This window comes from Rhamphochromis sp. 'chilingali' (genome assembly GCF_963969265.1).
Source record: "Rhamphochromis sp. 'chilingali' genome assembly, chromosome: 3".
NCBI lineage: Eukaryota > Metazoa > Chordata > Actinopteri > Cichliformes > Cichlidae > Rhamphochromis > Rhamphochromis sp. 'chilingali'.
The window spans coordinates 40,920,655-41,063,495 of NC_137931.1; the positions used below are offsets into that span (position 1 = coordinate 40,920,655).

Here is a 142,841-nt window from a genome sequence, read left to right on the forward strand (position 1 = left end):
CTTAAATTTCAAGTTAACAAGTGTACTAGTTAGCTGTCGATGTCTTATACGTTTTGTATCAGAAAAAAATTAAAAGTCTTTTTATTGAGATTTATATGATTAAAATTATTACACTGATTATAGTATAATAATATTATTTTATTTATTTTGCCCTCCTTTCAGGTGACTCAGTGTGTGGCATGCCAGGCCAGCAGTGTCATCATTAAAAAGGAGGTGGAGTACACACCGATACAGGTAAACATTTTAGTTGTATTTTTTCCTGTAAATGGTTTGTGACATAATACATAAAATAAAAAACATTGATTAAAATTCAAATTACTATATTGAAAATAAGGCATTGCTAATGATTTCTGTGTTTAATAGGTCAGCCAGCCATTTGAGCTTATTGGAATGGATTTAATTGGTCCACTAAAAACGACTTCAAATAACAACCAGTACATATGTGTACTTATTGACTACTTGACAAAATGGCCCCAGGCATATCCGTTGAAGTCCAAAAGTGCTGAAGAGGTAGCAAAATGCATTCTGAAGTTCTTTTACCAGTTTGAAGCACCGAAGCGCATTCTAACAGACCAGGGGAAGGAGTTTGTGAATGAAGTAAGTAAGAAACACATAAAATCCATTACTCAGTTAGAATTAAATTAACTGTCTAACAAAGTGTCATCTTGTTTTACTAGTGTAATGTGGTTATTTCTTTCTGAATTCAGATCAACCGAAATGTTTGCAAAATCCTAAACATTCAAAGGAGTCTCTGTGCCCCATACCACCCACAGACAAATGGGTTGGTAGAAAGGATGAATGGGACCATACAGAGGTATAATGTTATTTACGCATTTAATATGTTTATATTTTTAATTTGGTTTTCCTTCATATCCCAATAACTGCTTTGTTATTTAATTTTGTAGAGCACTTTCCAAGTTGGTAAATGAAAAGCCAGAGGAATGGGACAAACATTTGGATCCTGTCATGTTCGGCCTGAGAACCAAGCGCCATATGACCACTAAGTACTCACCCTTTTTTTTAATGTTTGGTAGAGAGGCGAGGTACCCTACTCAAATCCCAGATGAATACAGAGTAAGTTATTTTAAATAACATTGTTGGATTAAATACATAAGACTTTAAATGTCTTTTCTTGAATTTTTTTTTGATTGTCATATAATAACACATCCCTTTTCTACATCTTACAGGTGGACAGCAGTGTGGAGGACATTTTGTCTGTTGAAGAGGCAACAGAAGAAATTCTTAGGCTGGATGAAGTCCTTCAGACTGCTATTTCCAATAGCAAAAAAACACAGTCAAAATATCAAAACAAAAATAAAGGCAGACCTAGTCCGAGTTTTACAGTCGGCATGAAAGTGTGGAGGATGAACACGAGGAGCCAGCAGAGGAAAGGGGGCAAGTTAGATCGCAATTACCTCGGCCCCTACACAATTGCTGCAATAGCAGGAAAAAGTGTGGATCTTTTGGACAGCAAAGGTGTGACAATACCAAAAATTAACATTGATCATTTAATGGTGTTCACAGAGGAACAGCCAAGAATTCCACATAAGTTGTCTAATGCTTCTTCTTCTGAGCCATCCACCACTACCACATCCACAGTCGGGCCCCCAACCACCACGTCCACCTCTGAACCATCCACCACCACGTAGGCCTCTGAACCATCCAACACCACCTCAGCCTCTGAACCATCCAACACCACTTCCACCTCTGAACCATCCACCAGCACGTCCAATTCTGAACCATCCACCACCACATCCACCTCTGAAACATCCACCACCACGTCCACCTCTGAAACATCCACCACCACGTCCAGTTCTGAACCATCCACCACCACATCCACCTCTGAAACATCCACCACCACGTCCAGTTCTGAACCATCCACCACCACATCTACCTCTGAAACATCCACCACCACGTCAGCCTCTGAACCATCCAACACCACCTCAGCCTCTGAACCATCCAACACCACCTCAGCCTCTGAACCATCCACCAGCACGTATTAATGATCCTTTAAAGGTTATTCAGCATTTCTTAGAGACTGTTTGGGATATGATGTGCCACATATCCTTTTGGATGATACCCAACAAGTTTGAAGCAGAAACATTGCTTCAGTGACAGGATATAGGCCACAATCACTTTTTGGCAGGCTGAAAATTGCATATTGTCAGTTTTATTGTTCCCTTAATGGTAATTTAGCAGTTCTGAGGGACTGTTTGAGATGTAATATTTGACATATGACCCTTCTGAATGACATCCACCAAGTTTGAAGCAGAAATAGTATCTCAGTGACAAGTTATAGTCCACAATCACTTTTTGGCAGGTCGAAAATGGCATGTTATGGGTATTAATGGTCCTTTAATAGTTACTCAACAGTCCTTAGAGACTGTTTGAGATATAATATGTCACATGTAACCCTTCTGGATGATATCCAACAATTTTGAAGCAGAAACATTGTTTCAGTGACAAGATATAGGTGGCAATCACTTTTTGGCAGGCTGAAAATTGCATATTGTCAGTTTTATTGTTCCCTTAATGGTAATTTAGCAGTTCTGAGGGACTGTTTGAGATGTAATATTTGACATATGACCCTTCTGATTGACATCCACCAAGTTTGAAGCAGAAATAGTATCTCAGTGACAAGTTATAGTCCACAATCACTTTTTGGCAGGTCGAAAATGGCATGTTATGGGTATTAATGGTCCTTTAATAGTTATTCAACAGTCCTTAGAGACTGTTTGAGATATAATGTGTCACATGTAACCCTTCTGGATGATATCCAACAATTTTGAAGCAGAAACATTGTTTCAGTGACAAGATATAGGTGGCAATCACTTTTTGGCAGGGTGAAAATGGCATATTATGGGTATTAATGATCCTTTAAAGGTTATTCAGCATTTCTTAGAGACTGTTTGGGATATGATGTGCCACATATCATCCTTTTGGATGATACCCAACAAGTTTGAAGCAGAAACATTGCTTCAGTGACAGGATATAGGCCACAATCACTTTTTGGCAGGCTGAAAATTGCATATTGTCAGTTTTATTGTTCCCTTAATGGTAATTTAGCAGTTCTGAGGGACTGTTTGAGATGTAATATTTGACATATGACCCTTCTGAATGACATCCACCAAGTTTGAAGCAGAAATAGTATCTCAGTGACAAGTTATAGTCCGCAATCACTTTTTGGCAGGTCGAAAATGGCATGTTATGGGTATTAATGGTCCTTTAATAGTTATTCAACAGTCCTTAGAGACTGTTTGAGATATAATGTGTCACATGTAACCCTTTTGGATGATACCCAACAAGTTTGATGCAGAAATATTGTTTCAGTGACAAGATATAGGCGGCAATCACTTTTTGGCAGGCTGAAAATGGCATATTATCAATGTTAATGTTCCTTTACGGGTTATCCAGCAGTTCTAAGGGACTGTTTGGGATATGATGTGCCACATATCATCCTTTTGGATGATACCCAACAAGTTTGAAGCAGAAACATTGCTTCAGTGACAGGATATAGGCCACAATCACTTTTTGGCAGGCTGAAAATGGCATATTATCAATGTTAATGTTCCTTTACAGGTTATCCAGCAGTTCTAAGGGACTGTTTGAGATATAATATGTCACATAGGACCCTTCAGAATGACATGCAGCAAGTTTGAAGCAGAAATAGTATTTCATTAACTAGATATAGGCCACAATCACTTTTTGGCAGGTTGAAAATGAGATATTATCGGTATTAATGTTATTTTAAAAGTTTTTCAGCAGTTCTTGGAGAGTGTTTGAGATATAATATGTCACATAGGACCCTTCTGAATGACATCCACCAAGTTTGAAGCAGAAACATTGCTTCAGTGACAGGATATAGGCCACAATCACTTTTTGGCAGGCTGAAAATGGCATATTATCAATGTTAATGTTCCTTTACAGGTTATCCAGCAGTTCTAAGGGACTGTTTGAGATGTAATATTTGGCATATGACCCTTCTGAATGACATCCGCCAAGTTTGAAGCAGAAATATTGTTTCAGTGACGAGTTATAGGCCACAATCACTTTTTGGTAGCGCTAAAATGCCATGTTCTCAGTCGTTATTCTGAACAAACAAGAAAGAGTCATGGTGATACTGGCACAAATGGTCTTTATTGTTTTAACTACTATTCGACAGTCTTATAACAAATATGAACAACGAGAGTAGACATACTAAACCTGTAGGCATTAATTATTCCATCGTGATGCGTGTAGTCATTCGTGACTGCGCTACACACTGAAAGCAACGTTCTGAAAAGCGTCATAATTCAGTTACAAGAAACGTTGAAGTTTCATAAATGCATACCTTTGCCTAATAACAAAGGCATAAATGTGTTTGTTTGCCCCCCCCCGCCCGTTATATCAGTTGCACGGAAGTAGCTGGCAACGCAAGTAATCCGGGCGCTACAGCTTTAAGCAGCTGCGCGTGCTCCCGCGGACGGCAATCAGTTTCTGGCAGACAATCACTTTTTGGCACAACACCGGTATAAACTCCCGACTATTCCAGTGTTTTTTTGTGTCAGTAAAGCGGCTAAATGTTTATGAATGTGTTAATGAGGTTTTCATTTCTCTACTTTATGATTAAAAAGGCCTCTCTCAGCCTCTGAACCATCCAACACCACTTCCACCTCTGAACCATCCACCACCACATCCACCTCTGAAACATCCACCACCACGTCCACCTCTGAAACATCCACCACCACGTCCAGTTCTGAACCATCCACCACCACATCCACCTCTGAAACATCCACCACCACGTCAGCCTCTGAACCATCCAACACCACCTCAGCCTCTGAACCATCCAACACCACCTCAGCCTCTGAACCATCCAACACCACTTCCACCTCTCTGTTTACAGAGAGGGGACTGGGTGGAAACGATGTCATGTTGAAGTCACGCGTTTTCCGTTTACCGCTCGAATGGCTGCTGGGACGTGTAGTTCTACTGGTCCCCTGTACTTGCCGAATATAAACAGTTTTGAACTACATGTGGTGAACGGGGTAGCGCAGTCGCAGATGATGGGTCGAAAAAGCGCATGCGATTCCTAAACGATTCCAGGACCCCACCGTTGTCGTCGACTGAACCGCGAGGATATTCTGTTACCCCGGTAAAGCCGACATGTCTTTGCTGTCCTTTTGCTGTACAGACCATTGCTATTCAAATGAAGCAGCAGCGTGAGATAAAGTCACTGAGCTCATATCTGCTACTGTACGACAACTAACTGCTTAGGAACACGCCTTAGCTGCTATCAACTCTAAAATGTCTCACGTAAAGCAAAGAGTTAATAACTTCACGTTGGCATTGGTAAAACATGAAAGTGTTCCTGTTGGCGTATTGAAATCGGTATACAATTTGAGCAAAGTTGAAATCTGCAGTTAGAACTAATTAGAGGGTTTACTGTTCCTGCAAGTGGTCGAAGGTTAGCTTGAATTTGTATAAATCAAGGTTAGCACTGGCAGAAAATTAATGGCAGTTATATATATATATATATAATTTAAAAATGTGTGGAGATTTACGTCTCTTTTTTTGTATATTCTTCTTTTTCAGGGAAGACGTGGAATTTCAAAATGGCAGGTTAGTTGCTATCTCTCTATTAAAGAAGGGGTGGGCTGCAAAGTACTTGGAATGCAATTTTCACTCCCTGCAAAAATTGGGCCCCTTTAGCAGGCCAGTTTTGGCCTCCAAGCCTCATGTTTGAAATCTTATTTAAAGTACAACTCCACTATACCTCGTTTTCTCTCTCTCCCTCCCTGCACTGTATTCAGATATATTCAAATAAAAACTATTACTATGGCAGTACTTTTATGATGTAATCTTGCTTCTTGTTTCAGAGCGGGCCAATAACTTTCCACCCCTGCCCAAGTTTGTAAAAATAAAGCCATGTTTTTACCAGAACATTGAAGAGGAAATACCTGCACCCCACCAGCTGCTGGTACGCAGAGTCTACATTCTCTGGATGAGTAAGTGTCTTCAGTTTCTTCAGAACAGGAAGCATATGGATTCCTTCCATTTTTGCTGAGAAAGTACTTATTTCCCTTTGTTTTTTTTAACGCACGCTTATTTCTCCTCTTTGCAGTGTATTCGGGAACACTGTGTGTAAATTTAATCGGATGTATTGCTTGGTGGGCCGGGGGTGGAGGTGCCACAAACTTTGGCTTTTCCCTGCTCTGGCTCATCCTCTTCTGCCCCTGTAGTTACACCTGCTGGTTTAGACCACTCTACAAAGCTTTCAGGTCAGTTATCATTTAGTAATTCCCACAAATTTATGAGCAGCTTCTGATTACACGCATGCATACATTACAACTTTAGCATAACATCAGGCGTACATTAAAAAGTTCTTATAAATGCAAAACAAACTCAGATGACACATTATCAAAGTCAAATGTTTACCCAGGGAGTAAAACTGGCAGAGAGAAAAACTAATGGCTTTCAAGCATGTTCCAAAGAAGAAGACTATAACAAGCAAAGGCTCTACGGTAAAAGCTGTTTTGTTTTGTTTTCCAGTCTGGAATGCTTAAAAGGCAGCAATAAACATAATATAGATCAAGGGAAAATGAAAATTCATCTGTATCTAGCTGCATTATTCCAGAGCTATGCCAAAAGGTGCAGATCAACTGAAGGTTTTTCAGGGTGCTTTTAGAACAACCCGATAATAATGAATTACAATACTCGAGCCTACAAGTAAAGATGCATGAACTACTATTTCACCATGACTCTTAGACATGACTATTCTAATTTTAGACATATTGCGCAAATGCAAGAAAGCAGTGCGCCATATTTGGTAAATATGCGCATTGAAGCACATATCCTGGTCAAAAATGACTCCAGGATTCCTTTGCCAAGGTAATGCCATTCAGAGTAAGTATCTGGTTAAACACAGTGTTTCTAAGCTTTTTAAAGTAAAATAAACTCGGTTTTATCTTAATTTAGAAGCTTTAAATTAGAAGACTTTTTATGTCTCTTAAAAAAGTCATAGCTTTGAATCAGTTAGATGTTGAGTGAGCTTAAGAGAGCTGCTTGCACCATGTGTCAAGAAAAGTGGTCTAAAAGTATTTCCTGAAGATTATATATCTGATTCAAAGTGTGTCAGTTTCAAGGGTTTACGTACTACTATCTGCATGTGTAATTTTGTGTCAGTATGTTCAGGAAAGATGAGGAAGATTATGATCGCCTCCACCAGGGACATGTATGTTTTTGTTAGCATTTGATTGCATGCATGTATGTCTCACTCTCTGTAAACATGATGGCTTCAAAAGTTTATCATAAATTATGGTAAAACTTTCTAAGCGTGTGGAGTGGCGTCATGTTAATAATCCATTAAAATTTTACTTCCATCCACCGATGTCTTCAAGATCATCTTAAGGATTTATTGGTTGAAAATTGACCAAAAGCCTTTTAACTTACAAGCTAGTTAATAGTTAATAAAAGCGGAAAAGGTGAGCTTTTTTGGTATTTAAAAGTGAAATAAAACAAATCTAACTGAAAGAAAAAGATTATTCATAATTTTGAGAATAAAGTCAAAACCTTGAGATTAAGGTCACAATTCTATTTTGAGGAAAAAGTCGAAACGTGGAGATTACAGTTGTCGTTACAAGACAAAACTGCCACGGTTGCAATACCCTCTGAGTTAGTAAAATCGTTCTTGGTAACTAGGAAGAATATGATTTCTCTTTTAACACATAATCATATTGTGGCGATAAGGACATTAAAAAGATGGTCAGATTGAAAAACTTTGAAGTAGATTTTGAATTTTTTTCTCAAAATAGTTTTTCGGTTTAATCTTGAAATTTCAACTTTCTTCTCAAAAGTATCGACAATATTTCTTTTCTTATGCAGCCCTAATACTCATAGAATGAACTCTTTAGAACGGACAGAAATCAACCCAACCGGTCGCGGCAGATGGCCCCGCCCCTCCCTGAGCCTGGTTCTGCTGGAGGTTTCTTCCTGTATGATTGTTGGGGTTTTCTCTGTATGTATTATTGTAGGGTCTACCTTACAGTATAAAGCGCCTTGAGGCGACTGTTGTTGTGATTTGGTGCTATATAAATAAAATTCATTGAATTGAATACAAGCCCCCAAAAAGTTTGATCAGCTCTGACTGTGCTGCTTGTTTTCTGATTTGAATTTGCACCCATCTTTTGAGTTTACTGAGAACATTTCCAGCTTTTCTGTGACTTGTTCATGTTTCTCTGCAAGTATGTGTGGTAGTTTGACTCAAATCTTGCCAACAAGAAGGAAGAAGCAACTTTGCCACAGAAATGGAAAACCTTCGGGCTTTTTTTCTACTGTATCATCTTTGTATTTTCTTTTCTTATTTTCTTCATAGGGCTGACAGCTCGTTCAACTTCATGGCCTTCTTCTTCATCTTCTTCTTTCAGTGTGTCTTGGCCCTCATCCAGGCTATCGGCATCCCTGGTTGGGGAACATGGTAAGTTGAACCAAACCTGCTTTGAACACCACACATATTGGCTGCTAGTTTATTTATTTATTTAGTTATTTTATGTTATTGGGTCATGAAGGTTTCTCTCTGATGATCAAGGCAGCTGGAAAATGTGCTTTTCGCCACACATGGCTGTTTCTCATCTGTTCAATAAAAAAAATCATGAAGTTAACATATAAGGAGGTGAAACATTTCAAACTGTTTTAAAATTGAAAATAATTGCCATTTTTAGCCTGTTATCTACCCAGTTGTATGTAAATACAGAATGAAAGTGCATTTTTTTTTTTTGTATATGTTTGAGCTGCAGAATAACAATGTGGTTTAAATTTTGTGGATTACTATTTTATTATTTTTTAAATTTCGCAAAGTTTTTATGAAGTGGTGTTTCTAAACCGGTTTCATGTAGTACTGACATCGATCTGTTTTTAGAGACATTGTACTCTCATTGGCCACATTGTTAGGTACACCTGTCCAACTGTTTTTTAAGCACTTATCTAATCAGCCAATCACATGCCAGCCATTCAATTAATTTAAACATGGTCAAGATGACCTGCTGATTTTGGCGGGTGGGGGGGTCATTCGTGATATCGTTATAGCAACACTGTGCCTTTATGTCCCTCATGCACAACAAAGTGACATATCTGACAGTGAGAAGTGTATTTCTGCTGCTGAAGATTTGGTAAAAAGGGAGCTGCTCTAACACCCCCAACATAGCGCAATACTTTTGGAAAATATGCTAGAAACCTGTTCCAGCTGAATGGAACAAACTTCTTTTCAACACTCGAGGCAAAAACACTGTGGAGTACAACTGGGCTAGGGTGACAGGCAAATAGGAGAGATGCTGGCAGCTGTGTACAGTCCAAAAGTAAACAAATGGTTCAACCAAACGTCACTGGTGCATAGCTAGTTAAACTGCGTATAGACTGGAAGAGCAGAAAATGGATGCAAATCATTGACGTGGTTATATATTGTTTGGCAAAGTACATGAGACCAGTTTAAACGGTGGGAAAGGAAGCTGTTATGCAAATGGTTAAAGAGACCAAGCCACATTACAACATCCCAGATAGAAAATCTTTTACCATTTTTAGTGTTCAGTGTCTTTTTTTTTCTGCTTCAGAAGTATTGTGGCACATTTTCTTAAAAAATATAGTGATTTAATTTTGAGGCTATATTGCCCCCAAATTTAAATGTTGCATGGTTGTTGGTGCCATACAAACCGGTCGGAGTATTTTAGAAACCGTTGGATTTTCCCACACAACAAACTCTAGAATCACAGAGACTGGTCCCAAAAAGATATCCAGTGAGCAGCAGTTCTTTGAATCAAAATACCTTGTTGCTGACAGAGGAGAATGACCACACTGATTTGAGCTGATAGAAAGGAAAAGTAACCACTCGTTAAAAATGAAGGGATGTAGCAAGACCACTGTAGGGAAAACTCCTGCCAGCTAAGAACAGGAAACCTGAGGCCATAATTCACACAAGCTTCTCAAAATTGGACAACTGAAGATTGAAAAAATGTTGCCTTGTCTGATGAGTCTTAATTTTTACTGCAACATTTGGATCGTGGAGTCAGAATTTGGCATGACAGCATGTAAGAAAATGACAGTGAATCCACTGAGCTCAAATGGCCTCCACAGTCACCAGATTTCAATCCAATAGAGCAACTTTGAGATGTCGTGGAATGAGTCTCATCATGGTTGGTCAGCAGAGAAATCTACAGCAACTGTGTGATGATATCATGCGATTATGAACTGAAAAGTTTCCAGGACGTTGTTGTATCTGTCACCTAGAATTAAGGCAGTTATGACAGCAAAACAGGATCTAACCTGGTACTGATAAGGTGTACCTAATGACCATGAAGGTGGCCAGTAAGTGTAGGTCAAGTAGTATCTTGTTTTCTTTCTTTTTTTTCTTTTTTTGTTAACATAAAACATGAAAACAGGGGTGGCTAAACCTCAGCAAGTCTTCTCCTATTTGGAGGATTGGTGTTTGATCGCTGGTTGCTCCAATCTGTATGCCAAAGTATCCTTGGGCAAAATACTGACCCCCATGTTGCTCTCTGATGCGTTCTTCAGAGTGTGAATGTTAGATAGAAAACACTTGCGTGTAGAAAAATGTCTGTATGAATGGGTGAATGAGGCAAGCTGTGTAAAGCGCCTTGAATGCGTCAGTAAAAAGAAACACTCCATATAAGAACCAGGCCAGAAAATCTTTAAAAATGTAGGAAGTAATAATAAAAAGTAATGATAATAAGACTTTTGGTCGATGTGTTAGCTGATCATTGCTGCGCTGTTTGTTGCTATGCCTCAGTTCTCACTGCTTCGTGGCTCTTTTTTTTTTTTTTTTAATAAAACTTTAAATTGCATTTGTATTAAATCCACTTTGCTAAGTGCATACTGTCTGATACACTAACCCATAAAACTCCATCTCACCCTCACCAACACAACAAAGCGGCTGGATTGCAACAGTGAAGTTTTTCAGCCAAAATGTGGGCTCTGCTGTAGTGATGCTTATCACAACTCTGCTCTTCACTCTGGTGACTGCTTTAATGGCACTGGTTCTCATTAAGGTGAGTGAACGCCTATGCTGAAAATGCACACGCACTTACCTTTACCTTTGTGTGGGTCAACGTGCACACAGTTCCTTGCAGACACCAAAGCACACCAACAACTACCTAACACACCCACTTTCTCCAGGTGCACAGAATGTACCGTGGTGGTGGCGGTAGTATGCAGCGAGCTCAGGAAGAGTGGAGCACCGGGATGTGGAAGAGTGCCACGGTGAGGGAAGCGGGGCTTAACGCCGTCGCTCAGACTGCCCAAGGCCCAAGTTTGCCACAGTACCCTACGGCGGTGCCCAGCTATCCCGACAACAGTCACTGGTGATGGCTAAGAATCGCCTCTAGGGGGAGACAGATAACTGGCAGTTTAACCAATGTTCAAGAAAGCACTTCAAAAACGCCATTTATTTAACCCTTACTTTTCAAAGTATACAGGTGTGTTTTATGAGAGGACAGAGTTTTATCAGAAAGCCTCTACACATGTGGTAGAGGACTATCCTTAGATTATACCATTCCATTTCAGCTTTGTTTACATCTAGTCCTTAAAATGAATGACTCAATTGGAAAAAGAGTGAACACTTTCAAGAGTGTGTGAGAGATGTGTGCCTTATAGACCTCTATAATAGGATTGTTTTTGTATATTGCCAGAATTGCATGCTCGAAATAATGGTATGCTGAAGAGCAGGGTTTTTTTTTTCTTTTTTGCAAGAAGACTGTGTACAAACTGGTGATTTTTTTTTTTTTTTTTTTTTTAATTTTAGGTTTTTGAGCATAAATTGAGCTTATTTTTGATGGTCTGCTTGATATGTCCACGCTTGCCTGTGATGTATTGAAATGCACCTTACTGTTGTGTTCAGATTTTTGCATGTTTAAAAAAAAAAAAAAGCCTGAACACCTGATTTTTGCCTTAAAAAAAACACTCTAATTGTTCTTTTTTGTTGTTTTTTTTTTTTTTTTTTTTTTTGTAAAACTGGATGCTTCAGTGAAGCAACTCTTCTGTGCAACTTATCATTGAGCCAAAACACTTTCTACTCTTACGACGGAGGGGGCTGGGTGTCTCCACCTCAGTATTTCACAATTCCTGTTGTTTTAAAGCTACAGTTTGCTTCTAGTGGTCAGTGCCCTGCAGTGACAGCACCTTATCAGCTGTTGCAAACCTCCAGCAACTTTCAATTTTCTCCCAGATAGACTGAGTTATTGCATCTGGGGTCTACACTGTGTTGCATGCAGCCTGCTGTGGGATTCTGAATGAAGGCGATTCTCTTATTACAAATGAACGGATGTGATGTAAACAGTAAAGACGGGTACAAACCACTGGCTGAGTGAACTAATGCATGCAGATGTGGTAACAAATTGTTTAAACATAGTCTAATATCAGACATGACTGAGGAATTATTGGATTTTTTTTTTTTTTTTTTTTAAAGAAATATGCATATATGCTGGTAATGCAACACCGTTGATCCAGATAAAGCTTGTTTGAAGTAAAAGCGCTGTCATAAAGAAAGGTTGCTCCCTCATAGATACACAACTATTTTTTTTTTCTTTTCAACATACTGAAGTGCCCTTTATGGCCAACTGCCAAATTTAATACTTTGATTTTTCTGATATTTGATAAGTGACTGATAAAATGGATATGTTAAACTAACACTGTTGCAGCATTTCAATAAATCTTCTTTTTCACATTGTGTTTGCCTGTCCCTGCTTATCATAAAAATACATGTAATTGTTGGATTTATGTTGAAAGTCTTAAAAATGAGTCAGTTCTGCCACAGCTACTTTAATATAGAGTGAATTTAAATCTTTTTACTTGAGTTTTATATATACTTTTTATGCTGTCTTTAAACTGCAAGCAAACTCATGTATATCAGTTCAGTTTTGATAGTCTGAACACCAAAAATCATAGAGAATGAGCTTTTCAGCTGTGATTTGAACCAGATGCCAGTCTGATTTTTTTTTTTGCAAGCAGTCCTGTCAGTTTGTGGAGCTTGTACATTTCTTGCCTGACTTCACTCTCTTGCTGTGAGACACTAGTGAAATGCTTCGGGGTATGAATAAAAGTATCTCTTGACATCCTGAAATTCTGGATGAAATCTGCTCCAGTAAAGCTCATCATGTTGCAATCCTACTATTCTTAAATTCAACTAATCTGAATTTCGTCATACAGAAGTAGCAGCTATTGCTTCACAAGAAGACCCTGAAAATTGATAATATTTCACCCTACAGTTTTACTGCTGATGAATTCATTTCAGCAACACTATTATCCTTTAGCTCAGGGGTCCCCAATCCCAGTCCACGAGGGACGGTGTCCTGCAGGTTTTAGATGTGTCCTTGATCCATCACAGCTGATTTAAATGGCTAAACGACCTCCTCAACATGTCTTGCAGTTCTCCAGAGGCCTGGTAATGAACTAATCATGTGATTCAGGTGTGTTGACCCAGGGTGAGATCTAAAACCAGCAAGGACACCGGCCCTCGTGGACTGGGGTTGGGGACCCTGGCTTTAGCTTTTCAAATAGAGCCCAATACAGGATGTTTAAAACTAATACCAATATTTGGATACATTAGCTGATTTCCTTTTTCTTTCAGATGCATAAAAAAAGAGATTTTGCCATCATTTGTTACATGAATTTACTAGTTTACACTCCCACTACTTAGTTCAAATTGTTGTATTTGTAAATTCTGAAGACATTGGTTGCCAACAGGAAGTTGCACTTTACATAGTTTGCCCACCAGGGGGCAATGTCAACACTCATAACAACTCCCGTGTCTTCTTTTTTTAACTTTCATGTTTTGGGCCATCATTAATAGATACTAACCGATTAGCAAATATCTATCAGCAAATAATGTCAATTTTCCAATAAATAGGTCGGGGTCTAATTTTAATAACTTAAACACCTCCTAGAAAGTCAGTAGTCTGTTGCTTGACTAACAAAGAGAGACAATTATTTGCACCTATGACCAACTTAGAATTGATAATTAACCTAGTGGACTGTGGGAGGGAACCCACACAAGCACCTTTAGGAAATTCTTGCTGTGAAGTAATGGCGCTAACCACTGCACCACTGTGACCAAAGAACAGTATTACAATGCATTTCACAAAGGCAAATAAATATTTGCCATAAGGATCACACAATAACTCAAAGCCAGATGTAAGAGAAGAAGCCTCATTTAAATGTTGGGAGGAAAATTGGGCCTGAGAGAGGTCAGCTAAAAGCCATTTCTGAATGATGTAAACAATTCCGTTTAAGTCTTGTAGCTTTATTGTTATAAAATGTATAACAGTAGTTGGCAGTGTTATAGCTGGGATGATTTTTTAGTGCTTTTAAAAAAAAAAAACCACACACACACAAATTGTACCCTTTTTTAAAAATAAAAAAATATTCAAATGCACAGGTAACGTTTGAATGATTACTTTGTACTACTGATATTGTACATCCATATACAATTCTGCTGTTTAATAATTCAGCAGAGACCCATTTCAACTCTCATACAGACAGTTGTACAGAACTTGATGAAACATAAAAGTCTCTGCGCAATGGCGCTAATGACCAAAACTGAAAACCACAGAGAAGATTCGGGGGGCTTCACTGCAATTGACTTTTTGTCCAAAACAAACTGTAATAATTACGAACTGGGCATGTGGTGTTAATGATGATGTTTTCCTCCCCTACAAACCATATGAAACCTTTGGAAACATTAATATTGGAAGCAGTGGCTTTGTGCGTTGCCTTCAAATACATTTCCCGACTGTGTGAGACATTACTGACTTACTGATTCATAAGTGCATGACAAGACTCTCAAAGTTCCTTTCATGAGCAAGGCAGCATGTTTCAAAGTTTGACACCGAAACTCTTGGATACGCTGCACCTCTGAGTTGTTTCACTGACAGAAATGTACACCCCCACCCTTGACATTACAATGACATTTTTGTCTGTTTCTTATTAAGTGTACAGTATGCTTGGAATCAGAAATGTAGCTACACACCCAAAAAAAGAAAAGAATTACCCCAGTTCACCCTAAATATAAAAATTCTTTTTTTTTTCTTATTGAAGACAGAGGTCCAACTGTTATATTAGTGGGGGTTATGCTTAAAAATAGAGGTATGTATGTAGAAGATGTTTTTTACGGCCACCAGGAAATAAAATAGTGATACAGACAACTGATCAATCATTAAAAATCATTGAAAATATGATCAAAATGCTACATGTCCAGTGTTTTTTATACTATATTTACAAATAAATAGTCCAAAAAGAAAAGGTGTTGGCTGTACACAATCTATTGCACAAAGCTTATTCACAATTTATCATTATACAAAAAAAAATACATATAAAAACATTAACCACCAGTTAAATATCTTTTTAGAGGACATGAGCTGCCTGGTAAGAATATGGAAATGATAGTCAGTGTAGGAAACAGGACACCAATCAAAAGAATTTATAATGCGAAAACCTTTATAGGAACCGAATCTTAGTGGGAGTACACCTATAGGAAGATAATTAGTGCACGAGTCCTGCCTCAGACTGAATTCTACACCTCAGCAGAGTCAAATCTCTGACTCATCATTTATGTATCCCAGACCGTCCAGACTTGAAATGTTGGCCATAGGTGGGAAGTGATGCTCCCCATTCCCTTTGAAGTCAACAGCAGGGTGATTATTATTGGCACTGCAAGGTCCCCCGGATTCAGGCCCCAGGAGCTTTACCTCTGAAGTTCTGTTCAGGATCTGCCTGTACTCGGTTGACTGCCTTCTCGTCTCGCTTTCACTGGGCCGCTGTACAAACTTTAAGCACTCCCAGTGCCCACGGCTCCAGATCATAAATATGACTCCCATCAGAGAGAGGCAAATCAGGGACAGCATGGCCACAGCCACCTGTAGATGAGTTATCCTGCCACTGTCGTTTTGACTCTCAGGAGACGACGGTTTGTCAATGTTATGGCTTGGCACTGGATCTGGTGTCAAATGTATTGTTTTGTGAATAGCTTCTGTGGTACTTGGCACCTCTGTGCCAAAGGTGGGGATGATCCCCGTTGTCGGGTCAGAGTAGAGCTGTAAATGATAAACCGCCACAGTCTGGTTGTATTTTTGTCCGTTTATCTCCTCTACTGAGTCGCAGATATACTGGCCAGCGTCTGTTTCAGAAGCACTCAGGATGAGGAGACCGCCACTGTAGATGTAGTATTTGTTGTTGGAGTGAAGTGTGTGGTTACCGAATCGCCAGTCGGCCACAGCCAAGTTAGAGTGAAGTCGGCACGACAGCTGGATATTGTTCTCTGGAATGAGGACTAATTCGACAGCTGTCACTGGATCTAAAAACACACAAACGCAAGGTTAATTCATGCTCATAAAACTGCTGCCATGTCAGCACACGCTTGATCAAAGGGTGTCAGTGGGTTTCTCTCTATAATATTGTTATTTCTACAATCGAACAACCCTTGTGCTTTCTTGGGTTCTGATTTAACACTAAATAAAAACAACTGAATTTAAAGTACCTAGTGGAGGACACTGTGACACATCTCCCTTCTTGAGACTCTGTATTGTATGTGGGGAGGGGGACAAAGTGTTGACGGAGGAGCACTGCTTGGTGGATAAATCCCAGGCGCAGTACGGATCTCTTGCAAGGATGCAGTCCACACAAGTCTCATAGCGGCTGCAGTTACTGACCGGCATCTGGACTGCACCAGAAGTTGAACCAGCATACACTTGACCCTATAAGTGCACAACCATAAAGACTCATAAATATCAAAAGACTAAAAGTGTTTCACCTTTAGCACAACTGAAGCCTCTTTATTGCCTGTAAGTGCCAAATAGGTGATGACATATTCAAACTAAGATATTAAACAGTATCTCCCAACCAAAACCCCAGCAAACAACCGTAAACTGTGATGATGACGAAACATGTATAATGGACTTGTTATTATATATTACCTCAGTGGATGAGAGGCGCAAGATAGAGATGGGCTCATGGTTTTCATACAGCTGAACCTCCTCGATGATGAACATCTCTCCGTCATAGTTCACAGCCTTCTGAACATAACCGTTTCCTATTACAAAGACAAAAAGCAGAGCCCGTAACTTACACAAGTGTATTTACCCATATCATTTGATGACTCTGCTGCTTAGAACAAATCATAAAAAGCTAATGATTAACCAAGTTATATTTATTGCTTTAAAAGCCTTTACTTTGGTCTCTGCATTTGCAACAGTTTTAGATTTGCTTTGGGCATTTTTTTAGCCAAGATATTACAAAAAAATAGGGACTATAGAAAAGACACACAGGAAATGGTGTGAGGTGGACTCAAACTCAGGCACCTGCAGCCACCTTCAGCAAATGGGTCACCTGCCCAACCAGGTGTTGTGCAGGTGATGCCTTTATAAAGGGGAAAAACTGTGCCATCAGTTTTTTAATGGTAAGCTTATAACTAGAAAACACTTATATGACAATATGACAAATGTCATATTGTTAAAATCTATTGCTAAATTAATGGAAACTAATATGTTCACCTCCTTTAGTTACATTATAACGACAATATAGTTGCGTTAAAGTTGCATAATTCAGTCTTTCTGATAAGTTCTGATCAGATTTAGTGAGAAACATAATCACTGAGGACATTTGTAATTCTGTGTCAGGGAGCCACTTGCAGTGCTCAAACTCTTTCCCAAGTACAATAAACGAATCTCTTTTTAATCAGCATAATTAGGAAAATTAAGTCCTCAAACAAAATTTATGTGGATCACTATGTTTTTTCAGCTGCTAAGCTTCACCCAGAAACAAAAGCCAGTTTCTAAATTTGCTGTTCTGATATCTGATTTTGTTACTTTTCTCCTTCTGTCAAGTTTTAAAGCCATTTAAAAGGTTATGAATTCATTTAAAACTGCAGTATTGAATATTAAACTTTAACTATTTTAAGAATTTTATGTGAGTGACTGTTTAACATTAAAAATAAAACTCAAGTAACACCGGCAGTACTCCAAAGGGGCCTTTCTGAAAAACACAGCTCTTTTTTTACCTGTGCCAATAAACATGACGTTATATTTCTCTCCGTCCAGGCCCTGCACGCTGTCCACTACAATCCGAGTCAGCAGAGCTCCCTTCGTGATCAGCAGCGGGCCTCCTGTCAGTGGCCGAATTGCTTCATCCATTAGAGGACGATCCCTGATGAACTGGAGCGTTTTGTCTGGAAGGTCCAGAGAGCGATTCATCCCCATTTTACGCACCATGTTATTGATGCACTGAAACACAAAAACTGCAATTTAGATTTTTTTTCTTCCACATCTATTTGCGTTTATCTGGTTTTTCAATTGAATTTCTGCATGCAACAAAAGTCTGTAAACGCACCGCTCCTGGTCTGGGGACCGGCACCTCACCGGTGTACATCACCCATTTAATATGAGACGTCTCCACAGCAACAGGGGTTTTAAATTTTCCCTCATTGAAAATATCTCTAATAGCAGATACGCTGTATGCACAAACAGCCGACTTCTGGGATAAGCTCCTGGAAACGCAAAATAACAAGTTTAGGTGAAACACACTGAGACAAGTTCTTATCAGCTGAGTCTCAACAAAATACTAGTTGCAACAGACTTGGTAGTTTTTTTTGTGTGTGTTAACTAAAAGCTCAGGATACTCCTAACATTCCTCAAAGCCAACACCCGCCATGAGCAATAAGAGCCACTGGATTTGTCAGCAAACACTTACGACTGTGGAGTGAAGACAGCATAGAAGACACTCTTCCTCCAGTCCTTGTGTCTGAGAAGGAAGACATCCTGGACAATGGAGGGCAGGCTGGGTTCAGACAGGGAACAATCCAGGCGAGCTTTCAGGAACGACGTCCATTTCCTCTGCAGTGTCCGCTGGCCGCCCATATCCCCCTTTAACACAGATATGGAGCACTCTGTGATGTGTGTGCGTATTGCCTTTAACAACAACCAGACCTGTGTCAGACAGGCCAAGGCTTTTGAACAGACTGTGTTCATTACCTTGCAGACACGGGCCACTCGTGACACTGAAACCTTTCTGTAGAAGTCGTACTCTATGGCATTTTCACTGAAGAACAAGTACACCTTGTCGTTGTCACCATCGGGACTATCAAAGCTCTCATCCACAAAATCCATGTAGACAAAGTTTGGCTCTGAAAACACAAATTGAATTGAATTGAACAAATTGAATTGAACACAGGCAAACGAAAATAGAAGTCAACAGCACCACAAACGCTAAAATGTTCATGGGGTGCTATAAAATTTTAAAAAGAAGGGAGAGGAAGTCACCATTGAGCCAGGAGCTTTTAAACTCGGTACGAAGAGCCAAGTTTGAGCTGCGCAGAACAACAGGCTCAGAGCCCAAGAAGTTGATGGATGTGGCAGAATACAAATCGTTTCCTGTGAGACAGGAAAAAGAGGTGAGTGAAAATTCCTGGAAATCCATTATTCACTTTAAATTGTAACAACATCACATTTATATACAGAAAAATTTGGCATTTCGACAAATCGTAGAGAGAATGCTGAATGAGCAGGTAGCTCTAGCAAATATACTCCGAGCGGTATTTTTCTTATTTATTTAGTGTGTGAAGTGAAATCTGCACACAACTATCAAATCTTCATTCTGTGTCTGCCTCAGACACTCACCAACCATGAGGGAGGAGTATCTCTGAAAGGGATCGAAAGGACACTTGCCCTTCCCCTCCTCCGGCTTTCCCTGCAGCGTCAGCTGTCCTTTAGCAAACGTCTGTCAGAAACAAAGAAAGAGATCAAGCAAAGAGAGAGAAGTTGAGAAAGCTGTGTTTTATTGAGATTGAGGACTGGAACTGGAAGCTTACCGTTTGTTCACATGTTTAAGCAGTTAACTAAACTTGCATACATTTGCATAATAACTCGCTAAAGTGTCCAAACGAAACAAAGGGTTTTACATGGGTTTTCAAAACTCATATCCGGAATCACTTTAATTGTTTCTCTTAAAATCTTCTTCCAGAGTCTGGGGATACATAATGAGCATATTGTCTGCCTTTATTTATTTCGTTTGTTATTATCATAGTGCTGCAGGTTCACATAGCAACAGTTTAACACCCCATTGTGATGCAGCCAAGGCTGCTCAGTCCTCTGAAATTTCAGCATCTTGCCAAAATAAACAGTTTTCCAAGACACCAACAACAGGGGAAGGAAATTTAACTGACGATGACAGGAGAGAAATGTCTCAAAGCGTGCCCATTTACAACACTTCAGCATAAAGCTTAACAAAATTCAATCCCAGTTATTACTGCTTGAATTAAAGCAGACCCTGCACTGCCTTCTGCTCTGTTATGTCTAGAATCTTTCAGCGGTGGATGCAAGTTCAGCATATCTACAGGTAGGCTACTGGCTGCTCAACAACCCTACATTTCAAACAGTGAGAGCAGATTTTCTGAATATGGTCATCTAAGACACACCACCCTAGCTGTGTACCATATACCAGCTGTTCACATTGTTTGTTTGTGAGGGGCAGCCAATGAAATAAAAGCTGGTTAAAGGGAGAGGAGCTTGTTTAAGAGTGTAAGATAAGGTCATCCAGAGCTGCACTAGTACAGGCCAAGAATAAAATATGAAGTTGGAAATGAGTATTACAGGTTCCCTTTAAAGTAAGACGAGTGATATCATTTTCATTGCAAACAAATCAACATGGGAAAGGATAAAAACAAAACTGTGCATCCAAACACACGTACATTAAATGAGGAAATCTATGCCACAGTTTTCATTCATTATAGTAAGTACTGTACTTTATTTTAAGGCAGTCCCTTCTACACTGTAGTACTGAGTACACATGTATTTGGATATAAGAAAAACATCTAACTGTTTTGTGGAGTCACTGAGTTACAAAAAAGAAAAAAAATTAACTTCTACATCTTCAGTAGGAAGGAGCTTTTCATGTGGATCTCCTTAATGGATCTCATGCAAGTGTTACTAGCATCAGTTTACAAGGGGGCAATAAACTAAACTCTTAACTCTTAAAGCCACACTTACCAGATAATCACAGGTCGGGCTAAACGCATTTGTACCACACACATAAATTGTAGAGTCATTCACTCTGTGCAGGGTTCGAATGTAGTTGCGGCATTCCACCTGCAACAAGATCCAGCAGAGAGAATGCCAAGGTCAGAGCTTTGTTAGTTCAGCCGCAAAAACACAAACATACCGCATACATATAGTGACTGCACATGCTGTCCGCAGCTCGCGGTGACCAAAAGGTCAGGGCTGTGCACATGCGTTTTCTTCCTGTGCCTTTATTTGGACTCTCAGCACAAAGATATGAACCAAGTACTTCAAAGAGAATTCCATGTAAAGACATGAAAAGGGGAAAAAAATCATTCTCATATAAATGATTTACACATGTGCTAAGATAAAATGTGAGGGGGGAGTAAACAACTTTCAATCAGTGGTCATCTTTTACAGCTGCAGCAATGCCCCCGAAGTAAAAGTTGTCTAGTGCAAAGCTTTTGTTTTGAACGACTTTACACAAACCTCTGCATTTTTTCCCTTGTACGTGCAGTCCCTCTGCTTATCCTCAGTCACCCGCCAATACACCTGCACCAACAAAACGAAAGAGTCTTGTCAAAGCATTCAGGAATGGTGTTGCAACCACACAGTAGTAGTCCAGTTACAGCTTTCACAATTTATTGTTTTTCGAGACCTGTCAGCGTGCTCTAAAAGCATGAACCGGTTAGCTGGCAAAGCACTCCTCGCCTCTGACTGTTAGACATGTATCTACAACTATGAACAAACAACAGAGTCCAACAGAACCATTATTATTGAAATATCTCATGCAAATGTGCAGTGGTCATGTAGAATGAAATGATGTGTGAGAAAACACTGTACGTAATGTGACCTAACATTTGCCCATAATTCACAGCATCTGAAAGATGTGCAAATATGAAATGTTTCTTCTCTTTATACGACAAACCTGACACAGTGGATTTTAGGGAAGATATTTAATATGCTGTGAATGATATTTGAGACTTTCAGAAAAAAAAATAGAGCAGCCCATCTGACACCAACAACCGTGCCACCTTCCAAGTCACTTAAATCTCCTTTCTTCCCCATTCTGATGCTCGGTTTGAACTTGTCTACATGCCTGAATGCACTGAACTGCTGCCATGTGATTGGCTGATCAGATATTGCCGTTGCACTTAAACAGATACACCTAACAGAACTGCCAGTAAGTGCATGCAATAAATCAGTACTGTATACCAGCCTAGCTGTTGATTAACTATTGATTAACAACCTCTATTATTAGCTATTATCAGCTATTGCTATACTGCAAACCAGCGAGAAACAAAATGCTGTTTACTTCTTTTTTTTTCTTTGTAAAGTACTGAAATATTTCACTGTGTTAAGCCAGTGCTATCACAGCATAACCTAAAAGAAAGTTAAGAACCATGAATACAAATCACATCTAAGCATGATAAGTCCATCTTTGGCAGGGCTACTGATTATTTGAGGAAATGGCTTCAGTGCTGTGGTAAAACATCATAAATGTTTAATGAATCTTCCATTTTTAATCCACAGTGATAAAAAAGTTAACTAATTACTATTTCATCAAACAAAATAAGCAACATGGCAGCTCCAGCGTGTGTATTTTATATGTACATTATCTGACAGCTCTGTTCAGAGTGTACAGACTCCTCATGTTCTTACCGTAGCATTTTTAACTGAGATGTCGCTCATATTCAAAGCATAGATGGCCTCTCTTGCCCCCAGCAGCATCACACCCAGGTCTTCTCTCATCAGCATCGTGGAGTAATTGTAGATCCCCTCTTCCCTGAACAACTTCAGTTCATCTGCACGGAGAAATCTGCATCATACACTGTTTTTTGCTTTATTTACCTCCCACATGTTAGCTACTGTGACTCCATGCAGTAGGAAAAATGCCCCCACAGCAAAAAGCAAAATGCTAATTTACTGAAAACTAATAAACTTGTCCCAGCCAGCAAAAAAAGAGATGTTAAAGTTGCACTACTGGGTCATAAATCACAGTAAAAATATTCAAAACTGCTCTAGCTTCTACTTCTGATTCAGCCCACAAGAAGAAAGAATATGCTAAGAATAATTCTACGACATATTACTGGAGAAGGTGAGAGAATCTCTGACTCACTCTGGTAGGGCACGGTCTTTCGTGGCACACAATAGTCAGTATTGACGGCACTAAAACAAACATGGAGCATCAATCCACAGATGATGCTCAGAGCTAAAAGAAGAGACATGGCTCAGAGTCCGGGTTTGTCTAAGTGTGGAAGAGCTGCAAGATCCAGCTCCGCCACCAAAGCACGAAATCAGAGAAAGATCATGGTCCACAGTGTCAGTCCAGATGTTGTTAAACTGTGGTGATGTCACGGTCCTGGACATGTGCCACTCTGGCATAAGTCATCATATTTGCTTACAGAGACCCTCTAAAGGTGAATCGTTCAGATGTTTAACCGGGAATGTCGAGCGCAGCTACTTGCTGGAAATCTATGTCGGTGTTAGCCTCCAGCGCAGTGCTAACGAGCTGCTGGTGTCCTCTCTGGAAGGAGGAGCAGAAGCCATACTGCTCAGCTAGTGGTGAGGGATGCTGGAGGAGATCATTTTCACGGCAGCCCACTTCTGGAAGAGATATGAAAACATCTATGAAATAATCAAAGAGACCCATGAAATAGAAAACCTGACTTTAATACCAAACCGGGAAATATTACATACATTAAAAGATGGCTACATTCCCTTGAAAATTTTCAATGCAAGCTGGTTTTCCTCCAACACTTTATTTCTTTTCATTTTATCTCTGTTATGCTTGATGATTTTTATGCAGGGCAATATAAATTTAAAATACCCCTACTATTATGCCCTTGCTACCTATTCTTCTCATTTATATGGACTTATGGCCTCTACAAGAGTCACTCTGCATGGCTCACAATTCAAAATAATCCTTTTTATTTTACATTATACTGGGTCCTCATGTAGCCCCCCAGTTCATCTACTGCCTGAAACAAGCACTTTAGCTCCCTTTGTATATCTAAGTTTATCTAAGTGACAGCAAGCAAGACTGGGAAAAAGAGGACCACTTAAGATGAACACTTTGTTCGTTTCCTGGAGAACTTCCGTCTTTCTTTCCTTCTTTTTTTTTTATTAATTTGGGTTGCTCAAAAGAGCCAGATTAAAAATAAGCAACACCTTTCAAGTTAAAGATAGTAGTGAAAATACTAAGGTGGGGAAAAGTGTCATAAATGAACATGTTCTGTTTGCTGACCGTTAAATCCTGAAGACCCAGACAGTATGCTAAACAGAGACAAATATAACCATGTTTTTCTACCAGAGATGTCTGGCACCACTTACAGCTAAAGCTATGACAACTCATAACAGTAAACTTCACAAAGGAAGCTGATGTTAAGTGAAATTCTGCAGAGTGCCATATACTGCCCACCCACCCACCCCCACTCTCTCTCTTCCTCCTGCACTCTCTGTATCTTCCTGTCCTCCTCCCTGATAAGAACCTGCTTCCTCTGGACTCAGCAGGGTTCAAGCAGCAGCGGGGATCAGTTCAGGTTTGGGCATGCATGCAGATCACGGTAATTCACAGCTCACGAACTCCATCCCTACCCTGGGATTCATGTGGAATCGAGACTTACCACTTCTTTGGCGAGATTCACTCTCTGTGTTTTGACAAGCTGAGCGATGCAGCCTCATTCAAAATTCATCAAGGCACTTTAACTCAGAATAACACACAGAGCATATTCGAGACCAGATTCGCAAGGTAAAAAAAAGAAGAAGAAGAAATAAATAAAATGGGGTGTGCAGTACACAGCTGCTTTGCATGTGCTATTCAGATTTAAGTAAAAGTAAAAAGTAAAGATGCATCTTTTGAAACACCGTACAGTCCTCGCCTGTTGACAGAAATGAAAAAATGACAGTATCTATATTTCCTTGAGAGACAGCTAAGCGTTAACTCCCCTGGGTCTTTGAGCAGTCTGGGTTGTGCATTTTGCAGCTAACCTGCTGTGCTCCCACCCTGTTGTTAGTTGACACAGTGGGACGAGCTGCTGCATGTACAGGACTGCCCCTGTGTTGTCAAAGAGGTGACATGTTGCATGCTTTTTACCACAGCCTGTTGGGGGCTGAGGGTACTGTGGGTTAAGCGCCACAGCTGAACGGAATAACTGAAGGTTGTTTTTCAGAGGTTTTGGCAGATAGGTCATGATGGCACAGACAGGTAGGCATGGCCACAATAACAATACAACACGCAACAGTCGTCCTTTCCTCTGGCTCTCCCACACTTAACATAGCGTAAGGTGTGACAGTGCACTGCTGAGGGATTTACAACACATATGATGCAGATTTCCATTCGCAATGGGGCCCTTAGGTTATGTTTAGTCTGGAAGTCGCTTAATGAATTGACAAAAAATTATATAAATCCTAAAAGTCTGAGAATTTGAAAGTAAAAAGGCCCCACTGCTTTATCAGTGGATTGTACGTTATTAATCTAAACGCATTAATTAGTTATTTATCGCATTAATTTGCCTCCTAAGGCAGGAGAACAAGCTGAAATTGCATCTTCATTAGCTAGTCACTAAGATAATGTTGTCTGTATCCATTTAGTGATCCCCGAGAAGCACACGCAGTTTATTTATTAAACGTGTACCTCCACAAAAAAACAAAAAAGCCCTATACCTTGCTACAGATAAAATCAGTGTTTGACTGCAGGCTAACAAAACAAAGAGTGTAGAAAAATGAAAATTTGTTGTCATTCTTTGTTTATTTATAACTAGAAACAACACCTCTTACATTAGAGGTAGATAGCCCGTTAGAAGTGCAGCTTTTAATATTTTGATATAAAAATGTGTTTTGTTCATGTCTTTGGTCGTTGCTTCTCTTGCATGTGAGCGCACGCTGATGCATGTTCAGACTTTGACATTAGTAAATGTGCTGAAAGCTTCTCTGATCTTACCAAAAAGAAAAATCAGATTTTGTTCACTGCGTACGAGCAGGGTTTGTGACACCGCGAGTAGCTTGGAAAAAACAATCGCAGTCAAACGGGAGATACGAGTTGTATTGAAATCAAAAAAATAAGGGAAGAAGGAAGTAAAGATTTCATTTATTTTAAGAGGTGCCGCACCTTTCAGGATTTATTTTTCCTTGGAAACGAACATTAATTTTACATTTCAGATTCGTGTCAAGGATTTCTTTAGAATGCTTTTTTATTTTTAATCAGGAAAGACACAGCAATGGACTGTTTGACCTTTTTTGTCATGCACACGGTTGCATAACACCTCTGCTCTACATAATGGCTTACTAGCAATACAGCCCCTAAGACTTTATGGCTTATTACACAGTGGCCTTTTATCAGTAGCACACCTTTATTAGTTCTGGTAAGTAAAACTGGACCTAAGATGTTTTAACACTACATTTTAAATGGTGAGCCATTTATTAACATTAAAGGATTTGACCTTTTGTACAGTGAACCCCAGCTTTTTTGATTTCCTCTTGTTTATTTGACACCTTAGTGACAAAAACAAAAATAAACCGCCATCAGCGTGGGTGTGCTCTTCACTGAGGCAAAAGCTATGTCATGGCAGACTAGTGTACTATTATTTTTCATAAGGGCACGATGAAAATTCCAGTACGGCCAGCAAAACCTGCTCACGGACCCGTCACTGAGCACGCAACTTCATTATGCAGCTCTGAAAAACTTGATATTCCCTTTGTGTCAGACTATAGAGCAAATCTATAGTATTCACTCACTGACTAATACTGCTCACACAGACAGTATACAGAACCTGCATGCAATGAACAACACTTTCTAATCTCTATACTTCTTTTGCTTCTGTTTAAAATCACTGACATTTAAAGTCTGATCTGAGGTCAAACAGTACTCACAGAATTAACAAGATTGTGACTAAAACTGTTCCCTTGCATCTCCATACATCTAGATGTAAATGTCAGCATGTACCTTCCTACCAAGCAACATTCTAAAAGGGTTAGCACAGGGACTCCAAGTGGGTTTTTACTCATCAATCGGTACAACACGAACAACTGTGGGTTCAAAAGCTGCACATGAACGAGTTCAATGCGCCGAAGAAGCCTGGCAGCAGTATCTCAAGACACTGGAACCACTTGAAGCATGGGGATATTTATAGCCTCTTTAGGAGCCTCCACGCCATCTCCAAAAACCTCTACAATGGATTCTCAACACAACTGCGTGCTGATAACAAAGTAAAAACCTCATGCAGCAGCAGCGTCTGAGACGTGCTCAGACTTGCATGCTGTTGTCATCCCTGTGAGTCATAATACATCCAAAAAGCAGTCAGTCAAACAGCTGGAGTGAGCCATGACTGCTTTGGTGTACGCTTTAAATGACGGCACTACGCTGAGCTCTATGGGTGAGGTCCCCTTCGGCAGTAACTGATTTACCTCTGGCCTGACAAACTGTTATTCAGGTTTGATTCTGTTTGAGTCACTGGCCGACTGGTTGGTCGTCTACTGCCTCTTTCTACGTCTTGTTGCCATTTGGGCGTAAGCTGAGCTGTCCACTGGCAGGCCAGCTGGTGAGCTGGCTGTGATACAGTATTTCAACAGCACACCGGCCTAAACAGGAAAGTGCCAGTGGGAGGGTTTTCACCCCTGACACCCTGTGTGTCACAGACTGTTGTTATTCACTGGAAAACACACCCCAGTTCAGCACCGGGTTATATTTTTGCAAGCTCACATTTGCTTAAAAAAGAAAAAGCCCCCCTTCTTTTATCACAATGACAGTAGCTTCCCACCTTTTGTTTTGATATGCAGGAGGATTGTAATTAGCTGAGAGCAATACTTCAAAAACATGCAGCATGTACAGTTTTTAAGCTACGGCCCAAATCAGTGAAACTGCGCCAGAGCACAACTGACAATATCATTAACTGGAATGAAAGTGACAACTGAGCAACACAATAACAAAAGCAAAAGCCTGTTTAATAAGATACTGACTTTTGTTTTGACATATCAATTGTTATTGAGTCAAAATGCACGCATGAACGCATGCACGCACGGAGAAAAACACACACACACCCAGGCAAGTCTGTGCAGGTCGTAAAGTGTGGGGCGCTCCTCTCTTTAGATTTAAAAATCAACACCAAGAATTTACTTCACAACTCTTACATTGTTTTTTAGAAAAAGGGTGTGTGTTTTTTTAAACCAGTGCTATCAGCTCAGTGTTTCACTTTGGCCAAACAGCCACCAAAAACCAGAAGATAATTTAGATTATAATACCATAAAACATTACAGAGGACAAAAAGGAGCAAAATACAGAGAATTCATGTCTCACTTTATTTTAATTATCACTGAATTAGTTCTTTCAGCTTTCTTAGAAACACTAAGGTGTATTCTTACTGGGATGGCAAGAGAATCTTGATGTTTTTGTAAACCTTCACTTACTGCCATTACGATGTTATTATTCATTTCATTTTAAATCCAAGAACTGTCGTGTTGATAAACTGCTATGTGCAATATGCCTTCTGCTTTCTGAGCTTAGACCTTAAAAACCTGGTGCCAGCCAGTTACGATGTGACAACCATAAAGATGTTTTTCCTGTTGTGGTTTCCAAGACTTATCTAATCTCTGAAAGCCACTTTGCTGACTGTCTGAGTCGAAAGCAGTGGTTTTCAAACTGGGGGCACAGACTTAAAAGAAGATGGGTGGGGGTAATCTGATGATCAATATGCAAAGAAAGAGCATGTTGGGAAAACAAGGGTTTGCTGACGCTGTCCTGCTGACCTTCACTAAAAAATTAACTAGCTTTCTTTTTTGTCCTTGTTATTGTTAATGATTGATAACAAATCTGAGTCACCTACTGATTGGGGGTGGGGTGGGGGGGGGGTCATGCTTGGATAGGCTTGAGAACCGCAGTTTATGAGAATCTGATTGCGAACTATAAGAAGTTATCTGTCAAATAAACTCCAAAGTTCTTTTGGAGATGAATCATATACATGCAATCACAGTGAAACAGACACAATCTGCATCATCTCCAGCTTAGAGCAATGTAAGTGCTATTATCAGCCATGAACCCACTTAATGTAGCTGCAGTATGACAGCTACAATCGGGCAATCCCCAGAGCAAGTGAACTGAAAGCCTTTCACTTCGTCTATCGTCTGCTCACTGAGCCACACACACTCACACTGGTACAATTCTCACCATCACTAAACCTCCACCACAAATGCCCTCGAATATCCGCTTCACCCCCATTTAACATCAAGTTCGGTTCAGTGATAATGTGCATACAATGAAAATTTGCTGCTTTTTAATAAATTATTTGAGAATGTGTGAATTATTGATGCAGCAGTATTGATTTTTCTTTTTTTTTGTAGCTCTGTGTGCGCAGAGAAACGTTTCCCAAAGATTAAACATGCTGATGCTTCCTTCTGCGCACTATATTTAAGAACTGATTCATGTCTCTGAAGTCTGTGAATTATATGCTTGGTTTCCAGCGGAGGAAAAAATAAATAAAAATCTGTGTGCTTAAGCTTTATAAAACAGCTTGGCTCGCGATTCAAAGCGTTTTCTCCTCCGGATCCAACCACACACTCGCTCCCGTAGCGCTGCTATATCTAATCCTGAGGGCTGCAGGGAACGCGCGACCCCTCCAAGTTTGATGAGCGCGTCTCTCTCAGTGTAACACTATCCGTGCATCTACTGGTGCAAGAGTTTGTAAGTATATCCTACTACTGCTTACTCTAACGCCCCGCTGCTATTATTAGATTAGGATATCCTATAATCTTAAGGTAAGTCAGAGAATTTGCAGTGCGCTGTCTCTGCAACCTCTCCACCCCTCAGGTTGGCAATCCAATTCCCACAACAAGCCCGAGCGCAGTGGAAAAATAACACGCCCAATGGGAAAAACCTGCACCAATAACAAAAAAGGAAAGAAAAAAACGAGTCAGCGGGCTAACTCGCACTTACCAGTAGTTAGTTTTAATATTAAACCGCTCAGAGTGCCGATGTCTTTCCCGTCTTGAATCCAGCTCCGCTCTTTCTTTCCCTGCTCCACCTGTAACGTTCACTCCACGTCTAATTCCTGCAGGGAGTGATTATCCGACAGGCAGCTCTCAGCGGTAGGCAGCGCCTGATCACGTCACGTGTTTGATCGCACCTTTACTTATATAGGAGCCGCTGGGCTTCGCGACCGAGCAGATAGCAACGACATAGTCCTGTTAATGTTCCCAAGTGCGGACTTTTGGTTTGTTTGGAAATGTTAAGTCGACTTAATAAGTATTTTATCAGAGGACGTATTAAAGTGTTAGCCTAAGCACGACAGAAAGCCACGTTTATTTTGAAAATAAAAAGAAGGACACAGTCCATATATAAGAAATTAACGTTTTAGTCTCCTTTAAAAAAATAATACAAAAATATACATATGTGTGTATAAATCTTCTCCATACTCCATTCAAAAGCTATTGGAAACATTTCCAAATATTCAGTATTCATCATATTCAATATTAAGTAATACAATACAAAAATTAAGGGAACAAAACCATGAATTTACACATTCAAACCGCATTCATCATCTGCCATCTAGTGGCTCATAAAAGCTACTTCACCTGCGCATTTTAAAAAACGTACAGTTTGAATGAAAAAACCCTAAACCAGTAATCCAGATGAACAAAATGTAGATCCGACAATAATGAAAGGGGAAAGTTTCTTTCAGTGTCCCGGTGAAATTAGCTGTGAGGACCTTTGCTGGCATTAGTTTGTGAGATCCGTGACTTGTTCAGTGTCTATATCTCCGTTTGCCTTCGTCGTATCTGCTGGCAGGACTCGGGGTCCGCGGGTCTTGAAAGGAAGAAGCTGCCTTCAGGCTGACCGCCGCTGCGCTCATGGACGGCCGAGGTGAAGGCTGTTTGTTGGGGGTGTTTGCATAGATGGGCTCTTCTGGTGGACGAAAGGCAAATACAGAATCAATGGCATATCATTTAATTAATGTATATCTGCATTTGAGCTGTAGGACAATCTGTAGAACAAAAGCTCAGAGGGATTTTTTTTTTTTTTTTTTTTGCTTATCATTTGGCTGATTAGACTTTAACGTAGTAATCAAACATCACTGAGACCAAAATGCAGGAAAAAAAATACAGTTTTACCCTAAAAATGTCCTTATTTAGTTTTATTCGTTGAATTAGCTAATTTTGATTATTGTGCAGTTGACTAATTGTTACACACTGCAAAAGAAGCTATTTAGATCCCCAACCACAATGAAAACAGTGATGAAATACAGTGTAAACACATAACACTATTTATTTACGTCTTTATTTCCTTTTTTCCAGATTTGTATATTTGTAGATTTATATATATATATATATATATATATATATATATATATATATATATATATATATATATATATTTTTTTTTTTTTTTTTTTTTTTTTTCTAAATACTTTTCATATGTATGCAGTGCTGCAGAAACTGTGCACCCCACCCCTCCTTTCTTCTCAAATATGTTTGCACTGAGTAGGAGATGCTCTGTATGTCATTGTACATCTGTATAGTGACAATAAAGGAATTCTGTTCTAGTCTATTCAGTGATGAAATACAGTGATCTACAATAAAGACTGATTTCTGTGCAAGTAACTAAATAACATGACCTTATTTTTCATATGTAGTATGTCAGCATCAATTATCTGATCATTTGATTTTTAGAGAAAGACTGCAAGTCACGTCAGATGTTGTCCGTCCAAATCTTTATATATTTGAATATACATAGTATTAAGAGTCAATATACATCTTGTTACTACAAATGCTTTACATATTTTATTATCAACTTAATACTAAAGTGGTTTTGCAATTTAAAAATTGATCAGGAGATGTAAACTTGAAAGTTTCCTAACAAAAGAAAAAAAATAGTTTAAGATGGGAATTATTCAAATGTCAAATATTTATTTTTAATTGTAATTCATTTCTATTTTAACAGAATATCCTTTCTGCCCCGAAAACTGTACATTTGGAACCACGTGTAAGTTTTTCTCACGCTTTTCAAAAAAAAATGCTGTCACTGTAAATTTAATCTTGACATTTTTTACTGAAAGGCAAAACATTTTGCAGTGCAAACATTCATTTGTACTGCAAAAACACAAGTGTTGACTCAGTGAAATCACTTGACTATGATTCAAAAGTAAAAAGATTCATCAAATTAATACATCAAAGCCTTTCAAGTTAAAGTTCACTTACAGTCAAGATAGTTAAATGTCAAAGAAACAGAGTCAGTACCAAAGTCCCCTGGAATTTCTGTATTTAATTTCTCACTGCGACACAGATGTGCTAGTCATAACTATAAAATAACTAAGATTATACATTTTTAGGTTTTGTTTTATTTATTTTTATATTTATTTTTACTTTTGTGTTTTCAGTTCAGTTTAGTTTCAAAAGTCAGTTTGGTTGTTAGTTTTTGTTGTTTTAAAATTTCAACTTTCATCTCATTTTTATTCATTTCAACATTAATATTAGCTCTTATTGTTATGTTGCAGGTGCTGTTTGACATATTAAAAGATTGAAGTTCAGAATGGTACAGCGATACCCGAGGGGTGCCCGAGTCACAATAGGCATAAGCACTCGCGTCCCCTTGTGCTGGTTATATTGACAAATGTGGCCAAACTTACAAAATACTTAACTAAAATTAATTTCCTTTATATTTTTATTGTATATGATATCGTTTCAATACCTTTTTCTAAAGCAGAGGTTTGCTTTTTATTGCCGGTAACTCTCTTTTTTCCCTCATTCTCCTCAGTAGTATACTTTAATACATTTTCTCAGTAACACAATACTCCAAACAACAATTTGTGTCAATCAGAAACCACCTTGCCTGGGTCATACGTGTGATTTTACAGCTGTTTGGCAGTACTTTCAAAGCTTCACTCTACATCTGTTTTTTCTCCTTCCTCTGTGGCCATCAATGGTGGCCAAACAACCACATGTACTTGCACAAGCTGCTGGTTGCCTACATAAAGAACTGCTTTGTCCTCTGTGGTTTAAAGTTAGTTTAAAAAATGTGTCAATGACTTAAATCTGTGAGCTAAATACAATCTTATGATGACGAGTGGGACTGAAGTCAGAAGTTTTAAACTTAATTTTTTGTCAGTTAATGGACAGAAAAAATGAGTTTTGGAAAAAACATAGTTTTCCAATCATAATAATACCAGTTTTATAGTCAAACCACTTGTAAGGGCTTCAATAATCATGAAACAGCTCAGTTTATTTTGCCTGTCAAATATGGACACTACAGAAATCTATCTGTAAGTAGTAAAAGTGCTGGTTGATGCAGATGTGGATGGGCTTTTTCAGCTTTGCCTGTGTTTTATTTCTGCAGATATCTGATATTAATAACAGTGCTGATCACTTGTCTACAACCAGATCTCAAAGTGTTTACCTCGAGCTCTGCTTCACAAAATAAACTGCGGTCCTTGTCTCTGATGTCTGCTAGAAATTAAAATCTTTTTCTTAAGTGAAACCGCACAGGAGGAGAAGACATCTATTAGTGACAGCAGAGTTTGTCTCACGGTGTGCTGTCAAACCACACTAACCACTTTCTTGCTTAGTTTGTGTCCATCAGCCACTACTTGGGAAGGTTTCTGCAATCATAAAAACGTCTTCTCTCATATAAAAAAATGAGAGGTTTTCTTCTTTTAAATGCAAATATTTGCAAGGAAATGAATCAGCCTGTACTGTATGCAGTGTAGATTTGAAGTGACTGTAGATCTTGTGACGTTATCTTGTGTGATAATTTGCTTTTTTGTTGCTTGACCTCTTTTTCTTATAAAGCAACTTTTATCTCAGGCTAGCAGCTTCTGTTGCATACAGCTGAAGCACAGCTTATCTGCAATCTGTATAGACTGTCGATGATTATCTAAACCTTCACAATGAAAAGAAATAGCACTACCTCTATTCTCTTGTCTTCTTGAGAGCAGGACACATGTGACCGTCAGGATGAACAGGATGAAAGAGGATGCTCCCAACACCACCCATATCCACCAGTTGTCACTCAGGGCAGGAGGGTCTGCGGGAGGAAAAGTTTGCCCTGAAATGTGAACGCATTTAACTTACAAGTAACTCTCAACTTACACCATGGATACAATAAAATGGATTGTTGCGTTATGTGATCACTTTAAAAGATATGCAGTCGTTACGTCAGCCCTTTTTATGTAAAGGTCCACGCACTTCCTGTGAGCAGTACGCATCTGACAGGACGAATGTGAGCACTTTGAAACAGTTTTGACTCATCAGCTAGAGCTTTTATCCCCTGTGTAAGTGGACAAATGACACCCACGCAGAGCGACACTGAATGGAAAATCTACGCAGCTCAGTATCTCCTGGGTCCTGAAAATGTCCTATGCCTTTTGAGAACTGCATACATGCGCTCTCTCTCATACATGCACACACCTTTAATATTCGTCACATTTGACGGGTACGTTGTAACGTCACTGTCCGCTGTCGTGGAGGAAACAAAATTATATGAGAAACATTCATTGCAAGCCAGGACATTTAGATTAGTTATGCATTCATTCACGACAAAAAAGCAGGTGTTAAGGTGTTTGTAAGCGGCATATAAACATGTAATGGTTTATAACACATTAATGTTAAAGGTGAGTTGAAGTGGATGCTGGTGTATTTATTAACATAAAAATGATGTCTCCATACTAACAGAGGAAGTTGTTGACAAATATAGATTACCTGATAAAAAGTAAAGTGCTTTTTAGCATTTATTAAATGCATTTATTAAATGTTTGTATACTGCTCAAAAAAAGTTATACAAAAGACTTAAAGTCAGAAATTACCAGTTTTATAAGCCAGAAGTGATACTTACAAACATTTACTTCTGTTCCATTGCTGCGAATTTCTGTTAAACTGGGAATCTCTATTGTGACTTTGCAGAAGTACCATCCACTGTGGTTTGTATTAACGTTTGACAAAATGCAGGTCTTTCTTGAGTCTTGTTCAGTTTTGTTAGTAAAGATATTTTCACAGTCTGAAATTGACTTGCTGGCAACAAATCCAGATTTGCTGAAAAACCATGAAATTCGATATCGCTCATATTTCTCAGTGTTCAAAAAGCAGTACAAAGCCAGGTCTGATCCAGATGGAACTCTCACTGTTCTTGTTTCATTCAGAAATACAGCAGTTTGACCTGATATCACCATGGCTGTTGTTGCCACTGTAAATAGAAAAAAGAAGATATTTTACTTTTTGAATCATAAAATAGTTTATGTAGACAAAAACTACAGACAGGCAACTGAGTTTCGTCTTCAGGAAACATGCACTTTGCGTTTAGCATGACACTTTTTTTATTTGTACAACTGTGTGTAATCTTTTTTTAATCTGTTGAATATAAAGTCAGGAGTCTTACCTGTAAGTAGCATCAGAATCAACTGCTTCAGCGACATTTCCATCTTATCGTGTGAGCAGTGGTCTTCTAATCGTCAGTGTCATCCTGTCTTAGCAGCCTGCCTTTCTGCACATCTGACAAAGCCAGACGTAGAACTGATGTGTGGGCGGTTGGGTTGGTGGGAGGGAGGAGTAGGGTTTTTTTCTTTTTTTCTAATACTGCTCAGTGTCAGTCAGTTACTTTTACTATTGGAGATTTAGGCAGACACGGCAAATGAAGATGGAAACTGACGTATAGGCTTTCTAAAGAAAGACAGAATTATTGACCAGACACACCAACTCATTTTTTATACCTAACAGTTTTAGTCACATAAAGCAAACCTGACTACTACTCTTAGGCCTTTCTATAAAAAAAAAAAATATATATATATATATACCCTGCATTGCTCTGCACCTTGTGAATTCCTCAGTGATATAAATGTACATTTGCTGACTTTCTTGCTGTCACCAAATATAAAAAACATGAGGATGATGTGAAGGGGTTGTGAAACCCCTGTGGGTTTTAAGTGCAAGGGTGCTAAAACTCTACTCGCCTCGTCTCCACACCGTCTTACTAGAAAAGTAACATCTGGCTTCCTGTGACAAGACACAACTAAGCAAAATGGCTTGATGAACTTTCTGATCCAGTCTACAACCACAATCTTGACAAAAAGAAAGAGATTCAACTCATATATATTACATATATTAATTTTCTTGCATTGTTGTTTTATAAAGTGAACACAACAAAAGGCTTAAAGAACACAACAGTGTGGGTGGCATTTTGCATTCAGGTGTTTAAAGTGTAAAGCCGTGCTGCATTGATTTGCTCTGAAAACTAATCTTTAATTCACTAACATTATAGCAGGTGTCAGTGTATTATTTGTTCCTGACAGTGAAAGAAAGAAAAAAGGCCACAAGACGAGACATCTGAAGGTTGCAGGGGGTGTATAGCTTCTGAAACCTCAACCCTATGATCTTTTTTTTGTCTCTGAAAGTAGGTCCTGTTTGTAATGCAAGAAAAGAAAGAATCTTAAAATCATTTATTTAGTAGGACTCTGTGAACACAATACACTTCATCTTTTATGCTGTTATATATGAAATGATAATAAAATTCGGACCATTTTCTAATTACTGGTGTGGTTTTTCATAAGAAACGCATGTCGATGCATAAAAGCAAAAGAAAAAGACAAAAATTACTGTAAAAAATGTTGCGCTTTGAAACAGCTGCGGGGTTGTTGTTTTTTTAATCAAACATAATGCAAAATTTACTTAGTATACTGATCAGAATCAAGAAATGTTACCAACATTTAGGTTTTAGGGGAGCGATACTTAAAAGGGTTTTTTTTTCTTTCTATTTAGAGAACCAGTGCAGCTAAGTCAGAGTGGGTCTTTTGTTTGCTGCTGAGCAGACAGGAAGCTGCATCTCTTAAGTTAGGAGTCTCTGTTGGTTATTTTAATTCCTTTGTTTTGAGTTACACTTATTGGCCAATGGTCGTTTCATTGTTGTTTTCCTTCATCAAAAGTATGCAAGTTTGCGGTCACTGTGATGTGACCCATTCTGAGGACATAGAAATAGAAAAGAAAGTTGTCCAAACTTTGAGTACAAAGGTCACGTATGCTTTTATACTTTGTTTAAAAATCACGTTGTCATCACTTTTAACAGTTTTAAAGGTTATGAATGGTCTCCGTGACACAATACACATGCACAACACATAGTTATTTTCTTTATTTTTCTCATAAGGCAAGAGGCCAAGAGAGAGGAAGAGTTGTGGTAGGCCCTGGTCAAATAGACATACTCAAATACGTGCTCACATTTACACTTCTGGGCAATTTATAATCACTAGCTGACCTAACATGCATGTGTTTGAGAGGACGGTGGGGGAGCGAGAAAGTCAAAGCACCTGTAAGAACAAATGCAGACACAAAGAGAAAATGCAAACTTACATGAGCCGACAGTTAAATTCAAAGTCGGTGCTTTCTTACTGTGAGCTGATAGTGTTATCCACACAGCACTTTTAACAGAGGGGAGCCCAGTGGTGTGGAGGGTGGCATCTTGCATCTCTCATATCAAATTTTCAGTCTGAATTTAAATGAATAGAAAAAAGGCCAACATCAAGCTCTGATATGAAGTAGTGACATATATGATACAGTTACATCAAAACAAGCACAATACTTGAGTAAAAGTTTTATTTATTTCCATATTTCTAACCACACCTTAATGGGCAGATTATTCATTCATTTAATCTTTATTTCAGTTGCAAAACACCATCCAACAAAGAGAGGATACCAGTGTCTCTAGAATTAATACTGGTAATGTCTAGTGTTAAACATCATTTGCATTTAGCCCGTAGTGATTTCATATTAAGCCTGCAAATATACTTACACCCAGTAGTTTTAAATATGCTGGCTCCAGTAGTTACAAACATCTTACATGCACTGAGCCATCGTCACCCTCATGACGTCATTGAAAGCTACATTTAGTTTCGGTAAACTCATTTTCCTGTGCACATATATGCTAGAGCTGTACAATATGCACAAACTAAAGGAAAGAAAAGCACCTTGCTCTACATAATGATCTAAATGAAGACCCTCCCTCCGTCTGTGCATGCATTAAATATGCTGGTATATACATTATCGCACGTTGCCTACAAATATCATCATCACGTGTTTTTGTTGTTGTTTTTATTTTTTGCTCTGTCCAAGACATCTGACCCTATTACATACACAGTAACGTTATTGTATGACAATATGAAGTCTATAAAATCTTAAATGTTTGTTTTCCTTGGTTCTATAAATAATAACATCGCTCGTACAGACACTGTATATGATTTTTTTTTTTTTTTTTTTTAAATCCACAACATATGTGAAGAAGCTAATAGAGACCAGCACTACCACGGCTAGAGACCACAAGATCATCCAAATTCATAATATGGTTCACCATACTATTACCAACCATGCGCTCAGTTTTACATCTCAGATTAGAGATGCTGAATAAATAAATCAGTATTTAGGGAGATATAGGCTCCAGCACTGCTGTGGCGACTTATCTGGTAATATAGATGTAGATTTCAGGTGGAGCCTTCTCCTGCATTATTTAGAAGACATTCATTTGTGTCCTCTACAAAGAAAAAAGAAAGAAGGAAGCAGACACAGAGTTTTGTCTTTTTAGTAGCTAAAGTAGATACAGAGATTTTATAAATAACAGGAAAACCTAAAACCATATCCAAGAAGATTTTTATTGGGACCCTAAATGGCTCTGTATTGTGTTATATAGGCTATTTAAAATCTATCTATCTATCTATCTATCTATCTATCTATCTATCTATCTATCTATCTATCTATCTATCTATCTATCTATCTATCTATCTATCTATCTATCTATCTATCTATCTATCTATCTATCTATCTATCTATCGCGTTGTCCTTTCTCTGACTGCACCTGAAAGCAGCATCCCTCACCCGCGCCACCAGAACATCACTACCCAGAATCCCCCCGTGCCGCATGCGCCCCGCTTACTACGGCCCAAAGGCGTTGGTGGTTGGTGTCCGTCCGAAGATGCGTTGCTCTCCGGCAGCATCAGTACCAGCTCCGCCGTGCTAATACACCAAACACCGGGGGACGGAGGAGACATACCGGCGGTGTGTGGAGCTGCGACCGCGCCGGTGCACCTGACTGCAAGATGGGAGACCAGAAGGTGAGCCGGAGCCGGGGGAACAGGTGTCTCTGATGGGGGAAGCCGTTTCAGGGCGTAGTGTACAAAGGAAGGAGGGGGAGACGCGGCGATATGAGGGAGTTTGTGGATGCAGCATGGGCTTGAATTCCTCAGTCGTCTTGTTTTTGTACTCGGTGTTTGTTCGGGTGGATGTGGGGTCGTTTCTGTGCTCGCTATCGACCGCTTTCTTATCGACAAGTATCGGTGTAGCAGTCGGGGACGTGGGGAAGGGGGCCTTGGCGTAGCTCCTCTTCCATCAACAAACATTGCACAGTTCTTCTGTATGAATGGGCTTTTTCACTGTGGCGTCGGAGCAGTGCAGCAGGAGTGGCAGCAAATCAAAAGTGTGGGTTTTTCTGTGTAATATTGTGTGTCCGGTCTTTGAAGTCGCCTGCGTAACGATTGCGGAGCTGCATTATTAAATTATAAATGCGCATCCTTCCGCCCTCCCTGTGCACCGAGGGTAGGTCCCTCTCTGATCTCATCTGTTTAAAAGGGAGCTCAAAGCCTAAAGCTTTATGTGTCCACTCATCAGACAAGGGCTGATTAACACATCTTATCCACAGAGGAGGCTCTCCTGTGCGCTAATACAGGGATCCTGAGCCTGCCTGGAAGGGTCAGATTGTGTGTGAGTTCAAAGCAGAAATGTTAAGAAAAATCTGAATTGACTAAAGGAAAATTTTGTCTTTTTCTTCAGGAATCTCTGCGGAAGATCACCCACACACTGGCCATGAAGAATGAGGAGATTTCCAACTTCATCTGCACTCTCAAGCAGAGTCTGGACAACTTGGAGGTACAGTAACGCGAAGGGCTCAAGTTAAATTTGATCTCAAATGATACCCTGAACTTTTTTTTTCTGCTGCGACACCAGGCAAATTCCAACCGGGTGCAGGAGGACCTGGAGTCTGAATGCAGCTCCCTCCATGCTGTTCTGGACGAAATGAAAGAAAATATGCTGACCCGTATCAAACAGGAGCGAGCAAGCCGTACCTATGAGCTGCAGGTAGCCGTTATTGTTTCTTGATTTGAAAAGTCTAGATCTTTTTAATCGGGGGGGCATCATTGCATGGCTTAGACTTATTACCTGTCTGCATACGAAAGCAGGTGTTGCATCAGTGCTTGTGGGGACGTTGTTTCATTCTTTGTTGTTGTACATCCCATGCTCATCTCTTGATCACTGATTGAGTAAGGCGGTTCACAGGATAAAACCGGAGCCTCCTGACCTTTAAGTCAGACTAAAATCTAAACTTTTCTAAGTGAACAGCAAGCAGAATGCAACGTACTTTAACACGATCTGTTAAAAAATACTGTAACTGTACAGAATACAAACCACAAAATTACAGATAACAGGTTTAAGTGGAGCATCATCGTGTTTGTCTTAACGTTTATGTTTTTTAATGCCACTGTAATTTATAATATTGGTGAGAAGCGTTTATCCTTCAAGCTGAATTCTAAAATGCTTCACATGTTCGGTTGTACTTCTCTTGAAAGTGTGTTGACTTTATGTGTCATTTGTTGGTTTGGAAATGCCTCTGAGGCATTAGGAAGACAGTAACAATAGCTAGTAATATGTTTTGAAGTGCGTTGCCAAGCTTAGAAAGATTTATAGGGGACTATGGAGCAAGACAAATAATATTGCCACTTCCTTTAAACTGCTACCATCTGTACGGTGCTGTTGTTCCCCTTTGTTTGGAAAAAAAAAAAGGTCCAAACTGTCATTTATTCCTCGAACCATGAACCTCCTGAACATGAATGGTTTGGCCAAAATCGCCCCAAAGATGCAAGGAGACTGAAAGTGTCCGTATGTGATTGTTTTTAAGTGGTGTGTACAGAATCAGGTGACTTCTGCTCCAATCAGCTTTCAATGATTTCCACCATAGCAACACTGTTTTTTACTTTTTTTCCTTTACATTGCTTTAGCTTGTTAAAGTGCTTTAAAAAATGAAGTAAGAAAGAAGACCATAGAGAGAGAGAGAGAAGAGAAATATACGCTATATGCCTCAAAACTACTGAGCCATCTCCACATTACACCTGCAGGAGCTGTTCAAGCATGGAAACCCATGCAGTGAAGCTCCCGGCACACAGTGTTTGTGCTGGTGTTAATGCCAGAGGAAGTTTGGAACTCTGCAGTTACTGAATCAGCAGAGCGTCGGCGAGTTTTATGCACTCGGCGACCCCGCTCTGTAACTTTATGTCATCGATATAATTCATGGCTGAGCTAGCATGGTTCCTAAACACTTCCATGTTGCAACAAGCCTCTTACAAGAGATCTCAACAGAGGCATCCTATTACAGCACCATCGAATTCAGTGAGCCATGCAGTCTGTAAAGGCCGATTGCATGCTTGATTTTCATACACCTGAATTCAAAGATTACGAGGCGTGGTCCGATACTTTTGTTCATATTGTGTAACAATAAACAAGGTAAGGCCAGGAACTTGCAGCTGTGGAGCCAGAGGTACCTGCTGCAGAGAGGAGGTGAAAATGACTCATCTCAAGTTTGCATTTTTTGCTTTTTTTTACTCTCTTTCTTTGCAACATTTATTCCAAACTAGCTGCATGAATGAAAGCTGATCTTTGTTTTCATTCATCTCAGGTCAAAATACCAATAATTCAAAAACGTCTGTAGCCTCAGGACTGAGCGATGACTCTCAAATGATGCAGCTAGCTCCATGGCTTCTGCTGGCAACACAATTAACTTATTATACAGACGAATAACCTGTGGGAGTTTGCAGATGCGCTCCATTTGACTGTAAGTTGGTCTTTTCTCAGAGTCAGCTGAGCGCCTGCTCCAAAGCCCTGGAGAGTTCAGAGGAGCTTCTGGAGATGGCCAATCAGACGCTCTGCTCCTCTGAGACGGACGGTTTTACTCAGGTAACTGACAGTCATGCTGCTGCGCCGTTTGATGTGAATTTCAGTGTCCACATACGATTTAATCTGTCCTCCTTGTGCTGTCATACTAGCAGTGATTTTAACATGGCCACCGGCAGCTTTTTGTGTTGAATGACAACATGATGGGCTCCTACTCAGTTCTCTCTTCGCTCCGTGTCTCTCCTCTTTTTTTCCTTTCCCTCTCTGTGCTTCTCCTCTCCAGGCGGCCAAAGACATTAAGGATAGGTATAGTACTCAGCAATCCATTACTTTCCTTTTGTCATAGCCTCCTGTAACCAGCGAGCCATCTAATGAATGTAGCGTGCATGCATTCAAACCTGTAGCCACCGCACCCATTTCATAGACAGTAAGCACGATGGAAGCTTTCCACTCTTTTGTCTCTGAGTTTCCCCACTCTCATCTCGAGTCTGTGCCATCCTGTGTCAGCCCCTCCCTGGATGAATGCTGCTCCCTCTCTAGCTCCGCTTTTTGAATTAGGGTGATGAGTTCAGCGCTAGTATGTCAGAAATGTAGTTAGTGGTCTTTTCTTAGTGAGCAGTACTAGAATCACCTGTTTCTTCTTTGTCGCCCTCTGGTTCAGTTCAATAATAGACCCGCACTTGTTTCCACCCCACGTCTTTGTGTGTTTTTTGTGTGTCTTTCTCCACAGCGTCACAATGGCTCCAGCCTTTCGCCTCTCCCTGAAGGCTAAAGCCAGTGACAACATGAGTCACTTGATGGTGGATTTCAGCCAGGAGAGGGAGATGTTGCAAGGACTCAAATTTCTCCCAGGTCTGAAACGAAGGAGTTGCTGACTTGCACAACATTAAAGCAGCACTCTGCTTCTCTACTTCTGTTTAATTTTACACACCCGGTTGATTGTTTAAAGCTTCTGTTTAAAAGGGATAACCAATGATAAGAAAGTTACACATGCACACTTAGTTACATCTATACTCGACTCTTGTAATGCACTGCATAGATTAGTAGGTCAGTTACTTGTTGATTATTTACAGGTAGTGTGCACTACAGAATCCAATATAAAGGAAAACTGTTTGTGTTTAAAGCCTTAAATGGTCTTGCACCTGGATATGTGGTAGATAGTCTGCCTCCATACACTCAATATCATTAAAGTGTGCCACTCCTGATCATTCCTCTGATTGATGCTTTCTGAAAAGGGGGATGTTTGCCTCGGCTGTTTTTGCAATCAGATGAGCATCGCCTGTGACGGTTGTTAAATCTAAACTGAAAATGTACCTCTTCTTTTTTTCTTTTTTTTTTGTCAGGCTTTTGGAAATAGTTCATCTCTGGAGGATAGGTTCCTGCTGTAAATGTTGTGTAGCATCAATATTCAGGAACATGTTTAATTTATTTAGTTTTAGTGGTTTTTAATGTGTTTATATAAATAAAGTTAAAGAGAGAAGGGCTGAAGGTCAGATAAAATTAGGGGCTGCAGTACAGCTGAGCATAAGATTAGTAAGGATTATTTTGAACTCTACAAGAGTAGCTTAGCATGATTCAGAGTCCAAGAATTTAAATATGGAGCTGAAATTGAGGTTCTCCTTAACAGCTCTAGTTACTAATAATTACTTTGAGTAATTATTAATTACAGCTGTAGTATTTTACTATAATTAGTAACTAATTACTTTACAGTTTTTGTCTGAAAAATTACTTTTTTTGGTATAAAATCTGCATCTAGTCATGTCATTGTCAGCTCTTGTCGAGTGCCAACCAATTTAATGGGTTTCAGTTGTTTCTCTGATCAGCAGAGCTGCACGTGAGGGCACAACTGTCTCAATCGCATCGGAAGTTAAACAACCTGTAACCTGCCTGCTCCCTCGTACAAAGTCCAGGTAGTTTTTCACTAGGTCATATAGTAGAGCAGATAAAATATGAGGAGAGTTCACAGCAGCTAGGCGGGATGTGCGTCTGTTCAGGCAGCGGGATCTCCTAAACTAAACAGTGTTTTTGAAGCAGGCTGCGTGATCCGGTGTGCTGCATGTGGGAAAAGGGGGGAAATCTGGTTAACGTTCCCACCTGAGTTCATGTGTGAAAACTCTTTTAAGATTTGAGCTTTTGTATTGTTACACCTTGAACTGCTACACAGTACATGTAGTCTAACTTCACCTCAATGAATTTCAAAAGTAAGACGATGCAATCTAGATAAAACAACCCGAAATGAGTCACTGCACATTACACTTAATTTCACAACACAATGAAGTTAAGAGTTCAAAAAAATACTTAAGAGATTCTGGTCAGGCTGTGTTTGGTAGATAAAGTATAAGCTGCCACCCTGGAGGTGTTGTTAAGTGCAGTGTAGGCATTTTTGTGTTTTTTCAACCAGAACAAAAGAAAGGGTCGATGCTTGCTGTGTGTTAAACTTCCTGCAGTATGTTCCACTTACCAGCATTTTTTTATATTAATGAGTCAAATGAATACATGTGATGTGACGGGGAGTTACATACAGCAATAAAACCACAGAGAAGTATCACTCCACAGCTGTGCGAGACCTCCTAACCTCGTTATTGCACCGTTGCGGTTTGACAGCCTACATATGTAGTGTGGGTCTCAATCTGATCTGAATCGCCTGCTTTTAGCTGTAAAGCTAAGACACACAGAGCTAAGACACACTGCTGGTTAAACAGGATACAGTAAATGGAAAAGGTGAAAGTTTATCAGATGAATGTGAGTGAAGAGTTGGGCACAGAGAAGGGTGACTTTTTTTATCAAGTGCATGTAAAAAAAAAATAAAAATAAAATAAATATTTATATTTTGCCACAAGGTCATGTCAGACTTCTTTTAGGAAAATACTGCCCCCTTGTGGTATTAAATGCAGCTTTAATATCGAACTGTTACACTTCTTGACTATTTTAGTAAAGAGTAGTGAAAGTTGATGTTGGACACAATCTGTAACAGGTAAAAACTCTTTTTGTCTTCAGTTCCTGCTACTCCTGAGATCCAGGTGTCAGAGTGCCAGGTGTGCGACAATACGGTGACTGTAGTTTGGAGTTTACCAGAGCCTGATAGCAAGATAGACCACTACATACTAGAACACCGGCGCACAAATCACGAGGGTCCACCTCGCATCCGAGAGGACTACCCCTGGATGGTGGTGGAGGGGATACGAGAGATGGAGCACACTCTCACGGGTAGGAAGAGGACTGTGAGGTGATGTTTGGCATTTATAGTTAAACTTTGAGTAGATTTTCTAACCTAGAAAACTTCCCTAATTCCAAGGTCTGCGCTTTGACACCCGGTACTTGACGTTCAGAGTGAGAGCGTGTAACAAGGCTGTGGCGGGAGAGTTCTCTGAGCCGGTTACACTAGAAACCCACGGTGAGAATACTTGGATCTGGCTGCTGTTATTTTACTCTGACTGACAAAAGATGTGGGGCTTTTCAGTTTCCTGTACACTAAAAGAAAAACGTTGCTTCTTTCCCAATATCCAGCTTTCACTTTCAAGCTGGATGCTGCTTCAGCTCATCAGAACCTGAAGGTGGAGGACTTGAGCGTTGAGTGGGACAGCAGCGGAGGAAAAATACAGGACATCCGAAAAGATAAGAACCGAACCAACTCACCAATGCACTCCCCAGCCAGGTTTGTAAGCTGCTGATTTCATGTGCTAACTCTCATTATGAATAAAGCTCAGAAATATTGAATCTTTCTAGCTCGTGTCTTTTCTGTAATCAGGTCAGCCCTGATGTCTCCTAAGAGAGCACCGACCGCCCGGCCCGGCAGAGACAGGTTTACAGCAGAGTCGTACACAGTGCTGGGTAAGAATACGTGCAGCAAAAAAAGAGGGAAGGACAGACACAAACTTGTTTTTGCATTACCAAACCGCCCCAGATTGTAGATTGTAAGATACAATGTTAGAAAGTTACACAATAAAGTAATCTGATCTTCCTTACCGCCCAAGGTGAACTAATTAGTTGGTGTAATGAAGGCTTTACACGAGAAGAAATGATCCAGATTTAAACCAAAGGGTTTTTTTGTTGTTTCTTTTAATTACTGCACTTTTTACAGCTTTGGATATTTTAAACAGAAATCATTTCCACATAACTAACTTTTCAAATCAGATTTCCATCTCTTAGCAAGGCAGTTGTTACATAACCACAGCTGTCAGCATGCGTAAAGACAGTGGCGATTGTTTTGACGCTGGCCTTATGTGTCGTGACAGCTGACACTGTGATTGATGCTGGCCAGCAGTACTGGGAGGTGCGTTTCGACAAGGAGAGCAAGGCCTTTGCCGTGGGCGTAGCCCTGCGGAGCCTCGGCCGATTCGACCAGTTGGGGAAAAGCAGCGCTTCCTGGTGCATCCACCTGAACAACTGGTTGCAGCAGAGCCTCACAGCCAAGCACAACAACAAGGCTCGAACCCTCGACTGTCCCATCCCAAATAGCATCGGAGTCTACATCAACTACGATGAAGGTAGGATCCAAACAGATCAATGGGTGAACTCAAAGATTTAGTTTGCCTCAGCCACAATTTGGTAACTGGAACAAAATGAAATAAAAGAAAAAGACTGTTTAGCGTTATTTGTGGATTAAAGTGAAGCAAGAATAAGGCTACTTTAACTTCCACACATTTTAAAAAGAAAATCTTTATAAAATAAACCGTTAAGTATGTTTGCCTTTGTGTTTCTCTCCAGGTATTCTGTCTTTTTACAACGCCAAAACTAAGCAGCTGATGCACACTTTTAAAACTAAGTTTCAGCAGCCAGTTATCCCAGCGTTCATGGTGAGGAAATTCAAGCCTATTTTTGTCTGAAAACTTTGCACCACCTGCTGATTTATTTATTTATTTTAATAAACTGCCTGTCATGTGCTGCCCCCTGCAGGTGTGGAACGGGAGTTTCTCTGTAGTGACGGGCCTGCAGGTTCCTAGCGTGGTGCAGAGCGGCCAGAGGAAGAACAGCGGCACCAGCAGCTCCAACGCCAGTCTCAACTAGACACATCCATCCACCTAGCCAAGTGGACTCCTCCCACCTCCACCCAGCCTTGGTCAGCGCCGCAGATCATCTCCTCTGCCCTGACGGCGGTCGAAGCCATATCGCAGAAGAGTTAAATCACTGGAGTATGACAGTTTATCCTGTTCCACGTGCAGTGTCTGTGTTGCATAGAGACGAACTTTAGGTGGGAAGAGGTGGGTCTGCTGCTCCCTCAGTGACAGAACTCTTCAGATGTATGACTCTGGCTGTTGTGAATGCTGGGGATACAGTAGGTGTAGGCTTGCTAGGTTTCCTGTCTCTGCACATCCATTTAGCACCACTGCTGCTAGAGCACTGATTTAGCGCTGGCCGCTGTCCATCCTTCTGTCAGCCGAACTGTTGTGCAGCCAGCTGCCGGTTCAGGGTTACGCTCTGTCCTGTCTGCTCTCTCTCCCTGTGCCTTCCTGCTCATTTCCAAAAAGATGAAATCGGGTACGCTAATAAGCTTTCTGTTCCAATTTAAAACTATGTCAGAAAAATTTGGATTAGCGGTTATTACCTATCCAGCCAGCAACCAACATACGGTCTATAACCCAAATAACAACCTGCACCTACACACAGTTACTGAAGTCCCTGAATCGCTGCCAGCAGCTTTTAGATACAAGAAATTAACATATTTAGGATGCTGAATTTGTTTTGTTGCCAAGGCATGTGCATTTAACAGTGTCTATTGTATTTCATATAATAGCCAGGACCCACACTTTGGGCTCTTTTGGCTCCTGCTGAGGTTTTGTTAGTTTAAAATCAGAGATGGTGTTATCTGTGGAGGAGTCTGTCGTACAGACTAAAAGTCAGAGGCAACTTCCTTCATTTTAACTCCTTGTAGTGAAGTCAGAGCGCTCATGTGGCTTCAGGATTTTTGAAATGATTGTACTGTATACTCACATAACTGCACTCTAATGCTTGTCCCTGTATATGCACCATTTCTTTTGCAGCAAAGAGTTCCCATTATGAGTAGTGGACTGCGTTTAGTCCTAAATATAACAAATAGCTAGGCAGTAGCTGGAGCTAATAAATCATATAATACAGATTAGCCATTTATGGAGCCACCCAGGCGAGAAACTAAAACGATAAACCCTGAAAACTTAGTCTGAAGTCTGTTTTTGTGCACCGCCTGACCTCTGAGAAGCATCCACCTCATGCTGTATGTAACACACGGTAACAGTGTTGCTTTGCCACATTTCTCCCTCTACGTGTGTTCTGAGTAATGTAGCCTGCGATGCTTTAAAGAAGCGAGAGTTCTGTTGACTTTGTTTCACATGCTGACAGATGTCAGAGTTTATTGTAAATAGTTTAATTTTTTCCACTATAATGTATCAGTCATTGAGGTAATAAAGGAGTGAGAGCACTGTGTTTGTCCGTGGATGTCTGTCTCAAAACAGAAATCAACAAAGGAGGACAAAAAGGTTTGGCTGTATGAATAATACATAAAGCGGAAATAGACCTGGCACAGACAGTCATAAAACCTATCCTGTTGCTGCATGGCACCTACTAGAATTTGCTTGATCACATGACCTGATGCGAAAGAGCAAGTTTTACTTCAGTAAAAAAAATAAAAATTTTATACGATACATTTACAGAAACCAAAAGTTCGTCTGGCAGTTCTGTTTTTCTTCATAGGGCTGCATCACTAAAAAGGTGGGCAGTAATACACTACAGTTCAAATATGAACATCCTGCCTGTAAGGCAGAATATAACCATTGTAGCTATGGAAATCTTAAAAAAACAAAAAATCTAAAAACACTGATAAATGTGATTCAATAGAACAAAGAAAAAAAGTGCCACTTTCATTGGCAAATGTGCAAAGTGTACAAGAGAAAGGTATAGATAATGTGACATGTGCACTGCTCTTTACAGTTGATTAATTTGCTAACGAGTGTCCAAGAGAAGCAAAAATCAATAGCACGTTAATCCTCTGAGAGGCTTTGCTGCTTCTGTGCTGCCGACAGAGCCGAGCTACACTGCGGAGCAGGGGGAGGTTATCAGCGGCCCGTTTCTGCTCCCATGTGTCGGTTCATCTTGCAGGGACGGTCTGACACAGCAGCTTTGCCATATTGTCACAGATGGAGATTGCTCTCAGGGGCTCCCGTCACGAGAGGTCACTGGCACTTGCCCTTGTTTTTTTCCAGCCGAAGTTTCAGCTCAGATATTGTTGCGCGAGCAACTAAAAGCAACATGAGAAAAAAGTAAAAATAACTATTTAGAAAAATTTAGAAAAATATTAAATGTGTTTCAGATTTCACTGAGGTAGGAAAAAGCCTTAAAGTGAACCTACGCTGATTATCGGGGTCTGTAACGGCTTTCACCTTCACATCTTGTTTTGTGGTTGAAACGGAGGAGGGAAAAAATTTGCGAGGTGCAGGAGTTGGAGGCATGAGTGGAATTTTCTGGGTTTTCCCTTCTGGTTCTGTAGTGAAGACAGACACATACAAGGGGGGAATTAACCATGCAGCGTCAAAGTGAATATTTTCCAATAGTTTCTTAAATTAGAAAGCGAGATAGAGATCGAGAGCCACTTACGTGGCAACGGATTGACTGAGGAATCTTCTGTCTCTTCTGCTTCCTCATTCCCTGTTTGAACACAGACATTGCTTAGAAACAGTAACTGGAAAAAATGAAGTCACACCTGTTTACACTTGTGAAACATAACAAAAAACTCATGATGGATGAGCTGATTGATGGCACATGTGACAATGGTGATACTCACAGTTCTCATTCAAATACAAGCACTCTTCCACTGGCAATTCCTCTGGTTCAGGAGATGGTGTTTTTCTACAGACTGGAAAATAGAAGACATGATTTTGATTATTGGAGCACCTAATAAAAAATAAAGAAAGAAAATGACCAGATTTTAAACAAACAAACAAAAAAAACAGGTACTATTTCAACCAGCAACCTTGGGAAAACACAAATATGCAGACAATAAACACGGCATATTATGTTCAGGTAAATAAAGGTTAACGTAATATGTTTTAGTCACAGGAGTCTGGAATGAATTCAATATCATTTCAAACGATTGTTTACTGTGATATTTTGTGCAGATTTTCTTAAATTACAGTTTAATTAATTAAAGTTTAATGGTAATTAGCATTTAATTTCAAAGTCCAGAGCCAAAAGAAGAAACTAAAGTTAAATCTCAAGGAGGAATCTCCCAACTGCACCAAAACAAAGAGGCTTACAAAGCAGAGTAAACAGACTGATGTATGAGTTTGTGTTAATGGAAAATACCTGGTTTGGGAGGCTTGGAAGGAAGGCTTGGTGGAGGACCTTTTTGCAAGGGCTGCTGAACACTCTTTTCTCCATTTTCATTATCAGAAGAAATATAAGCTGTTAAAAAAAGTCCATAGCTTATATTAGTCATGGAATAATTATTACAGAAGAACAAATAGAGACTGGACTATATCAGGTTCTGTACATACATAATTTCTTTTCATATGGTTCTTCAATAATGAGGGGAATCAAAACTCCGTCAGTTGATGTCACTAAATAGCTGATCATATCGTGCAGAGTGTCACAGGTGACCTGCACAGAGAGAATAATCAAATACACAAAGTTAACAAGGGTGTGTGTGTGCGTGTGTTGACTTGGTCATTTATGGACCTGCAACAATAAAATGTCTTGCAGGAACTGCAGTGAGCACTGCTGCTGAAATTCACTTTACAGACTGAGGTGTGTCATGAGAGCACAGAAGGAAATGTATGCAACTTTCAAGCACAAACCTAGCGTTGTACCCGCAAACTAATGCAAAAAACCACACACACCAGGCTGAGTCGTGAAAACAGCAGCCAGATTAAAACAATCATCTGCTGCCATGACAATTTTATTCCCACCACAGCCTTTACTGTTAAATACCTTATTGTTTTCCAGGAGGTCATAACACTTTATCTCTATCGCCAATAAAACCATGAAAAAAAAAGTTCTATCAAGGGCAGCAGTGTGTGTGTGTTGCACTGTTTGTCACTGCCATGTGGGTGTAAGCCACACACAGAAGATTTCATAAAGCAATAAAAAAAAAAAGGCAAAACCTGTATAGAGAATAAAAGATTCCACTTAAGTTACTCAGTTGCTCCTTTCTTTGAGGCACACATGTACAACTGAACCCAGAATTGGGCTTTGGTGTTAATACTCACTTTAGGCTCCACATCAATGATGAAGCCGCCGTCGTGTTTTCGGATCACGCGGTAGTGTTTGACTAAAGGGCTGCAAGAAAAAAAATGAATAAACTTTAAACCTGAATAAAATACCAGCATAGTTATTGCTATCAGCCACGTTGGGACACTGTGCAAAGCGTAACGTAAAAACAGAATAAATAAATCCATATTTCAGTTCTACTGTGAATAAACAATATGATGGGTTTATGAGGTTTTCAGATCACTCCATTCTGTTTTAATTAGCATTTTACGCAGCATCACAACTTTTTGGGAATTAAGTTTGTATATTATTTGTGTTATATATGAATGAGTGAGTACATGTTTATATCTGTGTCCGATGTGTGTGCGTACCTGTCCAAGTCCTGCCTGGTGCTGACAGCGAAGGAGCTCCCATCGCTTCCAGGTCTCAGCAGCAGGTTTCCTCTTTTGACTTCTCTGTCAAGAAGCAGCTCGGCCTCCAGGCGGGAGACATTGTGGTAACAGCTATAGGAATGACACAAATGTGTCACTCATCAGCAGCTGAGCTCGGTATATAATTAAATTCTAATGGAATGCATATGCAAAGAATGTTTCTGGCATTAGAGTCAATCTTGACTTCTTTCCAAAGAAAACAAAATTCCAACATGTCTGGCTTCTTTTCTTTTTTTTTCCAAGAATGAAAATGCAGATAATTCAGTTAAATACCAGTTAACGCATTTACAGTTATAGCAACACCTCTTCGCCATAAACATAGTCAGCAATAGTGCAAAAGTCACGAGTGTCTTTGATACTGACGCTGGCATGTCTGCTTGTAGGGTGACATAAGAAGGGCAGCTGGTCTCAGCAGATGGAGGGCTGTTCTGTTTTCTCTCAGTTTCCTTTTGTACTGCCTCTTTCAGCATGTGGATCTGACCTGGCAGCAGATTCAGAGAGGTGGGCACAGCCAGCTGCAGGAATACATAATAATAATTTTAAATACTCTGTGTTACATCTACAGCTTGTTATTTTTCTATAAAGTGAGATAAAGGTTTGTACCACAGACCTCAGCTACAGCTTGGATATAGCCCTTCCAAAACTCACGAACTTCTGCATTTGGGACCTAAAGAAGTGACAGAGGAGGAGGAAAAGGTCAAAAACAGAGCATCCTCCTTTGATAGAAATCAGACCAGTTGCATGTATTCCACATATTCCCTTACGGTGAATTTGATATTTCCGCCTTTCAGTCGGAGATTGAATCTGGCTGCATCCAAGTTACGGTCCTGTCTGGTCTCATCTGTTACTGAGATAAATCCACTGAGATCCAGTTTCTCTATGTACTGATAAAACACACACAGTCAAAGAGGGTTAATCAAGAAAAGTTTGGGGGGTTTTTTGTTTGTTGTTTTTTAAAAAGAATAATTCAAATTTGTGAATTTCATTAAGTCAACTTACATCGCAGTCCTTTTTGTCATTGAAGAAAAAAAGGGTGTTTCCACAAAGGGCGGTCCACAGTTTCTGAGATGTCTGCACACAAAAGAAAAACAGCTCAAGAAAAGTGACGAATCCAGACACGTGGATAGATATTTTAAAAATAAAATCATCCATTTTCTTTTATCCATTTCATTTATTTCCTTCCAAGTAAAGAAGAAAGCAAAGTTACACAACAAAGGAAAAAACAACAACATCAACAAAAACCAGGCTGATGACATTTCTGGGAAAGACCTGATGAGTCAACTGATTCCTTTACCGCAAAGGAAACCGAGAAACCTCAACAGATACAGGTGTATGATATTAATAACTCTGCTCTACATGCTTGTTTGGATTCCTTTGGACCTGAGGGGAATCATGACGCTGCATCACTGAAATAATTAAATGTGTTGGTGTGTAAAGTGTGTCAAATCCCGGTATGTGTACGAACAAAGTTAGGATTTTTTTCCATTAGTTTTTATTTTGTTTGTTTATTTGGTTTTTACAGTTTTGTTATCATTTCAGCTTGATTTCAATTGATTTCTTTGTTTTTGATTTTATCAGTTTTAGTGTTAACTCTGCATTTGTCTGTTATGCAAGGTTTTACTATTGTGTGGCTGTCACACTGTAGGAAGTTCAGAATAGAGCAATGCACAATGCAAAGATTTTGTATGAAGTCACGCAGACGTCAGTTTCACTCAACGGGTACACCAATGCCTCCCCAGACTTTTTTTGCCTAGACTGAGAAAACCAGAGACATTTCATGTATAATTTCATCTTATTTTGGTCTACAGACAAAGCAAAGACCCGAATGAAGCTCTCTTTTTCCATTTTCCAACACTGTGACCTGCTGGCAAATATTAAGGCTGATGGCAAAATCTCTAAGGCATTCGATGCCAAGCTCAAACAAATTGTGTTGAATTTATAAAGTGAGATAAAGGCTTGCCTTTCAGTCTCATGTGCACAGTCTTATCAGTAACACCTTGTAAGAACAGCCCTCAGGATTTATGATCTCTAAAGCTTGATGTTCTAGTTTATATCTTGTGTTAGTTCCTGGTTTTCTCAAATGATTACGACAAAAGCAATAAAGAAGTCAAACCAGTCTGACAGGCAGAAAAAAAATGTGAAAATGACAAGGAGCTTCTCTACCACAGTAAACTGTTTTTTTCTATCTAGGTCTTTTACCTACATCTGTTTTAAAGGGTAACTGAGCAGTAACCATGCCAATGCAGTGCTGTTTTATCATTTCAAGCATAACGTTGTAAAGACTAAGTACAAATATTACATTGGAGTACAGTTTATATAAAGCACGGGCTTGTGCAGGAAAAAAAAACTACAGAACTACAAACAAAATGAAATATTGCCCAAAAAAGCATAGAAGTCCTCTTTGAAGTCACTAAATGGCCCTGACATTAAAATGAATAAGTAAATAAAAATATTTAACAGTTGGCAGTTGTTAGGAACATTAATGGCATGTTCTGCACATGGTTGGCAGGTCAATCATTCATGTTCCTCTGTTGTTACCACACACACACACACACACACACACACACACACACACACACACACACACACAACAAACAGAAAACATATTTCAGACTAATTGATTGCTTTACAATAAGGAAACGAATTTGACAACATTTCAAGCAAAAGTGGTCACATTTTTGCACTTTTCAGTTGTAAGGATTTGCTCTTTTTCTCTCTCTTATATATAAGAGTAAATTCTTTTGGACAGTATCAATCAATAGAAAGACTTTGCTTCATCAGGTCTTGATCGTTTATGAGAAATTCATGGACATTTAAACTCAAAAACTGACTAAACTGTTTGAAAGTTAAAAACCTGAAGCCTCGATGGAAAATAATGACATGTTTGCTGTAAGCGTGAGTACACAACGGTCACATATCTGCACAAACAACCAAGCAAAAATCTTATTTACCTCATCATTGAATGATCTCTTCTCCATGTATCCTTCATAGTAACAGTTTGGCAGCTGGTCCCTCGGTCGCCTTGTTCGCTTTGCCATCACAGCAAGTGTCGTTGTTCAGAATAAGTCAGATTATACTGTGAATACGAACTCAATTCTCCTACAAATGTATGAAAAGTGCCCCAGCTGCCTGACTATAAAACAACTCAGTCCTTGGGCCACGCCCTCGACCAATGATTGGTCAAAGAGCGAAGTGGGTGGGTGTTTCTTGAGGACGGAAACTACCTTTTCTTGCAACTTGGAACAAACTCCAGCGCCTGGTATTTACACCTTAATGAACTTCAAAAGAACTAAAGCACAATGCTCATCAGAGCGTGTATGTTCTTCAGTCATTATTTACAGTAAATAATTCACAGGTCATTAAATGGAAACAACGCAAACCATAAAGCTGTTGAGCTGGAGCGTTAGCTTTTTAGACCTGCCATCATCAATGGCCACTAGTAACTAGTACATGTGTTTACCACTTCATTTTTATTTTTTATTTTTTTTTTACATTTTCATTAACTTTGAATAGTCAGCTACTCATTCACAAGTCTGCTCCAGAACCATTTCACCTGTTTACCTGTTTCTCAGGTATACAGTTTCCAGATTTCTGTCCAGAGACCTGCTTTTAGAAAATCTCTGACCTGAATTCATAGCTTATTTCAAACCTCTGCATACAGTTTGTTTGTAGATTATTCACTGCTTTGAAGCGCAGTTGTTTTAGAATTTCTTATCGTGACTATTTTTATTTGGTTTTAAATGGGCTCAGTCCAGAGTGTGTTTGCTAATTTCAATTTAGTCTTCATTGTTTGAGGATTAGGCCTTTTTTAAATGGTTATAATATGAAGGTTAGTCATCTGGGGCACTCTGATTAAACATTTGCACCAAAACTTGCTTGGCAGGTTGTGTTGACATAATCTGACGAAACTGGCAAAGACTAAAACCAAACTTATTTTTCTTACTCTATATTTTTATTTTAGTTTAGATTTCTAAGTACACTATGTGTTTTCCGCTTGTTTTCTGTTTAGTTGGCCTTAGCTTAGGTTTAGTATTAGTATTAGTATTAGTATTAGTAATAGTAATCTTTGTTTTGCACGTGCTGCAGGTCCCATAGCTCCACACAGTATGGAACTATGAGGAAACAATATACTCCATATAAAGATTTTTGATTCATTTTGAATTATTCTAAAGTTTATAACTTGGGCATGCTTAAAATACTTATAGCGTGCAGGGTCTTTACAACATAATTCAAATTCAATTCAAATGTTTATGATTTGTTGCTCCTTTCCTATACAATACACAGAAGTTAGGCTACTCTATATAATACAGCCTGCACCTTTAAAAAAGTATAGTGTACTAACGCTGTAAGATGGGAAATGGTGTTTGTTTTTTATAACCAAGAAATTGCACATTGCTTAAATTTGCGTGGGCTCTCTCCAGGTATTCCACAGGACAAAGGCATGCGCTTAAGGGCGTCAGGTTAAATGGTGAATCTAAATTGCCCAAATGTAAATGAAGTTTTTGACTGAATTTTGACTGTCTGTCTCTCTTTAGCCCTCGTTAGCCCTGCCTAGAACTGGCGACCCGTTAAGGGTGCACCACTACCAAGGTACAGGCAGTGAAACAATGGCGGGACACGTCAAGGTGTGATCTTGACGTATCACGCCTAATCTTTCGGTTAATCAGGAGCCATAACTTGATATCATCACGGTTTTTAGTAAAAATAGCACAGGCTTCTTTCAGATAGCATGAAACAGGTCCTGAGATTAGCCATCAACTTGTACTTTATTCTCAATCTTGTCAAAGTTTTTTGGTAATCTGATTCCATGAGAACGTTGCTGAGCTCAGTGTTGCATGAAAGATGACGTAGTAATAATCGTGTATTTTTTTTCTGTTGCTACAAAATGAACTGAGGACACGAAGTCACATTTTCAGATGCCAGCGCCACCAACAAAAACATGTTTTTGTCGATTTTAGGGCTGTTCCTCGTGTTGAAATAACTGTGCAAACACACAACACAAAGCAATGCAGGAAAAAAATAAGATTAAATAGCAGTTCCCGAATTTACGTTAAGGTTGGGCCTTGGCGTTACCTTAGCAGTGTTTACTCTGTGAATGTGTGATCTTTGATCTTTACAAAGTAACTCACTCTTAGCCATTATAGTTTAACATCAACAATCCAGCCTAAGGTTCATTTACGCAGGGCTCATACCTATACACTGTAAAAAAAAAAAAAGAAATATCCGTGAACATTACAGTGAAAAACAAAATTCAACATTACTGTTAAAAATAGTACAGAGTTACTGTAAATCAAGAAACATTAAGCTATGTAAAAATAATTTTTACTGCTAATATATGTTTTTATGTGAAAATATATTATTGATTTGTAAAAAGAAAAAAAGAAAGGAAAAAAAAGAAAACTTTTGCTCTACTTTTAACGCTACATATAAAGCCAGCCTCCATTCTGAAATCTGAAATCATAAGCTCTCAATTTCTACAGAAACAAGATGTTAAATATTATTTCTTTTAGTTCTTTTCAGAGAACAAAATGCAACTGTTTCCGTTTAAATATGGGTTCACCACCAACAATCCAACTTTTAGGCTTTGAACAGAGAGCAACAGCGAAATATGTCGCTGTGCCATCTTGATTCAGGCGAACTGAAGCACGCGGATAACATCCACGGCACTCAAGTCCCGAGGTCTGCCTCGACCTGACGCATAGTTACGTTTCTTTGAAGGTGCGTCATGTTACCTGGAAGGTTACGGTGTAGTTTCCGGTTTCTTAGTGAAGACTATTATCCGCAATGATGCACAAATGTTTCCAAGTTTGAATCATCATTTACAGCCCATCTGTCACGAAAGCACACTTTTCAGAGCGCAGTATTGGTGAAGTCATCTGTCCCAGTCTGTTGACGTTGGCCCTAAAGTGTGAGAGGCAGTTAGAAAGACAGACACAGATATTATAGTTATTACCTGAATATCCACCACCCAATGGATCTGTGGGGTATATGTAAAAAAAAAAAAAAAAGCGAGTAAAACAATCATCATTGCGTATCTACCGCAGCACCGACCTGTCAAAATAACCACAATGAGAACAAATCATAAGCTCCGGGTGGAGTGCCCAGACAGTGATGTAACACAAGTGTCAAATATCATGCAGGACCAAAATGATGTAAATTGACATGTTGATCAAAGTAAGACATGAATAAACACAACTAATGGGAAATTGTTAAGGAAAAGATTCGGACACAGTTGGGGAATAACATACAGTGTAAGATGGGGATTGAATAAATCTGAAAATGTATTCAATTTATTTATTAAGATAAACAAAAGGTGGAGGTGTCGTCAATAAAAAGGGCCCCGAAGTGCGTTATTTTTTGTCTCTGCTGGCTCTTGACCTGCATGTGTTTATAGCGAACACCCCGGGAGCTTTTTTGGTTTCTTCTTGGTATTTGTTGAACTTGCAAGTTCAATACACCAGCTGGCAGCCTGAATCCACATCCTATCAACATGAATAAATTTTGCAATGTCTTTAAAATTTGCAAATCCACAGCTCTCCACTTGAGTTCCTTTAGAAGTGAGTATTGTACTTAAGTTGTGTGTGTTTTTTTTTAAACCACATTTAGCGTGAATCACTGTTTATAGTGGTTGATTATGAATTCTTGTGTTCACAAAGGTGTTTAGATGATGGACACAAAAGTTGAAACCAAAAAAAAAAAAAAAAGAAGCAACAGCGAGTGCACCCAAGAGTCCTCGCCCTCACTGCAAATCTCTCTGATTTCTGGTAAGTGGCTGCACAGTTTATTGTACATTCATTTGACAAGAGAAGGGTGTAGAGGTTTTTTTGTAGGTGTGCCATCTTAAGTTTATTAGTTTATACATTTGTTGAAGTTAAGCACTGCATAAATATCACCATTTCAAGAGCTGATGAGATTCAAATATCTTGCCAGTGTTGGCCACACAGGTTCCTTTCTTTAGCTGTTTTGGGCCTTTTCTACATTTGACCACTGTTCAAAAGTTTTGGATGGACTTGGATGATATAGATTTGTCAGATTAGTTGTAAGTAGAGAGTTGGTTCAGACCAAAGCATTGCTGTCCCCTGGTGTTGCTTTTTTGTCCTACACTTGTCAAAAGTTTTGGCAGTTACACAAAGATGTTTCTATGATACAGTGAAGAACAATCACAAAGGCTTCATAAGTTTCAAAGATTTAATTTAACAAATATATATAAGTTTAGTTTTGGTAGTGCCAAAACATTTGGCCACTATTGTACTACAGCTTGATTGGCCTGACGTCCACAGACTGTAACATGGGCAGCAGTTTATCACGTTTGTTGGGCCAATTTCTTTAATTGTTGGATCTTTAAAATAAATACACAACACATTTTTTAATATACAAAACTGTTTAACCATTTCTCAGCACAGTGCAGCTGGAGAAATCAGTACTGCCAACTTTGTAAGAGTGTGGGATGGCTAGCACTCAGTTTCATCATCAGTATTATGTGTTTTTCCATTTTTCTTTTTCCTTGTTTGGATGGAAAACTAAAGCAATGCAAATAAAATACTTGTATGTGACTTTTTTTAAAGTCTTCAAGGGACTCTCTGCAGTCCTGTGAAAAACTGATCACATCCCATAATCAGTAACTTGCTAAATGTGGAATCACCTTTAGCAGCAATAACTTGTTTTCTGTGTGACTTTATCAGTCACTCAAATTATTTTGGAAGAATTCTGGCCCACTCTTATTCATTTGCATTGCACAGCTGTCCTAAGGCTTTTGAGACAAAACTTCAGTCGGGTTCAGGTCTGGACTTTGGACCATTACAACACCTTGATTGTTTTCTTATTGCATGAGCCAACATCTAGCTGTCAGACAAATGGCCTCCAAAATACTTTGGTATGCAGAGGAGTACATGGTCGACTCATTTTCTGTAGTGTGTCCAGGTCCCAGTGGCTGCAAAACAAACCTAAACCATCACCCCTCTACCACCATGTTTGACAGTTATGGTATGAGGCGTTTTTCCTGATATGCTGTGATTTGTTTTCATTGTGCATGGTGAAATATCTCCACTTTGTTCCAGAAGTCTTGTGGTTTGTTCAGGTGCAGATAAGCCGTGCTGGCAGTTATTTCTGGTAAGAGGAGGGTTTCTCCTTCCTTTCCAAACAAGTCATTCTTGCTGTTTTCTATTTGTACAATCATGAACTTGAACATGTAACTTAAGGGTGAATTTGCTGGCAGCTGTCTTGAATGTTTTCAATTTGTGAATAATCTCTCTGTACAATGAAGGACTTGTTGCATTTGATTACCGGCACCTGCCTGTTACTTACCCTCTTTATTCCTATGGAAGCGGTAAGGATGTACTTGGTTTTTCATTTTCATATGTCTGTAAATTAAACGTCAGAAACCTCAAAAACTATGACATAATTTATAACCTTAAAAACACAACATATTAAAAGTCGAATTATAATAAGAAGGTAAATGAATGTAAAGTATCCACAGGGAGACTTTTCCCAGTACTAACCGCATCGCCTCCTCTCGGTACGCGCAACTGCGTAGCGGGCAGTCACGTGACCGTGTCAGCGGCTCCGCTCCGTGCACATTGTCTCTCGTCATCTTGGCGCACCACCCTGGTTTGGGCAGGGAAACCTACCTACTCTCATCACCGCAATCTCAAAAAGGAGGGCGATAGTATCAAACGATGGGGAACAGGGACGATGAATACGACTTCTTGTTTAAAGGTAAGCGGAACCGCTGCCGCTTCTGGACGGGTTCAGTGTCAGTTAGCATGCTAGCTGCGGTACCGCCGGGTAGAAAATCAGCTGGTGGTGGCTGCTAACTGTAGCTAACCCGAGATCCCCCCCCCTTTTTTTTTTTTTTTACATTTTATTTTATTATTATTATTTTATTTTACAATTGAAGCGTCGCTTCCTCTAATTAAACCCATATTTACCGTTACTTTAGGTGCGGTGCTGTTTCTTTTGTACCGAGGTTTACAGCTAGCAGTTTGGGCTTTTCTAGAAAGTAGGGCGTGTGGCGCTGCAAGCTAGTGGCTAGTCAGACGGATGGTGCCATTACTTCTGCATTAATTAAACTTTACTGGCATGGAAGAGAAGTTTTCCTTTGCGGTGGCCACACGTAGCCGTCTGCTATTTAAGCAGGGGCTCCAGCAATGGTCTGCTTTCTTTAGACTGCCTCCTAAACTCAGATGAAATGATTAAGAAAACAGGATTCCTCTTTGTGCCCCCCCCCAAAAAAAAACCCAAACAAACAAAAAAACAAAACAAAACTGGAGCCTGAGGGAGGAAACTCGCTCCCAGTGAAAGCAAAGAGGAGGAAACTCCAGTAGAGCCCTGTTTTGCTCCCAGGTGTTTTCCAAACATCAAAAGCCAGCATATTTTCATACCAAACAAATACCAAGCCCTGATCATATGATCCATTTACTCCTAGGATTACAGTTATGTTGATTAGGTTTCATTGTCAGAATGGGACCACAATAGGTGGCATCCTTATTTCCTCCCTTGTGATACTAACCTGAGATGAAACACTATGAATGGCCAAGTAGCTATCTCTTAAAAATATCAAATCAAAGTAAGGCGGTCTAGAGAAGCCATTGGATACTGATTGTAAGATACTGATGACTCGTTACGACACAGCAATAAGAGGCGTTGAGAAACTGATGAGTCAGATTTCCCATAGAGCAGGATATTGGCAACTTCTAATAGCCTCATTCCCAAAAGGGCAAAGTCTGATAGCTAGAGATAGAAAGCAACAGTTCAGCACTTTCAGCATGGCTGTAAATTCTGTAGTAAAATCTGTAATCCTGCAGCTAAAAATGAGTCTGTTTAAATTAAGTGTAAAAACAAAGTAGAAATCCAGTCACTGGTCACAGACCCGCCTATGGGACACTATTAAAAGTACAATTTCCTTGAGTGCTTTTCATTTAAAGTCTAAATATAATTTTTGTATTGTTTCTAGTTGTACTAATCGGAGACTCTGGAGTAGGGAAAAGTAACCTGCTGTCCCGTTTCACAAGAAATGAGTTCAACCTGGAGAGCAAGAGCACCATCGGGGTGGAGTTCGCCACCCGAAGCATTCAGGTGGACGGCAAAACGATAAAGGCTCAGATCTGGGACACAGCTGGCCAGGAGCGCTACAGAGCCATCACCTCAGCGTGAGTATTTTCAGTTTGTCTGAACTAGCTTACACGATCGTGCTGTATTGACAGTATTTTAATCGTTCCGTTTATGCTGGTTCACTTAGGTATTATCGCGGTGCGGTAGGAGCTCTCCTAGTCTACGATATCGCAAAGCACCTGACATATGAGAACGTTGAACGTTGGTTGAAGGAGCTGAGGGACCACGCTGATAACAACATTGTCATAATGCTGGTTGGAAACAAGAGCGACCTCCGACACCTCAGGGCCGTGCCCACTGATGAGGCCCGAGCATTCGCAGGTAAATCGCACTGAGACACAATTATGCCAAACAGTCTGCGCTCAGTGTGATTTTGTGCATATCTCAAGTGTCGAACGTCTCTTCTCGTATTAGAAAAGAACACACTCTCATTTATTGAGACGTCAGCATTGGACTCCACGAATGTAGAGGAGGCATTCAAGAACATTTTAACAGGTAGGAATGCACACAGAATTTTTATTTTGAAATCTGATAAAAGGCATCTACCAAAATCATAATACTGGTAGTGACCAGTTCATGTAATTTCATCAAATGTTTCAGTATAGATTTTGTCACTGTGAAATGATTTTTGATGTCCCCAACATTCGTTATTAGTTGAATATGTTGATGATAAACAAGTATGGGTAACTACATTAACTATTGTTAAAATAAGTCATGTTATGCTCAATATTTTGACCACGATTTTTAAGGTTAGTAAGTTCGTTTCATTCTTAGTGAAGGACTTTTTTACAACTTGAATGTTGCAGTCATTGTATGTGCAGTATTATACATGTTAACATCTGTATGATGACATGTAGATGCACTTTATATTATAGCTTCCCAGTGTGCTTTTTTTCTGAAAAATTGATTATTTGACTGCTGTAAATGCAGTGAATTAATGTTAATGTTAAGCCAACTGAAGCATAAAAAAGCCACCCAACTCAAGCCAATGGTAGTGTTTTGCATCAACAAGGTGATTCTCAATGAGCTTTATCTGAAAACTTGGCGTAGCTTAGCACGCTGTGCAGCATATCCTTAAAACAACAGGGGAAACTGGACAAATGAAGGACAAAATAAGACGTGGCACGTCTATCAGTATCTTAAAGTCATGGCGAAAATAGAGAGAAAAGGCTGGTGTTTGCCAAGTTACACAAGAATGGGACTGAAAAATAATGCCAAGAGGCCTGATGGAGTGATTAATCCAAATTTGAAATCCAAAGTTTATATTGCCATCATTTTGTCTGGAGGAACTCGGGAGAGAGGTACAACAGAGAGTGTCTACAACCATCTATAAAACATGGTGGACGCTCTGTCATGGTTTGGAGCTGCATTTCAGCTAGTGGTGTTGGAGATCTTGTCAAAATTAATGAATACAGAAAAGAACGGTTAGATTTTGAATAAGCCAAATCTGAGCAACGGCTTCATTTGTCAGTGATCCCAAACACACTGTCAATCCAGTAAAGGCATACCTGAGAAGAAAAACGCACAACAGAACACTGTAAGGTAAGGACTGGCCTCCTAAGAGCCCAGACTTGAACATTATTGAAGGAGTGTGGGATCATCTTGTCAGGGAATGGGGAAAAAAAGACATCCATTATCTAAAGAAAAGCTTTTAATGTTCTCCAGGAAGCCTGGAGAACTATTCCTGAAGACTGTGCTGTCAGTTTCCTTGTAAAATGTAAAGAAATGATGGCGAATCAAGACTTTTTTCTGACAGTAATGTATGTTAGTTGCATGCCAGATAGAAGCAGGAAAAAAGACATTACATTTATATAACTACTGTACACACTTTAACATGTATTAATTCTGGGGATTTAGGCATGGGTTGTAATTAATATTTACTTAAATTTGGTACATTTTAAATGCACTCATATTTAGATTAGTTTGATCAGTAAGTGTAACTTACATGCTACTGTTAAATATTTATTTATTTAATAACACATTTAGCGTTCTTTACACCCACTGGTTAAAAATAGAGGACTGAGAGAGAAACAAACCCCACCTCAGGGTGACAAACTAGTGTATTCCTTGGGCTGATCCCTGGATAAATGGGAGGGTTACATCAGGAAGGGCATCTGGCATAAAAATCTGTGCCAGATCAAAACATGTGGCGACTCCTCTGGGAAATGCACGAGCAGCTGATAGTACCTTTTTATATTTAATCTGCACAGCCAGTTAAATAAATAAGAACATTAAAATTTAAATGATGAACATTGCAAAAGTGTAATTTTTTTTCCTCTTTCTCAAATTTGTCTGCAGAAATCTATCGCATCGTGTCACAGAAGCAGATAGCAGACAGATCTGCACACGACGAGTCTCCAGGCAACAATGTCGTAGATATAAGTGTCCCGCCAACCACTGACGGGCAGAAGGGCAACAAACTCCAGTGCTGCCAGAGCCTGTGACGCTCTGTCCAATGACACTCATCCTCTCCTCCACATTCACCTCCACATCACATCACCTGTGCACTTTTTCCCCCCGTAGCTCTGCTCACGGCCAACTCCCTCACCACTTTAGCCTCTTTTCTTTTTTTTAAATCTTTTTTTTAACCTTTACTTTTGTTTTATAAAGTACTTTTGAAGTCACTTGTGCTCTTCTTTTCTGCCATGAAAGAAACATTTCAGAAGCCTTTATGTCACTCAGTCAGTCTGCGTGAAGGTTCCTGTTATCCAGGAGCAAGGCAGTCTTTGCTGTCTTACTGATGCCTGTAAAGTTGTTTGAACTGAAACACTGTCCTCTAAAGGGAGGTTGTGAGATACATTTCAATGGTTTACCACTAGATGGTGCTGTGTAAATAAACTACAGTCAGTTACTCCAACCAGGTGAAGCAGTATTGTGCTATTTGACAGTGTGGCTCTTACATCCTTCTTACATCATGCCAAAAAATATCCTCATTATGTATTTATTGAAGAAGATTTGGCTGAAGTCATCATTGTTTTACTTTCAGTTTAAGAACTGTGTAAATTTACAATAAAATCCTTGACTGAAGCAGTTTGTTAAATGGATATTTAACGTACTCTGACTTGTTTGGTTTTCGTTTGTTTGTGTTTTTTGTTTTTGTTTTTTCTCATCAGAAATGTACTGAACTGCGTGGACAATTTTAAACTATTCCACACAAAAACAAACTGAAATATTGTCATTTTAATTCTAGCTCTGAAGTCACTTAGATAACTATTTTACATGTGTAAGTGTAAGGTAGGTGAAAAACATTAAAATGTTCAATGGACTGGTACTTACAGTGCTTTTCCTCTCTGACTTCTTTACTTCATGCTTTTAATCACTTTTTAGCTGGCACACTCTGACGTCTTTCCAGTAATTGGGATCTCAGTATCTGACCAAAGTAGCCTAATAAGCAGATGACCCGCTCAACCTCCTGAGCCCATAACTGCTTACATGTTAATGTCTCATTCTAAACTCTACTAATGTAAATATTTAAAACTTTGAATTACGCCTTTTTGAAGTTAGAAAACTGGGTTTTCGAATCTGAAAATACAGCTGCTAGTACAGAAATTTAAGTCGAATCGAATCTTTGATCATAAATTTGATTACTATGTTTTATTCTTGGACCCTGATAGAGTACAATTCAGTTTATATTGCCAAATAGCATCAGCAGGGTGCTTTATATTATAAGGCCCTACAATCAGACAACCCCCTCTTTGAGCAAGCACTTAGCAACAGTGGGAAGGAAAAACTTCACTTTAACAGGAAGACACATTCAGTAGAGCTAAGCTCAGTAAGGGGAGGTCATCCACCACAACTGTTTGGGGTTGAGGGCAACAAAATAAAAGACACATTGTGGAAGAGAGCAAGAGATTAATGATTAGATGCGGAGTGGTGTCTAAAGATATAGTGAAAAGGTGAGTGAAGAAGAAGCACTCAGTGTGAAACCCCCTAGCAGCCTAGCGTAGTTACGGGGGGTTCAGGGTCACCTGATCCAGGCTTCGCTATAAGCTTCAAAAAGGAAAGTTTTAAGCCTAATCTTAAAAGTAGAGAGTGTGTCTGTCTCCAGAATCCAAACTGGAAGCTGGTTCCACAGAACAGGGGCTTGAAAACTGAAGGCTCTGCCTCCCATTCTACTTTTAAATACTCTAGAAACCACAAGTAAACCAGCAGTCTGAGAGCAAAGTGCTCTTTTGGAGTGGTATGGTACCATGAGGGCCTGATTAAAGTGAGGTGAAGGATTTCATATTTGATTCTGGATTTAACAGGGAGCTAATGACAAGAAGGCAGTGTGGGAAAAACATGCTCTCTCTGTCTTACCCCTGTCAGCTCGCTTGCTGCAGAATTCTGAATCAACTAAATGGGCTTTTTAGGGAGGTTTTAACTTTTCCTTATCCATTTATACAATGGATCCATCTATACATATACTTTTTCCTTCTGACTGGCTACCGCTTGCAAACAAAAGACCTGAACAGCAGGTAGGTCGGCTCCTCTGTTCAGAGCCAGCTTTGTGCACTTGATGACTACATTAGGGGTATCATCAATACATGCAAAAAACTGGGGTTTTTTGTTTTTTTTACTTGAAACTAGTCATCTTTAGTATGAGCATCCACCAGTGTAACACTGCAAATACACTTACTGGGCACTGGGTAGGAACCTTTACCTTCAAAACTGCTTTCATTCTTCCTGCCATAGATTCAACAAGTTAATGCAGTTCTTCCTCAGAGATTTGTGGCCATACATCCATATCTCCTGTTCCACCACATCCTAAAGGTGCTCTATTGGATTGCGATGTGGTGACTATATAGCCCATTCGAGTGTAGTGAACTTATTGTTTGAGATGATCTAAGGTGTTGGACGCAGGCATTAGAAGAAGCATGAAGATTGTCAGCGGTGGGTTGTTGTAGGAAAATCTTCACCACCACCAGTCATCTGATCTGTCAGCACAAGGCAGGATGAATCCATACTTTCATGCTGTTTGTGCCAAATTTTCACCCTGCCACTCATGCGTCACAGCAGAAGTGGAGCCTTATCGGACCAGGCAACGTTTTTCTAATTCTCTATTGTCCCATTTTGGTGAGCCCATGTGAATTGTAGCCTCAGTTTCCTGTTTTCAGTTGCCAGGCGTGCCACCTGGTGTGGTCTTCTGCTGATGTAGCCCAGCTTCAAGGTTCCCGTGCCTTCCACTATCCTCTTCTGCATACCTCGGTTGTAGGGAGTGCTTGAGTTACAGTTTCCTTCCTATCAGCTCAGAGCAGTCTGGTCATTCTCCTCTGACCTCTGGCATCAACAAAACATTTTCACCCAGAGAACTGCTGCTCACTGGATATTTTCTCATTTTCATGCCATTCTTTCTTTGGGAAAAACCCCAGTACATCAGCACTCAGACCAGCCTGTCTGGCGCCAACAACTACATCATACTCAGAGTCACCAAAATCTAATTTCTTCCACGTTTTGATGTTCAGTTTGAACATCAGCAGTTATCACCATGTCTAAATGCATAAAGTTTATGACATGTGACTGACAGCTCAAGATTTGTACCTAATGAAGAGGCCAGAGAGCGTATATGACAGGATATAAAGAAGCCCCCCTTTAATATTTTAAAAATACATTGCCATTTTTTACTTGAGTATATCCTCTGTAGCTCTTTTGTATCTGGTCACCATCTAGATCATTTAACTTGGAGCAGCACACCAAGATTTACATCTCTAGAATGCAACTGCTGTCACTGAGAGCAAGGCAGGCAAGTAGGAAGGCAGAAGAAACACCTTTTAACATTGCTTTGACTCCTAATAATAACCTGTGAAAAACATTTTTCCTTCCTGGAGAGCAGACCCTCTGCACAAAAACAGCATATTTTGAACTTCTGTTACTCTAAGCTGCTTATGCCGCATGCAGCGGACAGGAAGCAGATACTGAGTGAGTCTCCACGGATACCATAGAAGGACTTGACATTAGCGTTTGTTTTTTTTTCCATTAGGATTAGCAAGCTCACTGAGCTGAGTTTCAAAACAGACTTAATGACATGTCATCGTCACTGCACTAGACGGACTTGTAAACATCCATTATAACTACACTATATAACATATATGACAATTCCTTACCAACACTACACAAGTGCAGACAAACTGTCACTGACAAATTCATGATCACATAATTTATGATTATGTTTTATTTGCTTTGCAAACATTTCTTGGCTGATTGCAGGTACCAGTACATTGATGAAGACATCCCTTCACCCCACAGCACACCATAAACATTGTAGTATTTAACAATATTAAAAAAAAAATAATACTGAGGAATAGCAACATAAATTGCAGATGAAACAAAAAAAACCCAACATGCCCAGTTCACAAATGTGTTATAACGCAACATTATTAACATTTGCGTGTTCATTTGTTTGAGTAACAACAAAGAAATTTAAAAAAATCCCTTTCTATATTTGCTTTCGCGACTCAAATTTGTCTTAAACGTGTCATGACACGTTTAAGACAAACATTTTAGACTCTCTTTTTACGTTTCTCTAAAAACACTGTCAGAAATTCTTAGTAGCCAAAAAAGGAGAAGTGTTGCATAGTTTGATGCAACTCTGCAGAGACTCCCAATACAGGAAATAAGTTTGCATTGCATCAAAAAAAAAATCAGTTATTTCTTGCACATCGTACAAACAGATTCCAGTACTTTCTCGGGTAAACACACGGATGACCAAATTTATCATAAGCCTGCAAGGCAGACGAGCACACCGCAGTACTGCAGGGTGTAATCCTTTGTTCTTAAAAACACAAACAAATATTTATCTGGGGCAGAACGCGGATCAAACGAGCAGGAGTGAAATGTACCAAAGGGAACTGGTAATGTAAACAAGGAAATGACTCGTTACTGGTAATGCAGCACTGTGAGAAAAGGGAGGAAAACACAAGCATATGTCAACATTCCTCCTGAAAACAGACATCTTTACATGACTAACGCTTCACCACCTACTTAACTGGTAACCTCATTTTGGGTTTACCACATTTATGTAGCATTAACAAAGGACAGGAGGGGAAAATATACGATGCTTGCTGGAAACTAATAATTTCACTGATCTGATTTGTCTGCTGAATGTTACCACAAGCCCTTTCTAAAAACACATTTCTCTCTGATAAATTTTACATCACCACACACCACATCATGTTAATAAATTACTATTCAAGCCTGACTGATTTAAAGGTAAATATTTAAATAATTAACCAAGAATGATAGATTTTGCCCATTTACTAAATGCAGAAGCATTCATTAAATGGAACTAAATCAAAAGGCATCGCACAGTTTGATCACCATGACGGCGTCATGCATCAACAATTCCTTTCTTGGAATTATAATCAAAAATCCACCAAACAGGTCGTCGTCAGGTTAGTTTTAAACTTATATCGCTTTAAACACCCCCTTTAAGGGGACGAATTCTTTTAATTGCAACCCATTAAAAGACAAATCTATAAATAAAAATGATTAAAGTATTTCAGACCAATACTAAGCTGAATTGGCTTCATTAGATCCACTGAATTAAATTATTTTTTTAGTAGTACATGTAATGTTGGGAGGGTTTTTTTAAATCTACAAGCTTGTCTCCCTGTGGACAGCCTACAGCATGCGTTAAAAAGCAATTAGACATCTCCCTGTAACCTAAATTAAGCATAGAGAAGAAACAATGTTTCACATTACAAAAACTGGACCATCATATGACCCGGAAATCTGAATACCAGGCACACGCTGTAGTTTGTAATCAACTTCAGCTATCTCCCAACTCTACCAACACAGCCAGTTCCAGGCGAGTCTGGTCAGTAACATCAAAATGCTGGCGGTTACCTTTAGGGTTTACCAGCACTAAAATCCCAGATTAAGAAAGTTTATCATCACATTAGACCAAATGCTTAATCGTAACTTAAACAACAGCAGGAATTCTCTGACTGTTATGATCATGAAAAAAGAAAAAAGGAAAACACCAAAAATGAATAACAAGCAACACCGATAACGCTTTTGTACACTGCCCCAGCCACCACACCAATACTCGTGATGGAGTTTCTATCCATCTATATAAATATAAATACCTACTTGTTACATATTGATAGTACAAGAACCTCTATGAGGACACTGTTAAACCCTACTTCAGTAGGAATAGGAAAGTCATTCGTTCTTAAGTGGTTTAAAAAATGATTTTAGAATACAATAAGAGTAAAAAAAAATATTAACAGTGCTGCTTGCATGCATAACTGTGCACGTTGGTAGAACTGTCTTCGTGTACTGCGAAAACCTCGATGTCCACAGTGTTTTATTGCAGAAGTCTCTGCTTTACAAATGTTATGCAGCCGCCTGGTCTCGGATGAGATGATGTAAAAGCTGCGAGTTAAAAGATTCCACTCAGATGACATATCCAGATGTGACTATGAAATAAAAATTAAAGATCAAAGCTTTTTATCTTCAAACTACAGACTAATATGTGATTATACAACGAGATCCTCAGTGGGCAGAGAAGAGAAGCCCCAAGTAGGTAAGTGCGTGCCCACGTAACACACGATTAAAAGGCGTATGTAGCAGTTGCTTTTATCATCGCAATACACAATGAGTAGATGTGCTATACCTGACCATCGATGGGTTGTTAAACCAAGCAGGACAATCATTCAATTTCACAGTCCTCTTTAACAAGTTTACTCGATCCATCTTGTTTTATGCTGTCAGTTTTAGCCAGTCATGTTGTCACATCTGTGATGATGAGACAGCTCGGCTCCATTTCTGCATGCTTCCACCACTTTCACCGTTCCTCAGTGCCTTTGCATAAACTTGGTCAACACCTGACACGAGGAAAGGCAGATTCCTTTAAAATGTGCTAATTCCTGCACCCATGTGAGGATTATAAAATGCAATGTGAAAAAATATGAGCCCATGGTGCAAAGAAAAAAAGAAAAAGAAAAAAAAAGCGACACACACAAAAAAAATCCCCACAGGTGTTTCTTCAAAGTCAAAACTGTGGGCAGGATGCATCGGGAATCAGCCCTCATACGTAAAAGATGTAATAATCATCGACTATCTCCGTTTGGTCTCATACGATGCTCTCACTGGCCGATTTTTTCATCAGTTTATTAGAGAGCAAGGAATGCTGGGAAGAGTTCGACTCCTTGGCTTCGGGAATGAGCAGACGTACTTTCTGGTTTGTTCTCCTCCACTCAGAGTACAGCTGACAGTGGTAGCGGAATGATACCTGAAGAAAACCGAAGTGCAGCATTATACATCAACCTTTCCGAGTGAAAATGTCTGCTTTACAGTAATAATGGATGGGAATTCTTTTTTTTTTTTTTTACCAAAGTCCAAAGGACGTAGATGGTGAAGAGGGCAATGGTGAGGGCAATGAGGCCCACAGCCTGCAGCCAGCTCCTCAGCTGAAGATGATCCTGAGCGCCCCTCAGGCAAAGCCAGCCAGAAATAGCTGCTAGAGGAGTGATAAACAGGAAGCACACCATGTCACAGAACAGTGTTCTCTTCTCATTACGGGGGCCGGGATCTCGCAGCCACTGTGGGGTAAGACGTAAGAGGGAAGAAAAACAGAAAGAAGTCAGACTGTGGCAGAAACCAGGTAAAAAGAAAGAAGCTAATGAAGAGAAAAGACATTCTGCATTAACAAAGAAGCAAGCAAGCAGAGAGATGTAAAACAAGAAAAAGACGGATAAAAAGCACCATCACACTTTCATACATACACACTCATTCACAACCAGCAGCCCAACCACGATGAATAAAAAGGATGAGAAGAAGGATTGTTGCAGACAAGGCAAAGGGCATTGACCTTTGTTACCTCTGTGAGGGGCCTCGGTCGGCGCTCGATGCTGAACTCCGTGTGGCAAAGCTCACAATAGCTGGTGTTGGAGGACGACAGCCACTTCTCTAAGCAGCTCTTGTGCACTGTACCCAAAGTGCCTGTGCAGTCGCATGGAGACAGGAGACCCTCGCTGCTGCCTCCTTCATGGCAAATACGGCAAATGGGACCATCACTGAGATAAAAAATATACAGAGATTTTTATAAATGGCAGGCATCGTCTGCATGAAACACAGCAAAAATGTTTTACCATTCTATCCCAAAGAGAATAATAATAATATTCAATGGGTGTGTAGTGAAGAAATGTGAAAAAACCCCCACAAAAAACAAGAAAAATGGAGAAGTGCGTTGTCTGAAATAGTGTTAATACAAGGCATAATCACAAGTTTAGCAACTATAGCAAAAATATATATATATATGTATATGTATATATATATATATATATTTTTTTTTTTTTTTTTTTTCCTATCTCTGGAGAAGCTGCCATCACAATACAATCCCATTCAAAGTTTACCTGTGGAACATCTTACAGCAATAACAGTAATATTCTTAAAGTACCTTTGTGCACTCATTGGTTTGAGCACAGAGGACAGCAACCGTCCATCTATGGCTGTGACCTGGGTGACGTAGAGCGCCTGGCACCCGTCACCGCCCGCTTCCTCCACGCTCTTCCACAGGCCTGTGTTGCTGGCACAGTCACACAGAGAGCCAGGGAGGTGGCAGCACCCGCCGGTCGTCATTGTTACAGGGTCCATTCGCTGGCAGCACGAATGGACTGGAGGGTGTGAAGGGTTGGAGGTGAGGGGAGGCTGGGGGAGTGCCAGGCACAAACTGCTCCTGTTTTTCTCTAGTGGCTCTGCAGAGAAACAGACACACACAGACAATGCATTATCGTTTTTTAAAAAATGTCTGTGGTGGAGAGATAGCAAGTAATTTTACTCCAACTTAATATACTAGAGAAACCCAGGTTTACTCTGCAAATGCTCAAACTAAATAAATGGATCAAGGAGACAAGTTTGAGTGATGTTTTAAGTAAGTTTTTTTTGTGTGCTATAGTGTGCACTTGTCCATTAATACTTTAGTGTCCAGATTAGGCTCGTCGGAGGGAAGTTCTGGGTTTGGAAAAGGAACTTCTGGAAATCAGCTACAGTACAATGCCTGCACTATCATGATGAGTCATTTTATGTTTGCTATATTATGCTTACAGTCCATCTGTTTTTATTGACCTTCATGTTCATGTTCATGTTCATGACTAGCAAACAACATGGTATTACAGTTTTGCAATAACCCAACTCACCACTTCCCTCTTAATGTTTCTAGTACTGTCAGGGAAGTCGGTAACTGGGTTACTAACCAGATAACTGATCAAACAGACACTGACGTATAGCATTTTTTATATATAAAAATGTGATAGTAGACCAGAGTTTGTTCGTCATTTGGCTCACTGCAGTACTGTGACAGAGTTACTTAAATGTCTGTAGTCTGTTTCACAAATAATTAATTTCCTACCACGTGGGAACGGCTAAAATTATCCAGAAAAGACGTTCCGTCTTTTAGAAGAAAGCTGTCCGTTTGGAGGTGGGCCAGTTTGCCCAAAAGCAGCTGCTAATCCATTATAAAACCAAGTGTGAGGTCAGTGACAGTGAATGTGATGTGCAGCAGCCTGATAAACAGCTGTCTTAACCCAGATAACCCTTAACAACATTTTTTCTTGCTGTCTCAAAAATGTATCCTATTCTGTACAAATGAATTAGAACACAATAAGCAAAATTGAAATACACTGATTACAAGCAATAAAATAAGAAACAATAATTTTAAAGTAGCATGTCTGATATATATGGAACTTTAATGGGGATTTGGGGGGAATATTCACTGAAAATACTTATCAACTTACTTTTAAAGAACTACTGAGCTACTAGTCTGTTGTTTATGTGGGTTAACACTGGGCTAGTGTTGATAATAAAACCTCTTTAGCACTGTACATACCCTTGGTAAACTACAGCATTTATACGCAAACCCAGTATACTCTTCCATGTCCAACACTTGTTTTTCAAGAGGAGATTTGACATGACAGCCAGTGCAGAAATGTTTGTGTCTGTTTATGAGATTTTGCTGTTCAATCAAACAAGAATTTAGACAACATCTGGCAATGAATGCTGTTTCTAACCCTCGCAACTGAGAAAAGATGATTCAACTTAAGTCAAGCATCTCACTGTTTAAATAGAAGTTAGACAACAAAGCCCTTTTATGATTATTTATAGCTCGTTGTAGTTGAGTCACAATCTTATGCACTTTGATTTGTTAAATCCTGAATTAACAGAGCCAGATGATGAACAGCTTTGTGAAGCCGAAGAGCATTTTTTCCCTATTGCTGCTTGGTGTTATTGTTTATGCATACGGAGATTTGGAGGGGGTACGTCAGGGGTGATTAAGAGGTACAATCCCTGACCTAAATAAACAAAGAGGTAACCCCAAATTAAGGCAACCGCTGACTCTATTAAGCTATTGTTTTCCGAGTCTTTTAAATATCAGCTGTGTGTATGGATTCGTCAGCTGGGGAACATCAATGCAGGGATTTTGTCAAGATCAAACAAAAATTACACGTTTGAATGAATGATTAATGATGGGTTTCTTACAATGATAAACCCTCATACATTAATATGCAGTTAGCTTTCGAACTGGGGCATTTTCCTTCACTGTGGCTCTGTTACAGGAACTAACCGCTGCAGACAGATGTGGGAATTTGAACCAGACTATTGTCTGGATCAGAGTTGAATTATGATACTGTACAACTGCGCGGCAACTCAAATTAGCTGTGTGTATCTCTGCTGTTCTTTACACACGAATAACTACTATCCAACTTCGTCACAGTGAAAATGTCGTTATAAAGAAGCATTTTCTAATCAGTTTCACTTTCACGGCAGCTGTGTTGTTTGCTAGCTGTCAGCGAAGTGCTAGCCATCCGCTTGGTGGAAAAAAGCAACAAATAAAAGCTAACAGCTACTCACCCGTGACTACTTCTTCTTCTCTTTCTTCTTGGTGATGTTTTAGTCCTGTTGTCCGAAAAAGCTCGCATTTCCTTCTCTATTCATGTTTAATAACTATGTATGAGTGAACAGCACAGGCGGCTAACGATGAAGGCTGCTCAGTGTAAGGCTACACCAGCTAGCAGTTCTCAACTGATAACAGTCAGGCCAGGCTTCCGCTTTCCCTGGGCTTTAAATACAACCCAGAGGGTCATCATCATCATCAGCTGCCTGCGTCTGCGGTGAAGAAACAGGGCGTCTCAGAGCACAAACAAATCCCGAAGACGGCTATAAATGTGGCCGCAAACAGCAGCGTGCCAAAGGGAGGGGCCCCAACAGGAAACATGACAGGCTCAATGAGACCGGAAAACTTCACAATTCAAAACCATTAACCCACACTGTTTAACACATCTGCATTTTTAAATTAGTTTTTATTTCACTTTAAGTTTTGTTTCGCTTCAGTCAGTGACATAGTGGCTTTCCTCGGTTTAGTTTATAACAGTTTAAACGGCCTTATTTATGTTTGAACTTCAGCTGTGAGCAGAATGTGAAGAAACATCCACTGTGACTTCTCTCTCTAAACATCTATGTACTGTGTTGAAGAGATCTGTACTAAAGTTGGGCCTGGGCTGTATTTCAGTGTAATACCAGTTTGTACCACGAGATGGTGCAGCGAGAAAACGTAACCTTAAACATGCAAATAATTAAATCACATCATTTATGATACTGTGCAAAAATCTCGATTCGCCCTTCATTTCTTTGTTTGCTTCCATAAAGTCAAACTGAAAACTGTTGATCTTGAGCAACTCATTTTTCCTTTTCTCTGCCTTGCACCCATTTTCAGAGGAGTGTTTTTTGCTTGGTGAACTGCTTACAACTGACCTATGTAACATTCACGCATAAAAAAAATGCTTTAAACTCAAGGGATGAACCAGTGTCATGTCTATACGTAACATGACAACTTAGCAAAGAAATAATTTTAAGTTTATGTTGAGACACGTTGTTACTAAGAGCCTATTTAAAGCTCTTTGTAACAACTAAGATTCTATTTTAATCTACAAAAAGTCCCAAAGATACCAATTGGACAGATATAAAATAGTATTTATGCACCAAGAAGGTGATCCTATTAGCCAAAAAATTAGCACATCTCAGTACTGTACGTACTGAACCTTGAACTTTTTGAGGAAACTGGACAAGTGGAGAACAGAAAAATGTCACAAAGGTAATGGATGCATACACTTAGAAAAACAGTGTCAGATTTTGATAGACTGTGGCCTGTAGAACTATGTCTGAAGACTACTTAAAGAAACTACAAGAAAGCTTGCCTCAGAGTTCACACTGTGTTGAAGAACGAAGGTGGCCAATTAATGACTCTGAAGCTCATTGGAAGTTTTCTTTCTTTAGCCTAATATTTTCATTTAAAATATATTTTTCCCAGCTAAAATGACATACATCCCACCAAATTGCATAGTGATTCAACACATATTGTGGTCTATAATAGCCACAACTATTAATAGACTATGTCTTTAAACTAACATATGTAACCAAAGTCATTAACCCAAGCAGGAGTAGAACAAATTCATGATCATAGTGTCTGTTTGAATCAATGACTGTATAATAGAGGTGCAATGGCCTCATTTAAAATCCAACAGAGCAGCTTTCCAGCTACTGAGGAAAAACCTGAAACCTTTTACACCAGTAACACCCTCAGATGCACCTGAAAACCCTAGGTGCTTTTCAAAAAGTTAACCTATGTACTTGAGGTCAAGGTCATTGAGATTCCAATTTGTCCGAGATGTTTATCAGATGTACTCATAGGATGAATTTGAAAACCTTATGTCATCTCGCTCTTGAGTTATAATGCTCACAAACCTTGTCGTCAATGCCACCTGCTTTCTCATAGTAGTGTATTCTCAGAATTGGCACTTCTTGTTTTAAATGTGCTTTGTAGACAGAAAGGCCTGCCCTGAATGTGCACTGAGATGTTACATGTAGTAAACTATCCTAATTTTATCGCTTTAACCTTATTTATACATTTCTAATAATTTTGAATACAACCTAAAAAAGTAGGTTTGTATCCCAAATGCCTAAGAAACCCATCTGTCAATTATTAAAACAACCCAGCTTAAGGTATGAGTAAACTGAGTAAGGGATACCAAAATAACTGTCTGCTGTATGGTCATATGGACAGGTTTTAGTTATGAGTCAGTATTTTCTGGTGTAATGCAAAAGTAGGAAAAAAGATTATATATACTCAGATTAAATTCACATTTAAATGTATGAGATGCTTTCTTATGAACACCTAATGCATGACAGCACCTCAACCAGATGGGTGGAAATATTTTTTTCCACCCAAGTATGAAAACAAAATTTGCATTTCTGATTTTCACTTCCATTTTTTCAAGTAAAACCCATTAATGTTGCTGAAGTGAAAGCAGTATGTGGGGAGTATTTATTTATTGGTTTTCCACAGATAATGTTCTGAGTTTACAAACTTTTATCAATTCCTGTTCAACAGTTAGGATTAATGACAGCAATGGCTTATTCGGTACAGAAATGTTACAATTTCAACTTCATTTTTCCTTTTCTGTCAGCATTGTTTTCCTTACAGGTAGCAAAATGCTACCTGATGAAAATTTTATGCCATTCTGAAATATAAGGTTCCACTGAAATAACTGGACTCTAGTGCAAAAAACCCCAATCTAATTCTGAAATTAAAGTTTGACATCATACACCACAACTTATAACAATGAATCTCCTGTGGACCGTTACACATTTGTTGCAAATAGCCTGGACCTTTTAGCAATCACCTGCAAGCATAACATCCTTGAACACGGTGAAATGAGCTTCCCCAAAACTGATTCTGATAGTTTCCTTTGGTATGTTTGTGTACTAAACTAAAATTCATTCACTCACACACACAAAAACAAAAATGTGTCATGTGTTTCATGCTTGCCTATAATGAGTCAGTCATTCATAGCCAGTCTGGTCCCAAGCTCATGCTAATTTCATGCCAGAGTGGGCACACAGCACAAAAGAGGAAAATTAAAATTAAAGAGGCAACCAGAAACTCTTGACAGACCACACATCAGCACTCCAAACGAACCTTCCTCTCATCTCCTCTTCTGCACCCACATTGCAAGACAGGCAGAATCAGGTCAACCCCACATGAAAATGAGACTCCACTATAGCAGATTAGGCTGAGAAAAGGAACCGAGTAAAAACACCTCTGAGCACTCATAAACAGGCCTACCGATCCCTCGCCACTCCTTCAGCAGGAGTGGGTCAATAGGATCATCACCTAGTGAATTAAAAAGAGATTGTAGTTAACAGCTTAACAATCGTCTTTCTTCTCAGTTTTCGTATTTTAGACAAGTTGTTTTGACACGGGACTCAGACGAACAAAGAAGAAAACAGCATAAAGGAATGTCAAATCTAAGAGTCTCTGTGTCAAACACTTCTGAACCCATGAGGGTAAGATGACAGCATCTGACAGTAGAAGGGAAAAGAGAAAACTCTGACACAAAGTCAACCAGAAAAAGAAAAAAGGAGGGTCACAGGCTTTGGCAGCAGGGGAGTTTGTTGCCCCTCTGCCCATCCATGGTTGGGGGGACACTTATGTCCACTACATTGTTGCCTGGAGAATCTTCGTGTGCAGATCTGTCTGATATTTGCTTCTGAGATACGATACGGTAGATTTCTAGGAAAGAAAACAATGGCATAAGAGGTCTAACAGTAGAGTACCTGGATGATTATTGAGTTGAGTTCACACTTTTTATTTTTTACCTGTGAGAATGCTCTTGAATGCTTCTTCTACGTTAGTGGAGTCCAAGGCTGAAGTTTCAATAAATGAAATAGTGTTCTTTTCTAAGGTTAAAAAAAGAAAGAAAAGGGATTTTTATTTTACAGCAATTGAACTGAATGTTAAGGAGCTACTTTGACTGCTCCAAAGCAAAACAAAGAACACTCAAAAATCCACCTGCAAATGCTCGGGCCTCATCAGTGGGCACGGCCCTGAGATGTCGAAGGTCGCTCTTGTTTCCAACCAGCATGATGACGATGTTGTTGTCAGCGTGGTCCCTCAGCTCCTTCAACCAGCGGTCCACATTCTCGTACGTCAGGTGCTTCGCAATATCATAAACTAGGAGAGCCCCGACTGCGCCCCGATAATACCTGATGAAGATAGTTGATAATGATGGCTTTATGGCATCTAACTTTTTAACATTAACATGGTTTAATATTAGTTTAAACCATAAATAGAAATTACAAGCCAAATGTATTTTCTTTTACACTTGTTTTGGTTATAATTGGTGACTAATAACAGTTTCATATAAAGACACTAAGGTTCACAATCATTTCCATCCCTACAGAAGTAAGGAGGACACACAAACAATACAAAGAAAACAACAGGACCTAATGATCCAATGGAGCAATGGCTTGCTGCTTTTGCTGAAAACAATAGTGCCACCAATCTGACACCACAAGACTCCAGCATCTCCAGCAGGATTTCTTGTATTGCATTTTATACCTTGTATTATTTTCACAACTTTTTATACATATAAATGTAACGGGTGTATTAAAAAAATCATTTATTTTTTGCTTTGTCAGTATCGTTTATGTACATATGTATGTATGTATGTGTATATATATATATATATATATATATATATATTTTCTGTATTTATATTTTTGGAGCTTTTATTTTGTTTGTGTGACCTTTGACTTCCCACAAAGTCATTTCGCTATTCTCCTCAGTCACCCAGAGGCCCTGCTGAGGAGAGGTGCGTGTACGCTAGTGTTCCCGGTTACACAGCGATTAAACACAGTTAAAGTAAACAAAAGTGATTCAAGGATTGCTTGTTCCCTTTATGCATTTCGTCTCACGGCTTTGTTGGATGTTTTAGTGTTAACTGTTGTTTCCCTGTCGAGTACAGCACTTTATTGTAACATGCTAATTTGCCGATCCCAGGTTAGGGCACAGGTGCATGCAGGTGATTTCTCATGTGGTCCGCTATTCTTCTCTCTCCCTTAAAACTGTGCATGCAGAAGCCCAGTTAAATTTGCTGTACCGAGTTGTTTTTATTTTGAACAGTTTTGGGAGAATAAACCTGCCCCAGCTGGCAAAGCGAGAGTTGACTCCTCTCATCATTCACACAACACAACGTAGGAACAAGGCAGTCAGAGTTTCAGGCCAGACCGGCTACATAAACAGCTGTTACAAAATGGTTCCTCTTGGGTGATTAATTCCTCCTGATAACAAAAGGAATTTGGACAATTAATTTATGTAAAACTGGCACCAGGTCTATTACCCTAAGGGGTTCAAACACGTACTACTCAGCCACAATTATTAGCAAAGACACATCTCATTATACATGTCTAAGTGTGTGAACATTACCCTATAAATAACCATTACTAACGTAACACCTTAAGTAATGCATACGACAAAACAAACTCACGCTGAGGTGATGGCTCTGTAGCGCTCCTGCCCAGCTGTGTCCCAGATTTGAGCTTTTATCGTCTTGCCGTCCACCTGAATGCTGCGGGTTGCAAACTCCACCCCGATGGTGCTCTTGCTCTCCAAGTTGAACTCATTTCTTGTGAAACGGGACAGCAGATTACTCTTCCCCACTCCAGAGTCTCCAATTAGTACAACTAGAATCAAAATACACACCAGACACATGAAAAAACAAAGCAAACAGTAGACCTGCTGTGTCAGTGGTCTACCATGGCTCACTTAAGGCTGCAGCATTCCCACCCCTGTTACGCTGCACAGCCAGCCCAGAGAAATTTTTTTATTTTATTTAAGCCAGTCAAACTCGCCACAGCAGAATGCCTGCCCCCATCTCACCATATCCCTAACCCTAACATCCTCCTCTGTCACACCAACCCTCTGCAACCTCCTCTGAGGTTTTTCTCTTTTTTTCCTCGCTGGCAGCTCCATACTCAACATCCACTATTTCTTCTCTGCACATCCAAATAATCTCAGACTTGCCAAGCTTTCTATCTAAATCCCTCTGATGTCCTCATTTCTAATCTTGTTCATTATGGTCTCACCCAATGAAAATTTTAGCATCTTCAGCTTTGCCTCCTCCAGCTCGACCTCCTGTCTACTTCTCATTATCACCATTTCCAAGCCATACATCACAGTAGGTCTCACTACCATCTTGTAAAGCTTTGTTTTCACTCTTGCTGCTGTCTTTCTGTCACAAATCACACCTGACACTGGTCTCCATCCACTCTACCCTGACTTGACCCCAGGTATTAAAACTTCTCTACCTTCACTACCTCAGCTACTTGCATGCTTACCTATTCACCTTTCTCCCTCTCATTCACAGAGGTATTCTGTCTTGCTTCTACTGACTTTCATTACTCTTCTCTCTTAGTTCATACAGTCACCTATCCAGGCTCTCTTCCAGCAGCCACGTACGCTTACTACAGATCACAGTATCGTCTGCAAACATGACATTTCACAGAGACTCCTCCCTGGCCTTATCTGTCAGTCTGTCCATCACCACTGCAAACAAGAAGAGGCTCAGGTGGATCAGACAATCCGATCCCACCGTGAACCCAGTGTCACCACTGGCTCACTGCCCTCATACATGTCCTGCACTTCCCTGCTACCTCTGACTTCCTCATAGAGTACCACAGTTCCTCTGTATCGTTTGTTTTCTCTAGATCCACAGAGACACAGTGAAGCACTCTCTGACCTTCTCTACACTTTTCAAAGAAGGCATCACATCTATAGTGCCATACCGCTGCTAACTTATCATCAGCTTTGTTCTTATCCTAGTTTCCACAACTGCTTCCCCTTTTCTTAATGATGTGGCTCATCAGCTTTAATATTTTTAACACTTAAAAAAAATCATTTTTTTCAACACTGACATTTTCAAACTGACGTTACGCTAGAATTTCACTTTGTTCATGCACACCACCTTCACTAATATAAGACATATTTTGTCTAATGTTAACGTGACGACAAACAAATCTGATGATGTCAGAGAGAATAAAATGACATTAATTATTCCTGTTAGGCATACTCAAGGTCGTTATCACCAAGTTATCCAGCTAATTGATTTACAGATCAAATATAATCAGAACATGGGTTCGTTTCAGTTAACTTCAAAGTAGGAACGTCGTTGTGATGTTAGCGGCTAGCTACTTAAACACACTTTAAGCAGCCTGACAGCTGCCGTGTCTAAACTTACTCACTGGGATAAGGTGTATCCTAAAGCTAGGGAATGCACATTTGTTCACTGAATTTCCAAACTCTACCTGCAGCAGCGTCAGTTTTTTCAGCAGGTATCGTTTCATCGTTTGCTACTTTGCTACCAGTGGAGCTAACTTTAGCATTACTGACTTCCTCAGTTGCTCCTGTTGTTACCGAGAGCCATATTAAAGACGACCGAGACGCTGACATCCATCCCCCTTCAGAGATAAACTTACCTTTGAACAGGTAGTCGTATTCATCGTCTCGGGCTCCCATTTTAGAAGACTTATTTTTTTAAACTTTAACACAAACAACAACAATAACAACAACAACAAGCTTCTCCACCAGCAGGTAACAACCAGCAGGCACCGCCTTCTAGGAAGAGGAAAGGCACGTGAGTTTTGCAACTTCGAGTTAGGCCAATTGAAAAGTTAATCTCATTTACTGACAGACAAATCCACCAATCACATGAGTTCTTTGAAGATGCTGGCCAATCATCGTGTACCTTGAAAACACGACTACCATCGCAGCCTTTGTTCTCCTAATTTGGATGCTCGGAGCCTTCAGAGCTCGTCGACGTACCCCCCCTCTCCCCCCCCCACACACACACACACTTTTTGAGGTAAAAAGTATTGCACAATATACACCAAGACGGAAAGACTATACTACACTGTGCTAGAAAAGCAGGATATACCATCTATTATTGTTATACCATGTTCATATTTTATCTATCTTTATCTTTTATCTTTTTCATTTACATCATTATAGTTGTAGGTAACTATAATACCCTGGTCAGAAATGGTTTAATTGTACCCGAAAGGATGTGCCTAGGCCAACACAGGCATCTGGTGATGCAATTATTCTTGTTCTTACAATTAGAGAAAAAGCTAGATTTGAGATTACACTCAGGTGTGCCTGTATGTCTGTGGTCATTGCCCGTGGCAGAGATAATGTTCTACAGATACATTATATTTAAAGGGCTGGGCTAAAGAGGTTAAAGGGATTATCTCGAATGAGATCATGTGGCTTTCCAGCTTTCTGCTTTTGCATGTGCAAATTTACAGCCTCTCCTGCAGTCCTACAGCCATTCTCATGACCTTAGGAAAACAATCTCAATGATGTTAAAGCTTAGCCTGTCCATTGTAATCCAGAGCAAAATATCAGCTTCTTAGATTTACTTTAGTTATTTAAAACATATTTTGGTTGTTTCCTCTGATAAACCTTTGAAGTGGCACCACCAAGTGGCCATATTTATAGCACTCTACAAAAACAACAACCCCTGCCATGCTTACAGAATTAATAATGTGAGACTTCCATTCAGCTTTTAGAACTGAAGAGGCCATTTGGATGAGAGGTGAAATGCCTTTAAGTTGTAAAAATAAATCTGACATAGACAATACTCTAGATGCTGGACGGGTCACATTTCAGGTTTCCCTATATGTTTTGTGGCCTCATGCAGGAGTTCTCAAACACTTTGTCCACTGATCAGAACCAAGCCACTAAAGGATTTGCATGGCCGGGTGAATGACTTTTTACAATGTAAATATTGCAAAGGAAACATTGTGCTGCTAACAACTGTTTTATCTGAGCCAGAGGTCTGAGTCATTGTTCGGTTTACCGCCTTGTTACTGACAAAGACATTACACAGTCTTTTTACTACCAAGCAGAAATATGGTGTTTAAGCCAAGGAGTCATGCCAGTGCATTTCTTTGAATCATCACTGTTTCCAGTCGTAAAGCTGAGACATGTTTTTCTTAAGAGAGGCAGTTCATCATCAGTTTATATAAATGGACTGTTCACAGGATATTGTTTTCAGTGACAAGTTTGGCATGTTTTTTTAAATAGGTTAAGATAAAAGTTACATGGAGATCAAACTGGGCAGCATGTGACCCATGAATTAAAATGTTTTTGACTCCTTAAGTCTGAAGTACTTTATTACTTACTAATGATTTGTGGAGTCAGACACAGAGGTTTATGTGGTAAGTTTCTCCAGTGGCCATGTTCAAAGTTTCGCTTCCATGTCACATGATTATTTTGCCAGGACTGTCAGAGAAGCTAATGCAGGGCATGTTGAGGTGCACTGTAGGAATGACAGATGGGTTCCACGTGGGGGTGGGATTACTTCAGGGATCAGCTCTGAGGCCCCTCTTGTTTGTGGTGGCAATGGACAAGTTGACAGACGAGGTCAGGCAAGAGTTTCTGTGGACGATGATGTTCGTAGATGACAGTGACAATAGAGAGGAGGCCGTGTTGGAGATGGTAAAAATGTCATGATTTTATTGGGAGGGACCAGGATGAACAGGATTAGAAGTTAGACCAGAGGGACAACTCAGGTTGAGGTGTTTGGAGACAAAGTTAGAGAGACGAGATGGTACGGACGTGTGCAATAGAGGACATATTGGATGAAGGATGTTGAATATGGAGCTGACCGGCAGAAGGAAAAGAGGAAGACCTTAGAGAAGCTTCACGGATGAAGGAGGACATGTAGAGGGTTGGTGTTACAGAGGTGGATGCTATGGTTATGGTGACATGGAGGCAGATGATCCAATGTAGTCAAACAGAGCCGCCAAAAGAAGAAAAACCACCCAACAAAGAACCAACTAAAACACATCATCTCCATGGACAACAATTCATAGAACTGCTTTATTTCATATTCATTCTGATTGAGTCCAAACACACGCACACACAGTCATCTATTTATCCTCATGTATAAATAGATGAATTTACACAGATATACATAAATACACATTTCTGATATGCATATTCATTTTGATATCATGCTATGTCTCTGTAAAGGACTCTTCCTATTGGATGAGGGCACACAGGGATTTGAAAACACACACAACACAGCTGAACAGTTGGAAGAATCCCTATTGATCTGCATGTACATTAAACCCCACAAATCTTTCGGTTTTGGATATCATACAAAGACACAGCCGTGGTTTGCAAACCATAAATATACAGCAGCTGCATCTCAATAAACACACTGAAGAATATGGTACAGTAAAATCATGTAGATTGCAATCATTTCTTGCCCAGCAGCAAAAATGAAACCAAATAAAAATAATATTTTCCCGATTCAAATGGAAAATATATTTGTATATCTTTATATATGTATTTATAGTTTTATGTACACATTCTCAGGAGCACAACTATGAGAAAGAAAAATAAATATTACAGCACAAGTGGAAAAAAATATAAACAACAGACCTATATGTAAAATTTCCTAATAAGGCAATTAACGTAAAAGCTAAACTGTACAAAATATTGCTGCTATGGTCTTCATCTGATGAACAATAGCAAACTGATTACAACTGGCCACTGCACGTCATGAGAACAAACCGATTCTTATTTTACAACACCTGACATTGATGTAACCTCCCTTACACACAAACACACGTAAAAAGGTACCAACGAACCGAAGAAACTGCCTGTAGTTAGTTTAAAAAACCCAAAAACCTCCAAATCTTTAAGTCTTTAAGATGTCAGCCACAGAGAGACTACAGTAAACACTAAATGTACAATGACTGTGATTGATGTCACAGACACATGTGCACACACACACAAACACACAAACCTAAAATAAATACTGTCCAAATATCAGCATGTGTGAGCAGAGACTCTTATCTAAGAACTCGAAAATATGACTTCTGGATAATGTGACGAGTGTTTATTTGGCCTCTACCACTAGTTCGTCTTCAGGTCCTTTTAATGAGTGCAAACAACGTTCAACCCATTCACAAACTGCTGTGTCTCACCAAGCCAACACGCACTGCGTTCACTGGAATATACAGGTAACAGCTACGATATCGACCGCAAACACTACAACTGGTGCTCTACATCTACAAACATTGGAAAGATTCCCCGATTTCTTGACGTGAGGAGGTGATGTAGAAAAAGATATGCCGATTCTACTGTTACAAATGATCCCTGTGCGTCGGTCTGAAAGCAGGGCAACACTGGAAGACATTGTGTAGACATGAAAATTACTCTAATGACAATGTCTGCTGCCTTAGTGTTGTAATTGACGCCTTCTATTTTGAAGGCAAGAGTCATCACCCTCAGCTATTAGAACAACATGTGGTGTAGTGGAAAACAACACTGAATTAGACAACACATGAAAAAGAGAACAAAATACCGCAAAATACCGCAGTGAAGAAAATGAGCAAAACAAAAAGTCTTTGGATGCAAATAGATTAAAAAAAAAATGAGTGAAAAGTACCAGTCGTGAATATTACAATCAAATACAAACAGACAAATAAATAAAAGTTCACAGTAGTAAAAACAGCTGAAGAAAAGTTTAGAAATGAAAATATAACAACAGGACTTAAACTGCATATTTTCACTACTTTAAAGGATGACAGAGATATCTGGATGTTCTGCTTTGATTGGCTTAAAGTGGTTTTCACTGTAACTCCTGTACTGCGAGCACAGAGCCCTCCAACATCACGGGATACAGAAGAGTAATCCACTGACTCAGGGGGAAAAAAAAAAAGAAAAAGCTCTATTTATCCGAGTTATGTTAGGCTATGGTGGCTGCCTAGTAAGACGTACTTTGCACACTTGGTTTTGCAAAAATCTTTTAGCAAACTGTTCTGAATTTTGTGATGATGACCTCTGGTAAGATTATCATGGAAAAGCAGACACAGCTAATTAACTTCAACAGCAGCGGCATAGTGGAAATGGGCACCATACTGGCAGCAATTACAACCACTGAGCTGGAGATTTCCTTCGAACTGGTTGGAAACACAGCAGCCAGTGCAGTCACAGGATGACTGATATGTTCCAGTCTAAGGTAATTGCACTGGAGATAATTTTGAGATTAACGAGTTTAATTTCATTTTTCTTCAAATTAGGTTTCCTTACTGGGAGAAACCACTTTATATGCTCCTAGTTCTGGATGTGCCATTCATTTTCTTTATTGAGAACCGAAGGCAGTGTAGCATTAATATAGCTTCATTAAAGCCTCGCTACAAAAGATGAACAGTTGCTTAAAAATGGAAAACTTTAATACTTTAAAACTTACAGGTACATTTCTATAAGGAGCATCCACTCAATTTAGCATTTTTTTAACCCGTATTTGTGTCATGGATCAATGTTTTAATGAGCTTCTTGTGGTTTTGTTTGATCACAGAACCCAGGAGATGTCTACTGGCTAGTATGTGTGACCACTTTGCAACATAAAGGATATCACGAATAAAAATGACTTTCAGAGATTCGTCGGGAAAGAGTCGGTTGGAGAGCTGTGTTAGTGTGAAACAGAACAAAAAGTAGGTTATCGTGCTCTTTTGGGTGTGTCAAACATACAAGACTACATACAGCCTTATGCGCACTATGTCACACATACAATTATTTATTAAACTGATGTAATAAATTTCATTTTTCAAAGGGTGAAAGGCAGGGATGGTTGCAAACCAGTGATATCATCACTGTCAGGGTTTTTTCTCCCTCTGGTACTCTGGTACAGTCACTTTTTCCTCTCAGTGTGTTTCTGTATGCATGTTTTTAAATCCTGGTTCAGACAGAGATCGCGCTGCTGCCACTGAGGTCTGGACTTCAGACTGATGAGTCCTCTCCGCTGAGACGTTCACTCCTGTCTGCCAGAAAACAGGATTTACTGTGGGAGACAGACAGACTGGGTTAATGCATTCAGAAGAGTGAAAATGTTTCATTTCCCCCCTGGGTGTACAGCCTGTAAACTCTCATTAATTATTTGGAAATGATAAATAAACACCGAGCCATCAAATCAAAGTGCAGCTACAGATGAAAAGCAAACAGGAAGCCAGGACAGTGAGCTCAGGCAGAGTTCCTTAACAGCAGGTAAAGGCAGGTATAAAAAAAATAAAAAAATATTTTTTACAGGCTACGGCCGTCTGATTAGTTTGATTTTCCAGCAATAATCCCACATATAGTAAATATTTCTTGTATCTTCTAGAAACCACACTTTTTTTACCTGGACTGTCTAAACAATCCCAATCAAACTATGAACACTTTCTACTCTTTAGCTCATGTTCCTCACCAGCTGACGTACAACTTTGTACGTGATGTTTTTTTGTTAGTTTGTTTGTTTACCAATGACATAACCTTTCTGGATTATTATAATTATGACCGGTTGGTGACTGGCTGCTGGAAGGTGAAATCTGCAGCGAAGAGGATACTGAAAACCTCCTTGTGATTGCTGTGGTTGGTAGTAGATTGCCATGGTTGCCCATAGTTTGCATAGGAGACGCTCACTTGCATGTAAATTGTGAAGCTGAACACGAGTGAAATTTGAAAAAACGAGAAACGGAGAACGTTCGCCTTCAGTTTAAAAATTGTTTCATATTGCTACAAACAAAATGCTTCCAAATGTGCAACTTTGACAACAAACAGTCTCCATTTCCGTCTTGCATCGGACCTTTCGCAGTTTCACGACCACTCGGCGAGCAGTTGGCGACTGTTTTCACACATGCCGGCGTCTTCGCTGCAAACTACAGGTGATTTCTGGAATCTGCTAATGATCAACGCAATCACACAGTTTTCAGTGCAACACCTTATTTCACTTAGTGCTAGCAACCTTCAGCAACCCCTCATCAACTGATTGGGGATAAACATTTTTGGCAGACTGTTAAACTGAATTGAACTGAGCTGAATTTTCCCTAGCGACTGCTTGTTGCCAGGGATTCGCTGACTGGTCTTTAGGCTCTAGGTATGACTGAGGCTTTATATGCAGCTGATGGGGTCAAAATCTGTCATTCGAGCATTGCTGCTCTTCATTAGACAATGATGCTGCATTTTCAGTCACATGACTCTAGTCACATGATGATGTCACACTGATGGAGTGTAATTGGCCAAATTATACTGACATCTTACGTTTACAATAAGAAAGTGGAGCTCTGTGTTGTATGAGCTGTTGATTTTTGTTTTCTGCCTTTTTTTAAAAATAGTAGATTTGTTTATGTTTTGTCTTTTTTTTGGGGGGGGGGGGCTACTTAGTAAAGAAAGGTCTAGCGTGAGAAGCAGATGGAAAAACAAAATGAGTTGGGAAAAAAAACAGATTAATGTCGCTTTTGCATTAAAGCGACATTAACAAAGTAGACTGGCTCACAAACACCTCGTAAAGTTAACAAACCCAAACTAAAGTGACCTAAACGCCATTCTGACTTTAAATTTGCATAAGTTTGAGTGACTTATTTGTCTAATTTACATAACTGTTAAATTCGGTAGTATTTAAATATAAACTTAAACCAGAAAATAAACTCGTTCCTCATAAACTCAAAAGAACTCATCACATTGCCTCCGACTGACTGAATAACTAGAAACCGGGTTTTGATGTTCAATAAATTGCAACTTGTCAGGTTAGTCTAAACGGCTTAAGCAGAATGAGCCATGGCGCTCTGGTGACACATGAGCCGATGGATGTGTGTGTTAAAGTCTGAGCAGCTTGTTGTTGGAGGGACGCGGGATGGCTGGTCGTGGACTAAATGATCACAGAGGCAGTCGATGACCATTTCCACCCATTTGTCAATGAACAATGAATGCTGTAATGTAGGAGTGGGTTTCTGGACGCAGACCAAGCGTACTCTTGAAATAGTAATGGACTTTGGGACCTGAGAAGCTTTGCCTACATTTACTGTAGCAGCTTCGTGCAGAGTGTAGCGTTACAGCTCATCCTTCCCTAAGAACAAACCCAAACATGGTCCCGAACAAATTTCATTCCACTTCTGGGGGAAACTTTCTGTGCTTCATATTTTAGTCCGATGCATCTCACTTACTGTCTCTCTTTCCCAATCCCCATCTGGCAGGGCCTTAGACTCTGAGCCATAGTGTAGCGGAGAGTACACCCAGGTCCTGTCCTCTGGAGGCTGTTTTTACACACCCACCACAGCAGAGGGGGCCAGAGGGACAGAGGAAAGGCCAGAGGCAAAGAGACAAGCAGCAGGGGCAGGCAGGAGAGAAAGACACAGGAGATCACAGGAGAAAAGACAAGACAGGAAATGAAAATTAGGGATGCATTAAGGAGGAATGTTGTTGAGACATACTGGAGAGTGTGAACGTTGAAAGTGTTTGGAAGGATGTGTTCATCCTGGCTGAATTGAACATGATGTTAATATCTTATACAAAAACAAACCAAAAAAAATGCTGTAAACATGTAAATATAAAGATGAACCTCAGTGATGTGTGCCTGAATCACATGTCTTGGTGTTTTGTAACATTTGGACTAAGTCCTGGGGAGCAAAGCAAGGGATGAGCTGCTAAATCATCCAAGCGGGAAGTATGAGGAGCGAGAAGGAAGGAGATGGGAATGGCGAGCGGGGGGTAGCCAGGATGCCGGGACATTCAGACACAGACACAGAAAGCATCCTCGTCAAAGAAAAGCAAGGGAACAAGATGTCTTTTTCCCCTTTTCCAACAAGCAAACATGTCTTTTGTTTTATGTGTTGTTGTTGTTCGTTTGAACTCAGTGTTGTTTAGAGTCTCTAAAAAGTCTCGCCATTATCATTCTCGGGGTACCAGCCCTTTAAGATAGGGAAGCCGCTGCAACACGGCAACAGGTAACAGGGATGGAGGTGGATGTCACACACTCACACGCTTGCACATGTATATTTACACACACACAAAGCTCAGCACATTGCAATAAACACACTAACTACACAGGTGCAAAGAGAAATAAAGCAAGCTGTCAGTGAGTGAGGAAACAATTACTCAAAAGAAGATGAATATAAAAGAAACTGTCAAATAAGAAGCTTCCTGTCACTTTTTTAACCTGCTGTGAACAGGTTTTGTTCTTTAGTTTCAACATGATCACAAAACAACATAATCAGTTGATAAATCACAACAATCCAAAAAACCTTGTTTCCTCTCAACACTGCAATCAAATATAGCCTAACAACGGGAACAGCTACTGTTACAAGGCCACTGCTGTCTAACTTATATCTCACTTACTGGCTGACCAGACTGGCATTTCCTCCTTTGTCGGAAAGGAGAGACCACCCAGGTCCTCCCATCAGGAAACTGACAACAGCAGAGGTACATGACAGATGGACAAACAAAGACAGATGAAAAGCTGAAAATAGGGTGGAGGGGGACACGGGGCGAGGAGGGAAACTCAAAATAAAACACTGACGATAAAAAAAGGAAGCATGCTGGGGTGAAAATGGAAAAGGCGCGGATACACTGGATAAGTCGATGGTCACAGCTAGATTCACGTGTTTGGCTGCCGCCTCTGTTTTCATTTCCCGCTTGCATACAACAACACCATCTCGCCACTTTCATTATGGCTTCTGAAGAAAATCACAATAATGAGAACATGTGAAATAAGAGAGAGCGCATGGAGGGAGTAAACAAAGGATGTGAGGTGGAAAGGGAATGGCAAAAAACTGAACGTTTGAGCGAAGAGGTGTAACGGGTTAATGGGGTGGACATGAGAGGCAACAGAAATGAGAGTGAGCAAAAGAAGAGAAACAAACATATGATGTGAGTACGGATGTGAATCATAAAAACTAAACTCCCAATCAATCTCTTCTTTTCAGTCTCGCAGCTGTGCTGTTTTTTAATGGGGAACTACACAAGCTTAAATGCTGACAAATCTTCAAAATTCTGACATATACTTAATTTCCATCTCTGGAAAATCTACAATTTAAAACCATTAAATTGTTCCAGCAGCTTGATAGACTATTAAACAGAGTCTTGGGATGATAAACTGGGTTTTTATGCATCACAATTCGCTCCTCCTTGCAGAAATGATGGAACAAATCTCACAAGCACTGAAATCTAATTCATATTGATTTTCTCGAGTAAAAACCGTTCCCATAATTTGGTCGTGTTAAATAAGCAAACCAAAATGTGCAGAAAATCAGATTAAAGAGATATTTTTATAGGAGTGATGTAAACGGATATTTTCTGTAGTCCCAACAGACCTGAGTGTGATCTTGATCTATCTAAAGCAAAGCCATGCCTTCCCTTGAAGGACCTTGAAAAGCTCATTCGTGCTTTTATCACTTCCAAATTGGACTACTGTAATTCTCTCTACTCGGGCCTCCCATATTCTTCTAGTCACCGGCTCCAGTTAGTTCAAAATCCAGCTGCGCGTCTCTTAACTGACACTAGAAATTATGATCACACCAGTTTTAGCCAACTTGCACTGTATCAATTTACCTTTAAAATTCTAAACAATTTGGCTCCCAGCTATCTATGTGAACTCCTCCATTTGTATATTCCTAATAGAGGACATAGATCTTCCAATCAAATGCACCTGACGCAACCAAGGTCTCATCTGAGGTCCTGAGGTGATCGGGCCTTTGCTATCGTAGCACCCAGACTCTGGAATAACCTCCCTCCTTATATTCCGTCCTCGGAGTCCATCCAGTCTTTTAAATTGCATCTTAAAACTTATTATTTTGTCTGGCTTTTGATTCAAACTAGTTTGTTATTTCGTGGCTAGTTATGCTGTTTACCCATATTGTTTCCTGCCCTCCTTTTAACTGTTTTTTATTCTGTCTTATGCTATTGCTCTGACCGACCGTGAAGCACTTTGGTCAACTTTGTTGTATTATTATTCAATAATAATAATAATTATTATGCTATAGAAATAAATTTTGATTTCATTTGATTTCATTTTAGACATTAGGCATTTAAACACTGCTCCAGATTGTAGCATGTTAATAATTTCATTTGAAACTTCTGAGAAATAATTTCCGAAACACGTGTCTTGCTCTTCATGTGTGAATGAACCGGAGCAGCACCTGAAGTGTTTAAGATTGGAACAAGCCTTTTGGGCAATCATGCAGAAATCCTATTTATTCTTCAGAGCGAGAGGAGAGCACAAAAAGACGAAAGGCTAAACTGAGTATTGTGGTACAAATCCAGTCTAAACACACTTGTCCGTACTCCTTTTATACTGTAGTTTGTGTTGTTGGCATTTCATCAGCAGCTAATAGAACAACAAGCTCTTTGCCACTCCATGAAGTCCCTTCTAAGCGCTCTGCCTGTGGCATGCTTCTTTGTAGTTACACTTCAGGATGTGTGTAGTGTCACTTTTTGTCACGCAGTGCTACAGACCCCCTGCTGCTGTGCACAGAGAGAGGATCTCCTGCTTTTGAAGCTTGTAATGGGCGTCAGCCACAGCCGGGTAGATGAGAAGGCTGTTAAATTACTGAGGGAGCTCACAGACTAACCTGTTGGTCATTAAAGTTTCTCAAAGCCACATTAGAAGGTGTTTAATTCCTGACAGGCCAAGTGAGAACGTTTCTATCTGTAACTGTGATCACTAGCTCTGCTCTCCTTCACCCGATGCTCATACATTCATTTATAGCTACGCTTTTGGGTAGACTGCTAGCACAATATTATCTGACAGTACTGAGACTGAGCAGATGAAAATGGGGGGGAAAAAAGCTTTAAATGTTATTTAGAAAAATCCTGTGAGTGTGTGTGTGTGTCTGAAGGTTGGCTCGAGATCATTTGAGACGGGAGCAACAAAGTGAAGGTATACATCACTCTAATATCACTCAGCAAACACTCCAAACCAAAGCGCACACCTGTGTTTAAAGAAAACATTTTGGGAAATATGCCTCTTGCTAAGAGGTAGATGAGACGAGTAACTCGACTCTCACATCTAAACACTAATCTACCTGCCAACAGACTAAGCTGAGCATTAAAAACAGGATAACAGATATCAGTCTTATAACTTGCCTCCAGCAAGAAAGCAAAATGTTTCCCAAAACATTTCGATTAGCTGAAAGCACCACACACTGCAAACAAGAGCTGCGCACACTCTTTTTCCCGTACCAGCCTGATCCTCCGCTCCTTTCCTGTAGTCTACGTGTTAGCGCATCTGTAGGACAGCGTCAAACAATTCAGTCTATTCAGTTAAGATACACCGACTCTGACGTGATGATGTGATGGCTAAAAAAACAAAGCCAAACTAAAAGATTAGAGAAGTGATGAAAGCTGCTGCTTTGTGTTTGCTGCACATGTCCGAGGGTATGTTTGTACTTACAAAGTAGATATCTGTGATTGGCACATCGTCGTCGTCATCAACCGAAGCCTGACTGGTGCACCCTGAACCGGACACCTGGCTGGCCCTGTCTGCTTCCACTGCCACCGCCTCCTTTGGGCTGTATGTGGCTTCTTTGGGTGGCCCCGGGGAGGAGGAAGCAGCTAGGGCAGATGATGATGCAGAGGAGGCAGCCTCAGGTGCTGACAAAGAGCCTGAAGGTTCTGCTGCGGCACCGTCTAGAGCGTCTGTGCCGGCTACTTCCTGAACGTCACTGTGGAAAAACGAATGTTGTATTGTTAGAAAATGAATGCAGGGAGAGGGTCTCCAATTGGCAGCATTAAATTAGCTGTTAATAGTTCTTTTATATGTATGCAGACAAGCACAATTGGATTACTTTGATTCAAGAAGAGCGTAACTATGTGGTCAAAGTGCAGCACACAGTTTCAGGTATTTATAAAAATGTTGCATCCTGTTCAATTCACCTCACTTTATGTATTAATGTATTTTAACAAGAGCAGAAACAAATCTGCCTGCACATCCACCTACACACAGACCCACAGCCGTTAAGAGCCATTAATTGGGTCACTTGCCATAAGCCACTTTCCAGCAGCAGGGCAGAAGAGTGGGACCAAGCTATTAGAGAAAATTCAACAGCTGTGCGTATATGTGCGGTGGGGGTGTTTGTGGTTTAGATGCTTAAGCTTAAAGATTTGCCAGCTGGCTGTGTGCTGCCACAATCCTTTATTGTTCCTGGCCAGATCATCGACTATTAGGAAGGATTTAGGCACATCCACATTGCTTTCTCAGCTTCTGTGTTTGAGTTTAGCTCCACCAGAGGAAAAGCCCGGCAGCAGGCCAAGCAAGCAAAAAAAGGAGACTTGGCATCTCCAAGTGAAGAACTGAATGGCTGAACAAACGAGGGGAGACGGGATGATTGTTGCCATGCAAAAAGATGCTCCCTTACTCAGTTCGTCTCAGCCCATTTCACCCCACCTCTTTCTTTTTATTTATTTATTTATTTTTTACACAAAATGTTTCACTACACAGTTTTTTCTGCCTGCCTTCTTCACAAATTGCTCCTTATATTTATCTTTTCTTTTCATCTTCTAATTAAATATACAATTTCTCCACTTCATGTCGGCCTTCTCACCTCCATCCAACCCATTTCCAAAGCTGCAGGTGTGTTAGAAGCAGCTTCTCAGAGGAGCGTTGAGGCAGTTAATCCATTCGCCTATCACTGTCTCGGCTGCTCTCGCCACCCCTTCCTTCCTCCCCGCCAGCTCTTTCCAGACCCCCAGGCCTTATGTCTAGCCACTGCCTTCTCACCATCAAACCCAATTATTCAGTTGGCTTCCCTCGGCAACCGCACCCCAATCTCCACTGACCTGACTCCAGGAAAACTCCACCGTGTTTACATTACGTCTGTTTAAGTCTGTAAAAATGAAAGTTATTTAGTTTTTGTTTTCAAAATCCAGAGCGGCATAAAGTGTTGCTCTAACTCTCTTTGTTTCACCTTGAAATTAAAACTAACATGCAATCCAATCTAGTTAATCAGAAACATTTTAAAATATACAAAGTGTGGGATAATCGCAGCTTTATGGGCGGTAGCCTCAGGCGTGAAAGCTTCCCGACCCACTACCCTACTTTTTCTGATCGTTTCCCCCATGTTTGGGTTTTTTGGATTTAGTGTCTGCACCATGTTCCCATTTAAAAAAAACAGGAGATAAACACTCCTTATGTATGCATGTGGGCACTCTCTCATAACCTAATTACTATAGATGCATGCCCCTAAATTCACCTGCAGCATTTATTTCCCCATAACAAGAGAACCCTGACCTCATGAACAAATGGGTTAAGCTGCTTTCAGTGTTTCTCTGTGTTCCACTGTGTGTGTGTGTTTGTGTGTGTGTGAGACAGGTGAGGTGTGTTTACCTAACAGCTGGCTAAGTCCTGCTGAGACACAGGCAGCAGGTTATTTATAGTATGGTGTCAAACTGAGTCATATTGCGGTAATAGAGGAGCCTCGTTCTAGCTCTTTCTGTATTTGGGTCACATGTATGATAAGAGCTGCCTCTTTCTTTCACGTCTTTCTGTCGTTTACAGTGAAAAGGACAGAGGCTGTGACTTTGTTTCTTTTATTCATAATGGTCTGTTTTGTGCATGGTGGAAAATATTCATCATTAAGCATTTTGTGGGACTAATATGGCAACATGCCAGGTGGCAGCTGTATTACATCGTTTTTATCTATTTTAAATGAGGATATTTTTAAAAGTATACAAATACTTAGTCCGTTTACAGGTACTGAGAAACGCTTGCTTAAAGAATAAACTTTAGACCAAAGCATTGGTTCGTGCCGCCCCCTAACTCTGGGTGAGGCCAACAGATAGAATAAAGATGGGAACCATGAAATAATGAACCCCAAGCTGCACTAGTTTGCATGTGTCCATGGGAAAGACACTGAACTCTAAATGAACCCCAATGCATCCATTAATGTGTGTATGTGATGGATAAACCAGTGTGGATACCACGTTCATGATGCAAACCTCCCGTTCCACCACATCAAAATATGTTTACTGTGGAGACTATTTGAGTACAGTACATGTTCTTTTTTTGCTTGTTTTCTCTCAACAGGTGATAAAGATGATTTTTGTGACACGATGCTTGAAGCAGCCATCAGAGGATGGTCACATTGTGGTCATAAAGAGATGGACACGGTCAGCAAGAATGCAAAAGTAGACTTTGGTATATAAACGATGCTCAGTTAGTACTAAGCACCCCTTCTTTTGGACCATTCTCTGCAAACCTTAGAGATGTTTGTGTGGGAAAGTCCCAGCACCAACAACCATGCCATGTTCAGAGTCACGTAAATCACATTTTTGCTCCTTTCCCCTTTAGCACGTCTGTGGTGTAAAACGTGCCACCAAAAGTTCCTCCAAAGGTTCCTGGTATCTATCGAAAAATCTTAAACATGTTTTGCAGCTGGCTGACCAACGATGTAAAAGTCGATGTTGGCACAGGTTTAGGATATTTAATTAAACTCAGTGTTATGTGAATACACAGGTTACAAGTGTGTTTCTGATGTTTTGTTCTTGTAAATCAACTGACAAGAAGCGCATTCGTCTCTCCAACATCAGATTTTAAGTCTAAGTTTGAGGATGACTTGTGTTTACATAGTGTTTATCCTTGTGTTGTTTGAGTACCTGATTTCAGGTGAGGGCTGAGGAACAGAGATGGTGGGCTCACTGTCGTGTCTCTTCAGCTCCACCTCCACTGTGATGGTCTGCTGATCCTCCTCACGCACACGCAGCTCCTCCTGGGTCCTGAAAACACAAGCAGCCTCATATAAAAAGAAAAACACGCAGAGGAAATGAAACGCCAAAACACACACACGAGGAGGAAAAACGGGCCTAGTCATAAACACACTGACATCAGATTTTCTCTGCCACCCACCCACCACACCCAGGAGTGTTTAATGCTATGAAAACATACAACAAGTGAGTGTTTGTGAAACAAGCTAATACATTTTGTGACTCTGGACTCAGACTCACCTCCCATCATGGCTAAGCGACTGGGTGTGCCTCCTGAAGACAGAGGAAACACAGTCAGTAAGAGCAACATGCTTTAAGGCTCACACTGGTGAATTCTGACAACACAACTTTAAGCTTAAGTTTAAGAAATAAGAGTTTGGAAATAAAACCAGTTATATTTCAGACTAAAGCATAACAAAGCCATTAATTACAGTGTTAACTGTCCCATATATGAACTTTAATATTTATAAGCTCATGTATAATTAAAAGGGCAGTGAACAGATGGATTCCCTGTGACCATCTAATATATAAATGTTTTAAAAGATGTGTGTGTGTGTTAGTACCTGTAGCGGGGGTGTTCGGCCGTGTCAGAGGGAGATCTCTCAGGAATGGACAAAGAGGTGGTGGAGGAGAGTGTAGTGGCAATTGATGCGGTAGTGGCCTCCTCGAATGATGGAGGAGTACATGGAAGAAGATCTGGTCTCCCTGGTGGACAGACACAGGTACAGTCATTACAGTTTATCTTGGAGAGAGCTGGCACCTGTCAGCAATCTTTTTTTTTTGGCATTTTCCTCCTTGGATGCCTCCTGGGCGAGGTGTTCTGAGCATGTTCTACTGTGAGGAGGCCCCAGGGCAAAGACAGGACACGCTGGAGAAATTATATCTGTCAGCCAGCCTGGGAATACCTCAGTGTTCCCCCGGATGAGTCGAAGGTTTTTTTCGGGGAGAGTGAAGTTTGGGTTTCTCTGTTAGGCTACTGCCCCCGCAACCCAGCCACATATACATGGTAGAGAAAGGATGGATGGATGGAATATGCTGTTGTAAAACTATATACCGTGTTCCATCTTTGTTAATTTTATCATAACACACAGCATGCAGTGTATTTACCCTCGTCCTCCAGCGTTGGGAAGCTGTGAGCTCCTCTCAGGTCGTAGATATTCTCGTCTCTCTCAGAGGTCAGCTGGCTGGCTGACCAAGCTGCACCAGGACCACCACACTTGGGCACCGTCAAGGACACACGACCCTTCTTTGACGGAGAGGACTTCAAAGCTGAGGAATAATTTACAATAAGGCTTTTATTTACAGTAATGAACCTGTGTGTTGTGTAGTTTGGGGTATTTAGCTTACAGTATACACAGCCTTTAAGTGACAGTTTTTATGATCTCTCTCTCTCTCTGTATCTATCTATCTATCTATCTATGTATGAAGTCTGAAATTAATTTTTACTTTTTAAAGACCTTTTCGGGAACTTGTTCTGTGTTTGTTTTTAGTGACCATTATATTGTTTCTTTATTTTCCCTTTTAATTCCTGAGAAAATCACTTTAGGTTAGGAATTTGTTTGGGTTTAGCAGAAACAGGAAATTGGGATTTCAAGCAAACATCGCGACTACATACACCATTTCTGAACATATATAAATGAATGTAAACTCTTATAAAACATGGAACACTCTGAAAACACATATTTCAGTGGGGTAGATTCTCGTTGGATATCTATACTGATAGGCACTGGGTTATGTTGCCACAGAATGATGTGACATTCTATGATGGGAATGAAAATTACCAACCTACACAGGGCTGAATTCAAAGACATTGCAAAAATCAAAGTGAAAAAAATGATGCAGTCCATTTTGGTGAAATTTCATAGCAGCAACTCAGAATGGTGCTCATTAGTTTGTATAGACCTCAAGTGCTTGAATGCATGCCTGACAGTGTTAGAGTACGGTCCTAAGGAGGTGACGGATGGTGTCCACGGAGATCTCCTTGGATCTCATGGATCATGGCTCTCCCTCCATGGACATGCCTCCCCAGACCATCACTGACCCACCACCAAACAGGGCGTCCCGAACAGGCAGTTTAACATTCTCCACGGCTTCTGCAGACCCTTTCACATCTATCACATGTGCTCAGGGTGAACCTGCTCTCATCTGTGAAAATCACAGGACACCAGAGGTGGACCTGCCAATTCTGCCAATCAGGCTGCACACTGCCAGGCAGTGAGCACAGGGCTCTCAGGCCCAAGAGTCAGAAACGGTCAGAAAAGACTAGGGGGGCATAAAATGTCAGGGGTGTCCACCTGTAAAACCATTCCCGTTTTGGGGGTCGTCTCATTGTTACCCCTCCCGTATGCCTGCTTTTAATTTTATTAGCACCAAAGCAGCTAGAACTGATTAACAACCCCCTCTGCTTAAATCTAACCTTAGCTAACCAAGGCTGAAAATCTCATACACATACCCCTATGTACTCTTTACAAAATGCTTAAAAGCAGTGCAAATAAAAGCAAATAGAGATCCAACAGATCTATTTTCCTAAAATGATATGAACTAAAAAAAATCTTTCAGCTGCTGTATCGGATTTTTCTATCAAGACTCGACACTGAAAGCAACAAAACCCTGGTGTGTGGCTCTCTCCTTCTCTCTACCTATGGCAACTTCTTAAATGAAACTCACAGGAGCTCTTCTTGAAAACTGTGGTGCTCATGAACTTCAAGAATCTGTCGGCATAGAATCCTGGCCGGTGGACCGATACAGTGTCCTGAGGGAGAGACAGAGAGATTAATGAGACAAATGGTGCATGAATAAAATGATCAAACTGGTGCTCGCAGTAGATTAAAACTGTCTGTGTTCTTCAGTGACCCATTTCAGTAATTCTTCTCTCTGGGCCAAACCACACGAGTGAACAACACCTGCTACAGACACGCAGAAACACAGTCAGACGAGGCTACAGACCCAACTCTTCATTATTTATGTTTCAGCAGACGGAGATAAGACAACACCAGCAGACTGACAGATGACACTTGGTGTTTGGTTTGAGACAGAGGACAGTAGGGGCGGCGGAAGCAATGAAGAGAGAGAATCTCAGTTATTAGCTTTTTTTGTTTCAGCATCACTGTTGCTCAATATGTAATGTTGCGTGTGGCTCGGAGGTCGTGCTGAGGATCCATTGTCGTCAGCAACAGTGACGAACAGGACGCTGTTTGCTCTCCCACACGTCTCGCTTGTCAGGGTGTTTCGGAGTGGGAGCTTGGAGTAAAGAAAGGAGGCGGGGAGATTCATGGGACTGATCTTCTGTTTTGTGCTGTAAATCTTTCTGTATCAGATTCCCTGTAAAATCAGACTTGGCAGAACAAAATATAAAATACTGTGTGTAGGCAGCTGCTGATCTTAATGGCTCTGTTTATGGAAATAACGCTACTTAAATGAATGTGGTTGCAATTTGCTAATAATAAAGTGTTTCTACGGCATTACAGTTTTAAGGCCCACATGTTTTTCAGAATGAGCAACAGACAGTGTTTTCCTCAGAGTTACGTTGTTTTAGTAGTGGTAGTGGAGGAGAGATATACCTATGGTTTTATAAATAAATTAGTAAATAACACTTTACATACAATAAACAACAGATTAATGTTGAAATTACGGAGCTATTGAACTTTTAAAATATGAGTGGACTGAAGATGTAACTCCATGGTGTCGTTCTTGGGATGTGTGCTAAAGGCTAAGATATACCCGGATGGCCTGCATAAGTGAACTCTGGAGTATATGTGGGATAATCTATCATGAGCACAGGACAAAGGACAAAACTACAAGTCAGCTACACAGTACAGGAGCTTCTCAGCTGTGGAAACCCATGCCATGAAGCTCCCTGATTGATTGATTGATTGATTGGTAATTTATTTCAACATGTGAACAATATACAAGTACATTTAGAAAAGAAATAAGAGAGAAAAAAAATACTATACAATTTTTGTGCTGATGTTAATGCCAGAGGAGGCTTGAAGCTCTGTATTGACTCAATTTTATCGAATCAGCAGAATGTTTGAGACTTCTATGCACAAAAGAGCTTTTGTCCATTTAGCACCCTTGACTTGGAATGAACTGCAGAACTGGAAAATAACTGAATTAATTTGATTTCATTTAGTGCTTTTAAAGCAAAACTAAGAGTCCCTGAGGCCAAGTCCATAACAAGCAACAGTTTCAATTAGATTGTTTGTCATTTTAACTGAATTTTATTTAATTCTATCTTTATTTTATTTGATTTTTCATTTCTTTTTTCACGTGTGTTGTTGCTGCCTGTGTTTAATTGAGTAACTGTGAGAGACTTGCTGCTGCCTATCTTGGCCAGGTCTCCCTTGAAACAGGTTTTTAATCTCAATAGGATCCTCCTGGTTAAATAAAGGTTAAATAAATAAAAGAAAAAGAAAAAACTTCACCACTCTGTGACACTGCCCTGTAACTTTATAGGGTTAGTCTGGGATAGGTGTGGATTTACAGGTTTAGCCATGTGGATGGAGAAATAATGAGTCAGGCAGGTAAGCTGACAGAAAATTGACATTTTGTGCCAATAAACCCTCTTACAATGTCGAAGCTCAGGAAAGAAACCCAAAAGCTAAAAACTCACCCCATCATGAACCAAAGCCTTCCACGTGTGTTCCAGTTTCTTGATTAACCTGCAAAAACAAAGTTGGCATGGCAAACATGAATAAACCTAATGAACTTAAAGGTGTTTTAGTACAAAACACTGTGGCAGTAGTGTACAGCATGTACACATTATTTATGTCAGCATCATACAGACGTTTGGCTGATTTCTAAGATGATCACCTGTAAGACTGCAAGATGTCGATGATTCCGATGAAGAGAAGAAGCCTTTCTCCTTTTCCGCTAACGGCGGGGATACCGCCCATCCTAAAAGGAGAAGAGAAGTAAAGCTAAAATGAAATGTGGCAGGTTTGGGTGCCATTAATCTCCAGCCATCAGCTTCTCCACAGAGTTTATTTGATTTATTTTTCTCTTTCTTATCATCATTAGTCAGCTTTAGGATGTGTTCTTTGTGAGTAAAACAACATTTAATGTCAAACTACAACACTTATTCAAAATAAATGTACGGTATCTAGATTTAAAGCCGTACGACTCATGGTTGGGTTTAACTGAACAGAAATGTGAACCCCAGCTGTGGAGAGGATGACAGCATCGGGTCTGGTTCATCTTTGCAGTCTTCTGCTATTCCTACAGCTCATTCAGGTAACTGCAGGCATCCAGGCATTCACCTTTGACTAAATAATCCCATAAGTGCTTCTCTGCAATGTGAATACACTCATACCCTGTACCTTCAGTGCCTTTTAAACTTGTGACAGAGAATCTGATTTAATGAGATTTCAGAGTCAGATGATGTTTCTACCAGAAATTTGGCTTATGAGAATAAGCCTATAAAGGCAGGAAATGTTGGTTTCTTTCTACTTAAATCTAAGACTATAGAGTATTAGGGAACTTTAATGAATACTCCGATTTGTTAAGGCTAACTGCATCTTAGCAAGTCAGCAGGGTTTTAGTCTCTGCTGAACCTTTAATCTACACTGAACTCAACATTCGGACTTCTGACACAAAACCGCTGATTGCTTTACGGGCAAGATCTGAAGTTTGCATTTTCTTCAATTTCTTTTGAATTTCTCTGAAGTTGTGTATATTAAGCTCTAAGAGGCAGCACCAAAAAATGCAATTATCTTTTCAGGCTGAAAGCAGTTGAAATTGAAGCACTGAAATGGTTTACATTTAATTTGAAGGAACTAAAGTGTCGCATCAAGTGTGAGCATTAAAAGGGAACAAAGAGCTGAAGAGAGAGAAGAAGCGTAACTACTGAAAGCAGAATAACTTTAGGAGGGAGAGTAAGAGATAAAGGTAGATGAATAAGTTCTAACATTGTTATTTATCCTTCAGGTTGTTAGCTCGTATAAATGCGGGAAGTCGGAGACATGCACTCCCAAAAGCCTCTGCTGTTCTCCTCTCGGGCCAAACTCACGTGTCGTCTGTGTCAATAGACCCTCCGCAGGCAGCTCCCCCCTGGATGGACTCCATGGCTGTAGAGTACAGAGCCTTCTGCTGGGCCACGGGCCTTTTCTCATCGCTGTCACCCTGGGAGCCTTCCATCTGCCTCTCCCTCTCCGCTTGGTCGATGTTGTGGACCCCAAGCAGCAGGCTGTAGTCCATGATCTTAAAGCTTTCCAGCACCTGAGCACAGGACAGGCAAAGATAGTTGTCAGTGTGCAGTACCTATGAGACACGCAGCTTCTAAATCCTGACTGAAAGCTTTTATTTTTTATTATTTTAACATGTCCCCAAGAGGGATATAAAACCAATAACCGTGGAGATGTTAATGCTATACACAAGACAGAGTGGTGCACGGGCATGCCCACACTGATAAACAATGTATTTGACTGCCAGTGAGTGCACACACACTGCTTTCCGAGTAAAGTAAATGGAAACAGCAGACAGTGATTTACAAGAGAAAAAGCCAGCCAGCTACAAGACCAGACACCTCGTTAAACCTTGTACTCGTAACACAGCTCTAATTTACAGAAAGGGGTCCTGGGAATGCCAAACATCATAACCTCAAGAAAAGTTTTTCTTCCATTCCAGCTCCCCTGTCTACTCTCATCCATCCTCTTTTATCGATCAGGGCACCATGAGTATCATGGGCTTCCCCACCCTTCTTTTTAAAGACTTTTTATATGCTTCTTCATCTACCATTACTTTTTATGAGCCATTTAACGGATCCTGCATCACAACAAGCAAACCAACTTCACCATCTCCTCCCCTCCTGTCTGTCTCAACAGAAAACACAAGTAAAAAAGCTAAAACCAGTATTTGCATTTAGCTGTATATTCATATTTCTCACCAGGCAGTCTCTCTGCAGGGTCTTGGTCAGGGCATTGCAAGTGTCCTGGTCCATCATCAGGCCATCCTGCAAGTCTTGCATGAAGTCCAGGTCTTTAAAGGTGGGCCTGGCCTTCTCCCTCTCCTTCTTGGACGCTCGCCTCTTGTAGGTGGAGCCCTTCAGGTCGTACTTGAGGTGCATGCGCACCACGCGGGGGAGGACATTGTTCATAACAACCACACGGATGTTCTTGCCACCTGACTGGACACAGTAGAGGCCGAAAAACTTGGGCAGCAAAGTGCGAGGGTTCTGATTCAAGTTCTGGAGATGAGAAGAAAAGAGGGAGAACATGAGAAATGAACACCATAAGGAGACGCCTTGAGGGATTGAGCCGAAATACAATATGTGTGAGGTACAGTAAGCTCACATGTAACAAAAATATATATATATCTTTTAGAAGTTGTATGACTTCAGGCAGTGTTTCTGACACTGGAACAGAAATTGTTGCTTTTGATTAATGATATCCATTTCAGTTTAAATAAAAGCTTCAAAACAGCACAAAAAGGAACGCCACTGAACACAAAGAGGCATTTTTCTCCTCATGGGAACGTGACGGAACGAAACATACACGAGGAAGAGGATAGCTGATACATGTTACGCAAACAGTTGACTGACAAACAACACATGATTCTCAGTGTACACACACTTTGGCTACGGTTACATATTCACCACCTGATCGCACCAGGATCCATTACACAACAGAGAGAGCCAACAGAAATGAAGGTTTTTCTCACAGTGCCATGTCATGTATATCAAAGTGGTTACTGGACTCTGTAGCCACAGGAGAAGAAAATCATACTTAAAAAGCACGACTCGGGAAAGAGTCGTATCAAAGCGGAATTTAAGCTTTTAAATTTACTGTAAGAACAAAAACCTTTGATGCTCCACCAGAGCACACAGTCAGAATGAAAGTATGACTGACAGGTTTTTGATCATTCTCAGTGCGATGATGTGAATTTTTATGTTGTGATTTTGTTTACATGTTTTACTTGAATTACTTATTAAAAATAAAGCAAATAATTAATGGTTACAGTTCTACAAAAGACTCTAAAAACTAATATTCAGTTTGGGATTCATGCCTCAACAGCAGTTATAAGATGAGCTGCAATCATGAAATTTTGTGGGTTTGTAGGTAAAAATTTAAATATGTAATAGGGCTGTGCGATATGACCAAAATCTCATATCCCGATATAAGAATTATATAAATCACAAAAATTTAACATTTTCTGTAAATTCTGTGAATCTCGGGCCGCTCGACTTGCGGGAAGTGTTTCCAGCTGCGCGTCATGTAGCTGGAGTCGAATGCATGTTTTAACCGATGCATGAAACTATACGTTTTTAGACATAAGTTGTAAAGGCCGCCGCTTTCTTTGTGAGTATTTATTACACGGCGTGCTGCGGGGAAAAGCCTGTTCTACCGTTTGAGTCTAAGGTTTATTTTTTTAGCACCTGGCGGCTCTTTTTTTACTTCTCATCCGTAAATAATCTGCTCTTTCACGTGATTCAGTTTATTTTGAAAAGTCTCAACAGGATCTTGAGCTTTATTGTGAAAGGTTTATGTGGAACATAAACAAGCGGACACGCCATGCTGTTACCGTCGTTGTTGCTAACCACAACGCATAAAAACAGGCGCTAGTCCGTCCGTAGTGTGGTTATATTAAATATAAGAGAAAGAGAGAACTTTAAGAAATTAATATAGCCACTACAGTGACCATCAAAACGATGAAAAAATATTGCCGTAAACAGTTTATTTTGCGACACCACGAAACAAAGGTTAGCGTAAAATGAAACGATAGACGTTTTTATATCGTCATCCGATATATATCGTTATATCGAACAGCCCTAATATGTAATACTTCATCCTAGTTCTGCTATAGGTTTCTTCCTTTTACAAGGTTGTTTTTCCTTCCCACCTTTGTCAAGCACTTGCTCATAGTGGGTCATCTGATTGCTGGGGTTTTCTCTGTATTATTTTAATGTCTTTACCTTACAATATAAACCGGCTTGAGTTTACTGTTGCTGTAAATAAAATTGAATTGAGCTGAATGTATTGCATCAAACTGACTTGACTCTCATCTCGAAGAACATATGTCATAGCAAGAGCTCTGTCTCTGGCTAGGACTTAAAGACCAAACAGGAGTTTTCAGCGTAAAGGTCGTCGGTGTGCACACCCAGGTTGTTTCTTGCTGCTTTTTTCTTTTTTTCAATATTTACAAGGTTATTCACTGTGAAATTTGTAATGTGCTGAGGCACCCGAGGGAGAATATTCAGCATAAACAACCTGAGTTGCGATGTATGCCAATAAATAACACACTGAAAAATCTGGAGCTGAAGCCACTCCAACTCAGTTCTGGTTTACTAATCAACCTGATTGCCAGATTTGGCTTCCTGCTATTCTTCCATTTCCCAGAAATGTAAGTCAAGTTGAAGAATCACTATTTTGATACACTGGAGGAGATCCAGTGGGAACTGCAGATGCTCACGTGCAAGTGATGAGAAGGGGACTTACACAGAGCGATCTAAAAATAACAGCTGTGGAAGGAGAGCAGCGATGCCTGAGGAGTCCGGCTACAAGGGGTAATCGGCTGAATTCATATCTGACTGGGGTTTTTTTTAATTTTTTGTGCAAAGTCACAGTCAAACTATTATCACTGAACAGAAATGAAAAGACACAAAGCACTTTAGATCATTTTTGGCTAAGCCAAATGCAATAACAAGATGAAGGCACACAAGGACATTTTAAAAAAGTTCTTTAGCAAGTACTTTCCTCTGTATCACAGGTTATGCCAAATATTTCAAGAATCAATGCAAACAAATTAGTTTGGCTGGTTCCTCAGTTATAAACCTGCTTTGACCTTGGGACTTGGGCCAGCTCAGTCCCATTAGAAAGATGAGAGAAGTGCGAGAAACAGAGGGCTGCTCCATATAGTGGTAACACACAGCAATCAGGGGTAAAAATGACTGCAAGAGGAGAGAGAAAGAGGAACAGACTCCAGAGAGATGAAGGATGACTAGAAAATGTGGCTGAAAAGACTAGGTACTTGGTGAATGACCTTCAGATGAGAAAAGCTTCTACAAAGAGCAGCAAAGAGAGAAAGAGCATCCTCAGCCCTCAGCCACACACAACCCTTCTGTCAGCGTTACGAGGGCAGAGCGGTGACGAGCCAACAACACGAACACGTGAGGCACGGGAGCAGAGGAGAGGGATGGAGAAGAAAAACGAGAGGAAGGATTTAAACACAAAGACAGAGCGAGAGGGGGAAATCAAGGAAAATAAATCACGCTGAGAGAGCCACAGCAGCAGGAGGCTCTCTTTGGAGAGTGACAAGACATTAAAACATGAAGGACAAGCCATATAATAGAAGTGTGAATAAACAGAGGGGAGAGAAGTGGCAGCACGAAGTCAGTTACATCACTGTGGTCTGCATGCTGCCCAGAGCCAGAGTCTTCAGCCCACAACCATGAGCCAGTCAGCTGTTGAAGACGTGGAGCTCCACCAATGACTGCTTGTACGCTGTCTGTTATGTGTTTGCCTAAAATACAGATAAGTCTACAATACTCAAACTACTTCTCAATGTCCAAACATACATTTTTTGTCCTGTGTCGTGTTTCTGAGAGTCTTTAAAACCTCCCTCCCCTTTCTCTTGCCTCGGGCTACAGCCCGAAACTCTCCGCTTTTATTAAACCACTCGCTTAAGACCAATTACACCTGTGAAAATGTTTCAGAGCACGACCAAAACGATGGAAAAGGTCACAGTAAATACGCTGAGACTTCAACTTCCTTAAATGATTAAACAAATTCCTGCAGTGGACTTTGCCCGCAGCTGTCGGTGCATTAATAAACACAAGGGCGAGGGCTATGAACCTGTGAGGCTGGATTAGCAGCATGGACATACATGGAGCTGTTGCTGGTTGACTTCTTTCAGAAAGAGGCTGTGAAGTTTTGGAGGGGGTGGGAGTGGGCTACTGTTGGTGGAAGTCATGCTCTGTTAGGCTTAAGCACAGTACATCCGGCTACTGAAAAACACCAGCCAGTCTCTTATGAAATCCTATGGCCTGAGGTTTCAGTCACAGAAGATAAAAGCTGTTAAGTCTGCTTTATTTGAAGGTTTGTGCTTGGAGGAAACATTTCCAGGATCTTACATAAACCTGAGAGCTTAAAAAAAACGTAGGGATAGAAGTTAGTATTTAAATGAAATAATAATAAATAATAACCTATTATTTATTCACGATTTTCTTATTTTCTTCCATATATGCCTTATTACAGTTTTTCAACATAGCCAATATTTCAAATGATGAGGTCAGTGCATGTAGAAGTAATCCCTGTGTGCCAAAATGTCAGGTTTCAGACTGCTAATAGACAAATCGTTCTACTCTTGGCCTTTTATGATGTCATTAAGAACAGATATCCCTAATATGGTCAGTTGAAGCTGTGAAAAAAGGGTAGCCAATCAGATAAAAGTTTCCTTAAATGCAGGCTGGCCTTAAAGAAAGAAAAACGGGAGCTAAATAGCTTGTTTCAGATAGAGGCTGCACTAAAGCCTGGCATAAGATAAATAAGGGTTATTTTTTTGAACTACGACTCATGCAAAGCATCTCTATTAAAATATGGATTTTTTAAAAAGTGTGGTGTCTTCAAACAAACATGCATAAGTACACAAAGGGTTCCCTGCCTTTTATCCAGTGCTCATGAATCTGTGTGTCTTGACGACAAGAAATTAGTGTGCGTTACTTAACGTAAACCTGAAAAGAGTTGCCAAATCCCAGTGAGAAAATAAATAAAACATGGAAGAACAGCTGCTGTGGCAGTTCATTTGAACTTCTTTGGTGGGACACGCCGATTTGAGCACAAAATGATTATCATTATTATTATTATTTTAGGTACGCTGTCATGCACACAATCTGCTTACCATGTAGTATCCAGGCAGCAGCTTCTGTAAGAATTCAGCCTCCTTGTGCATCACAGTCTTGATGATGAACTCATCGTCCTTTGTAAGGTAGAAGACTGAGCCACTCGCTCCAGGATTGGACAGCTCGATCAGAGGCTCGTTGCACAGGGAGTACTGCAGGGTTACACACAGAAAAATGACCAATGTTATGAAAAAGTTAAACAAAACAACTATAAATAAAACTTAAAATAGATGAGAATATTGACCTAGTTTTACCTTACAATTGTTTACGTAGAGGATATAGTACTCAGTAAAAGTACACTGAATTAGCTGTTAGTAGTACTCTGTTTGCAAGACGCACAAATTGTACTACTCTGAAACTGAACGCAACTTCGTAGACAAGTTACAGAAAACATGTTTTTTTTTAAAGTTGCAGTCTATTCGACAAAGTCATGGAACATGATCATTTCTTCAGTCAGTGTGAGTCACACTGACTCAGTAAATTGTTAACGGTGTTCAGATTTGACTGAGCCATGACTCAGAAGAGTTCGCCTAAGTACTTTAACTGCTTCCGTAAGCTCTGTATCACAGCCGCTGCTGCTGCCATAAAGGTGGAATTGGCTGAGTGGACCGACTCCTTTTCACCTCTCCCCGCATAGATCCCCCTTAACCCTTCCCATCTGGTTCTTTTAGATTACTGCAATCCATGCAAACGCTACCAGTGGAACACAAAAAAGCACAGAAAAATAATTACGGCACTTCATTATACATCTCCTCTGATACCTTCCTGTTAACAACATATTAATGAAGAATACCACGCTGACTAGAACTCTCTGGCTCTCTGGGGATCAAATCTATAAATGAGGAGTTGCCTGCACTGCTGATAATAAACATAAACACTGGAAATCAAACACAAACACCAGCATGCTGAGACACAGAGCCCAAATTTGAATATTAATGAAACACAAAAGGCCATAGGACATATAAGGACATAGAATAAATATATATTTTACAGAATTACAATGGAAACAAACACAAAGCTGAAAGAACATGCTTTTAAAATTCCAATGTTGTAACCTTTTTTATACAAACACTCCCCATCCAACTTCCGCTAATTACTCACATTTGAACATTCTCCTGAATCAATTCCAACATTTTAAAACACACCTAAGCAGGACGGGAGGATAAGAATGTGAAGCTGACTAGGAATAGCAATAAGCAAACAGTTGGGAGGCTCATCTTCACACTAGGGCTGTTCGATATAATGATATATATCGGATAACGATATAAAAACGTCTATAGTTTCATTTTACACTATCTTTTGTTTTGTGGTGTCGTAAAATAAACTGTTTAGAGCAATATTTTTTCATGGTTTTGATGGTCACTGTAGTGGATATATTAATTTCCTAAAGTTCTCTCTTTGTCTTATTTTTAATATAACCACACTACAGATGGACAAGCCCTGTTTTTATGCATTGTCGTTAGCAACAACGACGGCAAAACCATCGCATGTCCGCTGGTTTAGTTTCCACATTAACCTTTCACAATAAAGTTCAAGATCCTGTTGAGACTTTTCAAAATAAACTGAATCACGTGAAAGAGTATGCAGAATGTTTACGGATGAGAAGCAAAAAAGAGCCGTCAGGTGCTAAAAAATAAACCTTAAACTCAAATGTTAGAACAGGCTTTTCCCCACAGCACGCTGTGTAATAAATACTCACAAAGAAAACGGCGGCCTTTACAACTTATGTCTAAAAATGTATAGTTTCATCCATCGGTTAAAACACTCGACTCCAGCTACATGACGCACAGCTGGAAATACTTCACCAAGTCGAGGTGCACGAGATTCACAGAATTTACAGAAAATGCTACATTCTTGTGATTTATATCGTTATCGGGACGATATATGTCTTAATATCGGGATATGAGATTTTGGTCATATCGCACAGCCCTACACTAAGATGTCTAATTTATCAGACGAGAAAGTCTCTTTAGGGATGTGATAAAACAGCATCAAACCTTCAGCGAACAGAACTGCTGCAGAGACTATTTAAGCTTTCTTTGTCTTTTTGGGTGTGAGAAAATCTAACATCTCTTTATCACTATTTACTGACAAAACAGAAAGGCCCATAATTGGCAGGTCCACAGGAAATAACAAAAATCAGTAGCTGCCGCCACAAATGTGTCAACAACACATTATCTCTTCTGGCAGGCCCTAATGATTTGTCTATGAATAACTTGTTGGTGGTAACACATAACAGAGTGACTTGTTAGAAAGGCTGGATTAGATGGTGCCAGTGCTACAGCCCCACAACAGCAATGGCTGAAGCTGTCACTCGTAGCAACACTAACAAGCTTATTGTTGGTTACGAGACAGAGGAAATACGACCAAAGTGTTCTGGTAATGCAAAAAGCCGTTAACCCTCCAAATTACCTTTTAATGGCAGCAATTTTCTACTGTAACAAATTACTTTTTAACATCCACCACTAATGAACTCTAACAACATCAGCTACCTGTGAACAGAAATGGCTCATATACAGTATTTTTTTATAGTGAGACTACATTTCAGTTCATAAGTCACAGAATAATTATGTTCTAGATTAAAATTTGAGCTTTTAATTGACTCTTATCCGTCACTTATCTGCTTTTACAACAGCACCTGGCTTGTTCATAATGTTTTATTATGTATTCTTAATGATTTCTGTCATCATTTTGTCTTTTTTCTCTCTTTTTATGCATTCAGAAATGTTTCCATGCTGCTATTTTAGTATCTTGTAACTGGGGTTTAGAAAGATGCTATATAGAAATAGCATGTATCATCATCATCATTATTATAGCACTTTATGCCCATAAATTTTAGCCTTGCAGTTGAAGTGAAAGTTGTTGTTTTTTTAAACTTACAACCAAAAATCCACAGCAGACTGAACACTAAACATGAACATTAAGTCTTTCCTGTAGCACGTCTAACCAACAACCAGCGATCATGTAATGTAATCTTACTTTGGCCTTACTTTTGAAGCATTGTCTAAATTAATTTCAGTGGTCGTCAGTGCGTAAGTGTGCAAGTACAGAAATATCAGTGATATCTGATTTTAAAAATCATTGAAAGTTTTGTTGACTATGTCCCAAATTAAAGTGTTGACCCCTTAGGTTAGTGAGGTTTACAATGGTCCCTCGTTTATCGGGAGTTAAGTCCTAAAAATAACCCGCGATAGGTGAAATCCGCAAAGGAGTCAACTTTATTTTTTAGTATTATTATAGATGCTGTAAGGCTGTAAAACCCCTCACTACACACTTTATACACTTTTCGCAGACAGGCATGAACATTTTCACACTTTTCTCTCTTGTTTAAAAACCCTCAAAGTTCAAACCTTTGTAGAAAATAAGTCCAGTATTATAGAATGAAACCAAAGGCACCCGCGGTTGCCTTTGATGGTGCAAAACGTCTAATCAACATTGTTGTATTTGTTGGGGAGAAAACTTACAAACATTTAGTGCAGCACTATGGAATCACACTGCTAGCAATCGAAGATTTATATTAATTTGAGAAGGTGAACGCATTCTGTACTGTACAGGAGACATGGCACAAGATTGATTGACAATAGTCTACCGCCAATCAGGATGCAGAACGTAATGCACAGTAAAATAAATAAATAAATAAAAGCATGAAAAATTGCACAAAAAAATTCAGCGAAATAGCGAGGCTGCGAGAGGTGAACCGTGTCATAGCGAGGGACCACTGTATACCACTTCCTCTGCTGCTGCTGCATTTTCTATAAATTTCAATTCAGGATTTGTTGAGCACCGTTCAATTAACACCATCTACCAGTTAAGACAATCAACTAGATTGTCCTATGTTATGTCCAAGTGCTTAAGGAAATGCTTAAAAAAAAGAATTAAAAGAGAATATGGACTCTAGATTCATATTATAATTTTGAGTTTATGCTGTGACCTAAAATCTGAATAATAAGTACAGCCAGTCAGTGGTGAAATGTCTCCAGATGACTTGCTGACTGAAAGAGAAAAGGGAGAAAAGCCGGCACAATGCTGTGTTTCCACGTGGTTGGAGTACCAATGCATTGAGGACAAGTGCACATGGAGCATGCAAAAACACTGACTAATCAGTGTATGTATATGCAGAGCGTTGAATCATGCAGCCTCCGGGTTCCCCAGACAGAGGAAGAGAGACAAGCTCCAGACCTGCCTTCTCTTTCTCCAGCCTTCTTCTCCTCTCCTCTCTGCCCTCTCAGATGCTGTCTCATGGCTTATTGTCCACATTCCTTTTCACTTAGCTCTCTACTAAGATCCCACTTTTTATCAAGAGTTTTTTTCTTCTAATTCTGTTGTTTACACCTCCACCCCAACAAGTTGCAGTGATGCCTTTTTCTGTGTCAAATCGGTTTGGCCACTATCGGCCGTTAAAAAGAAGTTTATTTATATCTAAAATTAGAAAAAAGGTGAAATGTCAAAAATCGTCCTTTCAGGACATTTGAAGGATATAAATGTTATTGATAAGGTGTGTGTAGATTCAAATCAAAGAGTGCTTTAACCAATAAAGGAAAGTCTGCTACCAACCTTGATTGGTCTGCTACCACTCAAGTGTTTTCAATGACCTTAAACGTAGTCTGGATCTAGAGACAAAGACGAGTGAACTCTTACCAGGTAGTCATCCGGCCTGATGCCAAACAGTTCTCTGAAGTAGCGGAAGGCCACAGGAGCGTACGTTTTAAAGCGGAAATCCGGGAAATGATGGGCTGGAGTAAGGTTGCTCCCTTCACTAAAAGTTTAGGATAACAACATCTGGTCAATAAATTAAAAAAATTCCACTTATTAGTGCACTAGAGGGCTTTAGTGGGTGTTTGGGTGTAACAAAACCTGGGGAAAAAGATGCTCTCCACCACGTAAAAGTCCTGCATTAACACATCTCTTTCAGGCTTGGAGCTCAGGTTACCCACTGTGTAACCGATGCCCAGCTGGATGGCACCTTTCAAGGCTGATGATGTGGTCTGCAAAAGAGGGAGTGGAGAAGGCAAAAATGAAATTCTTCATCTTCTTCTAAACCTCACAGGACAGTCTGAGATTGCTCTTTAGAAATGTTTCAGTAGAATCTAATGGTATCATCTATAAAGTGTACAAAGGCAATGAGTCTGCGTCATGTCATTTCATATTTCTGATTACCAGACAAACAGAAAATGCATATATTTCTTAGATAAATTAACCTCTGATAATAAAACTGACTGAAAGAAAAATCTTTATTTTCCTCTGGCCTCTAAAACCTTTTTTGGGTGTAACAGGGCAGAAAAACTCATTTTATAACACCTAGAGACATAGCACTATTCTTCGATAGCATATCAAAGGTCACTCTTAGAAACAGAAACTGTATAGTATAGCACCTTCTTATAAGTAGTCTCCCCTGATGCGTCCACCCCTCTGTGTCCAATCTTCTTTCCTTGACCAGGCTGGCCTGAGGATGAGGCCATCTGATAAGAAGAAGAGAGAAGCAGACTATTATAATCCGGTCAGCAGTACTTGCACTTCTTTATGAATGGAGACCGTTGAATGGCAGCAATTTCAACGTCTGATGTTTGTCATTTTGAAGCAATATACAGACTGTAGCTCAGCTAATGTAATGGAGCTGATGTAATGATTTTAGGATCTTATCCACTGCAAATAATTCTAGAGCCACTGTACGTTATGGTCACTGAGCTTTTGGTTTAAACTGGTATTTAAGTAGATTTAAATAATCTGCACACTCCTATTAAACAAATTGGGCAATACTTTAGGGCTTGCTAAAATGCGCTGTGTATAAAAGGGATTGATCAAATTAGGAGGATTAAAGAAGACTTATTATGCTTATTTCCAGCTTTGAGTTTGAGTCGCGGCTCAGAATAATTCCTGTTTATCTCATACTGGGCTTTAGTGCAGCGCCTCACTTCTTCCACTGTCTTAAGGAAAACATCCCTTTATTCTAATTGGGTGCCCCTCCCGAACAAAACAATTTGAACAACGTGCAGGCAGGGCTCTGTGCTGATGATCATATCTGCTCTCGCTGACACTGGAGAGAACAGCAGAATAAAAAAGGGCCATAAACCATGTTTTTAGAGAAGGGTGGAGTGAGCTTTTGCCTCACTAAGGATTACTTATTCAAACTCAGGATAGTTTAAATGTAGCTGTATATATGTATGTAGAGAGCAAGGATACATGCTGATAAAATGTTGTGTCCTATAAATACAGACAAGAAGAAAAATCACTAATGCTTTTAAATATTTTGTGCTGTTTGTAGTGACATTGGAGGCGGTTTTCAAGCACCAATTAAAAGCCTCAAATGAAACCATTATAGTGGGATAGTATGGGACAAAAAGCAAAGTAAAAGACAGAGAGACAGGTGCAGGTGGTGGCTCACCTCTGTGATGAAGGCTTTCTTAGCAGCTGCATCTGTAAGAGAGGGGACAAGAAGAGACAAAGCACTGGCTGTAAGTCGCTCTGTGACAGAGAGGCTCCATTACTCAGCATCATTAGTCCTTCCCGTGACAAAGATGAATCCCACAGGGTGGATGCAGCAGCCTAACATTATGTAATGACAGTGTCAAACACAAGCAGGGGCCTGACTGAGTGACTGCAGGAAACAGTAACATCAAGGGCACGAAGTCCTTTAGAAAACCTCATGAAGTACAACTGATTATTCTGCTGTGCAGGCGGCACTGAAGCCCATGTGTGTGATGGTTGGCTAGACTATGCACCAAAATGTATCCTATTTATTTGTTCCAATGCCAATAGGTTTATTCAGACATTTACAGTCCACCCACCCCAGCCCAAGTACAGGTTCACAGATACATGTGTGACTGCAAGCTCTCTTAATGAACTCACTTTAACTTTAACTCAATATGCCTCTGTGGCGTGAATAAGGCACGGCGGGACCACAGATCCATTTTCTGAGCTATTTATTTACACTGGCTGCAGCTCCCAAGCTGCCAGCCGCACATCACACCACAGCAACAACCCCTGAGTCCCCGTGTTTTAACACCGTGGGTGTGATCTGCAGATGTCGGGCAGGTGCGTCCGCATATCATGAGACAAGCTTAAACATATTAGATAAACAGTTCTAGTATGGTGACAACGTGCTACACTAGTAAATACTAATCATACCAGTAAATACATGAAGTAAAGCAGTATCTGCCATGTTATGATCATTTCCAGCCTAATAACAGGATGTAAACAGTAGAGAAAGGCAATCAGAGTCCTGTTTCCACCAAGAAAGCCTGAAATAGACATAATTATAGACATATATAACACTCAGCATAATAATGGAGAGAAGGATAGGAAAACAGGAAAGGGAGAACGGAAAATGAGCAAAAGAAAGAGTGGAAAGTGATGAAGAGGGTGGTTCAGAGATGGCTTCAGACAGAGAGGGAATTAATCAGCCTCACTCTGTTACTGTTATCATCATAACTGCTATCACACTCAGCAGCCCAGATGGTGGAATTTATGGAGAAACTGCAGCAACACAGCCTGACAGTTGGGAATAAATACATGATGATATGAATACAACTGATGAGACACTTTGATGAGGACACCAGTTTTGCTTATGTGATTACTTTTCACTTTTGGGAAACAGATGGAGCGGCAATGTTTAAAAGATTTTCTTGTGGTATTGTGTCAGTAAGGTTACAACACATCCCGTACCGCTGAGGAAAGCAGAAAGTTCCTTATTGCTTATGACAAGGTGATAGGCCTGAATTTGTTGGAGAAGATATTGCTTTCAAATCTCACTGCTGCACGCCTAGAAACATGCAACCCTGCCGTTAGGACAAAAGAGGAGCAGCTGGGTGAAAGCCCATTCAGCCATTTCAATTAATATTCAGTCATCGTGAAAGAAAGTACACCCTCTTTCAAAAAAATAATCAAAAATATAATTAATCTTGAATTGTTTATCTACCACAAATGTAACCAAAGTGCAGAAACAGTGTATTAGAAAGTACATCCTTACTGCTTACATGGGAATAAAGAGGTTTAGGATCAGGCAGGTACTGCTAATCAAAATAAACCCATGAATGGATTAAGGGCAGGTGTGAGGTTTCTGGAGAATTCAGGAGTGTGTTAACATGATGCCAAGGAGGAAAGACGACAGCAATGATTTAGAGAAGAAGGGTTCTATGAAGGGTTATAAGACCATTTCCAAACAGTGTGAAGTCCATCGTTATATAGTGAGATTATTTAGTGAAAAACATTCAAGACAGCTTCCAATCTTCCCAAGAGTGAACCTTCCAGTAAATTCCACCCAAGATCTAACCATACAATGCTTGGAGAAACTGCAAACAAACCCCAAGTGCTGCATCTCAGACTCTAGAGCAGGGGTGTTGAACTCCAGCCCTCAAGGGCCGGTGTCCTGCGGGTTTTAGATATCATCCTGGGTCAAAACACCGGAATCACATGATTAGTTCATTACCAGGCCTCTGGAGAATCCCAAGACATGACAGGAGGTCATTTAGCAATTTGTAAAATGGTAAATGGCCTGTATTTTATAGCGCTTTACTAGTCCCTAAGGACCCCAAAGCGCTTTACACATCCAGTCATCCACCCAATCACACACTGGTGATGGCAAGCTACATTGTAGCCACAGCCACCCTAGGGCGCACTGACAGAGGCGAGGCTGCCGGACACTGGCGCCACCGGGCCCTCTGACCACCACCAGTAGGCAGCGGGTGAAGTGTCTTGCCCAAGGACACAACGACCGAGACTATCCAAGCTGGGGCTCAAACCGGCAACCTTCCGATTACAAGGCGAACTCCCAACTCTTGAGCCACGATCGCCCCAACTGTGTATTGTATTAGCTGTGTTGGAACAAGGGCAAATCTAAAACCTGCAGGACACCGGCCCTCGAGGCCTGGAGTCAACACCTGCGCTCTAGAGTTAGAAAAAGAAATGAATCAAGGTGCTGCAATGATCTATACATCAGCAAGATTGAAATGCTCTGGTTTAATGAACGGAAGCAACGCTTTAAAGAAGATTCAAAATGATGTGAATGGCTGATAAAGTCATACAGGTAACAATTATTTCAGATTACTGCTGCTAAAGGTGATTACGTTTAATTTTTCATGCACCGCTTCTGCACTTTTTTCTGGTAAAATAGTCAACCACATGATTTTCATTATGTCCTGATACATAAAAGCTTAGAACTGAAAGAGGGTGTACCTTCTTGTAAAAGGTGACACAGAATCAACCATCAAGTACAAGTTGGGTTGAGCTGCAAACAATTTCAGGAGAATTACCTTGGGATCACTTTCTACTGTTGTCCAGAAGCAACTGTGTTTGCTTTATTCGGCACAATTAATGGACAATGTCTGGAAAAGCTGCAGTGCAAGTGTGAAAACATCTCAGGTGGTGGAAGGAAATGTAAAAGGGAAGCTCATTTTGTTTTTCATGCAGCAAATGTTACCAGATCCCAGCGTCTGAATGTGCACAAGCTTTTGATGGTTTAAAATGGGTTGGCTCTGCTCCTCCCGAGGAAGCAATTTTCAGAGTGCGCATTACTGTGAACAATTCACAACAGGCTAAATGAGAACTGAACATGACTTTCAGCCTGGACTCTGCAGAGACTTCCTCTTCTAACCAGCACACTATGATTCACTGTCTCTCGCCAGCTGAGACACTAACAGCTAATACCTATAAGCCAGGGTTGTACAGGAGTGGGAGAGCATCCTCACAGCTTGACTTGGTGCTTGCAGCTCAAATGATAGCCAGCCTCTCTTAGTCTGCCTGCCTGCCTCTCGTGCATGCCCATGTGACTGAGCCTCACAGTAGCCGGTTTTCCACCCCTCCTCCTGCTCCGTCTCTCTTACTTGCTCCCTCTTCCACACACATATTCACACTGGGATGCACAAACAAGCGTGCTACGACAGCTTCCTGCAAGGTGGAACAACCAGTAATAAAAATATGGGTAAAACAAAGAAAAGCCAATGGAGGAATGTTTGCAGTGCAGAAAGACACAGCTGCTTTCAGTGTGCTTACTATTCATTTTGCCTGTGTGCACATGCATGCGGTTGGCTGGATTTTTGTGCTTCTTCCACATCTCTCCAGTCACTTCACAGTGTCTGCTCCAAATGTGTTGCATGTGTTTGTATGCAAAGGAATCTAACTAACTGTGGCTACATCTCTTCCTTTCCACATGCCTGCACCTGTCAAGACAGCCCCAAGAGTGTGTATGCGCGCAAAGGTATGTGGGATTGTGCAGTGACTGGGAATACACAAGATTAGGTGTGTGAGTCAAAGTAACAGCAGACCACACATTGGGTCCATACACTGCAGCTGGATGGCTGCCTTCTGACAAGCTCCTGTAAGATATCGGTAGTCTGCACAGGCATTGCATTAAGCAGCAGTCTGAGTGTAAGATACTTACAAGGCTTTTTTTAATCTAAGTCTAAATGTAACTTGTTGTATTCACTCAAAGAATCCATCCATCCTCCAGGTCTTTGCCAACATTAAGTAAACCCAGACGAGCCATTATTAAATTACTTTAAATTATGGAAAGAAGGACATAGGTTAGGGAAGAGGAAATATTACACAGGAGCCAAAACTATATTAAAAATTTCAGCCTTTAAACTAATGCTTCTGTCAGCCTCAAATGCAATCACTGTATATTATGATTACAAGCACGTAATTAACTCCAACGGGGAGGTTATTTGATGGATTCAGATTGCCTGCCTGCCTGTTTGTTTATTAGCACGGTTACTTAAAAAGTCCAACATACATTTGGATTAAAATGTTACCAGAGGTTGGGTCAGGCCTAACTAAACAGTGATTACCCCTTAGAGTCGGATCATATGTTCACAAATATAAGTTAAGAGAAATGAATGTCCTCAAGAAAACATCACAATCCAAGGATATTTTCTGAATGCAGGAAGTCCGTTGATGCATGATGAATTTTTCAGCCTTGGCAGTGGTGTGAAGTGGGGTGTGTGCGTGAAGTGCAAGACTTGAAATCACAATGCCTTGCAGCTGTTCATGTAATTCCTGCCACATATAAACACACAAGCAGGAAGCTGATAAGAGCATGTTAAAGTCAATAAAGAAAAAACAGAGTAATAAGCTTATGTACCTACAAAAAATGTGAAAACAATAGTATATTTATATGCCTTGACCATGAATACAGGAGTCTTATTTAATAACATGTCTGTGGTATCTCTGCATTTACCTTTAACATATTTACCCTTCTTGTTCAGTGTTGCGAAGCTGCAGAACGAGGAGATACTGAAAAATTGTTCTCACTCCACCATTATATGGCAGCTGTAGAGTTCTTCAGGGGATGGAACAACAAATAGACCCTTCCAAGTAAACAGCTCCTAGCTGAATCTGTTTCCTATCTAAATGGCGATTTGTTGGTTTATGGCTTCTTCTCATAACCCTGAAGAGAGTCGTCCATTACTGGCTGCTAATATTCACGCGAGGTGAAATGAGACAGACTGTACATCATTCTGAAAACCCCTGCGCTTATATGATTATGTTCATATTTTACTAGTTGGTTGTTTTCCAATTCCTGAAAGACCATCCACGCATATCTCTGCTAAACTATAGATTAAACCCTGTGCATTTGCTCAACAGAGCTTAGATAATTATGCCTAATGATGAATCAAAGCAATCCAATGTCTATCAATATGCAGGAAAGCATGTTAGCAAACAGCAGGAAATAACCCTGCTGGATAATGGATGCTTTTCCAGAAATGTATGAACTGGGGTTTCCACGACTCCCATAATGTAAAATAGGTGTGATGAAATCTTCAAAACCCCACAAAAGTCTACAATACTAAGAGATAAAATAACCTGAGACATACCAATACACACATAAAATTTACTCTTGTCCAAACTTGCTTTATAATGTGCAGGATACTGCAAATTGAAACGCTTCTCTGGGGGGGGGGGGGGAACACGGATTGCTAAGATCCAAACAGGATATTCTATTTTTCTTGATCTCTGCATAAATGACTCATTAGAAATATTCCCATATTTATTGAAATCTTTCAGGTTAATCCAACATCTTTGACACTGAGCTGGTACAATCACGCTTTGCTTTCTATGACGTGGACCTGAACAACACACACACACACACACACACACACACTTTTTCTCCTTCTTGTTTCCATGGTGCCCCTATTGAGGTCAGCCGGCATTTTTATGACTAACTCACGTGTGCCTGGAATCAACAGACAGATGCTGCTTTCCACATGTCCTCTCATCCTGCTGTTAAATAGGGCATTGGTGCAGCCACACAGCAGTATATGATATAATGCAAACACATACACGTGCAAACAGGGTGACAAAAAAAAGAAAAGATAAGCTAAATAAAACCAAGTGCCAACCTCCAGGGCTGAAAAATGAAGCAAGAGGTGCCATAAACTGCAGTTCCCCGCAGTGGCCACTTGACACTGATTTTGACTCAATCCTCATAGATTCTTAGGTTAAAATGCCCACTTTCGGCAATGTAATAAACATGTTTGTAGCATTAAAAAGGGGCAAAACAATTAAAAGTCAGGAAGCAAAACCACTTCCAACAGCAAATACTGGAAACGCTGGAAATCTATACTGGCATGAACTGGATAATGTGTTAAGAGCGAAAGATCCCACATTGTCTGAATTAAATCAAAGTTATCAAATTACTGATGAATTTAAAAACACCTTGAAAATAAAAGTGAAAAAAGCAGGCTGGTCCATCCATCCATCCATCCATCCATTTTCTTCCGCTTATCCGGGGCCGGGTCATGGGGGCAGCAGCCCAAGCAGAGAAGCCCAGACCTCCCTCTCCCCAGCCACCTCCTCAAGCTTATCCGGGGGAACACCAAGGCATTCCCAGGCCAGCCGAGAGATATAATCTCTCCAGCGTGTCCTGGGTCTGCCCCGGGGCCTCCTCCTGGTGGGACATGCCTGGAAAACCTCGCGCAGGAGGCATCCTTGTCAGATGCCCAAACCACCTCAGCTGGCTCCTTTCAATGTGGAGGAGCAGCGGCTCTACTCTGAGCCCCTCCCGAATGGCCGAACTTCTCACCCAATCTCTAGGGGAGAGGCCAGCCACCAATGGAGGAAGCCCATTTCCGCCACATGTATGTCACTACCCATAGCTCGTGACCATAGGTGAGGGTAGGGGCGTAGATCGACCGGTAAATTGAGAGCTTTGCTTTTACACTCAGCTCTCTTTTCACCACAACAGACCGGTACAGCGTCCGCATCACTGCAGCCGCTGCACCAATCCGTCTGTCGATCTCCCGCTCCCCTCTCGTATCACCAGCAGGCCGGTCCATTTTTCAGAAATTTTACTGAAGTAATTAAAAATGGTACTCTGTAGTTTGTATGGCCCCCATGTGTTTGTATGCATCCCTTATAATATCAGGGCATGAATGGGGTCCTGGGGGATCTCCCAGAACAGGGCATTAGTGGTGGACCTACCAATTGTGGTATTCTATGGCAACTGCCAATCAGGCTACATGGTGAACACAGGGCCCAATCGAGGACATTTTGCTCTCAGGCCACCCTCATGATGTCTGTTTCTGATTGTTTGGCCAGAGGTATTCACACCAGGGCCCTGCTGAAGGTCCCCTTCTCCTTTCACAAAGAAGCAGATACTCTCCCTGCTGATGGGTTGAAAATCCTCAGAACTACTTTATGTAGTAGATTCTTCTTTAGTGAATCTAAACAACAAAATGACTAACAAAGACGAAACAACTCGCGTGTTTGCGTAATTCTTCACATCACACACACTGTAGACAGCCTTGTATCTTACTGACGGCAATGTCTGGCCCAGGATCAATATTGGTTCTCCCTGAGGATGAGCTAAGTAAGCGGCTTCTCTGAGATGATTGGTTATTATCTTGGCAGAGACTCACTGATGGTGGTCCAGCAATTGATTGGGTGTTAATTTTTCATGCCACAACAAAGCAGCTTTTGATAGTCGTGTCAAAGTGCGCCTGACCCACAGAAAGCAGAAATCCATCATTCTGTCAGTATTTAAATGCAGAAAAAATTCAACACAGCAGCCTAGTCTGTACTCAGCAGCATAAAGTAGAGCCAATGAACAACGCTGGATGATATAATGTAATATTATCTCTAATGGTGGCGAGGTCCTGAATGGTGCAGATGTTCAGAAAGACAGAATACCCTCAGGTTCTCCTTGTTTTTTGTTAAGAAGATGGTTAATATAAACTTGACTCCACAAAAAAACCCAATACTGCAACTGCGACTTCTCTTTAGACTGAGACAGGGAAAACTGATCCGAAATCTTTGTTATCAAGCCTTTCTAACCTTGAGCCCTTGAGCTCAGTATCCATCAGGCTGTGTACTTTTCCATGACCACACCAGCCAGCTTGTGTAGTCCTCGCTCCTCCATCTGGTTTTGGTCCAGAATGAAGCGCAGGAAACAGTAATAACAACTTAGTGATAGTTTACTGATGTACATTAGTGTTATGTGTCGTTTGATGATTTTTTAAATGACGCTCTTTACTTAGCAGATACATGTGATGATCTCCTGATTTCTGAGCACCATTTTCATCTTACCACAGGACATCATCAGTGGTCATGTGGAGTTCACGCAATCACGGGTCAGGGCTGTTCTGGCAGCATGAAGGGGACCTATGCAAAATTCGGCAGGTGGTTTAAATGTAGTGGCTTTATTAAATATAATACTAAAACTAAAAGGAGGACGAACAGCAGGCATGATCCTGTCTGAAAAACAGGATCTCTGGAGTCAATTAACTTGTTTTGAATAGACCCATTCATTTGTAATCATATTTTTATTTACTCTCCACATTAGCACCCACATTTCCAGCCCTAATGTGACTCAGATCAAAGAAACCAGTGCTAGTGGCAGAGACAGTGATTAAAAGCATTGACAAGCTGGTTTCTGTCACAGCACTCCAGCGTGCTTATCTATCTAAGACAAGCCTGGTAACATACATTGTCAATATTTCCTTTCAGTTGCCTTTTCTTTATTAATCAGCTACTTTTTATGGTGTTATTTATAATTAGGGAGTCATCAACTTCCTAATGCTAAGCTACGCAAAGAGGCTTTAAATGTTCTTTGCAATTATGGCACCCTGGCAGAATAATAGCCTTACAGCTTATCCTCACTGCTTCTGCATGTAAACACACACAGAGAGAGGCTGGCATAGGGAGACAAATACACCCTGCTTACAAACTTCAGCAGGAAATATGGTTTAAACAATCTCTAAACATTAGGGGTGCAACGATACTCGTATTGATATTGAACCGTTCGATACAGTGCTTTCAGTTCGGTACGCATATGCATCGAACAATACAATTTTTTTTATTTATTTGATCAACTTTTCTTCTGACGATGCTGTCGGTGTTGAGAGCTCAGTGGATCTGCGCTCGACTACTCCGCCCAGGCTGCACTGTCAAGCGCAGCTCCACTGAGCGCAGCACAAGCTAGCAAGACAGAAGCTAAGCTCGTTGCAACATGGCAAATTGAACCTCCCCCACCCTCATTCAGATGTGGCCTTTGGAACTATTTTGGTCTTCATGTGAAGTATGATCCTGAAGGTAAGCGCGTCATGGACTAAAGTAAAACAGTATGTCGGATGTGCCACGCAATGCTCAATTACATGGGTGGGAACTACTGCGTTAGCGCAGTTAGCTCATTAAAGTGTTGACGCCGTCCTGCCCCACACACGGGGCAATCCGCGGTAACTCGTTAACGGAGATTTGCCGCGTTATGGAGTTAATGTCATTTTAACGAGATTTAGAGTGATTTCTCGATCAGATAGATTTTTTTTTTTAAATTATTTTGTTGTTTCTGCAACATTACATTTAAAAACTGTACTTTTGAGTTAAAATATATATTTATAATTTTAATAAATGACAAATTAAAACAGCATGAACATTTTTTGTATTGAAAAATGACCATGACACCAAAGTATCGAACCGAACCGAACCGTGAATTAGGGCTGGGCGATATATCGAGTTTTTTCAAAATATCGATATATTTTCATACGAGATATAAGATGTGACAATATCGTTTATATCGATATAGTCTATGTTACGTTATAATTATACTTGTGGAGCCGCAGGTTTGCCTCTCTTTCGTCCACTTATGTCTCTACGCAACGTTACTCGGCCTCGCCTCTCCTTCACTGAACACAACTCCCCCTCCCCCATAGCTTTACCTGCAGGCAATGACGAGATGAAAGAGGAAAATCTCCGTTAGCGAGTTACCTCGGATCCCCCCCTGCGTGGGGCTGGACGGTGTCAACGTGTTAGCGAGCTAACCGCGCTAACGACATGCAGCCAGGAGGGGCTGCACGGCCTAAAATCCTTTCATTTTCTCAAAAATCGACAGTGTGCCTTATGTATGAATTCTGGTTGTGCTTACTGACCGCGAACCGATTTTATGTGGTACACAGCGCTCAGCAATCTGTCAAAAAATGTTTTAATATGACCGCTTGATGGAGCCGCCTCGCGGAGTGATACGTACTGTGCTTCAACGTAATATTACCGTACTGTGTGTGTATAAGGACCACACATGGCACCTGTTCAGAGACGTGGTGCAGCTGTGAAATCTGTCTCTTTGTTATTACGCTCAGGGTCTATTAGTTTACATTTTGACTGCACAATTGTGAGCTTTTCGTTATGCACAAAAACAACATTGTTTTCTTTTATTTATGGACCATGATTATTTAATAAATGCTGATAATTTATTTTTGAGTAATTTCTACATCTACGCTGTATGTAAAGAAAATGCCCATTTGACATCTGGGACACAGTCTGACTAAGAACTCTCTTTTTGTTCTTAACTTATGGCTTTAAAAAAAAAAAAAAATCGAGATATATATCTTATATCGCCATCCAGCTAAAAAATATCGAGATATGAATTTTGGGTAATATCGCCCAGCCCTACCGTGAATTTTGTCTATCGTTGCACCCCTACTAAACATGTTACTGTGATTTAACATAGAACTATGATGCCAGCACACATCCACAATGTTCTCTTTGCAAAGTATTTTCCCTCAGGATTCCTTAGATTTACTGAACAATGGGGAGCACACACAAGGGGAAAGTCTCTATGTCCTCTGTTGTCAGCACACATCATCCACTTTGTGAAATACAGTGAGAACACGAAAGGAGAGGACAGCTTTTTACTATGCCAAGTCATCCATTATGATCAATAGCAAGCAAGTAGGCTTAATGAAACGCTTCCTGCCCGCAGCTGGCTCAAAAACAGATCCTTTGAGGCACATAGCCTGGAGCTGGATGATGAGCAATAGACAGATAAATACACACAGATATAAAAACTAAATATTTACTTATGGAACCTTTATGAGAAAGTTCTCCAAACTCCTGGCAAAAATAGCTTAGGCAGCTAATGGATTAATTAAGTAGTTATTGAACAGGAAAATCACAGACTTTTATTGTTGATTATTTAAAATGTGGCAGTTATTTGCACTATCAGGAAAATTGAGGTTCTGGTTCAAATGTTTGTTTGTTTGTTTTTACACTTCACACAGCATCCCAACCCTTTTGGAAATGGAATATTTGCTGCTCCGGACTTTTCTTTACTGTTGCAGCGTGATCACTTCGTACAGACACGACTGACCAGAGCAAGTCGGAGGTATTGTTGGTGTTGCAGACAGACAACATCCCAAAGAAAAAGCCAGCCAAGTCATGGTCATGATTACTTCACTATCCCTAATCCCAATACCATTCTCCCCAGGCCGTAAGGCTAACTGTCAGGATTATCAGGATAAGATGGTACTAATGCAGGGACAGGTGGGAGCAGGAACCCGTCTGTCTGTTTTTCTGGGTTACTGGATCCATTTGTATCGGGCCAACTGTTAAAACTGATGCTCAATGATTACTGTAAGACTGATTTTACATTAGATAAATGATTACATATGTCTCAGATATCATCAGAGATGCACTCTTCACTACAAGACCTGTCTGCCATCATTTGCGTCCATACCGATGTCTTTTATGTTCAAAACAAGAGTGAAAAGTGGCTGAAATGACGGCTGGGCAGTTATATCAGCTAATGACTCCATTCTAAATTTCACCAGTTGCATCTTAATTTCAAACTGTAGACTGGACTAATGGAACAGGTGGGCATGAAAGTGTAATTTTTCCTCAGAGAAGCGTGAAAGCTCAGTGGACTTTGAAATGGAAATCAGAGGTGAGGGGATGCAGGGAGAGCTGCTTTTATTAAAGCTGGGCCAAGTCTAGTGATAGCAGGCAGGTTTTAAACACATCCCAAGGACACACACTTCATACAGCATGAAAAGTCAATTAAACAACAGCTCCTGACAGTCAGCTATTCAGACGCCTACCTGTGTGTCTGTGGGAATGTGACACCCGCTCACAGTGCACAAGCCAATATGCAGACGGAGTCAATGCAAACACAAATGAGAAGTTTTAATAACTACTATTTCAATGTGGAGAGGATCAGTTACCATGCATTTCTGTATGCCTTCAAGTGAGAATGGTTTAACTGTTTTAATATCATTGGATTTACACGTCGAGAGTGGCCATGTCCTACGCTCCCACAGGGAGGTCTCGCTTTCCTGCAAAAACAGACAGGGTTGAGTTGCAGAACTCTGTTCTTGGGCAAAGCTAAAAACAGCTAAGTCCTGCTGGCAAAATGACACACTCAAGTGCTCAAACTCTTATGTAATTTCAGTCTGTTTTTCATTACTGAGCTGCCAGATCAGAACTGAGCTTAGTGATCCTTGCTGATCCTCAAAATGCAATGAAAGCTGTCAGCCAAGAGAAAGAAGTCCTTTTATGGACTCGAGAGGAGAGGAGAGGAGAGGAGAGGAAAGATAGTCGGAATAAACACGGAGGTGATCAGTCTGACTACTGTGTGCTGCTGTGTTGTTGCTGAGAGCAGCATCTTTGCAGGCAGCGGTGACTCAGTAGAAGGTAATCTCCTCTAACAGAGCTGCACAACAATGTCTCAGTCGGTATTGTCACACATGCAATAAATAATCTACAGAGACCTGTTATTTTATGCCTCATCTTGGTTAGGTGCAGAGACGAAAAGAAAAACAGCCCTCAGATCAAACTATTGCTGTATTTAGTAATGTGACACCGTGAGTCTTACAATACAAAAAGATGTGGGGAAGCTGTTTTTCCTGCACAGCTACTAGTCACATATTTGTATTAGATTATGTTACGATTAAGGAACTGTTGAGCAAATTTCTCACAAGACAGCAAAAAAAAAAGAAAAAAAAAAAGACATTTTGCCTATAATCCCATTTCTGCATATTTCCCATGTACTTCAGTCTTTCATCTATATGCTCTGGTGCATTGCAAGATATCCTTACTGGCAATCTTGCACCACACACACACACTACCCCTACAAATGGCCACCTACATGAAAAAACAGAGTGCAGGGGGCATAGCAGCACTGGTATGTGTTTCAGCGTCATATATACACTTGTCATGTGCTATCATTTACCATTTTATCAACACCAAGTCATGTTTTTAGCCCTGCACCACATGTGGTTTTAAAGCCTTTTTTGCCACTATTGGACATGCAGATGAATGCTTATAAAGTACTCACAGGCTACAGCGTTTATAATTTACAATGTGGTAGACAACACATTCCTTAGCTACCAATGTAGCACAAAACAGTACAGATAATGAGTCTTTTTCTCAGGGTTACCCACAGAACGTCAAAACATGGAAAAAAGAGAAAAACACCTGTGGAGAAAATCTGCAGGAGTGAAGAATGCTTTGTTATGGCTGCATTTGATTAATGCAGTTTGCAATAATAATAATAATAATAATAATAATAATAATAATAATAATTACTGGGTCTGATTTAATATCTGTGCAAATACACAATATTGCATAATCTTTGCACTGAGGTAAATAAACAGAAAGTCACTTTACACCTTACTTGTTGTTTGTGTGCTGTATATTTTTCTTTTTAATGCTTTTTCTATAGTTGTTTTGTTTGTACAATTTTTATGTCTTTTTTTTAAAAAAAAAGCTGCTTTCATCCCTTGCTGTTGGTCGATAGACTCACCAAGCAAAATTTCATTGTATACCTCTACAACAGCAAATCAAGTATCTTAATCTTTAATGCTAACTGTGAAGCACAGAGTAAAGAGTGGAGCTGTGTTGGCCTAAGTGCATCTCTGCATACGCAGCAAGTGACGAGACAGAGACAAACTGGTGTTATTTCACAGTCTATACTCATAAAAAGCATGATTAATGCTGTTTATATTTAATAATTAAGAAATTATTTAGCCTATTGTGATTTGTAAGTAGCCAACTAAAAAGATATTAAGTTATAATATCTGCCTGGTTCTTTCATAATTTTGAAACTTCGTCATAGTGCTTTTGGGTTCTCTTTATATGTGTAAAACTAATAGCTGTTGTCTAACAGGATATGTCAGATAAACAGTTTACAGGGGTCATCTTAGGCCAGGCTGCCCATTAGACTTAACAGATTAATGGAAATCCTGTTGATTTATGGCTAAACCTATACTCAGATCAACAATCTCATAATTCAATTCAATTCAGTTTTATTTATACAATGCCAAAACACAACAACAGTTGCCTCAAGGTGCTTTAGATTGTAAGGTAGACCCTACAATAAATACAGAGAAAAACCCAACAATCATATGAACCCCTATGAACAAGCACTTTGGCGACAGTGGGAAGGAAAAACTCCCCTTTAACAGGAAGAAACCTCCGGCAGAACAAAAAAACAAAACAAAATAAAGGCTTCTTCTTTTGTCTGCTCTGTTATTGGAAAGGGGTCACCACAGTCGATGAATTTGAGTATTTGACGCTCGCTTAAAATATAAATATGAAAAACAGAAAGTGTAAACTCTATAGAAAATTAGCATTAGGGCTGTTCGATATAACGATATATATCGGATGACGATATAAAAACGTCTATCGTTTCATTTTACGCTATCCTTTGTTTCGTGGTGTCGCAAAATAAACTGTTTACGGCAATATTTTTTCATCGTTTTGATGGTCACTGTAGTGGCTATATTAATTTCTTAAAGTTCTCTCTTTCTCTTATATTTTATATAACCACACTACGGACGGACAAGCGCCTGTTTTTATTAGCAACAACCACTGTAACAGCATCGCGTGTCCGTTTGTTTATGTTCCACATAAACCTTTCACAATAAAGTTCAAGATCCTGTTGAGACTTTTCAAAATAAACTGAATCACGTGAAAGAGCAGATTATTTACGGATGAGAATTTAAAAAGAGCCGCCAGGTGCTAAAAAATAAACCTTAGACTCAAACGTTAGAACAGGCTGTTCCCCGCAGCACGCCGTGTAATAAATACTCACAAAGAAAACGGCGGCCTTTACAACTTATGTCTAAAAATGTATAGTTTCATGCATCGGTTAAAACACTCGACTCCAGCAACATGACGCGCAGCTGGAAACACTTCCCGCAAGACGAGCTGCCCGAGATTCACAGAATTTACAGAAAATGTTACATTTTTGTGATTTATATCGTTATCGGACGATAGAATTCTTATATCGGGATATGAGATTTTGGTCATATCGCACAGCCCTAATTAGCAAAACAAAATTAAATTAAATATTCCAAAGTTAAAGCAATACTATGGACAATAGGGATGTTCCAAGTAATTTCACACAGATTGTTACACCAGACCAAACCACCCAAGGATTTGTGTCTCCTCAGAATCTTAAACCAGGCATCTTTTACATGTTAACCACTAAACAATGGAGCCTCTATAAACATGAAATCTACTGAAGCCTGGAAATACTGGCCGTCGTCCCGAGAGGTCAAGTCAATATACAACCTGTTGTGTTCCTACATTGTTCCACCACAAACTCGCTTCACCTTTTTCAACATAGCAGAACAAATCTAAACAAAACTTTCTGAGAGAGAACAGTTTCTGCACAAGATGTGTTGCAAAATCCCAGCTAATCAAACAATCCCATTTTCTCTTATTTACTTGCACAATGCTCCTTAAATGAACTAGGAAAAGTTAAGTGACAGTGACCATATGCTGACAAGTGAGCTGTTTCCACATCAGTATCTTCCTAATAAATATGTACATGATTAAAATAGGTAAAGAAGTCATCAGAAACCAGGATAGAAAAGCATAGCAAGTCTTTTGCCCAGAGAGACTAATCTGACCAATCGGAGAAGTAACTCAAGAGTGCTAAGAAACGATCTGTGCTGTGGCTGATAGAGACTGGAAAAAGCAGCCTTGGTTATTTTATCTCTTCTCTCGGGGCCCAAAGCAAATTCACCATCACACGAGCTGGGAGTAATGCTTATACCAGGGTCAGACTGAACTTGCCAACTAGGCCCACACTGTTTAATGAATGAATATATTTTCTCATGGCTCAGGCCCTATTAAACTTGAATAAACCCTGCAGCATCTTGGTCTTCCACTTTGTCAGGCTCAGGCACTTTCAGCAGACTCAGATAGCGAATAACTGAAAGATTTAGCAGAATTTTTAAAATTCAGAATAGAATATTTCTTCCACTTTGTGTGGTGTATGTATTTTCTTCAATTTTTATATTCCTGTCCTGTCTTCTCTGCTGCTGTTCGCAATGTGGATTTCCCCACTGAGACTAATGCTATCATGGTGCAGGCTTTTCACCCAGCGTTTTGGGTTTTGTTATGGATTTATGATTGTTTCCTTTGCTGTAAGAGATGATTTGAATTTTAGGTTTGTACAGTACAATCCTGAGTTTAGTTCTTTTTTGTGTCTCTGAGTTTCTTTATTTCTGGTTCATGGATTCTTGTTTGTTGTTGTAAGGTTCCTTTTGTGTCTTTGCCTCATCCCTGTGTCTCCTGTGAGAGTCATTCTTGTCCTCTGTATTGTGTTTATTTATCTTGTTTCCCCAGTCTCTGTTTATCCCTCCTCTGTCTTTGTCTCTCCTTCTTCCTGAGCTCTGTCTTGTCTACTCCCATCTCAGTGTGTTTTCTGTTTTATTTTGATAGTCCCTGTCTCATGTACTTTGCATCAGTTTTGCTTCCCCTGTCTTGTCAGTTAGAGCAGCGGTCCCCAATCCCCGGGCCTCGGACCGGTACCGGTCCGTGAGTCGTTTGGCACCGGGCTGCAAGAGTTGAGGCTCAGGTGTGAAATGTATGGTTTTCAGGGTTTTTATCGGTTTTCAGTGTTATTTTGTTATCGTTTTTATCGTTAACTCGGTTTTCCTGGGTCTTTTCACGTGTGTTATGAATAAATGTTCTTTTTTTTCGGTACCGGTACTAGTTTTATTTTGTTGTATTTATCCGCGACACCTTAAAGTCCGGTCCGTGAAAATATTGTCGGGCATAAACCAGTCCGTGGCGCCAAAAAGGTTGGGTTAGAGCTGAGTTAGAGCATGCCCAGGAGTGTTTCCCAGGTGTGCCCTCTCATTATCCTCACCCCTCTTCTTCGTGCTCCATGTATTGCTCTCTACTACCAGGTTCAAGCTCTAACAGGCCGAGAGTTTAGTGTTTTGTATTTTAGTTTGTAGTTCTCAGCAATAAAGCTGCTCAAGTTTTGTCTCCTGCACTTGGGTCCTCATCCTGCCTGCCACACAGCCAGACCTTGACCAATGAAGGCTATCTTATCTTATAAGAAGTTACAACTGTTAACATTTGCATTTGCTTTAATTATACAGATGGAAGTGGCTTCTGGCTTAACAAGTCAACATTGCTATATTCCCCTTTCTTTCTTTTCATCAATTGCTAAAAGAAGATCCAATTGCAGAAAAATATGCCCTAAAAATAAATTATATTTAGATTTATTAAAATGATTGCAGACAAATTCTATTTTTTGACAAACTGGTTAATAAACTGGTCAGTTCGTACTACTCTCAGACAGGTTTACTCTGATATTTAAGAGTTTTTGGTGAAAAAAAGGAAATTGAATGCTTAAATGGATATAGATTAAATTCAATTCAACTTTATTTATATAGTGCCAAATCACAACAACAGTTACCTCAAGGTGCTGTACACTGTAGGGTAAAGACCCTACAATAAAGCAGATGAATAACAGCCTCAAAGAAATCAAATAGTACTGATTAATAATCCTAATCACTTCTTCAAAACGCTTATCAGGGACTTAGGTAGACATTTACTGGGTGAGCTGTAGTACAAACTGTACAGGTCATGCTGCCAATCTGGAGGAATATAACCCTGAGAAGACACCATCCAATGCTGTTTGGTTTTTTTGGCTGAAAATAAATGCTACTAATTCTATGTGGGTGGTTTGCATTAGTTTGACAGTGTTCCTGTCTCACTGCATTCATGCTCCAGGTGCTGCTTATGAAATAATAATAGCCTGCATTATGGGCTCAGTAACTCGCTTAATTGAAAACAGTAGGTCTTCGCCTTATTTCCCCACTGAGTGAAGCCATTACAGCATGACACTGCAGCCATGTAAGAGTGAAAGCGAGTCGGAGCCTCCACTGGCAGCTTTCACACCTGCAAAGTCACCACAACAGACAAAAAAAATAAAAAATGCCCACCCTGCCCTTATTGTCAACTGTCCAGCGGGTACCCCTAGGAGAGCGAAAAACCCTGACAAGGCGCAAGGACAGACAGCAGCAAACACAATACTCCAGCCTTGCTGTGGTGCCAGCTCAAAATATCTACTATAGCACACATCCTCCACACGCATGCAAAATCGGAGATGTAACTGGACTGCGTCATCATCTGCGTAAAATAATGACATCAAAAAACCTGGCAGAGGGTCAAAAACCCTACACAGGCTCCTCGAATGAGCTACAGGGATACAAACTGATCCTTTCCTGCATAGCTTCAGAAGGATAAAGAAGAAGGGGGAAAGAGAGAGACCTTGCCATAGGAATAAGAGGGGAAGCAGATGGATGGTAAATTCCACAGGAGGTAACCCACCCTTTGTGCTACCGTCAGCAGTTCTGACAGGCCGTGCCTGAAGCGAACAGAGAAAAACAGACAAGGGCGAGGACTGATGGATAGTGGCAAATGAGTGGCTGAGCTGAGGTGAGGGAATCACAGAGGAGGTAGATGAGCTGTGGCTCACTCTGGAGAAGCGAGGAAGGAGAGGAGACTGTCTCTGAGGATGAAGCCGAGTGCGAGGAGAAGATAAGTGAGACGAATGCTGCCAATGTGCTGAAAGTAGACTACGGGGACAAATTACAACGGCCAGAAGACGTGATGCTTTAAATGGGAATAAATGCTCAGACAGCTATTTAACAGCCAGCTGTGACTCCCACACAACGCTGTATTCACACATTGCAGAGCAACCCGCAATTACGCATTTGCAGGATCTGACGTAAACCGAGAGAGCTCACGTTGATCAGCATCCAACACCATAAAGAGCCAATCAGAATCAAGCTGAACCTTTACAGCTGACATTTCAATTAATCATTATTTATGCGAACTGAATCGTTTCTGCTGTGAATATCCACTAAAAAAACCTAACACCCTGCTGTGAGGGTCATATGAAATTGTTATTGCACATGACTCGTCTTTAATGGACTTTTGCTTTTAGACCCACTCACTTGTCAGATGTTGCAAGGAAGTCAAAGTACGATCAGCACCTACCCTTCCCTGTTGCGGGGCTTTGGCCAGCGACGCTTTGTATCAGTGCACACATTAAATCTTAGGTTGCAAGACAGCAAGAAATGGATTAACATTATACACGATGCTATAAAAACAAGAGAACTGAGGGGGAAATAATCGCATTTTTACACGCGAGGCTCCACGACTCTGAGGGATGACCAATAACACTGAGTGAGCGTGCAGTAGTGGTCTATTTGTTTGCTTTGCTGCTGCACTTAATAATTTTAGAACCATTTATCAAATGACAGATTAGGTGTGCTTACTGAACCACTGCACAGAATTTAGGTGTTCTGGGAAATGTGGGATTTCCTTTTATTTAATTCATGCTCAAAGCAGAAAAATCACTTTTCCTGTGTTTCTGTCCTACCTTTCTCCAGCATCCTTCTCTTTTACACCATCCCTTTGCATGTCCTTCTTCACCATGGCCAAGCTCGAGCTGCCTCTCTGACATACTCATTTCTAATCCTGTCCATTCTGGTCTTCATCTCTGCCACTTCTAGCTCGGCCTCCTGTCTTTTTCTCAGCGCCACCGTCTCCAAACCATACATCACAACAGATCTCGCTACCATCTTGTAAACCTTCCCTTTCACTCTTGCTGTTTTTCTGTCAGAAATCATCCGTGACACTCGTCTCCATCCACTCCACCCCGCCTGCGCTCTCTTACTCACGGATGGTGATATTCCTATGCAAGCAAACAAAAGCAGCAACACGGGGAACGAAAAGGAGTGAGATCAAGTCTATACGCCCTACAGTATGTCAGCAATAATATCGTTTTCCTGGTTATTTAAAGGTCAAGAAGTTCCTCGCAAGAAAGCATAGACAGGTGAATGCCAAATTGTCAACTATGAAATATTCAGCAGGGCAGAGCTCTGTTAAATATCTCCTAAACACTATTAATGCACACAAGGCCTTTGTAAACCTTATGCTTTCCAATGCATGCGAGTAGCCAGTAACTGAGCAGAACAGAGTAAATGAAACACACACCATCTGCAGTCGGGGGCACCTGGATTCCATTTTCCTCCTCTGATAAATTTAAGCTCGACTACTAACCCTCAGCAGACAGTCTCTTTGATTCACAAGCCTATTCTCTGTGGAGGTGCTGAACTCTTGTCAAAGTCAGAACCTTTCTCATCAGTGAGAAGAAAACCCCCCCAGAACTGTGATGTACAGTGTGCAAGACCAGTGAATGCAACATGACTGGTGGCTGTTAGACACAAGGGCTGAACACACAGCTAAAAGCAGCTTCACATGGTCGCAAAGAAGATTTTATAATGGAAATGATGAATCCTGAACATGCAGAGAAAACATCAGCTTGAATGAACACTATTAAAAAGGACGAACTATGTTGTGTGGTCCCTTTATTATTCACTTTTGCGAGTTTGTTAACTCTGTTTAGCTCTCCCCACTGTCTGCCACTTCCTTCACTGCAAACTAGTTAATATTTGTTCACTTTACCCTCATTTATATAATAAGTGGCACCATTATGACTCATAAAGGTGTGACTCTAGGATGTCAATATGTTGGACACATATTGGACAAAACAGAGATCTAAGAACGCCTGCTTTTCACTTATACGTGTGTAACAAATCCCCTAAAAGTCAACCACAAATGGTGTAAAGAAAGTAGCAACTGCTCTAATACACCCGTTCTGAAAAGGGTCCTTACACCACCAAACCTTTTCGCACAGCTGTGGGGGTATTGTAGTGATCAACTGTAGGGGGGCTGTTGGTGTGATTTTCACTGCAGCTAGAGTGCACACAGGAAAATTCCACCATGACACCACTACGGCACAAGTGTGCAACAGTAAAGCTGGGGCTGAGAAACCTGGCTGTAGTGAGGTGACTCTGGAAATTGTTCTTTACATCACAAAGATAATATATTTCTTTCTGAATATAATACTGTGCTATATAAGGCAGGGCGCTGACATTTTAGCATAGACAAGGTTGTTGATAAGAGCATATATAACTGGATATTGTATTTGCAGAATGCAACATTTTGCAAATTTCTGGATGGTTTGAAGGTCACGTGTCTTTAGATTTCTATGCTCAAATGTCTGACCCCAGAAAAGTGTTATTATTGATACACATAGGCTTAAATTCTATCAGCTGATATATACATAGTTCCCTGGACATTTTAAATCTAATAATAATTAAATATTAATTATATCTATAAACTTACTACCAATGGGCCTTTTTTTGAGGTGTCATTGCAGGACCACCACGGGTGTAAACGGCCAAATCAGTGGTGGTCTGATTGCATTTAGTTGCTTCATACTATTCATGCATTATCGGGACTTCCTCAGACACTGGTGCACTATTGCAAGGCTTTTACACCCTTTAACTGGTGTCTAGCCTGTTAGTCAACTGTAGTGGCTCCAGTTTGCTCAACCTTCCTTCTCCTTAATAAATTACTGGTTCCAGTAAGTGCCAAGATGGTGACAAATAAGCAAATTAATGTTTAGGTGCTCAAAGCTGGCCATGTGAATACATTCATATTTTTTAAAAGAGCAATAAATAAAAATCAATAAATGAAATGAAGAAGTAATGAGAAACCTTGACTTCACACCTGTCTGCTTTTATGAACCAAAAATATTAACAACTTTATCATCAGCCATGCAACACTTGTATTTGTCCGTGTGCTGGCTGCTCATAGTTGCACTTGTATAAATGTACCCTACACAGTTTGCAGTAACGCATGCAGTATGTACAGCACTTAACTTCACCTGAGCCCCATCCATTCAGCTTAGTTAGCCACTAGCCTAGCTTATTAATTCCTTGCTAGCAGAGATGAGTCGGGACTTTCTGGTTACGGTAGCAGCAGTAAAGCCGCGAGGGAAAATGGATGGAGGGACGATGAGAATGGCTTATGAGATATGTGGAAAAATACCCATGTCTGCGGCGTCCATCCCGTAGCTAACTCCCACAACCGTGTCCCCATCATCGGATGCTGCGGCCCCGGACAGCGGGCTCCCTTCCCTGGCCTCCGACAGCCCGACCGCTCCCTCGGCTGCTGCTTCCATTCAGCCTCCCGGAGGAAAAAACAGGCAAGCCCCTCCGAATGAAAGACCCACAGCGACGGCGCGATCCCGGTGGAGGGAAAGAGGATCGGGTCGTTTGATGTGTAACAGTAGTCAAACGGAGGAATATGCGACAGCTATCCGCGACGGTCCCTTCATCTGTGCAGTGTTTCCTCACGACAGCAGCCCACAGTCTGCTTCTTCCAGCTCCTCTGCACTGCACTTACTGCTGCTGCTGAGCCGCTGCCGCCTGGTTTTGTACTGATGGGCCCTGTGACTCCCTCTGCAGGACTCTGAGTGAACTGCAAGAAGGAGATTTGACTGAGCAGTTGCATAACATTTCAGGGCTCTTGTTTTTTTTTTTTTTTGATGGGGCTCAGTATGTTTCTGTTATACGTTTAACTTATTTAATTTACTTATCCAGATGACATACTTTGTGGACGTATGGAAACATCCAGGAGTTTTAAATCTTAGAGAGTCAGATAATGCCTGAGAAATGGAGAACAAATGTACTGGTGCAGATTTTCAAGAACAGGGTTGATTTGTACAGTTTTAGTAATTACACAGGGATAAAGATAATGAGCCATACCATGAAGATTTGTGAAAGCAATACAGATGTGAGATTTGCTTTGAGAGTGTTGATGGAGAGAAGGTCACAAGGTAATGTGTCTTTGTGGATCTAGGAGTGGTAGGAGTGACAAATGGGTACCTTTGCAAGGAGTAGAAGTAATAAATTTATAATGTATGAATTTATAAGATTAATAATGAACACATCAGAAGGATATATCAGGTTGAGCTGTAAGAGACAAAGTTGTAGAGGAAAGGCTGAGATGGTTTGGGCATGTGCAAAAGACGGATAATGGATATGTTGGATGAAGCATGTTTAATATGAAGCTGCTATGAAAGAGGAAAAGAGGAAGACCACAGAAAAAAATCATTGGATGAAGTGAAGGAGGAAGGTGCTAGGAATAGGGTGAGAAGCAGATTATCTGCTGCAGTGAGTAGAAGACGATACTTAATAATAAAGAGTCTCAGAGAAGCTTAGAAATAAATAAGTTAACAGTCTTTTAAATAAAATCTGGGTGACATTTTTTAGGTTTTTGCAAGGATGAACTTACTGTGTCAAGATGTAAGATTTTCACTTATTATTACACAGAATTAGATCACAATGATATTATCAGGTTATATAGAAATAATTTTTAAAAATATCAGAAAAACACAGAGAAAGAAAAATAGTAATGATATTTTTTGTGTGGTGTAATAATGTTCCTGTTTCCCCTGCTCCCCTACAAATAGCGCCAACATCGATATAAGGAATTAATGATCCAGGCTACTTCCAAGATTCAATTTTTTCCGAGTTCTTTATTTGTTCTATATGTCATCATTGTTATTTTTAGGACAGCCTATAGGGTAAACTGCTCTGTCCACACTTTCTGAACAATACTGTGTTGAACAATTTCAAGCTCTAGTGCTCACTTCTTAAAGACTTTCTGACTCAGAAATGAATACATTTTCAGCTGAAATCCTTTTTAATTGCTCCTGTTACACAAAAGAAAAGATCCTTGTGCACATGAATGATCAAGATGTATCTGTTCCTCAGTACCAACACCTCAAAACCCCATAAAAACCCCAACACTTTTGTTTTAATCACAGACAATAAAAGTTACACACAAAAATATAACAGGAACAAATCTTAGTATATTTTATGATGAAAACAATGCCCAACATTAAGGTGCTGAATGATGCTCTATTAATGGGTTCCCCGTCGTTCTCTCCATAGAACTCTATGAATATAAGCTCGGTCGCCTTCCCAGCAGGTTTGCACGCCATTTACATCAGGTCTGCCCTGCCTGCGATGCAGGTTGATGAACAGACCGTCACTGGTCTGGGATGGACTGAAACTATATCCACCGGTGCTTGGAGAGGCAGAGAAATGTGAGAAAAAAAGACTACTGGAAACACAAAATCAAGTGGATGTAAGTAAGCACGGTTTCAGGCATCTCTTAGAGGTTTAAAGGTATTTGGGAAGATCCTTTTCCACCACCTGGAAGGAAAGCGAGAGTTGCATGGACTTCAGTTGCATGTCTATACACAGGGGTGATAAAGTTACACGTACTACAAACATCTCTTGTTGTTACTGAAAGCACAGCAGAGCTCATCACGGGGTGAGCAGTAATCACACAGAGACATGAGCAATGAACATCTGACAGAATAACCAAAGATTTTGTACGTACACTTGGATCATCCAAGGGTCCATATCTCTTCACCACCTGACCCTCTCTATTGATCAAAAACTAAACACAAAAGAAAATAAATGAATAATTATAACACATTTTTTTTTGCATATAAAAGCTTGTTCCATTAATTGTTCCATACTCTCTAAAATTATCCTTTATACTTTATACTGTTTTTCAAATATTCAGTATTTTATATTTTATAATATTTTAGCCCTGTTGACATAAAAATGTTTTAAAAATAAACCGTAATAAAACGTACCTTAGTGAAATTCCACTTGATGCTACTGCAGAAATAAACATTAAAATGTGTTAGAAAACCACTAATCACTCTCATTCAGTCAGCATTGGAATAAAAAATGCTGTTAATCAATAACTACCGGTAATTTAAATGATATGACTGATTATTGTTCAAATTCAGTTGTACACATTTTAAACAGATGACTGTACGCATTATGTCTGATCCAAACAAGCTTTTAAGATACTTTTTGAGCATATAACTGTGACCCAGATTCATTCATTCACAACTTACTTTCCAAACAAGCCCTTCCCGTTAGGCTGCTCCTTCAGCCACTTCCACAGAGGATGAGCGTTTTGCCCATTCACCTCGATCTTGCTGAACATATCAAACCGAGCCTGGAACGTGTCTGCAAACTGCCTGATTTGAGTTTCATTGCCCGGCTCCTAAAAGTAAATAGTATTAAAAGTATTAAAGTCTCTAACTGCTCTCAGTGGCCTGCATATGACAAATTATATATAATGGCAACAAAATAGTCGACTTAAAACAGCAGCTTCTTGAATTTGACATAATCTTAAAACGTGGCCTAGTTTCTTTCAAAAACAAGCCATCTTTCGGACTAGTAGTGAGAAAAATGCCAAATTATCCATTGTGGTGTTTATGCAACTACAATTTATGCACATGATTACACACTTAATGAAATTATGAATGTTTTAGATATTAAAAAAACATTTCAGGAGATCTTATGCAAAAATTATAAAGGTTTCACACTGGCTAAAATTTCACTTATACAGTTTTTTTCTGTAAAACATTTAAAAAGTTATTGTCTATCTGTTAACAATACAACAAGACTTTCCACCATTTGTTTTTAGACCTGAAGTAACCTCTTGGGTGAGAGGTGAAACGTCTTTACAGATCTCCAGTTATCCATGACCTGGATAACTGATAACTTACACAAACAAATCTCATTAAATGTTGCAATAAAAAAAACAACTAATGTTTTACATACCTGGTTCCCAAACTGGTTGGAAGGGAAGGCAAGGATGCTTAAACCTCTCTCAGCGTACTTGGCGTGCAACTGAGTAAACTGAGAGTAGTTTACTGGGGTTTTACCTCATTTAGAGGCTACGTTGGTGATGATGACAACATTCCCCCTGAATACACACACACACACGTGCACACACATTTGTTTAGTGATAAGAGGTTTATAATTGTAATAGGAGGTTTTAACAAAATGACAGAGAAATTTACCTGTATTTTTCAAGGGAAACCACGTTGCCATCAATATCCGTTGCTGAAAAGTTATAAATGGATGTTGCCCTCTGCCATTCCTCTAATGGGGTAGACTGGGGAAAAAAACAATAAGTAGTTAGAACACCGTGTTATTTCCAAAACTCCACAGCCTATCAGATGTGAAGAATTAATTTTAAAAAGAAAATGTAATGAAAATAAACATAAATCTAAGGAGAGCAAAAGCAAAGGTTAGCCCTCAAACGCAAAAGTAATGTTTCAGTCCTAATCCCGTTGTTTCTTACCATAGCTGACAGCAGGACAGAGAGGAGGACTGTGCACCCTATCAGGCGCATGGCTGCCCTACTTAGCTCCTCGGTCTCTAAAAGTATCACCGCTGAACTTCTGTCCCTGTACTGAGAAAACTCACGTTCTACAGTGCTTTTGTAAAGCAAAACCAGGTGATCATTAACTAAACTGATAGGCTGTGATTGTCCAGTACCTCCCTCTGTGCTGCTGATTCAGTAAAGCCTGATCACAAAAGCATGTGTGCTGCAGTCCACAGTTCACAACTTAGTCCGTGTAGAGCAAAGAGCAACGGTCAGAAGAAAAACCAAAGCTCATTATGCATTGTGTTTAGTATCCGAGTGAAAAACTGGTGATTTGCAGCAGATATAAACTTCTACATTACCCTAAAAAGGCTGGATTTCTCTCTTTCTATTGTAGTGAGAAAAAACACTTTTTAAAATTTTGAATTCACATCAATCAGCTTTAAGATTATTACATTTTTTCACATTTTGAATGGAAGATGTGAAGACGAATCAGAGCCAGCTGCTTCAATCACTGCTGCTTTTTATCTCAGTATGCAAAGAGTACCAAAAATATACATTTTACAACAAAAAAAATAACAGTAACAGTGATTATCCCGATTGAATAACAGTTGCTGAGTTTTGCCTGTTTACGTGTGTAGCACAGGTTGCTTTGAGTCACTGTTACACAATCTCTTTATATTCTAGTGTGAAATTAGAAACCAAGTTTATGGAGAATTATTTTGTGCATCAATAATCTCTCAATATTTTTTTAATATAATTGCCAGTGCTGTTAATCCAAAGCAATTAAAGAACTAATGTGTCTATTTTGAAATAAAAGGGTTGAAAACAGTTATCTTGCCTGTTTTGTAAGGGTCCAATGGTCCATGAGCCATTACAAAACGGCTACGCGAGCTAAGCATAGAAACCTTTGACAAAAACATTCAAAAGAAATGAGTTTGGCAAAAAAACTTCTTTTCTTTGTTCTGATATTTTCACATTTGCATTAGGCTTAGACAAGATTATGGTTTAAATGCACCCATTCAACAATGCTAACTATGTCATTACATGAGAGCCTGCTTTTTCCCACCACAAAGTTTATAAGCAAACTTGAAACTTTATGCTGGGAAAAAAACATTCTACCAAATAATCATAATCTCAGACAACAAGAGCAGAATTGTTACGAAACTGGTGATTATGTTTTGAGAGCTGGAGTGGAAGAGCTAAGCAGAACATTGCGCCACAAAATAAGAGATGAGGCAACATTTTGCTGTGATTTTCAGTAGTAAATATTATTTTGTCCAGGCAAGTGTGCAGGAAATTCAGATCTTGATCAAATTTAAACTACAGTGTTTCATTTAAGAAATAGTGTGTAGTCATAAAGTTTTAGTTTTGTCAGTTTGGACTGATGAGGCTTGGGTGCATATTTCTTTATTACAACTCAGGAGGTCTGCATGACCTCAGTAAACAAGTTTCAT

At 40.1% G+C, this 142,841-nt stretch overlaps 9 protein-coding genes across 14 annotated transcripts in view; 3 read left to right on the forward strand and 6 right to left on the reverse strand.

Annotated features, from left to right (window-relative positions):
- Positions 1–5,017: 5,017 nt before the first annotated feature.
- scamp4 (secretory carrier membrane protein 4) lies at positions 5,018–12,704 on the forward strand. Its single transcript, XM_080877799.1, has 7 exons — positions 5,018–5,131; positions 5,572–5,598; positions 5,856–5,984; positions 6,101–6,257; positions 8,351–8,452; positions 10,916–11,033; positions 11,161–12,704. The coding sequence occupies exons 2-7, from the start codon at positions 5,592–5,594 to the stop codon at positions 11,347–11,349; spliced, it is 702 nt and encodes a 233-aa protein (XP_080733925.1). The 5' UTR covers positions 5,018–5,131; positions 5,572–5,591; the 3' UTR covers positions 11,350–12,704.
- A 2,263-nt stretch (positions 12,705–14,967) lies between these two features.
- LOC308393792 (semaphorin-4E) lies at positions 14,968–30,067 on the reverse strand. Of its 2 annotated transcripts, none has more exons than XM_080877797.1 (14): positions 29,950–30,067; positions 23,143–23,630; positions 22,686–22,828; positions 21,513–21,575; positions 21,015–21,113; positions 19,647–19,746; positions 19,290–19,400; positions 19,002–19,153; positions 18,721–18,893; positions 18,361–18,517; positions 18,032–18,254; positions 16,950–17,065; positions 16,514–16,730; positions 14,968–16,330 (listed from the first exon to the last, which is right to left on the reverse strand). In XM_080877797.1, the coding sequence occupies exons 2-14, from the start codon at positions 23,249–23,251 to the stop codon at positions 15,567–15,569; spliced, it is 2,427 nt and encodes an 808-aa protein (XP_080733923.1). In that variant the 5' UTR covers positions 23,252–23,630; positions 29,950–30,067; the 3' UTR covers positions 14,968–15,566. The 2 variants fall into 2 exon arrangements, with proteins under 2 accessions (XP_080733923.1, XP_080733924.1); XM_080877798.1 differs by having other exon boundaries at positions 23,143–23,627; positions 29,950–30,064.
- Positions 30,068–38,935: 8,868 nt separating this feature from the next.
- On the forward strand, positions 38,936–48,312 carry fsd1 (fibronectin type III and SPRY domain containing 1). The gene is made up of 13 exons (XM_080876838.1): positions 38,936–39,091; positions 39,807–39,902; positions 39,981–40,112; positions 41,880–41,981; positions 42,202–42,224; positions 42,649–42,770; positions 44,916–45,125; positions 45,214–45,312; positions 45,426–45,573; positions 45,667–45,749; positions 46,154–46,405; positions 46,626–46,714; positions 46,815–48,312. Exons 1-13 carry the CDS (start codon positions 39,077–39,079, stop codon positions 46,923–46,925), a joined length of 1,482 nt encoding a protein of 493 aa, XP_080732964.1. The 5' UTR covers positions 38,936–39,076; the 3' UTR covers positions 46,926–48,312.
- Positions 48,313–48,457: 145 nt separating this feature from the next.
- LOC308393227 (signal-transducing adaptor protein 1-like) lies at positions 48,458–54,650 on the reverse strand. Its single transcript, XM_080876839.1, has 13 exons — positions 54,478–54,650; positions 52,526–52,597; positions 52,291–52,410; positions 52,137–52,193; positions 51,890–52,041; positions 51,467–51,598; positions 51,095–51,164; positions 50,384–50,486; positions 50,193–50,291; positions 49,672–49,743; positions 49,485–49,535; positions 49,240–49,371; positions 48,458–49,128 (listed from the first exon to the last, which is right to left on the reverse strand). The coding sequence occupies exons 1-13, from the start codon at positions 54,562–54,564 to the stop codon at positions 49,064–49,066; spliced, it is 1,212 nt and encodes a 403-aa protein (XP_080732965.1). The 5' UTR covers positions 54,565–54,650; the 3' UTR covers positions 48,458–49,063.
- A 5,425-nt stretch (positions 54,651–60,075) lies between these two features.
- Positions 60,076–64,663, forward strand: LOC308393644 (ras-related protein Rab-11B). The gene is made up of 5 exons (XM_080877586.1): positions 60,076–60,241; positions 61,479–61,674; positions 61,764–61,957; positions 62,051–62,131; positions 63,935–64,663. Exons 1-5 carry the CDS (start codon positions 60,202–60,204, stop codon positions 64,078–64,080), a joined length of 657 nt encoding a protein of 218 aa, XP_080733712.1. The 5' UTR covers positions 60,076–60,201; the 3' UTR covers positions 64,081–64,663.
- Positions 64,664–67,780: 3,117 nt separating this feature from the next.
- On the reverse strand, positions 67,781–74,802 carry marchf2 (membrane-associated ring finger (C3HC4) 2). Of its 2 annotated transcripts, none has more exons than XM_080876865.1 (5): positions 74,468–74,802; positions 72,018–72,315; positions 71,439–71,634; positions 70,951–71,160; positions 67,781–70,850 (listed from the first exon to the last, which is right to left on the reverse strand). In XM_080876865.1, the coding sequence occupies exons 2-5, from the start codon at positions 72,212–72,214 to the stop codon at positions 70,692–70,694; spliced, it is 762 nt and encodes a 253-aa protein (XP_080732991.1). In that variant the 5' UTR covers positions 72,215–72,315; positions 74,468–74,802; the 3' UTR covers positions 67,781–70,691. The 2 variants fall into 2 exon arrangements, with proteins under 2 accessions (XP_080732991.1, XP_080732990.1); XM_080876864.1 differs by having other exon boundaries at positions 71,430–71,634.
- Positions 74,803–76,905: 2,103 nt separating this feature from the next.
- LOC308393641 (ras-related protein Rab-11B-like) lies at positions 76,906–82,087 on the reverse strand. Its single transcript, XM_080877584.1, has 5 exons — positions 81,929–82,087; positions 79,942–80,137; positions 78,465–78,658; positions 78,272–78,352; positions 76,906–78,185 (listed from the first exon to the last, which is right to left on the reverse strand). The coding sequence occupies exons 1-5, from the start codon at positions 81,966–81,968 to the stop codon at positions 78,040–78,042; spliced, it is 657 nt and encodes a 218-aa protein (XP_080733710.1). The 5' UTR covers positions 81,969–82,087; the 3' UTR covers positions 76,906–78,039.
- Positions 82,088–83,962: 1,875 nt separating this feature from the next.
- pip5k1ca (phosphatidylinositol-4-phosphate 5-kinase, type I, gamma a) lies at positions 83,963–137,589 on the reverse strand. Of its 3 annotated transcripts, XM_080877029.1 has the most exons (18): positions 137,224–137,589; positions 115,193–115,224; positions 114,183–114,269; positions 113,665–113,795; positions 113,449–113,566; positions 108,810–108,962; positions 103,861–104,160; positions 102,985–103,193; positions 101,790–101,873; positions 101,590–101,638; positions 99,645–99,729; positions 98,085–98,246; positions 97,541–97,682; positions 97,218–97,250; positions 96,870–96,989; positions 93,670–93,940; positions 89,447–89,536; positions 83,963–87,309 (listed from the first exon to the last, which is right to left on the reverse strand). In XM_080877029.1, exons 1-18 carry the CDS (start codon positions 137,354–137,356, stop codon positions 87,307–87,309), a joined length of 2,202 nt encoding a protein of 733 aa, XP_080733155.1. In that variant the 5' UTR covers positions 137,357–137,589; the 3' UTR covers positions 83,963–87,306. The 3 variants fall into 3 exon arrangements, with proteins under 3 accessions (XP_080733155.1, XP_080733157.1, XP_080733156.1); XM_080877031.1 differs by lacking the exon at positions 89,447–89,536 and having other exon boundaries at positions 84,276–87,309; positions 137,224–137,588; XM_080877030.1 differs by lacking the exons at positions 83,963–87,309; positions 89,447–89,536 and adding an exon at positions 93,473–93,504 and having other exon boundaries at positions 137,224–137,588.
- Positions 137,590–138,695: 1,106 nt separating this feature from the next.
- gpx4a (glutathione peroxidase 4a) overlaps positions 138,696–142,841 on the reverse strand; it is a 5,040-nt gene continuing 894 nt past the window's right edge. Inside the window, exons 1-7 of one of the 2 annotated variants that reach the window (XM_080877035.1) lie at positions 141,361–141,517; positions 141,077–141,171; positions 140,835–140,979; positions 140,120–140,271; positions 139,850–139,874; positions 139,588–139,647; positions 138,696–139,397 (exon numbers count right to left, since the gene is read on the reverse strand). In XM_080877035.1, the coding sequence (XP_080733161.1) occupies positions 139,365–139,397; positions 139,588–139,647; positions 139,850–139,874; positions 140,120–140,271; positions 140,835–140,979; positions 141,077–141,171; positions 141,361–141,411 (561 nt within the window). In that variant the 5' untranslated portion in view covers positions 141,412–141,517 and the 3' untranslated portion in view covers positions 138,696–139,364. Of the gene's footprint in view, positions 139,398–139,587; positions 139,648–139,849; positions 139,875–140,119; positions 140,272–140,834; positions 140,980–141,076; positions 141,172–141,360; positions 141,518–142,841 lie in introns of those variants that run through there. The other variant, XM_080877034.1, reaches the window with a different exon arrangement.

Coding starts and splice junctions, on each gene's coding strand:
- scamp4 (XM_080877799.1), top strand. Junction 5,985..6,100: donor AGTCTACATTCTCTGGATGA/GTAAGTGTCTTC, acceptor TCCTCTTTGCAG/TGTATTCGGGAACACTGTGT. Junction 11,034..11,160: donor TGGCACTGGTTCTCATTAAG/GTGAGTGAACGC, acceptor CACTTTCTCCAG/GTGCACAGAATGTACCGTGG.
- LOC308393792 (XM_080877797.1), bottom strand. CDS start 23,251: ATGTCTCTTCTTTTAGCTCTGAGCATCATCTGTGGATTGATGCTCCAT. Junction 21,576..22,685: donor TCTCAGTTAAAAATGCTACG/GTAAGAACATGA, acceptor TTGTTGGTGCAG/GTGTATTGGCGGGTGACTGA. Junction 19,154..19,289: donor TAAAAGCTCCTGGCTCAATG/GTGACTTCCTCT, acceptor TTGTGTTTTCAG/AGCCAAACTTTGTCTACATG.
- fsd1 (XM_080876838.1), top strand. Junction 42,225..42,648: donor GCCAAAGACATTAAGGATAG/GTATAGTACTCA, acceptor CTTTCTCCACAG/CGTCACAATGGCTCCAGCCT. Junction 45,126..45,213: donor GATGGAGCACACTCTCACGG/GTAGGAAGAGGA, acceptor CCTAATTCCAAG/GTCTGCGCTTTGACACCCGG.
- LOC308393227 (XM_080876839.1), bottom strand. CDS start 54,564: ATGGCAAAGCGAACAAGGCGACCGAGGGACCAGCTGCCAAACTGTTAC. Junction 52,194..52,290: donor GCGGAAATATCAAATTCACC/GTAAGGGAATAT, acceptor TCACTTCTTTAG/GTCCCAAATGCAGAAGTTCG. Junction 51,599..51,889: donor CTACAAGCAGACATGCCAGC/GTCAGTATCAAA, acceptor TCATTCCTATAG/CTGTTACCACAATGTCTCCC.
- LOC308393644 (XM_080877586.1), top strand. CDS start 60,202: ATGGGGAACAGGGACGATGAATACGACTTCTTGTTTAAAG. Junction 60,242..61,478: donor ATACGACTTCTTGTTTAAAG/GTAAGCGGAACC, acceptor TATTGTTTCTAG/TTGTACTAATCGGAGACTCT. Junction 62,132..63,934: donor ATTCAAGAACATTTTAACAG/GTAGGAATGCAC, acceptor ATTTGTCTGCAG/AAATCTATCGCATCGTGTCA.
- marchf2 (XM_080876864.1), bottom strand. CDS start 72,214: ATGGACCCTGTAACAATGACGACCGGCGGGTGCTGCCACCTCCCTGGC. Junction 71,635..72,017: donor AAACCAATGAGTGCACAAAG/GTACTTTAAGAA, acceptor TTTTTATCTCAG/TGATGGTCCCATTTGCCGTA. Junction 70,851..70,950: donor TCTACGTCCTTTGGACTTTG/GTAAAAAAAAAA, acceptor GGTTTTCTTCAG/GTATCATTCCGCTACCACTG.
- LOC308393641 (XM_080877584.1), bottom strand. CDS start 81,968: ATGGGAGCCCGAGACGATGAATACGACTACCTGTTCAAAG. Junction 80,138..81,928: donor ATACGACTACCTGTTCAAAG/GTAAGTTTATCT, acceptor TTTTGATTCTAG/TTGTACTAATTGGAGACTCT. Junction 78,353..78,464: donor TGAGGCCCGAGCATTTGCAG/GTGGATTTTTGA, acceptor TTTTAACCTTAG/AAAAGAACACTATTTCATTT.
- pip5k1ca (XM_080877029.1), bottom strand. CDS start 137,356: ATGGAAGCAGCAGCCGAGGGAGCGGTCGGGCTGTCGGAGGCCAGGGAA. Junction 98,247..99,644: donor AGTTTTCAAGAAGAGCTCCT/GTGAGTTTCATT, acceptor ATTATTCCTCAG/CTTTGAAGTCCTCTCCGTCA. Junction 97,683..98,084: donor CCCAACGCTGGAGGACGAGG/GTAAATACACTG, acceptor TCTGTCCACCAG/GGAGACCAGATCTTCTTCCA.